The sequence below is a fragment of the Callospermophilus lateralis genome, chromosome X (assembly GCF_048772815.1).
Source record: "Callospermophilus lateralis isolate mCalLat2 chromosome X, mCalLat2.hap1, whole genome shotgun sequence".
Lineage (NCBI taxonomy): Eukaryota > Metazoa > Chordata > Mammalia > Rodentia > Sciuridae > Callospermophilus > Callospermophilus lateralis.
Window position 1 is genome coordinate 51,023,575 of NC_135325.1, and position 125,148 is coordinate 51,148,722.

Genomic DNA, 125,148 nt, shown 5'->3' on the forward strand with positions numbered 1-125,148 from the left:
CCACTGGGATGACAGGCAAGTACCACTGCACCCGGCTGACATATGTCTTTTTATATTCTTTTTTTTTTTTCCTTTTTGGGTACCAGGGATTGAACTCAGGAGTACTCAACCACTGAACCACATCCCCAATCCTATTTTGTATTTTATTTACAGATGGGGTCTCACTGAGTTGCTTAGCACCTCACTCTTGCTGAAGCTGGCTTTGAACTTGTGATTCTCCTCTCTCAGCCTCCCAAGCTGCTGGGATTACAGGAGGATGCCACCGCACCCAGCTGGCTGACATATGTCTTAATGGTCCTCAAAGAATTTTGATTCCTCTGTCTTTTGTGCAGGTAGGAGGAGCTAGCATTCTCTAAAGGAAGGCCAGAAAGCCAGCTTGATCTTCAGGAATTTTCTAATCCACTTAGGTATAAAGGAGTTCTCAAAACTGGTATGCCAAACTTTGAAGTGTTTCTTGCTTTCTGCATGTGTGATAGCAACAGGGAGGAATGGCGGAAGTAAGGGGCAGGGGAGCCCACTTCTCAGACCTAGGCCACACAGAAAATTACAAGAAGGAACTTAACTGTCTCTTTCTCCCTCCACCTCCTCATGGAGGCTGTACTGGTGATACTTGTTCAAAAATAAACCTGGCCAAAAAAAAAAAAAGGGATAAACCTGGCTGGGCATGGTTGTATATGTCTGTAATCCCAGCAACTCAGGAAGCTGAGGAAGGAGGATCCAAGTTTGAGGCCAGCCTGGGCAACCAAGGGAGACTCTGTCTCAAACTGAAAAGGGGGCTGAGCACTGGCGTACTCCTGTAATACCAGCAGCTCTGGAGGGTGAGGCAGGAGGATTGTGAGTTCAAAGCCAGCTTTAGAAATTTAACGAGACCCTAAGCAACTCAGTGAGACCCTATCTCTAAATAAAATACAAAAAAGGGGTGGAGATGTGGCTTAATGGTAGAACACCACTAGGTTCAATCCCTGGTGACACAAAAAAATAAATAAACTTGCCTTATTGGGGAATCTCTAGGAAACAGGACACAGACTAAGAGGAGAGAGAGTCTCCAACATCTTCCTTTTGTTCTTTCTTTGGTCAGAAACAGGCACAAATGTCACCCAAGAAGAGGAGCCCAGCTGGGCATGGTGGCACATGCCTGTAATCCCAGTGGCTCAGGAGGCTGAGGCAGGAGGATCGCGAGTTCCAAGCCAGCCTCGGCAAAAATGAGACACTAAGCAACTCAGTGAGACCCTGTCTCTAAATAAAATACAAAATAGGGCTGGGGATGTGGCTTAGTGGTCAAGTGTCCCTGAGTTCAATCCCTGGTACCAAAGATTTTTTTTAAAAGAAGAGGAGTCCAGGATTTTCTAAATGGGCCTATTCCAAGATCCTGGGGACCGTGAATAGCCAGCTCACAGGATAGCTAGGGCTATGAGAGATAGAAGGTTAGAGAGCACAACAAATGTTTCTTTGGAGGCCACCTCACCCTGCAGATGAATAGGCTCTACATCAAGCCTGCATAGGAATCCTGACCCTGCCACTACTTATGTGCTGTGAGATCCTTTCTGAGTCTCACTTTCCTCTCCTGCAAAATAATAATCCCTGTTTGCAGAGCATTATTCACAAGAGCCAAAAGGTGGAAACAACCCAAGTGCCCATTGATGAATGAATGGATAAACAAAATGGGCATGTTCCTGGACGTATAACTCAGTGGTAGAGTGCTTGCCTAGAACGCATGAGGCCCTGGGTTTAATCCCCAGCACCACAAAAACAAAACAAACCAGCAAACAAAAGATGCATATCCATAGAAGGGAATATTTTTCAGCCTGAAAACAGAAGGAAATTCTGACACATGCTACAGCATGGATGAGCCTGGAGGACATAAATAAACCAAACACAAAAAAACAAACATTGTATGATTGCATCTGTATGAAGTACTCAAAAGAGTCAAATTCATAGAGAAAGAAAGTAGAATGGTGGTTGTCAAAAGCCCCGGGTGTGTGGAGGGGAATATTAATGAGAGCTAGTGTTTGACAGACGTGTAGTTTCGGTTTTGCAAGAGGAAAAACATTCAGAAGATGGATGGTGATGATGGTTTCCCAGCAGTGTGAATGAACTTATTGTCACTGAACAGTATCCTAAAAATGTTTACATGGTCAACTTTGAGTTATGGGTTTTACCACAATACTTAGAAATTGTACATCAGCAGCCATAGTAAAAGCACTTACACTAAAATAAATGTCTAGATTAAATGACTCAAAACTGATTCAGGTTGACATTCTTTACCCTTTCCAATAATTGTGGCTGAGACTAAGATATAAATTTTAATAGTGTATTCATCCTGATATTTATAATTATTCTAACTAATCTAGAATTTTAAAATTAAAAAAAAGCAGCTTCAGTGCTTGCTTCAGTAACACACTAAAATTGGAACAATAAAGAAAGGAGTAACATGGCTTCTGTGCAAGGATGACATGCAAATTTGTGAAATGTTCCATATTTTTAATTTTGTTTTTAGTTGTCAATGGACCTTTATTTTATTTATTGATACATGGTGCTGAGAATTGAACCCAATGTCTCACACATGCTAAGCAAGCGTTCTGCCACTGAGCCACAACCCCAGCCGGAGTGTTCCATATTTTTTCTAAAAGACAAAATAAAATAGAAAAAAAGCTTCAAAGCCACCATCCCATACTATCTTTTCAATATAATAAATAGCTTGATTTGGGACTTTTATTTTTTATTTTTTTTTTAAAGAGAGAGTGAGAGAGGGAGAGAGAGAGAGAGAATTTTAATATTTATTTTTTAGTATTCGGTGGACACAACATCTCTGTTTGCATGTGGTGCTGAGGATCGAACCCGGGCCACACGCATGGCAGGCGAGCGCGCCACCGCCTGAGCCACATCCCCAGCCCAAGGGACTTTTAGATTAAATGTGATATTCTATATATGCAGAATACATTGCCTATCATTAAAATATATCTGATTAAAATGCTAAGTTTTATGTCATGTATATTTTATCACAGAAAAAAAAATGTCTACTTGGATTACCTCCCCATGTAGCTGGGAGATGTGGAAGAGCCCTGGATAAGAGCCAGTAGAGGAGCTGGGGTTGTGACTCAGTGGTAGAGCACTTGCCTAGCATGTGTGAGGCACTGGGTTAGATTCTCAGCACTGCATAAAAATGAAATAAATACAATAAATGTCCATCAACAACTAAAAGAAAAAAGGCCCAGTAGAGAAAAGAGGGAGTATAGTAGTTTCCTCTTATCCATGGTTTATATTTGCACAATTTCATTTACCCATGGTCAACTGTGGTCTGAAAATATTTAATGGAAAAATTCAGAAATAACTCAAAAAACTTAATTTGTGTACCATTCTGAGTAGTGTGATAAAATCATCCCACTATGTTCTTCCCAGGATATGAATCATCCCTGTATCAGCATGTTCATGCTATATATGCTACTGGCTTATTAGCCACTTAGTAGCCATCTTGGTTATCAGATCAACTTTCATGGTGTCATAGGTTTATGCTTAAGTAACATTTATTATACTTAATAATGGCCCCAAAGCACAAGAATATTGATACTGGAAATTTGGATATACTAAAGAGATGCCATTTAGTGCTTCTTTTAAGTAAAAAGGTACAAAAAGATATTTTGAGAGGGAGACCACAATCACATAATTTTTATTATAGTATATTTTAAAATTCATTCTATTTTATTATTAATTATTGTGCCTAGTTCCTTACTGTGACTCATATATGAGTTACACTTTATCCTAGAGCTGGGATCGTGGCTCAGTGATAGAGTACTTAACTCACACATATGAGGCCCTGGGTTTGATCCTCAGCACCACAAAAAAATAAATAAATAAAATAAAGGTATTGTATAAACATATACAACTACAGATATTTTTAAAAAAATATTTTTAAAAACTATCCTGGGCTGGGGTTATAGTTCAGTGGCAAAGCTCATACCTCACACATGTGAGGCACTGGGTTTGATCCTCAGCACCACATAAAAATAAAATTAAAATATTGTGTCCATGTATAACTAAAAAATAAAAACTTTATCCTAAGTGTGTATGCATAGAAAAAATATAGTATGTCTAGGGTTCAGCACTATTTGCAATTTCAGGCATCTACTGGGAGTCTTGGTACATATCCCCCCCAGATACGGGAGGACAGCTATATTCCTTTTTGGAAGTGTCAGTCTCAAAAAGGTTTAAGTCATTCCTTTGTGAGGTCTCATACCAGCTGGCTTGAACCCAATATGTGCATCTAGTATGTTGGCACCAAAAACATTTGGCCCAGGCCAGGGCTGTAGCTCAGTGGTAGAGAATTGCCTAGCCTGTGTGAGGCACTGGGTTCGATCCTCAGCACCACATAAAAATAAAATAAAGGTGTTGGGTCCAATTGCAACTTAAAAAAATTGACCCATCCTAAAGGTCAACTTTGCTTGCAGGGATCTGAAGTCACTATAGACCCCTGCTTGGTAGTCATAATAGGTCTGTTCTGGTCCTCCTGGGGCAGAAGGGAGAAAAGGTCGCTGACTCCTGGTCCAGGCCAAGGACTTTCCTTGAAAAACAAAAATAGCAATAAGAAAAACCATCTTTGTGGCTGGGGCTGGGGCTTAGTGAGAGAGCACTTGCCTAGAATGTGTGGGGCCCTGGGTTCCATCTGCAGCACTGCAAAACAAACAAAAACAAAACAAAAACACCATCTTTCTTCTTCCAGGCAACTCTTGACAGCTCTCTGCTGATTCCCTACATCCTCACCTCCGGTGGCCCTGTAGTCCTCATCTGGTGACCGAGGTTATGGAACAAACGGTGGCTCTAGAGGCCCTTTTCCTCTTATGCTTTTCTCTACACCTCTCACTTGCTAAGCACCTTCTCCCCGGCAGCAGTCAGTGTTCCTGTCTCTTTCACATTCATTATTATCTCACTGAGAAGGTCAAGAGGGTTAATTATTGATGTCAACATTATGAACCTTGTTACTACTTTTAAGATAATATGCATTAACAGCTGTTTTGAAATTCTCATTGCCTCAACACTATTGTCTAGTGGTTTTCCACTCTTAATGTGTATTACAATTACCTGGAGAGCTCTTGAAAACCACCCAAAGGCAGACATCCTCTGGGCCTAATTACATGAGAAGCACAGCATAGTCATTACTCTCCATCAGGCATAATTACCTCTCCATGTCTTTGTACTCTGTGGGTCTCAGTCCTTGACACACAAAAAGAACCAGCAGGAGAGCCTGGTCAATATTCAGCCCCATCCCCCCAACCCTGCAGTGGCTAAACCATTGTATAATTCTTTTAATTTTTCAAGAAGTTTCCTCCTGTACTCTATTTCCATTCCCACCTCTATTCTTTCTACAAGCCCACTTTCCTCAAGTCACTATTTCTCAAAAATCTATTCTATAGTGAGGGGAAAGGAATTGTGAAAAACAGAGAAGTTAGCGCCTGTGGTTGGCTGATAATGGCTCCCAAACATTTGTCCAGTCCTAATCCTTGGAACCTGTGAATGCTACCTTATTTGGAAAAAGGATCTGTACAGATAATTAAAGATTTTGAGATGAGGAGATTCTCCTGGATTGTCTGGGTGGGACTTAAATGCCATCACAAGTGTCCTTGTAAGAGACAGAGACTAAAACACACATGAGAGGAAGAAGCCTGTCATTCAGGGATGCAGACAGAGATTGAGTGACAGCCATGAGCTGCAAGAGGCAGAGATTCTCCCCTAGAACCTCATCGGGGAATGTGGCCCTGAAGACATCTTAATTTTGGTCTTAAGGCCTCCAGAACTTTGAGTGGATATAAGTTTGTTTTAAGCCACCATATTTGCGTTAATTTGTCATGGCAACCTTAGGAAGCTAATAGTAACCAGAAGAGTTCGGTAACTGTCTTTATAGCAGAACTCCCTGGAACAGCTCCTATGCTAATGGGTATTATTTCCCAAGCACAATCCCTGGAAAAGTGTTCACCAAAGCACATATATGCTAGGTCCCACACTAGCCAGCACCCATGAACCAAATTCCCAACACTGCTGGCTGTATGTATACAAGATTTTCAGGCATGAGAGAGAATTGCAGCCATACGTGTTTGTGTGTGTGTGTGTGTGTGTGTGTGTGTGTGTGTGTGTGTGTATAGTACTGGGGATTGAACCTAGAGGAGCTTTACCCTTGAGCTACATCCTTAGCCCCTTTTTAAAATTTTTGAGACAATCTCACTAAGTTGCTCAGGCTGGCCTCAAACTTATGATCCTCCTCAGCCTCCTGAGTCTCTGGGATTATAGGTGTGCACAAATACAACCAGCAAATCTATATTTATATCTACATCGTGTATTTACTTTTTAAATGATCTAGTAATCATTTGCCTTCAAACTCATTTAACAAAAATTCATTGAATGTTTAAAATAACAAATATTTGTTTATTGACTGATCACCTACTAGCCAAGGCACTGAGCCAAATCCCTAGCCCTATTTTGTATTTTATTTAGAGACAGGGTCTCACTGAATTTCTTAGCACCTCCACGTCTCTGAGGCTGGCTTTGAACTCGCGATCCTCCTGTCTCAGCCTCCCAAGCCACTGGGATTACAGGCGTGTGCCACCATGCCTGGCAAGGCACTGGGAATATAGTGATTTGAAAAACACAAAATTATGGGTCTGTGGATGTAGTTCCATGGTAGAGTGGTGTTTAGCATGTAAGGCTCTGATTTCTATCCCTAGCACTGCCAAAACAACAAAATCTTTTTTTATTTTTTTGTACCAGGGATTGAATCCAGGGGCTCTTAACCACTGAGCTACATCCCCAGCCCTTTTTAATTTTTTTACCTTTATTTTATTTATTTTTATGTAGTGCTGAGGATCGAACCCAGTGCCACACACGTGTTAGGCGAATGCTCTACTGCTGAGCCACAACCCCAGCCCCTATTTTTTATTTTTTATTTTTGAGACAGGGTCTTATTAAGTTGCTGAGGGATTCACTAAGTTGCTGAGGCTAGCTTTGAACTTGTGATCCTCCTGCTTCAACCTCCCTAGTTGCTGGGATTACAGGTGTGCTCCACTGCACTGCACAATAAAAACTTACTTCTTGTGAAAAAAGATATTCTAATGGAGTAACCAGTGAATAGATAAGTAAGCACATAAATACTGAGTAGTGATGAGTGCTGTGAAGAATATAAAATAGGCAAACCAGGTGTGGTGGCATACACTGCAATCCCAGCAACTGGGGAGGCTGAGGCAGGAGGATTGCAGGTTCAAAGCCAGCCTCAGCAACTTAGTGGGGCCCTAAGCAAGTTAGCAAGACCCTGTTTCAAAATTTTTAAAAAAATTTAAAAAGGGCTGTGGATGTAGCTCAGGGGTTGAGTCCCTGGATTCAATCCTTGGTACCAAATAAATAAGTAATGATAAAAATAAAACAGGCTAAAGGGATAGAGAAGGATAGGGGGAGGAGCCAGTACTTCAGAGAGGGCCTTCAGAGAAGGCCAGGCATTTCACTAGTGGATTTAAATTAATATCATGTAATCCTCTCAACAACAGTTTAATCCTTTTGAAACAACATAAATAACATAGGTAACATCCTTGTTTGCAGATGAGGAAACCGATAGTACAACATTTTATTTTTTGAACTGGGGATTGAATCCAGAGCTTCCTACATGCTAGGCAAGCATTCTACCACTGTGTAACACCCCCAGCCCTTTTTCAATTTTATTTTGAGACAGGGTCTTGCTAAGTCTTCCAGGCTGACCTCAAACTCCTGAACCTCCTGCCTCTGTCTCTCAAGTAGCTGGGATTACAAATACATGTCACTCTGCCTGACTGATCATACTATTAAGTAGCCAATATGGAATTGAAACCCAGGCCTATTTGACACCAAACAAAGCCCATTTACTACATACTTCATGGTTTCTGTTCCAAGTTGAACCTCTAGTGCAATACCCCACAGCCTGCCTTGGCCTTTCCGTATTTGTTCACTGATTCCAGTAGAATGGAGGATTCTGAGGGTGAGAAGGCTGGAGGCAGGAGTCAAGTGGCAAAGGACACTTCTAGTCAGAGACTTGCTGTGCAGATTTGCTTCAACCCATTTCTATATTTGCAAGGTAGGCAGAGGGTACTGAAACTTCCTGCTTCCTCCCCAGGGTCTCCTCACTGCTCCTTTCTGGCCTACCCCATTACCCAGGGTGCTTGGGCAGAGCCACAGAGTCCAGTTAAAGGTTTTTTGACTTTTTGGCTTTGAGCTGCATCTGAGTCCTAAATGGCAAGTGGGCCTTGGGTGGAGGGACCTGCCAAGCAGTGGGAAACTTGGGGCAGGCTTGCAAATGGCATGTGGCCCAATTTGACGGAACACAGTGTGCACAAAGCAGAGAGGAGAATATGCTTTGGCTGGGCAGGTGGCTGGGGCTGGATCATGAATGGCCTTCAAGGCCAGGCTAGCAGAATAGCCTTCGTGCTCTGGCTGATGTTCTCTAAGGTGTGCCCTGAGAATACTTGAATTTTAGGATAGTGATAGCAGTAATAGGAAACAATCTGTTGTGAGAAAGTAAAGATTTTCTTCCTTATTAATGAGGCTAGACAAATTCCTTTTATTAAAGCAAAACTTCCCAGAACTAGCACAATGGCCACAGGATAAGTCCACGGGGCACAGTGGAGCCATCCCCATGGCAAAGATGAATGGAGACCTCCTAAAGGCAGACAAGGCTGGGGGTGGCCAGTCAATCCTGTGGATTTGGGTCTAAATCACGTTTTCTTCCTGTTTCCTGCCACCCCTGCTTTAGCGAACACCTCCCCCAAAACTGGTCTCCCTGCACCTACCTGCCCCCAAATCATCTTCACTCGTTCAGAGTTGTTTTCACTATTCCTACCCTTGCCATCCTCCTTGATCAAACCTTAACCCTGAACCTCTTTCTACACAAGCACTTCTCTAAGTAGATCATAAGCTACAGTAATATATAAATACTGCAGGTAGTTACATGAAAGAACAGCCAGGCATGGAGTAATTCCAGCTACTTGGGAGGCGGAGGCAGGAGGATGGCAAGTTAGAGGTCAGTCTCGGAAATTTAGGAAGATCCAGTCTCAAAATAAAAAGCACTTTGGAGGTAGCTCAGTGGTAAAGTGTCCCTGGGTTCAATACCCAGTACTAAATAAACAAACAGACAATTAATTAAAAAATGACATATGCTGTTAAAGACCACTATTCACTAGCAAATACGCTAACAATTCATCTGAGTTTGATGGTGTTTACCCTAAACCATCCTACAAAACAATCTTGAATGTTTAAAAATATCATTTGTTTTTTTTCTTTCTTCCTTTTTTTTTTTCCTGTAGAACCAGATACTCTCAGCTTTGAGTTTTACCACAATATTGGTTTCCTTGGTAACCACCTCTAGTTCCTGAGTCCTAGGCCTCTTGTCCTTCATTTTCTGTCCTGGCACCCAGATGCATAACACATGAGGGGTACCCCTGCCTCTGGTTTCACCCCAGCCCCTGCATCTCCTATCCCTGTTTGTGGATTTGCATAATAAGCAATGGGCTCATCACCAGGGCCTTGGAGAGGTCAGCTTCAGGTGTTCTCTGTTCCTCCTAAATTCACAAAATGTCCTTTCAAATCCTGTTGGGAGCAGGCAATGTATTCACAAGATAAGATGTATTACCCAGTTAAGGCAGGTAAATGTTGACTTAGAAGCCAGATGGCTTGGTTTGAAGTCCAGGCTTTGTCATTTATTGACTCTTTTCCCTTGGGCAACTTACTTAACTATTTCCTGTGCTTTAAAACAAGAAGAAGAATATAACCTAACTTGAAGAGTTTTTATGAAGATATGTATATGTACACAGCACCTGGTACATGGTAATATCCTTCCTGTTACTAATTAATATTATTATTGTGCCCATCTGTCCTCTAATCTCCAGGCATTGTGGTTATCAGCAATTAACCTGGTATTCTGTGAGTGAGGAATTCCCAGGAGCCACAGGAGAGTGTATAGTTTTCCATTTGGTGTCTCCTTGAGCTCCTTTTCTTTCTTTTCTTTCTTTCTTTCTTTTTTTTTTTTATACTGAGGATTGGACCCAGAGGTACTTTACCCCTGAGCCACATCTTCAGCCCCTTTTACTTTGTATTTTGAGACAGGGTCACACTAAATTGCTTAGGGCCATGCTAAATTGCTGAGGCTGGCCTCAAACTTGCGATCTTCCTGCCTCAGCCTCCCCAGTCATTGGGATTACAGGCTTGTGCCACCACCACTCAAGCTCTTTTTTTCCCCCTAGATACTGGGAATTGAACTTAGGGACACTCAACCACTGAACCACATCCCCAGCCCTATTTTGTATTTTATTAGAGACAGGGTCTCATGGAGTTGCTTAGCATCTCACTTTTGCTGAGGCTGGCTTTGAACTCGCGATCCTCCTGCCTCAGCCTCCCGAGCTGCTAGGATTACAGGCGTGCACCACTGCGCCCAGCTTCAAGCTCCTTTTAAGTCCTGTCCCCAGAGGTGAGGCACACCTTCTGGACCCAATTCCTAGCACACTCATCTCAGAGCTGACAGCATATCCAGCAGACACTCCATCTGAAAAGGACCTCCTGCCCCACCCCCTTACCCATGAACACTTGGACACTGGACTCAAGCTGGCACTCAGGTCTATCTTTCCAGTTTGGGGTTTGTGTTGCCTCAATGCAAATGTAGCTAGCCCCATGGGTGTGCCCAGTCAACTGGAACAGCTATAGTCAGTGTCTGTGTGTGTGTGTGTGTGTGTGTGTGTCTGTGTGTGTAGGGGTAGCCAGCAAATCATACATAGTGCTGACCCTGTGCCAGGCACTGATATGAACACCTTTACATACACCACATATTCCTCCTCTTTTATCCAGAGGAAGAAAACTAAGCAGAGAAGAAATAACCTGTCCAAGGTCACACAGCCAGTAAATGACAGAACCAGTAACCCAATCCAGACAGTCTGCTTCTAAGACCATGTGTTTGCTCACTCGGCCATACTGCCTCACACAGGGTCAAGTCGGCTTTGGCCATAGAAGCACTGATGCCTATGCATGAACAGGCAACTTTTTTGTCTAGTCAGGGAAATAAGGGCTCCACTCTAATAGGAGGCAGAGCCTGGGCCCTGGCACCCTGCATGAGGCACATGAACAAAGTTTCCAAGGCCACCATCACACTGTTGAAATTTTGACAGCACCACTGAATGTTTTGCAAGGCAATGACCCAGGGAGGGACACTACTCAGCAGATTTTGTTCAGTAGAGTATTTTGGGGGTAGCATCATGGTTTCCAGGGGGTTCCTTTTCCTCTTCATGTCACTAGACTGAACCTTGTAACTATTCATAGCTTGTTGTCCTGTCAGCTCTATGGCTTGATTGCAAAAGTTAAATCCTGGATGCTGATAATTACATGCTACAAGCTGCCACCCACTGAGGTGGGAGGCTCCAAACTCACTCCATCTAGTCTGGACACCATGTTGACACTTGAGATGAACTTGGACTCATTATAATCTCATTAACTGGATGTTGTTGTACATGCCTGTAATGCCAGCAACTTGGGAGGCTGAGGCAGGAGGTTCACAAGTTCAAGGTCAGCCTCAGCAATTTAGTGAGTCCCTAAACGACTTATTGAGACCCTGTCTCAAAATAAAAGATAAAAAGGGCTGGGGATGTAGTGCAGTGTTTAAGAACCCCTGGGTTCAATACCCAGAACCAAAACACACACACACACACAAAAAAAAAAAAAACCACACCCCCACTAGTGCCATGACAGAGCCAACCACACCCAAATTATGAAAAAAAGTCATAACCCTAATTTATGGAAAACTCCCCTTTCCATGATAAGCTCTGACAGCATACCTGCCCCAACCCCTCATCACCAACCCTAATAAAAACCCAAACCTCACACCTGCTTAGGGTTAGAAGGTGCCTGTAGAGCATGAACTCTCCTTTTCCATTCATTGACCATTGAATAAAATTTTCTGCCTGCTCTAGGTGTGGTGGAAATCACGCTCAGCAAGAAACCAAGTACCACTCAGAGGGTTGAAGAACTCAGGTTTATTTATGCCAGAGGACCCAGATGAGCTGGTTCTCTGAAGTTCTGGGCCACAAGCTGAGGTTACATGGGACTTTTATAGGAAATTTGACATCATTTCTTAACCATTACAACATTGGTAGGTTTGAATTCTTGGACTATGTTACCGAAGACCATGCAAAGGGAATTTACTATTAAGTAATTCCCACGTGTAGAACAAAGACAGTAAAACATTTGCCAGTGTTATGGAGAAATGACCTTCATCACATGCAGCAGTAACTCAAGATGACTTGAGTTTATCTCCGAAAGAGGTATATTTCTAAGAACTAAGCCTATGAGGTTATAGTTTAGACAACAGTTAATTGGCATAGCAATTAAGTGAGGTAGCAATATTCCTACAGAGTTCAGAACATTCAAAGTATAAGAAACAACTCCTTCCACAGGTACCTGTTGAATCTCTGGCCTTGAAAGCCTGTCACAGGTATGTTTATATTTCATGAGAGGGAGACTCCTAGAGAAAGCTATTTATAATCCAATAGATAGGAACCAAGGGTTAATTAGGTTCCCAGAAGAGAGGCTGACAGAAAGGAGGGGGAAATTTAACCCTTTCCCCAGGCACTGGTTCTTCATCATAACGTTCTGATAATTTTATTTATTCCATTACACCAGAACTGGTTGTTTACTAGTCGATGTTACTGAGTAGGAAAAGAGGCTGCAAATCCGGTAACATTCACGGGAGCTCAGAGACAGCCGAGAGCCCCAGATCAGGCCCAGCCCAGACTACCTGCTCCTCAGGGAGGATGGCCTTCCTGGCACAGATTTCACCCAGCTTGGCAGGTGCACTGCAGTTTGGGAGAAAAAATTTCAGGCTCATAGCTGGTGACACCCTCTGAAGGACACAAGCCCCAGTCCCTTCCATACAGCCAATCAAAGCCAAGGGTGAGGTCACTCTGGGAATATCAGGCGCATCCTATATTCTTTGAGAGGTCATGAGTGGCTCATAGAAGCGGCCCTAGGCTGCTAAGGACTTCCAGATGGTGACAAGAGGCACTTCTCTCCCTGGTTCAAAAGGCTGAGGGTTTAGAGGTAGACAATGAAAAGGGAAGAAGCCCAGGAGTCTAGAAGCACAAACTGAAACCAGAAGAAGGAGAACTGGGGACTGAAGTGAGGGGAGAGCAGTGCCCGAGGCCACATTCAGGGAACATTTGTTTCCACGCAGTCTTGGTCCCACCTTCTTTCAAGGGCTCTAAACTGCTCCTGGAGATAGGATTGGACTCCAAACCCATCCTGCATGAGAGAGATTCTTTTGGAAAATTTTATTTTTTCCTCTTGGTACTGGGGATTGAACTCAGGGGCATCTAACTCCTGAACAACACTCCCAGCCCTTTTCTTTTTAATTATTTCGAGATAGGGTGTCACAAAGTTGCTTAGGGTCTTGCTTAGTTGCTGAGACTGGCTTTGAACTTGGGATCCTTCTGCCTCAGCCTCCTGAGTCACTGAGATTATAGGCATGTGCTTCCACACCAACAGTAACATTTTTGTTTGTTTCAGTGAGTATAATTTCAAACTTACACAAAAATTGCAAGAAGAGTGAAGAGAGCTCCCTTTTACCTTTCCTCCACATCACCATTCACCCGCACTTGCTTTTACCTTTTGAGCATCCCCTCCCACTCCGTATACTTGATTTCCAAGTCCTAGGAAAGTAAGTGGCAGTAAGAACAATCCTTTGCTTATAAATAACCTCAATGATTTTTTTTAAAAAAATAACTTATTCGTTGTTGTTGGACCTTTATTTATTTTTATGTGGTGCCCGAGAATCGAACCCAGTGCCTCACACATACCAGGCAAGCTCACTAACACTGAGCCACAACCCCAGCCCCTACCTCAATGATTTTTTTCAACAATAATATTCTCTAAAATTTTCAAAATTAGCAAAATACGAGGGTTTTGTCTAATCTCCAGGCCATATTCAGATTTCATCTGTTGTCCCAATACTTGAACTTATTTTTATCTACCTTTTTGAAGACTATTTAGTCACATAGTTAATATTTAAGTGCAGCTTCTGTGTAAAACATTATAGATAAGGCAAAAGTAGTTCTCTTTGAACTATTCAATCCCAGTCCCTCCAATCCCACAAGGTGTTATGGTGTAATGGGTAGGAATGCAGGGACTCTGCCACTTAGCTGTGTGACTTTGAACAAGCTCCTTAAACTGCCTGTGTTTCTGTGATCTGTACAATGGGAATGATAATGAACTACCTCACAGTTACTGCATGGGTATGAGTTCATCCTGATAAAATAGAACACTACTCTCACAAAGTTAAGTAATCAGTAGATGTTACCTGTTCTATTAGCCTGCTGGACCTCATCCCGTGGGAAAGTACAAGGGAATGCAAGAAGCAGACACTACCAAAGCTCCCTCCAGGGTACCAGCACTTAGGGCTTGAGTCCCAGGAGGATCCAGAGATACACAATGTAGGGCTGAGGAAGGGGTAGTCCCCAGTTCCTGGGCATCTCTGTTATTCGAGCTCTTCTTTCCTTAGAAAGGAGAAAACTTTTTCTGATGAGGAAACTGAGGCAGAGAGATTAAATTATTTGGAAATTTAGGGCCAGCAGAAGGAAGCTCAGAGTCCCAGCAGTGTCTTAAGTTTGCCCCCCTGCTTGGGGCTGGGACAATTCACATAAAAACAGCTCAGCTCCAAAAATCATTGAGGTAGCGGCTGAGGTTGTGGCTTAGTGGTAGAGTGCCTGCCTCGGTGGTGCATGCCTGTAATTCCAGCTGCTCAGGAGGCTGAGGCAGGAGGATGGTGATTTCAAAGCCAGCTTCAGCACAAGCGAGGTGCTAAGCAATTCAGTGAGACCCTGTCTCTAAATAAAATACAAAATATGGCTGGGGATGTGGCTCAGCAGTCGAGTGCTCCTGAGTTGAATCCCTCGTACCCGCCCCCCCCCTATAAAAAGGCTCAGTTCTGGCCTGGACCTCTGCCTGAGCTTGATGGGCTATGGCTGGCAGTCAAGTCCATGGGTCAAAATCCCATGAGGAATTTTGAGGAGTTTTGAAAGAGACTGTGAAGCAGAAGACCAAGGTAGAAAGGAGGAAATGGCTGGCCCTTGTCCCTGGCAGGCAGGCTGGCTGGGTAGACAGCTGTAGGGGCCCTCCTTCCTGTGAGGGACTAGGCCCAGAGCTTAGATCTCTAAGCCTTCCATCTCCCCAAACCACAGCCCAGAGGTGTGAAAGAATGAAAATAACAGGGGGAGGTGTGGCAGAAGAGCCAGGTGCACATTTCACACCTTGACCACAGGTGGGGCCCACAGCTTCACTCTGACTAACTTCCTCCTCAGGCTTCCCCATGGCTGCTAGGGAGGACAGAAGCAGGAGGGCTTCAGCCAGAACTCCCCAAGGGTTGGGCCTGGCTCTGACCTGGTCTAGGGGCTGCTTGTAACTGGAAAGGACAAACAGGATAAGAGGGCCAGACAAAGGCTTGGTTCATTGCATGACACAGGAACTTTCCAAGACACCTTAGCTGTGAATGACAGCAGAAGACCACCACAGATCTATTCTGAGGCTTCAGATGACTTGGTTTGGAAAGTTACTAGAGTGGGTGCAAACAGCTGGGCACCTACCCTGTACCAAACACTTTCTACCCATATTGTTTGCAGTCCACAGAGAAACACTATCAAATGCATACAATCATAGAAACCATTTTCAGATGAGGAAACTGAGGCAGAGAGATTAAATTATTTGCCTGGGATCACACAGCTGGGCAGCTAAAGGACTTGACTAGGACTGGAGAATTGTTCTGACTCCCAACCAAGGTTGAGGGGCAGCCTTTCTGGAAGACCAGCCCTCTGACCATGGCTGCACACCTCTTAAGGTACCACTCTCAATTGTGGGCTACCCTAGCATGAAAGGCTCCCAGTGGCTCTAGGTCTGTGGCCAGTGTCCCACTCACTCAGCATTGTGCTCTTACTAAGCACTTGGCTCTGTGATTGGAGCCTGTGGCTTTAGTTAAGTCAGTTCACCTTGTAATAATCTCACCGAGGAAACTGGCTCAAGATGGTTCTGCAATTTGTCCAAGGTCACACCTCACAAACTGGGTGGAGTCAGGGCCTGAGTCCAGACAAATTCAGTATTCTTTCCCTTGTGTCACAGTCACACAGGTCAGCCCAGGAGCAGCAAGAGCTCAGGCTGGCTGATAAGGACCCAGCATCAGGATGTCATCAGGATGTTGGGACTCAGAAAGGAAAGTTCTCTGTCCAAAGCTCTTCCCCTGACCTTCTCCCAGGTATCCTTCCCAGCAACCAGAGAAGGTGTATCATCCCAATATCACAGATGAGGAGACTGGGGCTCAGAAAGGGGACCAGGGATCCCTAGACCTTAATATTTCACACAGACCAGTAATATTCCAATATTTATTTGGAGGACCCATGTTGGATTGCCATCGTCTGCCAATGCAAGATATTTCCAGAATGACCATCTATTTTGCCATCATTTTTGCATAAAATAAACAACCTCTTAATACCAGAAAAGAGATGAAAACATAATACAGACTGAATCCTTTAAAAAGAATAAATATAGCCTTTTGGAGTCATTATTCTTATTTGTGGAAACCCAGTAACCTAAACCCCTTCACAGACCAGCATTGGGAAATCGTGATCCCAGCTCCCATCCCTTTTCTCTCCATAGGCAGTCACTTGCCAAGTCCTAGTCATCCTAACTGGCCTAGCTTCAGAAATTCTCCTGGCTTCCTCCATTTCCACTGCTCCCCACCTACCCCAGAGCTTCAGATTCTTTTGACCTGAACCCTGTAGGTGATAAGCTGTTTTAGGGAAAGCAGAGTCACACCTGTGTACTGAAGAAGGGGAGAACTTTGATACCTGACAAGTGTGCATCATGTCAATGAACTTGAACTGAATTTCAGACACGTGCCTGAAGGCTTTGGAAGAGAAATCAGGTTAAAAACTGGGGCCCCAAAGGTCATGAGCTAGCATTTGGGGAAGAGAGGGAAAGAAGAATCTCCTGGGGTGAGGCAACTTAGGGGCACCCTTGCTTGCTGATAATGAGAAGGGCAATAGGTAGGGGAGAAGAGAAGAAGGGGAAAGTTCCAAGAAGGTGGGAAAGAAATTGTTCTACCACTGTGCACTATGAAGCTGTCTTACAGCTTATCAGAACTCCTCCCAACCCCATTCTTTTTTAAAAATATTTTAATAGCTTTATTTATTTATTTATTTATTTATATGTGGTGCTGAGGATCGAACTCAGGGCCTCACATATGCTAGGCAAGTGCTCTACCACTGAGCCACACAAACCCAGCCTCCCCTACCCCATTCTTCATGCACTGGAAGTAACTGCTCTCATGAATTTGTGGTGTCTCCAGTCTCTGTCTTAAACTTTGAGAACAAGCAGCCATATCCAAAACAATATGGCATTGCTTTGTGTGGTGGTTCCTAGAATGTACTTATAAGTGGTGACCAACTAAACACAATATTCTCTTACTTGCTTCTTCCACCATGTGGGCGTTGGTTTCTCTAGATACATCCATGTTAAAAAAAAATGTAGCTTTACTTCACTCATTTTTAGCTGCATGAATATCTCAGTTTATCATTTAAAAGAAACTGAACACAGCAAAATAAGTGGTAAAAGGAAGAGTTAGGCATATGCCTGTAATCCCAGGGAGATGGGAGGCTGAGGCAGGAGGATCCTGAGTTTAAAGGCAGCCTCAGCAAAAGCGAGCCACTAAGCAATTCAGTGAGACCCTGTCTCTAAATTTAAAAAAAAAAATACAAAATAGGGTTGAAGATGTGGCTCAGTGGTCAAGTGCCCCTGAATTCAATCCCCGGTACCAAAAACTAAAATAAAATAAAAGTAAAAAAAAAATTAAAAAGGAGAGTTAGCTGTGTGGGCTCATTCCCCACACCCACCCTTACTTGCCATGTCTGACGACAATGTTTCCTTTCTGAATCATCCATGGGACAACCCACTACCTCACAAGGGACTTGCATGGTTGGAATAAGGCAGCATCAGAGAAAGCACCTAAATTAGCAATGTCTAGCACACAGCAAGTTTGTCCCTAGCAGTTCCTTTTCCTTTCCCCTGTTGATGAGCAGGGTGGGGTGATGGCAAAGAACTAGATTTAGTGTGAAGGATTACTTTAAAATATTTTATTTTTTCAAGAAAGCGAATCTTCTTTACAAATAACACATTTAGCAATTCAGTCTGTACAATCTTGCAAAGATCAACTCCAGCCCAGGATGGAGGAATGGGTATTCTAATTTATTGAGCATTGACCAGAAGAAGGGGCAAATCTTGCATCTGTGAGCAGGGTTGCCCTCCACTTCCCCACTGCATGGCTTCTCTTTCAGATCTCTCCACTTAAAGGATCTGCTCCTACCCAGCTACCCTCTGCCCTTCCCTAGGGCCCAGACTTTCTGGTCCCAGACTTGCAGACAGTTCCTTCAGAGTGGTTTCACTCAGCCTCAGGAATGGCTGGAGCAGGACCTCTGTGGCCTGGGGTCCAGGGAGGTCTGGTCTAGATAACCCTCTGGAAGAGGCTGCACTGAGAACCCTGAAACACTCACTTCCTCTGTGCACTGCACGTTCCCAACCACAAGCACCAAAGCAAACGGGCAGGCAGCACGCAACCAAGCAGCCGGAGCACCAACCCAGCCATGGTCCCTGAGGTAAGTGCTGCTGCCCAATGTGGCCAGTCTATACCTTGGAGTGGGGAACCCAGGGCACTAGGGATAGGCCAGAGTTGGCCCACAGCTACAATGCAGGGGCACCAGAGGGCTAGGCAAACAGGTAGAGGTGGTAGGAGATTTGATAGGTAAACTAGACAGGGAATTGGGAACTTAACTTGGTGACTGACCACAGGCAAGTCTCTTCCCCTCTGGCTTGGGTACCTATTCAGCAAAATTGGGGTGGTGAGGGCATTAGAGGCTTGAAGACTTCTAAGATTCCCTTCATCTCTGACTTGGAACTTAGGCTCTTGCAAGCTGGATTGAATTGGCACCAGGGAGGCCTGCAACTCTGGAGTGCTTTAGGGTACGAATGAAGGGTAAAAAAGATTCCTGTTAGCTGGGTGTGGTGGTACACCCCTGTGTCACAGCTACTTGGGGAGCTGAGGCAGGAAGATCACTTGAATTCAGGAGTTCAGGTCCAGCCTGGGCAACTTAGCTAGATCCTATCTCCTAAGAAGAAAAGAAGGAAGGAGGGGAAAGAGGGAAGAGGGAGTGAGGGAGGAGGGAGGGAAGGAAAATTCCTGCTGAAATTTGGTTGGGAACTCAACTTGGTGACTGACTACTGGTAGGTGGCTAAATTGGGTTTGCAAGCCTCTGTGTAGGGGAGAGGAAGCACGGGGCAGAAATCGGGTATTGGGAGTGGTGCAGTGATTTGTAGAGAGACCCCATAAGGAGGCAGGAACTTGGGGTCCTAAGATAAGAGCTGAGGAGACAATGGCAAGTGACTGAGAGAAAGGATGGGGGAGGGAGGTGCCTAGGAGGCAGGTGGTTAAACTAGGTGTGGCCACAGCACTGAGGTTGGCAAGTCATGAAGGGAGTCTGAAGAGACAGAGAGGAAAGTAGCCAGGAGGGCTCTGGGCACTTGAGGGAAACTCATCCTCCTGCCCAGGATCTGCCCATGGAATGACCCCAGAAGAGTAAAGAACAACCTTTGAGAATGGAAGTCACCATCCCAGAGCACAGGCTGGGCAGATAAAGTTCAGGAAGAGTGGCTCTAGAAGAAAGGTAGCAGCAGGCCTCAGAGCCTGCGTTCCAGAGGTGCTGCTCAGAGTAATGCTGATCAGACTAAATCAAAAGTCACAATGGGGACCAGGCATGTTGGTGTCTGCCTTTAATCTCAGCAACTCAGGAGACTGAGGCAGGAGGACTGGAAGTTGGAGGTCAGCCTAGGCAAGTTAGTGAGACCCTGTCTCAAAAAAATTAAAAGGGGCTGGGGATGTAGCTCAGTGGTAGAACATACCTGGCTTCAATCCCTAGTCTCTCTCTCTCTCTCTCTCTCTCTCTCTCTCTCTCTCTCTCTCTCTCTCACACACACACACACACACACACACACACACACACACACACACACACACCATGAAGGGGCAGCTGTGGTCAGGTTTTTACATAATGGTGCCAACCTCCCTTCTCTCCTCCCTCCTTTGACAGGTGAGTGAACATCAAGTGCTGGGTGCCTCAGACTTTGCCTCTTTCCTGGAAAACTGTACCTATCCCTATTACTATGGAGAAAATGAGAGTAATTCCTGCTGTGATTATCAGCCCTGCCCACAGGACTTCAGCTTGAACTTCGACCGAGCCTTCCTGCCCGTCCTCTACAGCCTTCTCTTTCTGCTGGGGCTGCTGGGCAATGGTGCAGTGGCAGCTGTGCTACTGAGCCAGAGGGCAGCCCTCTGCAGCACGGATACCTTCCTGCTCCACCTGGCTGTGGCTGACGCCCTGCTGGTGCTGACACTCCCACTCTGGGCAGTGGATGCTGCTGTCCAGTGGGTCTTTGGCTCCGGCCTCTGCAAAGTGGCAGGTGCCCTCTTCAACATCAACTTCTATGCTGGGGCCCTCTTGCTGGCCTGCATCAGCTTTGACCGCTACCTGAGCATAGTGCATGCCACCCAGCTCTACCGCAGGGGGCCCCGAGCCCGCGTGACCCTCACCTGTATAGTTGTCTGGGGGCTCTGTCTGCTTTTTGCCCTCCCAGACTTCATCTTCCTGTCGGCCCGTCATGACAAGCGTCTCAATGCCACCCACTGCCAGTACAATTTCCCACCAGTCGGCCGCACAGCTCTGCGCGGGCTGCAGCTGGTGGCAGGTTTCCTGCTGCCCCTGCTGGTCATGGCCTACTGCTATGCCCGCATCCTGGCTGTGCTCCTGGTCTCCAGAGGACAGAGACGCCTGCGAGCCATGCGCTTAGTGGTGGTGGTGGTGGTGGCCTTTGCCCTGTGCTGGACTCCTTATCACCTGGTGGTGCTGGTGGACACTCTCATGGACCTGGGGTCCTTGGCCCGCAACTGTGGCCGTGAAAGCCATGTGGACGTGGCCAAGTCAATCACCTCAGGCATGGGCTACATGCACTGCTGCCTCAACCCATTGCTCTATGCCTTTGTGGGTGTCAAGTTCCGTGAGCATATGTGGATACTGCTCATGCGCCTGGGCTGCCCTGTCCAGAGAAGGCTCCAGCGGCAGCCATCATCTTCCCGCCGGGATTCATCTTGGTCTGAGACCACAGAGGCTTCCTACGTAGGGTTGTGAGGCTGCAATGGGAGTTCCCCATTGGCACATGCAGCCTGGCTCTTATCCAGGCTTCTCCCTCTTCACTGCTGGGCTGGCTCTGATTCTCCTCATAACCTCATCCCTGGGACTTACGGGCACCCTCAGCACCACTCGGTCACCATTGCTGTTCCATAGCTGCCAACCCCTATCCTGCCACTTGAGAGGTGGCTGCTGGAGCCCCACTGCCCTCCTAATTCAACAAGTAGAAATTGGCCTTCTCTATGTGCCCAGAGTAAAAGGGGAACAGGATGCTACCCCATGGGGCCATGGCTGAGCAACAACTGTGGCTGTCTGTGGTCCCCAAGACTTGTCCTTGCTTTTATTTTTATATCTAAAATCCTGCTTAAAACTTTTCAATAAACATGATAATCAGTACCAGAATGTGGAAGTAGTCGTCAATATGGACAGCCCTGCTGGGCAACAGTGGCACACACCTATAATCCCAGTGGCTTGGGAGGCTGTGGTAGGAGGATTGCAAGCTGAAAGCCAGCCTTAGCAATTTAGCAAGGTCCTGAGCAACTCAGCGAGACCATCTCTAAATAAAATACTTTCTAAAAGGCTGGGGATGTGACTCAGTGATTTAGCACCTCTGGGTTCAATTCCCTGGAACAAAAACAAACAAAAAAAAAAGATAGCCCTGACTGGGCTTAAGAATATATTCCATTTCTCCCCTCCTGGTCCGGGGTCCATGCCGACTCAGCCTGCCTTTGTTAATGTCTTTCTGTGGCCTTTTCTCTGTTCTCCTGGGTATTCCTTTGGTCTCTGCTAGGCCCCATATTGCCCAGTGGTGCTGGTGTACACCCTTAGGGACCTGGGTGGCAGCTGGCTATATAATTTGGAAAAGGGATCACTAAGTGTTAATAAGACATAGTCCCTGTACTCCAGAAGCTCAAGCCAGCAGAGAAGATGTGTTAAGAGCTAGCAATACCAAGCCTTCTATACCATGATGTAAGGGAGTAGTGACACATAGTGAATCCAGGGCTTAGCATACAAAGGTTGGAAGCATTTGGGAAGGTTTTCTGAGGACTTAAAGGGCAACTAGTATTTTCAAGGATAAAGTAGAGAGTCAACATTTCTATGCAGAAGGAAGGGCAATAGCAAAGGTGAGACAGCTAAAAACAGTGAAGCTATTGGTTTTGGCTGGCTAGAGTTAAGGGTTTGGATGGAGAAAGGTTGAAAGTAAGACTGGAAGGTAGTTCGGGATCAGGTGGTGGTATCATAGTCCAGTCAGAAAGCTATGTTGGTTATTCAGGAGACATGAGAGGTGATACAGGTTCTTACTAGGGAAATGGCAGTGAGCCTATAGGAAAGCAAAAGATGACTTGAAAACAGTCATCAGCACTGGGAGCATTTTTCCACTGCTGCCTCTGGGATTGAAGGAAAAATTAACTGGAGCTTCCCAGAAGGGCGATCAACAGAGCTATTAAGGAAGAGAGTGAAGGGATAGACCCATTGCACTACCAGTTCATCTCAATGAAGTCACTGATGTGCCATGACCCAGTTTGACAGGTCAGTTGGGCCCTTTCTGAGACTGCAGATAAGGCTAGAGGCAGGGATAGAGAGAAGAAATCCAAGCAGTTAGTCGGGGAAGCTTGTCCTAACCTAGGTACACCTCCAATCACATCTAGCCACAGTTGGGAGTTTGTGACCACTAAGAGAATACTCTAAGCCTCTGCAAAAATCTAAGGGAAATGTCAAAATAACACATCCTGCTTATAAGAAATATCAGTAGTGTAAGATATTTGTGGCAGGCTTAGAAATGGGCCCCACCAAGACAACCAGGATCCAATCCTGTTTGTGAATAGGTACCTTACATGGTGAAAGGAAATTAGTTTGCTAATCAGCTGACTTTAAAATAAGAAGATTCTCCTAGATTTTCTAGGTGGACCCATGTAACCATAAGGTCCTTAAAAGTTTGAGGAAGGCAGAAAGTGAGAGAGATGTTGCTAGCTCTGAAGATGGAGGAAGGGCCCACAAACCAAGGAATATGCTGACATGTAAAAGTTGAAAAGACAAGGAAATGGATTTTCCCTAGAGCCTCCAGAAAGGAGCATATCCCTGTTGACACTTTGATTTTAGTCCAGGATGATTCATTGCAGGCTTCTGACCTCTAGAACTATAAGATAATACACTTGTGTTGCTTTAAGCCACTAAGTTTATGGTACTTTGTTGTGGTAGCCAGAGGAAACGAATACAATGTTGGTTCCAGTCCACATCCTGGACATCTCTCAGAAACAGGGAGTCTGCTGAAGAACATATGGGCATTAACAGAAATGAGATAACAAACAGACTTGCTAATGAATGAGATGCAAAAACATTTTATTTGTTGAATAATTATACAGCTTGACAGCTTCACTCAATGTCATCAGCAATTGAATTCAACAACATGTTTGTCTTTTCTGTCTAGGTGGGTTTAGCAGGTTACATCTGACAACAGTCTTGTGTAAACTGCTGCTTTTAAAACTTGATCTCTTCCCAGTATCCTTTTCATTCTCTCAACCTGCCACTCTCAAAAACTCATTTTTCTTCTCTATTTTCTTCTACATTTTAAAACTTGCTTTCAAAATAAGACCCAAGGTGGATCCAGAGTGTTTCAGGGTATGGTCCTGGACAAAATGACTAGCAACAGAACCCTTAGTTAAGAACAATAATCATGAATAACAAGAATCTTAAAACATGTATTTAAACTCTAATATTCATAACTTCACAATAATAGACTTTTTTCTAAAACTTTTCATCAGTAAAGGATTTAGCTCATAGAAACATACTTTAAGGATTCTTCTTTTGTTTACTGGCAACATAATCCTTGCTGAGCTTTCTCATCACATCCCCATGGCTGATCCCAGCTGTCCCTTGAAACACCACTCGGTAATTCTCCTGCACATATTTGGCAAATGGTCTCACATGGGGCTCAATGGGGGTTCCATCTTTACGAGTTAATGGCAGCATGACCAGGGGCCCTCTGCATATGGCACAGATAAAGCGTTCTGTATTCAACGATTTGGTGTAGCGGCCAACCCTAGTGAGAAAAGGGACATCACACAACAAAGAAATCAGTCACTGTACCTCAGCATTAGCTCTGAGATGTTAGCCTTGGGCCCAAAGAGAAAATTTCCCGCAGGTTCTCAGAGAATGGGGCCACAAGCAGCAGAGGGGTTGGGCTAGTTCAAATTAGGGATAAGAGTAATATAGAGAAGGTTGGGGAAAGAAACAGGAATACAGGAATAAGGGCTTGGTGTGGTGGCACATTCTTGTAATTTCAGTGACTTGGGAGGCTGAGGCAGGAAGATGGCAAGTTTGAGACCAGCCTCAGCAACTTAGCAAGGCACAAAGCAACTTAGTGAGATATTGTCTCAAAACTTTTAAAAAAGGGCTGGGGATGTAGCCTAGTGGTAAAGTGTCCCTGGAATCAATCCCCAGTAACAAAACAAAAAAGAAAAAAAGGAATAGGGAATCGAGAAAGAGAACATGGAAAGAAATAGGTTCACTCTTCAAATCAGACACCCTTCGATTTATTCCTATAGTCACTACAAGAGCCACTTAGAGGCCAGACTGAAAAGTCTGAGAGGAAAGGTCTTACCTGGTTTTGCACCGAGTACATTCATAATTAATCTTGTAGTTAATTGTATAGTTATGGCAACGAGTGACCCTGGGCAGCTCGGGGTGCACCGCATTGGATTTTCTTGCATAATACTTCCATGCATCACCATGAGAATCTCGGACACCATCAAGCAGCCAGGAAGCTGCATGGCATATTTCATGGATCAAAGTATCACGGAGGCGGTCTTGGAAAAAGATTGAAAAGAAACTGTGAGCACTAAAACCAATTTGCTTCTGATCTGCTACCCAACCCTTCAACTTTTACCACCACTAGACACAAAGCCATCTTACATAAGTATTCACAGGCAGTCATGAGTGTTACCTTCCCAGGATTCTGAAAGTGAAACTTCCACCTACTTCAACCCGATTTTGTTAATGACAGAGAGCCTTAGGTGAGCAGGTCTTTTTGGAGGAGCTCCGACGTGTTCATCTTTTTGTGGGGTGCTGCTAAAGATACACCTGGACAAGACTTGGTTTCTGTCCTCGGGGAACATAAGTGACCAGGGTTGGGGAGGGGGAGTAATCCTTAGGGCCTTGGGATTTGGTTAGAAATTCCATAGCAAAATTGGGATTTGAGCTGAGCCCTTGACAAATGATTGGATTCACAAAGCTAGCAAAGCCATTGGGAGGGAAGGTGAAAGGAGCAAAGGTTGAGACAAGAAAGCATGTGGTACATTTTGAGGGCTGAGAAGAAATCCCAGTTGGAGCATGAGCTAGTAGTGGAATAGTGAGAGACAGGACCAGTTAAGTGGAGTGAGGGCAGATTACAATGGCCTCAAAAGTCAGTCTCTAGGCATTGAAAATCCCTGGGTTTCCTACTAGGAAAGCAACATAGTGGTGTGCAGGAGACTGAATGCAGCAAGGAAAAGAATGACGGGATATGGACCCATACCTGGGTGGAGGCAGAGATGGAAAAGGAATGACAACAGGAGAGTCAAGATGAAGGAAGATTTGGTAATTGGCTATATATAGGAGGATCGGGAACCTCACCTAGTGAGAGAATAGAGACGCTGCCTCTGGCAAGTGGAAAATGTAGACAGAAAGGTAGGCTTGGTAGATTGATGAGTTGGACTCTCAGGAATGATGAGGCACACAAAAGTAATATCCCCCAAGCAACACATGGTAGGTTTGTTCACTCAAGAATGGCAGTTCAACTTGACACAGGCTGCCAGCTAAGAGTAATTAACAGGTGCAATGTCAAAAAGAGAGAGCACTGCAGTAAAGCTGCCATACTCCTGCCATCACCTGCAGAGTCACAGACTTTCAGAGAAATCTCGATCTTGGCATAGCGCTCCCTTTTGGGGTGTCGTGTCTCACTAGTGGTGCATAAGCCAGCAGTTCTCAGCATCTTTTTATTCCAGGTGATTTCTATTTTCTCTGGCATCTGCAAATAAAAAGCAAATGAAAGGAATCAGAAAGCAGTTCTAAGCAGACCAGAAAATATGACCTCAGGAGTTTTTCTCCCTCTAATCCAAAGTAAGAGGAAGTTTCTCCCCCAGATTCTTGATGCTAAGCAAACTGGGGAGAAATCTATTCAATGGGCATGCAAATCTAAACATTCTGGGAGAATAAAAGCCAAGTTTCAGTCCAGGTAAAGATAATTAATAGGTGATCAAGACGAGAGAATGTTGAGACCATGTGCATGCAGGGTTCGTGCTCGCCTGTGCAGAGACAAGTTAGGGGCAGCTAAGGAGAGGGGTGTAAGCGTGCTAAGGTGAGTGAGCCGGAAACCTGTGCATAGGAGCACCCAGAAAGAACTAACAATGCAACTCAGGATACATCAGGCTCTGCTCATCTGAAATACCACCATTGTCATCAGGAAGAACATTAAAGGCTGGGGAACCTTTAGGATATTGGAACTTCCCTCTGGTAAGTCTTGTCACCAAATACAATAAAACCTAAAAACCTAATGATCTAAGGATGGGGGTGCAGCTCAGTGGTAGAGTGCTTGTCTAGCATGTCCAAGGCCCTGGGTTCCATCCTCAGCACTGCAAAACAAGAACAAAACCTCAGAAACCAAAAAATCAAAACAATACCAAAACCCCTGAATGACCAACAGATCTCTGCATCCAAATTCTTTCCAATCCAGCCCATATCTCCAGACTATACTGTCAGATTAATGTCTTTCAGTAGCTTCTACATGTCACACCATATCCTGTGCAGTAAGTAATGCCTACTGATTTAAATTTAAAGTCCCCCAACCTGATCTTCAAGGCTTTCCATTATCTGGTTCTTCATGATCAAAAAATAAGAGCTTACTTACTATGTTCTGGGCCCTGTTCTAGGTACTCTGTGTGTGTGTGTGTGTGTCTGTGTGAATAAAAACAAACTTTTGTCTTACAATAATTTGGAGGTAGTAAGTACATTTGGTCCTCTGATCTGTGGGTTTTGTATCCACAGTTTCAACCAACCAGAGATTGAAAATATTTTTAAAAATTGCACCTGTTTTAAACATGTACAGATTTTTCCATGTGTCCTAATTCCCTAGCATAACAATTATTTGCATACTATTTATATTGCGTTAGGTATTATATAAGTAATACAGAGAAGATTTAAAATCTATGGGAGAATGTACATAGGTTACATGCAAATATTTTGCCATTTTATATAAGGGATTTTGAGCACCTGCATATTTGGTATTTGTTGGGGGTTCCTGGAACCAATCTTCCAGGGATACAGGGGCTGACTATACTGTTACTGTCCTCATTTTACAGATGAAGAAACAAACTGAGGTTAAGTAACTTGCTCAACTCACACTACTCTTTCCCACAATCATTCAACAGGAACCCTCTCTTGGAGGCAGTCAAGCCACAACACAGGCTTGCTCCCTCAGCACTGTTGTTCTCATTACTTACCATCCTTCAAGAACCGGGAGCCTACTTCCTCCAGGAAATCCTATTTCCTGGCCACTCAGTCTCAGCCATTTCTGTCTGCTGATGTCCTGTAGTAACAACCATACGTCCCATACATTATAACCCATAATCATTCTCTATTTCTTTCATGAATGGACATCTCATCTCCCCACCCAAACTGACATTTCTCAAGGGCAGTAGTATACATTGTCAGTATACTATGTGGTGCACCCTAGAATGTTGGCATATAGCAGATACTCAATAAATGCTCATTTATCAATTATACCTTCTGATCAAAGACGGTGCTGTTAAACAGTTGGTAGATTTTCTGAACCAACTCATCCTTATTTTGCTTGAAATTCTTCCCAGAATATTTCTTTGACTTTTCAAGGTCACTTAAGAAACATCCAGGTATTTTGCACATAGATTTCCTGTAAAGGCAAATTCAACTGACTTTTGTATAGGTAAAGGAATAGAAAAATGCATGCATAAAGGTCAGACTAAGAGCAATTTTGAAAACTTGCTGCTGCTCCTTCCTCTAGCTCCTCTGATGAGGGCATTTCCCAAGCTTCCATTCGTACCCTTTTCTTTTCACACTTGGCACATTCTCAAGAAGTGGGAGGCCCAGTTTCAACCTCAAAAAGACTGATTCTCCATACCTGTAGCTGCAGTCTTGAGCTCTTTCCTAAGATCTAGTTCTGAATTTACAAGTGCCCAATACAAATTTCCAAGTGACTAACACATGTAGTCTATCTCCAGTACAATTTGTTCAAATATCAAACTTCTGTTATAACTGGTTGAAAACCACAGAGGGCATTTTTAAAAATGTTTTTTAGTTGAAGATGGACATAATAACTTTATTTATTTATCTTTATGTGGCACTGAGGATCGAACCCAGTGCCCCACCCATGCTAGGTAAGTGCTCTACCACTAAGCCACAACCCCAGCCCCACACAGAGGTATTTTTAACTCATTTCTTCCTCCCTTACCCCATGTTTAAATCGGCACAGAGACACACTAATATTTCCTTCCCAAAGGCTTTTCCAGGCAGCTGCTCCTTCCCAACCTCACTGTCACCTCCCTAATTCAAATTCCCATCATCCCCTTGATGCCTCGATTCAACAGTATTCCTCCAACTGTTCCTTACTGCTAGACTTTCTTCTAATCCCATTATGTACACCCCTCCAGATTCATTTTCCTAGGCCACATTCCAGAATGTTACCCTCTGCCTTTTCATTGACTGCTTGGCCTGGCATTCATAGCTCATTTCTATCTGGTTCCAACCTCTATTTCCAGCTACCATTTCCACTTTGGTCAAAGGCAACAAAGATATTTCCTGAACACAAACCATGATTCCCCACATGTCTCAGCACAATCTCTTCTCCCATGGCTTAGAGTGACCCCCATCTCCATCTCTACTAAGAACCACCATCTGTGTGGTGCTTTATCATTTGCAAAGAACTTTCTTTTCCGGGCTGGGGTTGTGGCTCAGTGGTAGAGTGCTTGCCTAGCATGTGTGAGGCACTGGGTTCAATTCTCAGCACCACATGTAAATAAACAAAATAAAGGTCAATTGACATCTAAATTAATATTTTTAAAAAAGAACTTTCTTTTGGGGCTGGGTTTGTGGCTCAGCAGTAGAGCACTTGCCTAGTGCATGTGAGGTCCTGGGTTCAATCCTCAGCACCAAATAAAAATAAACCAATGCAAGTATTGTGAAAAAAAAAAGAACTTTCTTTTCATCCTATTTAATCCTCACAAGGACCTTTGAAAAATGTACTAATGTTTTTACCATCTCTACCTTGAAGGTGAAGAAACTGAAGCTCAGAAATAACTTGTCTAAAGATCACAGAGACAATGAATCTTCTGATCCAAATCTCATAGTCTTCCCATTAAACCACAATCGCTGTCCCAACTTTCAAGGCCTAATACAAATGGCACAAAGAATAGTGCTCAGCATATAAAAAACTCATGCATGTAATAACTGTCTATTTAAACTGAAGCATTTTTATCTTGGCCTCAAAAATTCACAAGTCCAGAGAGATGAGCCCACAGAGCTGGAAAGATAAAACAAGAGCAAACACAGAGATTCTGAGTCCACAGAACTCTGTGGACACTGTGATTTTTGCCAGAACACTTATTAACCCTTAAATTGCAAAACAGCCCCTAAGTGAAAAGGTTGGTGTGTGGAGAAGAAAATATCAGACATGCAAAGGAGGCTAATGCAAGGGTATTCATCCCAAAGCCTTATATGGATGACTCCAACATTTCTACCTCCAACATCTAGTTTTGAAAGCAAATTTGCATCAGAAAAGTTGATAGATGAAAACCTGAGCAACCTACAGGCTTCAGCAGAGGATAAGACTCCTGTATGTTTATAGTCAAGGAAGGTGCTTGCCTTGCAGCTTAGCAAACTTCACCTCAAGACCTGTGCCACTTCACTGCAGGCTGAATACTACCACATCAGAGAAACCAAAAAGACCCCAAACTGGGTACATCAGACACATGACCAGCAGGCAGCCTATACAGAACAATGCTACACACACAGGAAGCCCCCAGACTGACACAGGAAGTACCAAGGCAACAGTTAAACAGTCCAAACAGGCTAGCCTCTTTTGAATGAGGCAGATTGACAAAGACACCAGGGGGAATCTTCTTCCTTCTTATGCTACAGTCTCTAGCAAAGCAGTCTGGGAATTACCTAAGATACCCATCCCTATAGACAAAGCAGCTTGAATATGTATCTAGGTATCCAGAGGAGACAACTTACTGCAAGGTAGTCCATCTAAGATAGCACATGGTGGGCTGCCACTAGCTATTTCAGCCAGCAAAAGGCACAGTGACACAGAGAAGTCCGAGTTGTTCTGTTGCCCCAATGTCTCCACATTTTGTTGCAGAATACAAGTTTAAATATAATATATAAGTTGCCGGGTACTGTGGAGCATGCCTGGAATCCCAGTGGCTTGGGAGGCTGAGGGAGGAGGATCACCTAGTTCAAAGCCAGCCTCAGCAAAAGTGAGGTGCTAAGCAACTCAGTGAGACCCTGTCTCAAAATGAAATATAAAGAAGTGCTGGGGATGTGGCTCAGTGGTTAAGTACCCCTAGGTTCCATCCCCAATACCAAAAAAAAAAAAGTACAAGCTGGGGTTACGGCCCAGTGATAGAGCACCCCACCTGCTTAGCCTGTTTGAGGCCCTGGGTTCTATCCATAGCACTGTTAAAAATGAAAATGAAAACCAACCAAAAATAATACAAAAAGAAGTGCTCACAAGAAAATCACAAAGTCCTTCAATTACATTCCTTTTCTTATATGATACTTCAGGTGAATATGTATTACTCCTGAATGCAAGTAAAACAAACAGAAAATTATGCTTACTATATCACATTTTTAAGGGGAAAGGGAGAGAAGTTGCTAGAATCTAAATGAGAAAATATATTAATTTTTTATTTAAGTTATTAATATTTTTGGTCTAAATGATCAGTGGTTTTCAGGATCAACTATAAACAGCTTAATAAAAATAAGGGATAGCTGGAGATACAGCTCAGCTGGTAGAGTGCTTGCCTCGTATGTACAAGGCCTGGGTTCAATCCCCAGCACCACAAAAAAAAGGTGGGGGGAACTACAACCAATCCATTTTATCCTAACATTTAAACTTTAAAAATTTACAAGAGGGCTGGGGGGGGGCACTCTGAATAGTAGAGTGCTTGCATAGCATGTGTGAGACCTGGGTTCCATTCCCCAAACTGCAACAATACCACAAGGATACACACAGTAGTAAGAAAAACTGGGTTCACTCAAAGCAACAGAAAAGCTTAGAAGACATTCTTAACTGCCCTCCCTCCAATCCCAATAGACTGAACAAATAGGTCACCATCTCTATTATGTTGGCTTGGGTTTAGTACAAACGGGTAGCCATGGGGCTGTATCCAACCTGAAAGTAGTGTCTTGTTTGGTTACACAATATTCTTTGACCCGAGTTTAAAGACAAAGGAAATTTCAGATACCAGAGGTGCTGTGGGGAAAGAAGGGCTCCACTCTGCCCAGGTAACTGCAGGGATCTTGGTAGCTTAGGTGCTAGGGTAAGCAAGGAGGGGAGCTTACTCATTCTGCATGTGCTCTCCCATTTAGGGACAGATACCTTGCCACCCTTCCCAACCAGACTCCACCCCCTTAAAGAATTCCCCTCCAGTGCCCAGTGGGCTGCTAAACATGCAATAAATAGGCACTCAATTCCTGTTCAAATGGGTGTGAGAAGTACATACCCAGTCTCACATTTTTCAACTTTTACTGCACTGGATTTCTTCTTTGAAGGACCACGCTTTTTTCTTCCACTAACAGCTGGAAGGATAATATAATAGTCAATTTGTACCCTGGAAATTTATACCATCAAGAAACTGACAGGGGCTGGGGTTGTGGCTCAGTGGTAGTGCACTTGTCTGGCATGTGTAAGGCATTGGGTTTGATCCTCAGCACCACAATAATTAATAAATAAATAAATTAATTAATTAATTAAAGGTGTTGTGTCCATCTACAAAAAAAAAAACAGAGAGAGAGAGAGAAACAAACCAACTGACAGTTAAACCCCGGAGGGACTTACACAGCCAAGCACAGAACATCTATCAATAAAATTGTGGGTGAGGGCTGCATATGACTGCTATCTGAGTGACTTTATGGCAATCCCAGAGCCACTACTAGAGTGAGCTGGGTAGCAGTCTGTCATAGATACTTACTGAGGACTATCATAAAGGTATGTATATGTGTCATTAGAAGCCAAGGTGTGTGCGCAATTGAGGCTCGCACACTCCGAGCAATGGCACAACATAGCTCACACACTTACTCAAGGAATGGTTCATATCCTCAGCAGTACCTTCACCCAATCTGCAAGCCAGACTTCACCTAGGATTCACACTGCCAATAATTAGGAACTAATAGTTTTACTCTTTCATTTATTTTAAAATATGGTATCTTTTACATGCCAACCATGAGGCTAGATCCTGAAAAAAACTAAAAGATGAGGTAAGAGTCTTCTCTTGAAGAGGTTACTAGGGAGACAGATTCATGACCATGTTACAATACAGTGTTAGAAGAGACACTCTGGAACTTTGGGGACCCAGAAGGAGGAGCTACTCTAAGTTTATGGCTTCACAAAGAAACTGAGAATCAGGCTGGGTCCTATGAAATAATGGGATATCCTCAGGACAAAAGAAGCAAGAAGCACTACAAGTAGGCAAAAAGTGAATAGACAGATATGGGTGTTCCTACTCTATTTCCAGGAAGATCCTTTCCACTGGGATGACTGCTTCCCTTTGCCACTTGGAAGTTGTAATGGCTTGGGGTTGGCAGGCAGGACAGGCAGGCCTGACAACACAGGCACATGGAGTAGTAAAGGTGCTGTGGACACACTTGGCAGGCTTGGCACATTTGTGGGACATACACACTTGACATGATGGGCTTACCAGATGTTACACGTATATTTTTGGTTTTGTCCTTCCTTTTCTTTGGCTGTTCCACCATAGGTATGGGTTCTTCACTTGGCAACTTTGTATCTATAATTTCTAGGTTAGCCTCACGATCATTTGGTGGTTGGCCAATATTTTTACCAAAATCCTGCATCTCAACAACATTATCAGGCAAGTTGTACTGGGAGATAGAAAACTCAACTACCTCTTCTTTATCAAGAGAAATTTGGCCCTGAGCACAGAAATCTTCTTCAGTTAGCTTAGGACCCTTCAATTTGTTATTGTTGCCACCACCATCATCATCATCATCAATAATAATTATTGGAGGTTCCTGGGTGGTGGGCTGCTCCTCAATGACAGAAAACTTTTCCAGCATCTCATCTGAAATACAAGAAACAAATATATAAATACACTCCTTCCACTTGTTCCTTGTACATGAAATATTGGCAGATTATTCAGAACAAAATTAAACAAGCTGAGAACCATGAATCACAGTTAACAACTATTTGAGATTGTTCCCCCACACACACCTTTTTTTTTTTTTTTTTTTGGTGCCAGGGATTGAACCCAGAGACACTTAACCACTAAGCCATATAAGCCATATCCCCAGCCCTTTTTTCTATTTAGAGACAGGCCCTCATTAAGTTGCTTAGGGCCTCGCTAAGTTGCTGAGGCTGGCTTTGAACTTGTAATCCTCCTGCCTCAGCCTCCTGAGCTGCTGGTCCTTTTTTTTTTTTTTTTTCAATTTTACTGAGAGCAGTGACAGATAAAATAATAATCAAAGTTCAGTGGTAATTTCCAAACCATATTTTCTAAGTAGGATAATGTAATTACTCGATAGTTTCTAGACATGTCTGCAGTTTTATGTTTTCACTGGTCCACAATATAAATAAGAAAAATTAGTATATTAGTGGTGTTTCTTTTATTATTTTTAGTTAGTTGTCAATGGACCTTTATTTTATTTACTTATATGTGGTGCTGAGACTCAAACCCAGTGCCTCACACACATGCTATAGGCAAGTGCTCTGCCTCTGAGCCACAACCCCAGTCCCTGCCCCTTATTTTTCACTGGAGCACTATAATCATACATAATCGTGGAATTCATTATATCATGGTCAAACATGCCCTTTATTTTGTGATTATGTCCTGGCTAAACTTTTGGTACTCTTCACTTTACATAACGATGAAGATAGTAGATGGTAGCTGGCATTTTTAAACCATCATCCCTACATGTCTCCAAGTTGGAAAAATGGTGGCACCCATGCCTCTTACTCCTTTCTCCTTACTCTTCCTCATTCCTACATGAAGGAGGGAAAGAAGAGTGGCCCCTAGAACACTGGAGCCTCAGCTCAGCTCTTGACGTTCTCCCCTCTGTTTCCTTAGTATAGTTCTAGGCAGGGAAGAACTCTACTGAGGGGGAAACCCAAGGTCTAAGGCAGCAGGGCATATGGGGAGCACAATCATATCCACGTCACATATATACACAGAAAGAAATGGTAGCACTTGCTACTGATTCCAAACCAAAAAAGCATGCTGACTTTGATCCTGAAACTGCTGCATGCAATGAGGCTTCAGAGCACAGCTACTTCTCGGGGAGTATACTTGCCTTTACTGCTTATTTTGCGTATCTTAGCTTTCTTTTTCTTATTGACATAGTCATCATCAGACTCTGATTCAATCACCACACAGCTGAGTGACAAGACAGGGGTGGGAGTTGGAGAAAAGAAAAATATGAATACAACATCCTTTTTCATCATGGCATTTTCTATCTTTTCTACAATGACTATGATCCTTGTAAATGTTTGATCTGTTTCCCACAGCAACTCTGTTCCCCTTAGTTGAAACTACTAACCTTTCCATTCATCCTGATTTTCCCTTCAAAAGGAGATATCTGCATATACTGAGAGTGAACAAGGCTCTGTCAATGTGTATGCCTCCAAATTGTTTTAATACAGGGGAAAAGCTGATCAGGGAAATGTCTATTTAATTGTCATTCTTCTCTATCAACTTTGAGATGCACTCGTCTGAGAAGAGCAGAGAGCCAGAGATGGAGAGAGGCAGCCTTAGAACAGGGAGGTTTCTCCTTAGCACCATTCTGTAGTCTGAAGTCAGCACTCTCTCTTCTATGGACAGATTGCTCTGACAGTAGTTATGCCCGGCAGTGCCCCTGTGCTACGCAGGGTGAAGATAGTAAGTAACCCCTGGGATCCTTGGCTAGCCTTGATGTTTTGGGGTTAGAGGCTCCAGCAAGCTGAAATTTGAGGAAGGAACTTGCTGAGTTCTAAGCTACCTCTTATATTTTCCAAATAGTTTATGAAAGGTATGATTTACTTTGATGATGAGGAACAAACTTAAAAATACATGTTACAGGATTTGTCTGTACCTGTTACAGAAACGAATGTTAATCTTATTTCCTATGTTCACTAAATATTTTTACGGTACTAGGGTTTGAATTAGGGGTGCTCTACCACTGAGCTACCCGCTACCCCCTTGTCTTTTTATTTTATTTTGAGACAGGGTCTAAGTTATTCAATCTGCCCTTGAACTTGTGATCCTCCTGCCTCGGCCTCCCAAGTAGCTGGGTTATAGGCATGCACTACCATGCTTGGCTATGTTCACTACTTTTAAGCTGCCAAGTTGATGGGTGTTTGCTATCCTATTAACTATTACTCCAGCCTAAAAATTCCTTCTCTTTTATTTTCTGTGCAGTTACCTTTTGTTTCTGTCCCATCCTTTCCAACCACTACTATTCATCTCTTTTCCCCAACTCACCCCCAGGGTTTATCTACCCTCTCATGCCAATCCAATCAGCAACTAAAACTGGGTTACAAATCCTATTAAATATATGCCAGCCCAATCTATTATTTCCAGCCTAACTTCTCTTCTGAATTCTACCCCTGATTCACTACTTACCTGGAGATCCTGTGGGTAGGGATGACATTTATTCAGGATACACAGGTTTGATGACATCTGTTCTGACCAGTCAGGCATCCATCCTTACTAATCCCTGCCCATGCTCTCTAGGTTATTTAAATGTTTTTTAATATCAATCCTGAATATAGGCCCCTGAATTTCAACATGTCCAAAACTAAACTCATCATATTCTTCCCCAGTTTCACTCTTCCTATGATATTCCATATATTGAAGCCACCTGGGACTGGACCAAGACCTGTGGACACTCCAGGCAGGCCCCTAAAAACCGACTTTCTTTAAATAGTTTTCAATATATACCTGGTAGAGGCTGGAAGAAACTATTTTTTTTCTCTTGAAAAATCAGGGTTTTTTAAATCATCAGATAAAATCTTTATTGCATACAATATTGTACACAGAATACTTCTTAGGAGCCATGATGACTATTATGCAAATAATAGTCATAAAAATATTTTGCATCCTGGTGGTGATGATGGTTATTTAAGATTTACTGCAGGACTTTTTCAATATCCCCTATCATTTGCCCCCTGGGCAACACTCCTTCATCCCTCTCTGGTCAGAACAGAGGCTTGATCAACAGGAACATTAGTAGATCAAGCTGAAAGATAGGTCAGGATATCCCAGAGGGATTTGAATACTGAGCTAAAATTTGATTTTTATACGATGAGCTCTTCAAATTGACTAACAATATGATCAAAACAATGCCTCACAAGATTCTTTTGGAAATGGCTTGCACACTGGATCAGAGAAGAGATCAGAATGAGATGACTACTTTTTTGACTAGTTGAGATAGGAAGCTAAATCACAGTTCACTGAGACATTTGGAAAAATAAACTGACCAAATAGATCATGGGCACAGTGGGAGAAGATGGGAGGAGGAATTTTGAACCTGGCGGTGAAGTCAAACAACCGTTATGTTCCTGTGGAGGCACCATATTGTGTTTATATAGGAAATGTGATGTTTACTCTTAAATCTTCTTACCCCAGAACATCAGACATTTTTCCTTTGAGAGAGAGAAAAAAAAGTAATCAAGTTTTAACAATTCTCTTCCTTACCTGACCCGCTTCTTCTGTGCTTTTGTTTTGACCTTAACTAAAAAGAGAAAAGGAGAAGGTATTAGGAAGCATCTGAAGCATGGTAAAATCTGATTTCACATATCTTTAACTCCCTAACATGCAAGTCCACAAATTAGTGCTGGTAAAATCCATGTCTCCACAGGGTAGAACACTTGCCTAACATGCATAAGGCCCCGAATTCAATCCTCAGCACCACATACCAAAAAATTATCTATGAAAGACAGGATACAGGAGACCAAGAAGAAGAAAAAAAGTAAAGGAAGTAAATTGGAAAAGAAGCTCAGAGAACTTCCCCTGCTACTGAGAGGAGGGAAAATAACTTCTCCAACCCAAAGAGCCCTAGAGGAGACAAATCCGGGATCAGCTTATGCCAAACATATCAAATCACATTTTAGTCATCTCTACAAAGACACTTCAACATGAATATCACTGCTTTGAGTGGACTCTACTTACGGGACTCATGTTCTTCACTGCTGCTTGAGTCCAGAGAAAGAACACAACTGTAAAAATAACAGGATGCCTTTTAAAAGAAGGCCACCAACATCATAAGCAACCAAATGTCAAAAATCTTGACTGAACAACCAGTTTCTGAAGTGTAAAACATTTTGAAGCCCTTATAAAATTAGGATCACAACAGCAGAGGCAAAAAGAAATTTTAAAAAGGCAAGAAGTTTCTTGGTCTTTTCTGCTGAATGAAAGTTAGGGAAGAATGTTAGCCAAGCATCATCAGTAAGCATGGAGAAGGCTGTTTTCTGTCAATGGTTATTTCTAATTAGATATGAAAGTGAATCTGATAGAGATCACAGGGGAAAGGACTCGATGAAGATATTGCAGTGAAAAATCAAAACAGCCAGGTTTAGTGGTGTGTGCTTATAATCCCATTGATTTAGGATACCGAGACAGGAAGATCATCTAGGCAACTCAGCAAGTTCCTTCCTCAAAATAAAAAAGGGCTGGAGATGTAACTCAGTGGTAAAGTGCTCTTGGGTTCAATTCCCAATATCAAAAGGAAAAGGTGGGGCTGGGGATGTGGCTCAAGTGGTAGCGCGCTCGCCTGGCATATATATATATATAAAGTTAGTTTCTTCACAACTGAATCTATTAGAAAAAAAAAAGGAAAAGGGGCCAGGAAGTCTTCTTTTAGGATGTTACTACTTGGAGAAGGCCTACTTACTCAATTGCTAGCTAGGTAAATGGGTGAATATTCAAGTCCATTTTGTGGGGGAACTGATAAAGTTGGTGGTTATGTTCATTAGTTTTAATATTTCTCCAATGGATCAAAACATCATATTATATACCATAAATATACACAATTATTATCAATTAAAAATAATAAAAACTAAAATTTTATTAAAGGATTATGGTTATAGATAGTAGTTGGATTCAAAGTAAAGAATAGTTTCAAAGCTGTGAACAACAATAGTTTCCTGCAGTGAACAACAATGTCAGGACCTCTTGTTTCTCTACCTCAAGATTTGCCAGCAACTCCAACACTCATTCTTCTCCACTGCCCTGTCAGGCTGCTTCACTTACTTCTTACCAGACAGCTATGAGGTGAAGTCAAACCACATTCTTGCTCAGAACTGTTTAGCTCTCCAGACAGTGGTTGGCTGGATATCCCACTATTAGCCATTCACTGCAGATCCAAAATCCAGCCTGGTGGAGGCACACTGCAGTAAGTATCACTTTACTGCTGGAGCCTGACTACATCATCAATGATCTTAACATTAGTTACCACAGGGGATATAAAAATGCTAAAGGAGGTGGACATAATAGCTACACTGAAGTTCAGGTTTTATATACAAAAAGTTAGACTCAACCACTTCTTTGGGACTTTTAATTTCACCCAGAGCTCGACACTGGGCTGACTGTATACTTTGTCTTTCAAGATACAAGATGATTGATTCACTTACCTGTTTAACTAAATTTCCTTAGTCATTTGTCAACCACTGCACACTAGGCTTATTCGGCAGCAGGCTTAGGAAAAAAATTTTTAAATCAGGAAAGAAAATTCTTGCTGATTTTGCAGATATGTGTCAATACATGACCTTGATTATCAGTAAATAGTGCAATTTATATGGTCAAAAAGAAATATATGATCAAAAAGAACACAGATTGTTTGGTAACTTTTTTCAAGTAAATTTGCTAGCAGAAGCACAAGTCCTTAGAATGTGTTTCAAGAAATCGTGTTACTATTATTAGGAAATATATGCACTGAAGGAAGAGTCACATGGCTTAACCAAAACTCTAGCAAGAAAAAACTAAGAAATAACCTTCCAAGGTTGAAGACATACCGAATGAAAATCCTAAAAAACTTTACAAAGAATCTAAAGATCTTCTCCCCTTTCAAACTGAGGCCATAAACCATTAAGATTGTGAATGCTTTTGTATGACTATAGTCTTTGCTCTCCTGGTAATTTTTTACCTGTGACAATTTTTAAAAAATATATATTTTTAGTTGTACATGGACACAATACCTTTATTTTATTTTTATGTGGTGTTGAGGATTAAACCCAGTGCCTCCCACATGCAAGGCGAGAGCTCTACCACTAAGCCTCACTCCCATGGCAATTTTTGCAACTCAATAAATATAATTAAATATGAGTATACCTGTGGTTTATTCAATCAACCTATAATGAGCATCTATTACCTCCTTGGTACAGGGGCTACAAAGGGAGTAAAGACTTCCAAGAATCAGAGTCTAATAGCAAAAAAGAAGAAAGTAAATAGATAATTTTTATGAGCCTTACTCCAAAATGACTAGAACCAGAAATTGCATTTTTTAAACACAACCCCAGGCAATTCTAATGCAGGAGGCTGGAGGACCACACTTTCAGAAACACCAGTTGAGTGTGAGAACCTTCTTTTCCTTAAAATAGTCAATTGAAAATATTATAGTTGGCTGTAGGGGTGCACACCTATAGTCCTAGCCACTTGGAAGGCTAAGGTGGGAGGATTACCTGAGCCTATGAGTTTGAGACTGGTCTGGGCAACACAACAAGACCCTGTTTCAAACAAACAATAGGTGACCATTTACTTTTTTGATCCAATTATTCTAAACTCAGTATAATGAGGTAATTTTTAAAACACAGAGTTTCTGCATATCATCAAGGTTATTTTTTAAAATATTCTTTATAGTACATGGACACAAACCTTTATTTTATTTTTTTTAAAATTAATTTTTATTGTAGGTTGTTCAAAACATTACATAGTTCTTGATATATCATATTTCACACTTTGATTCAAGTGGGATATGAGCTCCCATTTTTACCCCATAAACAGATTGCAGAATCACATCAGTTGCACAACCATTGATTTACATATTGCCATTCTGGTGTCTGTTGTATTCTGCTGCCTTTCCTATCCTCTACTATTCCCCCTCCCCCCCTTTATTTTATTTTTATGTGTGCTTAGGTTCGAACCCAGTGCCTCACTCATGCTAGGCAAATGCTAGGCAAGCACTCTACCAACTGAGTTACAACCCCAGCCCCATCAAGGTTATCTTTTTGGTTGTTTATTTGTTTGTTTTGAGATAGGGTACTGCTATATTGCCCAGACTGACCTCAAACTCCTGGGTTAAAGCCACTCTTCTGCCTCAGCCTCTAGAGTATTTGGGAATACAGGCACATACCACTGCAGCTGGTTTCATCAAGGTTATCTTATGATAGCATTAATAAAATAGGCACTGGGGTTGTGGCTCAGCGGTAAAGCTCTCGCCTCACATGTGCAAGGCTCTGGGTTCAATCCTCAGCACCACATAAAAATAAATAAAAATAGTTACTATGTACAACTACAAAAAAATTTTAAATAAAATAAAGATTCTTAGGTTTAAAAAAAGAATAGTTATACCTCAGGTGTTAGAGAGCTGCTGAGAGGCAAAGTAGTTGAACCAATGAACCAGCATTGAATTTATATTGTACTTTTCACACAGGAAGATTATCTAGGCCTTCAGTAAACCTATACTGTGAATCAAAAAAAAAAACAAAAAACAAAAGAATAGTTAGTGGGCATTGGGGAGTACTCATTAGGCTTTGACTGTAGGATGAAAACCAGTCTCCATCTCTTTGCATTAAGTATTGCAGAACTTCTACCTTTGAACTGCCAACTCCCCCTTGCTTTTCTAATAAATGACTTTATCTCAAAAGACACTGGGAAAATAGAAGCATTCAAACAGGAACTCTATCTTCCCACCAACAACTCTACCAACCCATCTGCAACTATATCCAATTCTGATTTCCCTATCATTAACAGCAAGTGGACACAGTGCCCCTGCCACTATCTAAAGCCAATTCCTCCCTTGTAATTTGCATCTTGCCCCTCTAGCCTTAAGGATTTTATTCCTACAATTTCAGCACCCTATATCATTGTCCCCTCTCTTGTACATTCATTCTACTATCCCTATACCCAAAGTCCCCAAATTTTGTATGAATAGTCTTGAGCTTTCCACGGAACTCCAACTGTCTGCTTGACACTTACATCTTAGATACTTACTACATATTTATAACATAACATAGCTAATACAGATTCTTTTTTTGGGGGGGGGACTGAGGATTTAATGCAGGGATGATTTTATCACTGAGCTACATCCCCAAACCTTTTATTTATTTAAAAATATTTTTGGTTGTAGATGGACATAATACCTTTATTTTTTTTTAATGTGGTGCTGAAGATCAAACCCAGTGCCTCACATGCTAGACAAGCACTCTACCACGAAAATACAACCCCAGCCACCCCCTCTTTTGAGAGGTATCACTAAATTGCTTAAGGCCTGGCTAAGTTGCTGTTGCTGACCCTGAACTTGAGATCTTCCTGCTTCAGCCTCCTGAGTCACTGTAATTATAGGCATATACCACCATACCTGGCAGCACAGAATTCCTTATTTCCATCCTCAACCCTCTTCCCATCTGTCTTACCCATCTCATCCAAAGGTACCACCATTCACCCAGTAAAGTAAGCTGAAAAATTAGGAATTACCCTTGATTTCTCTTTCCCTCACTTCCCACATTCCATCCATCAATAAGACTTATTGTTCTACCTCTATATTTCATCTAAGACATGTTACTAAATATACCTCTTAGGGAAAAAAACACTACCACACTGGTGTGTGCCTCATGTGTGAAGCAGGTGCACCACATAAAAATAAAGAAAGATATTGTGTCCATCTACAACTAAAAAAAAAATTTAAAGATGTATATTTTCGGGGGCTGGGGATGTGGCTCAAGTGGTAGCACGCTCGCCTGGCATGCGTGCGGCCCGGGTTCGATTCTCAGCACCACGTACAAACAAAGATGTTGTGTCCGCCGATAACTAAAAAATAAATATTAAAAAATTCTCTCTCTCTCTCTCTCCTCTCTCACTCTCTCTTTTAAAAAAAAAAGAGATAATGTGCCTGTCTTTAAAAAAAAAAGATGTATATTTTCTAATGTTTGCTGCATTCTTTTGCTAATCCTATTTTAATAACTCATGAAAAAACAGGAATGTTTTTAAAACAGGAATGAAGAGGATCTCCTTGTCCCTGTTTCCCCAGCAGAGTGTTCCCCACAGATAAACAATGTATCTCTCATCTTCATCCAAAGTTCTTATCAAAAGCACCTATCAGCACGAGTCATGTGCACACACATTTTTTTTGCAAATATTATGCTATATGGATTATTTCTCAGCTTGCATTTTTCACTTTAAGCACCTTAACAGTCTCACCATTATCTATGTAATGGGGATGAACTGTAATTTACTCTACTAGGCTCACTGGACATTTAAGCTCTTTTGAAATGTTTGCTATTATAAACAAATGCTTCAGTGAATGTCCTCATACATATTTTCTATGTACTGATAACTAAATTATATATCCTTCTTCCACAGAACTGAAAAAAGACTAAAACAGCCTGTACCTATGCAATTATATGGAGAAAAGAATAAAAGAACACAAATATTAGCTTTGGATTGTAAGGAGAAAGGACAAGAGAGAAGTATTCAAAAAACACAGGTAAGAGAAAATAAGATTGAATTACAAAGCAAGCATGCACAGGATCACAATTATACACCTAAATATGAGTGTATATCAAAGAAATTAAATTTAATTGCTTTTGAAGTGAAGGACAAAGTCCTTGTAGTGGAATTGAGCCAAAGAACTTGGGCATTCAAAAATTTGATACTTCTAGGGGCTGGGGTTGTGGCTCAGAGGTGGAGTGCTCGCCTAGCACATGCGAGGCCCTGGGTTCAATCCTCAGCACCACCTAAAAATAAATAAAATGAAGGTATTGTGTCCAACTAAAACTAAAAAACAAACATTTAAAAAAACTGATACTTCTAGATTGTCCTCCAAAAAGGTTGCACCAATTTATATTCCCACAAAGATTGTGTGAGACTGCCTACTTTTCTACAAATTTGCTAACACTATATATTACCAAACCCCTTTTCATCTTTGCCATTCTAAATTATAAAAAAGGCATCTTATTTTATTTAAGTAATATAATTAAAAATTGAATAAATGTTAATATTTATGTGCAATTTGATTTTTCCCCCCTGAAAGCTAACTTCTAATAATCCTTTGCCTATTTTCTACTTGTTTGTTTACCTTTTTAAAAATACTGGTTTGCAAAAGTTCTTTGTAGATTAAGGAAAATAGCCCTTTCATGTAATGCAAATATTTTTCCAGTTTTTATTTGCCATTATTATACCTTTGATTTGATATTAAGCTCAGAAGACTAGTCCACTACAAAATTACTAGAAATAAAATTTATGTTTTCCTGATAGAATTTTTTTCTATTTTAAAATCTTTTAATAGTTGTAGATGGACAGCATGCTTTTGTTTCATTTTTATAGGTGCTAAGGACCGAAACTAGTGCCTCACACATGCTAGGCAAGTGCTCTGCACTGAGCTACAGTCTCAGTCCCTCTATTTTAAAATATTTGATCCATGTGAAATTTATTTTGGCATAAGAAGCAATGAAGAACTCTTATTTTGTTCCAAATAGCCAATCACCCTCAAATTATCTCTTGACTGGGCTGGGGTTGAAGCTCAGTGGTAGAGAACTTGACTGGCAGTCGTGAGGCACTGGGTTTGATCCTCGGCACCACTTAAAAATAAAGAAAATGTACTGTGTCTATCTACAACTAAAGAAAAAATATTTTTTAAAAAATTATCTGTTGGTGCCCTGCGCTGCCCAGACTAGCGAACAATACAATCAGGATGGCTAAAGGTGACCCCAAGAAACCAAAGGGCAAGATGTCTGCTTATGCCTTCTTTGTGCAGACTTGCAGAGAAGAACATAAGAAGAAAAATCCAGAAGTCCCTGTCAATTTTGCAGAATTTTCCAAGAAGTGCTCTGAGAGGTGGAAGACAATGTCTGGGAAAGAGAAATCTAAATTTGATGAAATGGCAAAGGCAGATAAAGTACGCTATGATCGGGAAATGAAGGACTATGGGCCAGCTAAGGAAGGCAAGAAGAAAAAGGACCCTAATGCCCCCAAAAGACCACCGTCTAGATTCTTCTTGTTCTGTTCAGAATTCCACCCCAAGATCAAGTCCACAAATCCTGGTATCTCCATTGGAGATGTGGCAAAAAAGCTGGGTGAGATGTGGAATAACTTAAGTGACAGTGAAAAGCAGCCATACATCATTAAGGCTGCAAAGCTGAAGGAGAAATACGAGAAGGATGTTGCTGACTATAAGTCTAAAGGAAAGTTTGATGGCACAAAAGGGTCCTGCTAAAGTTGCCCGGAAAAAAGTGGAAGAGGAAGATGAAGAGGAGGAGGAGGATGAGGATGAATAAAAAACTGTTTATCCGTCTTCTTGTGAATACCTTAGAGTAGGGGAGCGCCATGATTGACACATCTTATTTGAGATGTGTCTGTTACTCTCATTAGGTTTAATTTCAGAATTTGATCACGATCATATTGTAGTCTCTCAAAATGCTCTAGAAATTGTCAGTGGTTTTCATGAAGTGGCCCTAGGTGTCCAGAGCACCTTAAAACTGTATCAAAGTTGTACATATTTCCAAACATTTTTAAAATGAAAAGGCACTCTCCTGTTCTCCTCACTCTGTGCACTTTGCTGTTGGTGTGACAAGGCATTTGAAGATGTTTCTGGCTTTTTTTTTTTTTAATTTGTAAGGTGGTGTTAACTATATGGTTATTGGCTAGAAATCCTCAGTTATCAACTGTACATATCTATAGTCTGTAAAAAGAATAAAACAACGAGACAAACTCTTGATGCTCCTTGCTTGGCATTGAGGCTGTGGGGGGAAGATGCCTTTTGGAGGGGCCGTAGCTCAGGGCGTGCACTGTGAGGCTGGACCTGTTGACACTGTGGTGGGCATCCATTTAGCTTCAGGTTGTCTTGTTTTTGTATATAGTGATATAGCATTCTGCTGCTTTTCTTAGTTGTGGAAAAAGGGGGGTCAGCTGGCATGAGAAGTGTTTGAATTTTTTTTTTTTTTTTTAGTTAAGTACGGTAGATTTTAAACTGTGTTTTCAAACAAACTGTAGAACTCTTCATGTCAGCAAAGCAAAGAGCTACTGCATCAATGAAAGTTCAAGAACCTTCTGTACTTAAATGCAATTTGCGACATTATGTTATTTTTTGTATGTTTAGAATGCTGAAATGTTTTTGAAGTTAAATAAACAGTATTACATTTTTAAAACTGAAAAAAAATTATCTGTTAACTAATCCATCATCTTCCCTCCACTGATTTAAATGGCATTTTTATCATGAACTAAAATTTTCATATATACATTGTCTATTTCCAGACTTTGTTCTATGTTTCGTACCTTCTTCTAATATTATATACTTTCTGAAGAGGAAGGAGAAAAAAACAGTCAGCTAGTGTGCATGTACAAATATGTAACAATAAATTCCATCAATATGTTCAATTAAAATGCACCAATAAAAATGTAGAAAGATATTTAAAAATTCATAAAAATAAAATAAAAACTATTAGCATGTTTCATAAAGAGCTATCCTAAAATACCTCCAGTAAGCATGGAGAAAGAAAGGCTCCCTCTAGAGGGAAGCACTACCGAAAATGGGGTGGAAGTTATATAACAGTAGGTCTGAAATCCATCAGAACTTTCTAGAAATTACATATATTTAATAATGCAATGTGTGGCTTCATGGAGTTGTGAGCTCCTAGCCATAGATATATACATTACACAGAAGATTTGTGCATCTTGTAGGAGACTGGACTCCTAGATTCTAAGATCCTTCTTTATAATTTTAACATTAGCCAAATTATACACTCTGCAGACTCTAAATGAAATAAACATACTATTTGAGAAAGTTGTTTCAGGAAAAAAAAAAAGTAAGATTAAGAAAAAACAATTTTTCAAATCTCACCAATCATCATCCTGGGTTTGCCACTGGCCAGTTTGGCCAGGTTTTTTTTCCGACCTGGCCATGTCTGTAAGTCAAGATAAAGATATGCTTTAAGAAATCTGGAACTCAGAACCAGACACATTCCTACATTCTGTATTTGGGAAGCTTTCTGCACTATAATTTAAAGCTGAAACTTTATGAAATAAGTATTTTAAATTCGTTTTGTTGAAGATTTTCCCTTTTGTATATATGTAAATAAAAAAAGCACTAGAGCCACGGATAATCCCAACTACTCAAGCCCAGGAATTCAAGGCCAGGCTGGGTAACACTGCAAGACCCCATCTCAAAACTCAAAAACAAAACAAAACAACCCTGGAGAGACACGGCATATCAACCCACCCCATCTTGCCTCACCAAAGTTCTATGCAGATTAATCAGAAAGACCAAAGCCAACAGTAATCCCTAAAGTTAAACCACTTCACATGCCACTCTTAGGAAATTGATCAAAGACAATTATTTATTAGTCTCCAGATAATTTTCTTACTGTAAGGCCTGAGCATTCACCAAAACCTCTCTTCGGTCTCCCACCAAATGCTCTCGGCCCCAAAAGGATGCCAATCCCTACACACCGAGCTGATCCTCCACTACTTGATTTAATGCCCCCAAATGAGTCTCACACCTCTCAGGCACTGGCCCCTCTACCCTCTCCCACTATTCCACCTTACTCCCCAATCTCAGGTTACCATTGCCTTCCCAGCCCCCGCCTCCTTCAATTGAACCTCTACCACTCCCATCCCCCCCCTCCCCGTACTCCAGCATCCCACTCATCTTTCACAAATCTGGCCCCCAATGAGTTTTCCACCAAATACGCCCCAAACCCTGTATCACCCCACACCTCTACTAGTGCTGATTACAACATTACCAGACTCTAGGCGGCTTTTCTGATCAAACCTCCACCCTCCCCCCACCACTCGGGCTTCAGCCAGTTTTCCACCAATCAGGCCTCGACTCATCCACCTTCCCTCCAACTACTACTCCGTGTGGCTGGTCTTCCACCAATCAGGTTTCTACTCCCCCACCCCCACTCCACACAACACCTACCCTTCCCCCACCGCTTCCTACCCCCCCTGCCTTTAATCCCTCTGATCTCAACCACCCCTTCCCCCACACCTTTCATTCCCCTTAACCCCCTTCCACAACCTTTCAACCTGCCTTCCACTGATCAGGTCACCACCACTCCATACCTCCATTTTTCTCTACTTACACTTTATTCCACCAGCAGGTCTTCTCAGGCCCTGATCCAGCTCCCCACCCCCCACCCCCCCCCCCCCCCGCATCCATCCCCTACACTCATTTCACAGTTTGAGCCAAGATCACGCTAACTACCTTCAAAGTACCCCACTCCATTTTTATGGTACCAGAATCACAAAAATTAAAATTAAAATATCCAGAAAGCTTGTTTTTGTTGTTGTTGTGGTACTGTGTATTGAAACGAGGGGCCCTCTACAATAAGCTACACCCCAAGTTTTGAGGTGGCGTCTGAAAAAATTTACTGAAGCAGACCTCAAATTTGCGATCCTCCTGCCTCAGCCTCCTAAATTGCTTGGATTACCGGCATGCGCCATTATGGCTGACTCGAAAGCTTTTTTTTTTTTTTTTTTTTTTTTTTTTTTTTTTTAACTTAGAGGGAAAAAGCTTTTTGTATAAGGGGCAAAATATTTTGCCTAAATCAGTCCTACAGTTCACTGGTACTGTCCAAGGTAAATAACGATCCTGATCTTAACTAAATCTGCTCAATTAGGATTATCTTCTTCAGTACCCATCTCAACCCACTACTCACCTGCTTTTACCGCCTCTGGCATGGCCGATCGCAGCTCACAGAGGTGCGCGAGATCCAGAACAACTGCAAAGTACTGCCAGGCATAAACCTTTTTATAGAGCCCAAATCCACAGGGAAGTAGGAACTGACGTGTTCCCGCCCTCCTTGCACCCACCTATCACAGCATGGCCACAAGGCAGATTTGAATTTTGCTATGAACTTAAACTTCGCGCCCACCTGCAGTACTTCCGGAATCGGGTCTATCACTTCCACACAAAATTTATTTGTTGCAAAAGTGCCATTTTCAAAAGTTCAGATACCCAAGCCTCATTCTATGATTAAAGGTCTCTCTCTGATTAAAGGTCTCTAAACTTAACTTTTTGGGCCTTAAGGATAAAAAGACCCCAATCCTAACAAAGTTTTATCCTCGGGAGTACTTCACTAAGTAAAGCTTTTCCCTTGTTTGAACTGTCAGTACCTCTAAGTAAGTTTGCCTGCCCTCCAAACTACTTGGCACCAACGCGGGGAAGGCCACCTACTCCCCCTAGAAAAGATTAAGGCAGTGCTCCAACAGCGCCCAGCAACATTCAATTATGACATTTGCTTCCAGAACCTTCCAAACCCTGGAGCTAAAAGAAAGATTGGTTACTTGAAGCTTTTTGGTGTTCACTCCAAACATACCAAGAAAAATGTAAGTAGCAAATACTTTCTAGCAGACAACCATGAATTTCACAATTTAGGCATTTGGCTAATAGAACTCAAAACATCCCTACATTTTTGTTGTTGTTGTTGTTGTTCTAGGCATTGTTCTAAGTGTTTTATATGGATTTAGGCCCTATAATGAATCGGGGACACTGGCACTTGCTTGTAATCCAGCAACTCCACAGGCTGAGGGGAACGGAATACCAAGTTCAAGTTCAGCGTCACCAACTTAAGGAAGACCAGTGGTACAGTGCCTCTGGTTTCAATCCCTGGTAGGGATTGAATGTAGGCATTGAGCATCACAGGGTGGGAGGTGGTGAGGAGTGACAGTAGGGGAGCAGACAGTGAACACATTTACACCACTGTAGCACAGCTACTTGAAAGGACAGCTTGAACCCAGTTCAAAGATAGCCTGAGCAACATAATGAGATTGTTGGAAAGAGGGGCAGAGGAGGCATTGTTAAAAGCACTCTCATTTTACAGAGATGATTTGTCTAGAGAATGGCAGAGCTGGGATTCAAACTCTGGTAAATGGAGCTATTCATTACAACTATCTCTACCATAAACAAGCAAATTGTTTCCCCATTTTTGAAAAGGGAGGTTTGGGGGGGAAAGCCTTAAATGTTAGATATAGCTAAAAGAGTGGGTTGGACTGGAATCAAATTGTAAAACAGGCAGTTCAAAAGTTACACAAATTTATTCAAAGTGTACAAGAAAATCCTTTAGACTGAAGGCAGGAGGAGCCGAAGTAGAGGGGGAAATAAACAATGCACATTTTTTTAATATTTATTTTTTAGTTGTAGTTGGACACAATACTTTTATTTATTTTAATGTGCTGCTGAGGATCGAACCCAGGGCCTCACGTGTGCTAGGCAAGCACTCTAATGCTGAGCCACAACCCCAACCTCCCAATGCACATTCTTAAATAGAAGAGGGTAGGAGTTAAAACTTTTGTGACTAGCTACTAGATACCTTTGTTCCTATACCATCTTTTAGGAAACAAAAACTAGTCCACGTTAGGGTGTTATTGCTGTTGTTTTGGATTTTTGTTTGTTTTCAGTGCTTAAGGACTGAACCCAGGGCCTTGGACATGCTAGACAAGTGCTGTACTATTGAGCCACATCCCCAGTCCCACATTAGGTTTTTGAAGACACAATGAAGGAGTTGGAAATTATTCAAAATTTTATTTCAAACAATTTTTTTTCCATCATATCTTTCAGAAAATGGCAACCAAACAGCCTATTCAGATCCCTAATACACTGAAATCATCTTCTCTTCTGGCCGAGTTCAGCCACTACACAGAGAAGGAAGGAAAATAATTTTGTTCCCAAGAACCAAAATAAAAAGTCCATGTTAAAAAAAAAAAAAAAAAAAAAAAAAAACTATGGGAGTGGGTGTAGTACAGTAGTCATAAGCAAAGAATAAAAAGCATGAATAGGTGTTTGGGGGTGGGGGGTCACAGGCTTTGTTGTCTACCCCTCTACCAGACTTATGTGAGAAGACAAAATGATATTACAGCTCAGTAGGAAAATCCACCCCTTTTATATGTTGTTTAGAGCTATTCAAATACAGATTTTGTCATTGCATGATCCCATTGCTCTGTTCAGCAATACACTAGGACACAAAATACGTCAGCCATATTAGGGGGGAAAATCATTCATTTATTGTTTAAAGATCACAAGACAACATCTGAATTTCTGTAGCACAATTTAAATGTTTTACTTTTTTGATAAAGCAGAGTATAATAGAAAAAAAAATTAGTTTCCAGTAATATCTATATCTCTATTCAGAATTAAGTCTTCCACAGACATGTTACCTGGAAATAAAAGCCTGTTACAATAAGCAAAGCTTCAACCAGAGCGGCTACTTTTCGTGCCAGGAAGAAGTTCATTCCTATAGGAGGAATGATGTGCTATGTAAAATGGCTGTAAAGTCACAGCCTTGAGGGCACTGGAAGTATATTGTCCTATTCCACATTGAGTAGTTCAGTGAACTTCAAACATCAGTTTATCTGAAACCATGCTGGCAACCTTTAACTGGTATTTCAATCAGAAAAAATAAATAAGAAATCCCTCAACTGATGTTTCTTGATTTACAATGTTAAAAGATACACATAGTTCATTAACGTAATTCTGGTTCAGAATTACACTTGAGACTCCTCACTCAGATTCTGGTTAGCAGTACAAATCTTTCAGAAATTCAAGTTCTCCTTATTCAGTAATTTGTCAGCTAGGATACATTCAGGCAACAGCTGCAACTACAGAATAGATGCACTGCCTTGGAGCTTTGGAAAGACATTATAATCTAGAATACTACTAGCAGACAAAAATATCTGTTACTGACTGGATAGCATAAGTGCAGTACAGCAAGACAAAACACATATTCATATGTTGGCTTGTTTAAGCCTCAAGCCCTCAATCCTGTTGAAATTCAATAGTTTTATTCCTATGGTCTTTAATACCAAGAATTCAAGCTCCAAGAGTGCTAAAGTCTAACTTGTACTCCAAACCAAGCAGCAATGCAGTTTGCTACTATTGAGGCTGAATCCACACAAACCTCAAGACCAAGTCCAATAGACAATTATATAATACCCTCACAAAGTCTGAAAAATAATTACTCATATACATAGATGGTCCTTCAGAGATTTTACCTATAACAAATTTTTCAACGAACATTACTTAATGTATTGGAGATAACTGCAACTTACTAATCAAATATTTGAATACTTATACTTACCTGGGATTTCATTTCTGCTGAAAGAAATAGGAAGAACAGGACTCACTTTAAAAAAAAAAACAAACTTTAGAAAAGAAGGTAAAAATCTTATCACACACTATCACTTTTGGAAGCAGCATAGAAGGGGCAGTCAAGGGAAAAACACTGGTAAAATAGGTCAAAATTAGGCAAAAAAAATCTATATTATCATCAATGACAGTACCATAACTGTGCCCTTCATAACTGATAATCACTCCTAAATTTTTCATTTGGCACCAGATGGTGTGTTTAAGAGAAACACTCTGGGATGTTTTCATACTTGGTTAGCTAAATTACAGGAGAATTTTTAAAGGAGGTGGAGGAGGAGAGAAGGAAATGGAAAATGGACCAGGAAAAAAAAATCAGTAATCTAAAGCAACAAAGCACTGGTAGCTCCAAACATCAGGTCAAACACTAAAACGACTGATATAGGCTCAAGTGGTTTATAAAACCTATAAAAAGACTACACCAGCAAAGTCCCTGTCAATCTGTCAAGAGTTCAGAAACTAAAACAGGGACCCACATTTTAGCTTAAAACCTTATCTCAAGAAAATCAAAAACACTTCACATGAATAAAAATACCTGAAACCAAACATTTTTAAAAGCTCCAATACCCAAAATATAAAGAAAAAAATTAATTCAGAAGACTCAATCAATCCATGGAATCACAAAACGGCTGGACAATCTATATCTCCCTTCCATACTAACCATCCCATGGAAGACCAAGGGAGATCAGACCTTCCAGACCTATGCACCACCTTGTTGCTGCAAAACTACGGAGATTCCTTGTGGAACAGCAGTTTTCCATCTCTGCGTCTCTCCCTATCATGCAGGAAGCAAATCTGGCTGTGCTATTCTATTACCATTATATATCACCCATCTGCAACTGTACTGTACAGATAAGTAAAAAGTGTGTTATCTAGTTCCCTTTCCCCCAGAAGGTTGAGGCTCAGGTATGGGGTAATTCTCCTGTGCATAGTCTTTATTTAGGCTGACTCAGTGACTTCGACAGGCTTAATCATGTGGTCAGGTTTGTTGCCAGCTGCATAATGCTCCCACATCTGCAGATAGAGCCGCTCTAGTTCCATTGTGTATTGTTTGGTGTTGAACAGAGGGCTAGATATTCTCTGCTTCCAGACTTTGCCACGAATTTTCTTTAGGCTAGGTAATAAAAAAAAGGAGAACCAAGTTTACAAATCATAGCAGAAACTCAGAACTAGATTCTATATATACTCAGTAACCTTTATGGCAAAATACATGACCAAGATTCACATTCTCCCCCCACCACCACCATCGGCCCATTACCTCAATGCTGCAAAAGGGAAGGGTCACAACCAACACAATGCTAACACTTACAATCAAGTTCACCCTATATGCTCTGAAAAAAAAAAAATTAGTTCTTTCCTAAACATGTATATCCAAGGGATAGCAAGCTTTCTTCATTTTTTTTAAATATTTATTTTCTAGTTGTAGTTGGACATAATAAAACAAATTTATTTTATTGATCTTTATGTGGTGCTGAGGATTGAACCCAGGGCCTTGCACGTGCTAGGTGAGCGTTTTACCCCTGAGCCACAACCCCAGCCCCATGTTTTCTCCATTTCTTTTCTACCTTTAAAATAAAAACAAGAATTGGCAATGGTACACAACTATTCCTATACACTAACTACCTGCCCAAATGGAAACCGCTTTCCTTTTTTGGTAAGCAATTTAGCAACTGTGTACTAACCTTAAATATTAATAACTTCTGACTTCTCACTAATGCTTTTCCATTTATTCAAAAGAAATAACCAGTATGGGGCTGGGGTTGTGGCTCAGCAGTAGAGTGCTTGCCAAGCACGTGCGAGGTGCTGGGTTCAATCCTCAGCACCACATAAAAGTAAATAAATAAAATAAAGGTACTGTGTCCAACTACAACTAAAAATTAAATTTAGAAAATAACCAGATATGCAGTCACACATGACTATGTAAAGATGTTCATTGAAGTATTTTTTTAAATAGTTCACGCATAAATGTATTACATGAAATATTCAATTTAGAAAGATTGTAATGAATGAGAAAACACTCAAGGGGAAAAGAAATGCAATGTCTATGGCCATAATTGCAATATGTCTATTGCACATGAATGAGACTTATATTTAGATATACAATGAAAATGTTCCTAGTATCACCAAGATTATGGTTCTGTCAGAAATGGGGGGGGGGCAATCAATTTTTCTAGAAATGGTGGGGGGGAGAAGACTTGTCTAATATATTCAGAAGGGGAATTAAAAAAAAGAATTATTTCTTTAGAACCAGGAGTCAGAACACTTCTGTGTACTTTTAAAAGCAATAATTTAAAAAGTTATTTTAATGTCTTATAGAACAGAACTAGTAAAAATGGCTATGTATCTGAAGGTCTCAATCCATGTCCATATTAGTCTACCTTCCAAAGAAAAAGACCCTCTGTGCTATATATTTTTAAAAATCTCTGGCTAAGTAGGAGAATGGTTAAGCTGTGATACATCTATACAATGAAATACTATTCATCAATAAAAAGGAATGAACTCACTGAATAAAAAGTGCCTTTTAGAGTGCACACTATATGGTTTTATTTGTATAAAATTCTAAAAGGGCTAAACCAGGTTATAGTGGAGGGAAAAAAAGAACAGCATTTGTCTCTGGGAGTTTATGAGGAGGGCCAACTAAGAAGTAGCAAGAACTTTGTGAAGTGATGGTAATATTCTATATCTTGACAAGATTTGGGTTATCAAAGGTTATCTCTCAAAACTCACTGAATAGTAAAGCTGTGTTTCACTGTTACGTTCTGACTCAAAAAGAAAAGTGTTCACTGTATTTATACCTAGACTGATGGACATCAATTTTAAATGTTTTAAAATGCCCAAGCTTTCAATTAAAAAAAAAAAAAATTGGAAAATAATGAAAAGCTAATACTTGTTGAATGTTTACCATGCACCAAGAACTCTTCTAAGTTCTCTACAGGGAGTACCTTTTTTAAACCTCACAACATCTCTGCAAGGTGGGTACTACCATTAGGCTCCATTTTGCAGGTGGTAGAGATAAACTTGCTCAAAGTTCCCAAACCTCATAAATAAAAGGGCAGTCTGAGCATTTCCATTAGCATCTATTTAACATGTTACTTCTCAGAAAAACACAAAGAAAAAAATTGCCCTTATTACCCAAGGAAAAAACCTCATTGAAAAGACAGGTAGTTTATTGTATGGATAAAGCTTCAATTACCTAAGCATCTCCCCTATAATTCCCACCCATTTTCAGGCAATTAAGTTATTTTTGTTTTTTTCCCTTATCGTACTACAGTAAAGAAGTGGCAGTATTAGGGTCAAAGGTCTGATATTTTTTAAGATTCTTAAAACTTTGAGGAAGGGTTGTACCAATTTACTCACCAATGTATGAAAGGGCCTCAATGCTCCCTCATCGATATCATATTAAAAATCTTTTTATTTTATAGGCAAATAATGGATATACCTCAATATTATTTTAATTGTCATTTCTACTACAGAAGCTGAAACTTTTTCTTGTTAATCATTTGTACTTCCACTTCAGTGAGTTGTCTGGTCATTTCCTTGTTTACTTTCCTATGAGGGATTTAAAATTTAAATGTTCTTCAGGCTATTAATACTTTGACATATGAAACAAAGATTCTTTCCCTCTTGTTTGCCTTTTAATTTTCTTGAAATTTTTATTAGCCATTTATTCTTTTATATATTAAAACCTAATGATTACTTCACTTACAAGAGTTTAGATAAAGTTTTCTCCCATTCAGAGATCATACAACTAATTCACTTATTTAATATAACCCTTAATTTATGGTTTCATTTTACAATAGCTATATTCTCTCTAACATATAATTTGTTCATGGAAAAGTTTACTTACTATTCTAGATCAGTTCCCAGTTTCACAGCTATGTCTTCATATTCTTGTCTATTTTTAGCAATAAGCTCAAGACAACCTAAGCAAGTGAGCTGGGAAGCTGCAACTCTGGAAGCAAGGGTCTCTCCTATAATACAAAAGAAAATAATTACACATCTGAGAATATAAATAGCACACAGTTATCAATGTTATTTACCTAAGCATTCACACAATGTAGATGAGGAGAATGGAGCTAACTGTTCAAATGTGAACAAGTCTCATTTTCTATCATTTTGCCTTAAAAGTTAGTGCTGGTCTTTGTAATTTTACCTGGAAGTATCTTTCCCCGAAAAGACATGTTTTTTTAAGGAATGAGAAAGAGCCCAATAGTTTATTAGCAACTTACCTGGCATAGTCACCATGGGTGTCCCTGCCCAAAGGACATCCATCCCTGTGGTGTGCCCATTACAGAGCGGAGTGTCCAGGCAGACATCAGCCAGCTGGCCTCTCCTGACATGTTCCTCTTTAGGAGCAACAGGAGAAAAAATGATACGGTTCTGGGGAAGGCCCATGTTTTGTGCATATTGTTGAATATTGGGCTCTCCTACTGCTGGAAAACGCAAGAGCCACAGCACACTATTGGGAACACGTTTCAGAATCTGAAAAGGGAAAATAAGAATAATTACTTCTGTGTTTTGTTACTGTTTGTTTTTGGTACTAGGAATCAAACCTGGGATCTCACACATGCTAAGCAAGCATTTTACCACTGAGCTATATCCCCCAACCCTTTTGAGTCAGGGTCTTGTTAAGTTGCTCAGGCTGCCTCAAACCTTATAATCTTCTTGCCTCAACTTCCCAAGTTTCTGGGATTATCACTGCCACCATGCCTAGTAAGAATAATTATGATTAGCACATCTGCTCTTCTCAATCTCATAAGGCTGGGCGCAGTGGCACATGCCTATAATCCCAGCGGCTCAGGAAGCTGAGACAGGAGGATTGCAAGTTCAAAGCCATCCTCAGCAAAAGTGAGGTGCTAAGCAACTCAGTGAGACCCTAGCTCTAAATAAAATACAAGTAGGGCTGGGGATGTGGCTCAGTGGTTGAGTCCACCCCCATGCTCAGTTCAATCCCCAGTACCTAAAAAAGACAAACAAAAAAAAAAAACTTCTCATGTCTCTATCTAAAATAATTCTACTGCACTCAGAAAGAAACCTACTGTGTACCTAAAAGTCTTGCCTTCATGTAAATTGAATTATATGCCTCTTTTGCTTAGCTATCCCCAGAGAGGAAAATGCAAAAGATGACACAAACAAATCACTAACTGGCACAATCTGAGATGTATCCTGTGGGAACTAATTTAAATAGTGTTTTTTGTTGAATTCCATTTTTTAACTTTATGGTTTTTTGGTTTTGTTTTTAAAGAAACAGGGTCTCACTATGTTGTCCAGGCTGGCCCAGAACTTCTAGGCTTAAGTGATCCTCCTGCCTCAGCCTTTCAAATAATGGAAACCATAGGCACTTGTCACCACAGCCAGCATCCCAAATTTTAAATACTCTACCATGTCACAACAAAAGTAAAATCACATTTGCTTAACTTTGTGTACTCTAGATCAGAGACTAACAGATTTCTATGATAACTGTTCAATTATTCTGTGGCTCAAAAGCAGCCACAGACGTTATATAAACAAGTAGATATGGCTGTTTGTCATTAAACTTTATAAAAACAAGAAGTGGGTGGAAATAGATTTCCAAATTCACAATAGTTCAGATTTTTTAAACATAGTACAATGCACATATATTATCTAACCCCTTCAGCAGCAATTCCTTGTGAACACATTAGTATCTCTGCATTGATATGCAGGAATATTCATAATAAATGAAATAAATAAATAAAAAACTATGAATATTTTCATAGCAAAAGTGAGGTGTTAAGCAGATAGTTCAGATAGTTTTGCTGCCAAATAAATTTGCCACAAATGGATAGAAAGATTTTTTTGAGTATCAAGAAGTAAGGATAGCCAGGTACATGCCTGTAATCCCAGTAGCTGAGGAGGCAAAGGCAGGAGGATTGTTGAGTTCAAAGCCAGCCTCAGCAAAAACAAGGCACTAAGCAACTCAGTGAGACCCTGTCTCTAAATAAAATACGAAATAGGCAGGGGATATAGCTCAGTGGTCGAGTGCCCCCGAGTTCAACCCCTAGTACCCAAAAGAGTAATGAGGATTAAAGAATAGTAGACATGCACACGTATCTTCTCTACCTTCCTCTGACCTTTGATCAAAACAAGTAGTTATTAAGAGGAAAAAAAAAAAAAAATCCACCACAAAATTGTTTCCATATTACCTAAAGACAAAATATGCCATTTTAGTTCCATAGACTAAGAGCCAGTTATGGATACTAATACCCTGCTTATGAAAACTGATCTGACAAGGTGTCTAAGAAGTAATGGAATAAATTGACTCCTCCTAGTTTTAAATATCGCATGAATGTTAAACATGGGCAGATATACGTAACAGCTTTTGCTATCAGTTTAGACCAGGGGTTGGCAAACTACAGAATGAGCGTCTAATTTAGCATGCTGCCAGTTTTTATAAATAAAATTTTATTGGAACACAGCTACATTCATTTACATAATGTCTAGGGTGATTTCATGCTACAACAGCAGAGTTGAACAGATGTAACAGAGTATGGACCAAAAAATTGAAGCTATTTGGCATCTGATATTTTTATTTTTATTTAATTTTATTTATTTATTTATTTGATGTTGCTAGGGATTGAATCCAGGCCCTCCCACATGGTAGGCAAGCACTCTACCACTGACCTAAATCCCCAGATCTTTTTTATATTTTGAGACGGGGTCTAAGTTGCTCAGGCTGGCTTGGAACTTGTAATACACCCTCAGCATCTCAACTAGCTAGGATTACAAGCCCAGCTACCACCTGGTTCTTTTCTGACCCCTATGATCTAGACAGAAAAGTTTTAATATGTAAGATTTTTTTTTAATATCGTAATGTGAAATTTAGGTATTGGAAGAGGGCTAGAGGTATAGTACAGAGTACATGCCTAGTATGAAGGCCCTGGTTTTGATCCCCAGGACAGGGGGGGAAAAAAGACAACATTAGAAGGAGAAATAAAAAATGAATCAAAAATCCATAACTTTTTTGTAGCTTAGAAATGAGCACAACAGCTGTGTGCAGTGGTGCATGCCTATAATCCCAGCAATTTGGGAAGTGGAGGCAGGAGGATTCAAGTTTGAGATCAGCCTCAGCAACTGAGCAAGGCCCTAAGCAACTCAAGGAGACCCTATGTCAAAATAAAAAAGGCTCAGTGGTAAAGTGCCCCTGGGTTCAATACCCAAGTATGGAAGAAAACAGAAAGAAAAAGAAATGAGTACAACAGCTTGTGAATGAAGAAGAAAGAAGCTTCAGCAATATAGTCTATGTACAAAATTGTTACCAATCTCTGGACATTAATAATGAATCTATGTGTACTCACATTTGCCCACATCTGCAAAGTAGAAGGGTCAATCTTATATAATTGATTAAAGTTACAGTACACGATGGCATCTTCTGGTAACCCATACTGAGAACGTGTGGTTACAATAATGGTACGGGGCACCTCCTCTCCAGTTGCAGCCTTATTGTTGATCTAAAACAAAGAAAAGAATGATGATGATTATGTTTAAAGTTAACATAGTTGGACATTTTCTTTACTTTTTGCAGTGCTAGTCATTGAACCCAGGCCTCACATAAGCTAGGCAAAGGCTCTACCACTGAGCTACATACCCAACCCAGTCCAATAGTTGTTTGGTTTTTTGGTACTGGGGATTAAACCTAGGGGCACATAATAACTAAGTCACATCTTTTATTATTTAAATTTTGAAACAGGATCTCTCTAAGTTTCTGAGGCTTGCCTGGAACTTGTAATCCTTCTGCCTCAGCCTCCCAAGTTGCAGGGATTACAAGCATGAGCTACCATGCCTGGGACTCATAGTTTTTAATCAATAAAGACTCCGTAAAGGGGGGGCTAGGGTTGTGGCTCAGCGGTAGTGCGCTTGCCTAGCATGTGTGAGGCACTGGGTTCAATTCTCAGCACCACTTACAAATAAGTGAAAATAAAAGTCCATCAACAACTAAAAAAATATTAAAAAAAAAAAAAAAAAAAACAACTCCGTAAGGGCTGGGGATCTAGCTCAGTTGGTAGAGTACTTGCCTCGCATGCACAAGGCCCTGGGTTCTAATCTCCAGCACCAAATTAAAAAGAAAAAAGACTGTAAGATGCAAAACGGTGTCATACTCCTGCATTATCTCAATGCGGGAACTATAATATGAAACTTCTTGCTCTAGTCAAAAGTTCTCAAAACCTTATTAATGGCCTTTCTTCCTGAATGAAATGCCTTTTTAATCGTATCCACTTTTCAAGACTAAACTGCAATTAGTCTTCCAAGATTCTCCTCACATTGATCACTACCATTTGAGCTTCTACATACAATTATCATCTTATACTAGTCCAACACATTTTACTATTATCTTACATTGTTTGGTAAGTTGAATATGGACAATTCAACAAAACTGATAGCTCATAAGAGATCTGTGACACTTGATTTATATTCTCTTGACAGAACAATATATTCACATATTCAAGTACGCAAAATATATTTGAGTATAAATTACATTACTGTAGTTAAGACATGGGACCTAAAATAATTCCATTCACTGGGAGATATAAACAAAGGGAATTATATTGTGTTATACAAAATGTAATGATATATCCCAGATACTAACAAAGCATAGAAGACAATGGAGCAGGGAATGGAGAGGCTAGAGATTAGTATAGAAACAGGCTCCTGAAGAAACTTTCTAAATAGGATTCAACCAGGGAAAGGATGAGTTTATAGAAATAAGACACTGTATGGTACCTACAGATACTCCACTATATGGTAAGAGAGTAAAGCTACAGGTAGGGAAAAACAAGATATTAACAAAGTGGACCCTCATTAACTTCTTAGCTGAATTCAGGGGACTTTTAAAATCAGAAAATCCTACATAAGCTATTAGTCTCCACCAAACTCATTTCTTTATCTATAAAACAGGGATAATGATTCTTAACTCCTAGAGTTATTATGAGATTTAAGGGAAATAAATGCATGCTTAGTGGTATATATTATGATCTGTTATTTTCTTCTCACCTGTGTAGTTGCCAGTCCATTGCTAATACTGAATCCATTAATTGTTATCTGAATTTGTCCCCTGTTAATCATTTCAATAACTGCTTCTGCAATGGTGTTCATGGGAATGACAGGCATATTAAGAGCTGTGTTACTGCTATCTGCGTTGTCTCCTCCATCAGGACATTTCATCTAAAAAAAAAATGCATTATTAAAGAAAAGATCCCAAATGTAGTTTAACTTTACTTCAATGACAAAGATTGACTAGGTTCTGACCTTGACAATTTTCACATCTGGTAGACTATCAAGAAATGCTTTGAGATCGATGCCATTCAGAACTATCCGATTGTCATAAATGTGGCCATTGGACTTAAAATCGATGACTGCTTTTTTCTAATGGAAAAGACAGTTTCAGACATGTCTTTTAGGATGTGTATGGACAGTAACAAGGAAATAAATGACAATAGTTCTTTGTAATTCCCCAAAGCACCAGTTTCTACCTACCTTCAGATGAGGGAACATATTAGCATGATCACCAATAAAGAAAGTATGGGGCATGTAAGCCAGTTTCTCAGAATACTGCTCAGCAACTTCAGCTGGTGAAGTTTCCTGATCAGTGATGATATAATCCATGAAAAGTGCACCACTAGTCCCAGGATATCCCAGCCACATTGCCTTAAAAAATAAAAACAGACCAAAAACAGATTAAGAACATTCATCAGTACACTTATGTTTAAATCCATCAAGTTATACACATTAAATATGTACAACTGTTTGAGTCAATCATACTTCAATAAAGTGGTTTTAAAAAATCTTCCAAAATTAAATAAGTAAATAAACAAGGAAGGGTGACTTCTTAAACCAAGAACAATTAAGTAGTATTTTAGACTAGCTGTTTAAGTGCCGAAATGTTTTTCAAATTTGCAAGACAGAGTAACTGTTTATACAAAATCTTAAATTGTACATCTCTCCATACATATGTACCAGTAGGAATTGTGTTCAACACTCAAAATCCTTTGTCCCTGTTCATTTCAAGAACTATACTATTTTCAAATCAAATATGTCTGCTCTGTTGTTTTAATATCAGCCAGTGAACAACATCACTGTATTTTTAGTTCAATACACACTGTGAGTAACCATTATTAATTCTTTTACCTGAATAGGAGCTGGCCTGAGAGCAAAGAGCTCATTTCGAGCACCCTTGGTATAACCATTCATATTTACAAGAATATGAATTCCATCCTGATGGATGCGATCAGCTGCTTTTCCATTGCATGGAATCTGTGGAATAGAAAATAAGAATTCACTATTATCTCAAATTAACTCAATTAATTTTATGGCATTAAAATTCAGCTTCCTAGATACAAAATGATCGCTACGCAAATTTGCTGAATTAATGCAGGGCAAAAATATAGGTAAATCCCATTAAAATGGACTCAAGGCATTAAGGAAACAGAACACAGAGGAAGTAGTTTCCTTCTAGATTGAATGTATGAGTGACAGGGTTTCACAAGGGAGTTGATATTTGAATTGGGCCTTCAAAGATGAATAGGAGGCTGGGGTTGTAGCTCAATGGTAGAGTGCTTGCCTAGCATGCACAAGGCACTGGGTTTGATCCTCAGCACCACATAAAGATTAAGAAAGAAAGAAAGGTATTGGGTCTATCTACAACTTTTTTGGTGTGTGTGTGTGTGTGTGTAGTGCTGGGGATTGAACTCAGGGCCTTGTGCATGTGAGGCAAGCACTTTGCCAACTGAGCTATATACCCAGCCCCTACAACTAAAAAATAAAAATTAAAAAAAAAAAAAAAAGAAAGATAAATAAGAGCCTGTGGGAGTTTGACAGAATATGATCTTGATAGAACAGAGTAAATAAGGAATTGGAGTAAAGCCCTTGTAGGGTTAAAAAATTATAAATAGTTCACTTTTAAATGGGAGGTGAATGGTGGGTAAAAGTATTGAAAAACAAAGTGGCTAAGAAAGGTTGTAAAGACTATGCTGAAGAGTTTAGACTTTGGTCAATAATGAGCGAGTCCTTGCAGGTTTCAGAAGCAGGTTGGTGTGCTTCTTGGTCATAAAGAATTCTAACATCCATCAAACATGGCCAGGCATATATTTTTCCCCCAGAACTATTGTTTCACTCCCCTTCAGAACCCAAGGTGCTCTACTTCTGAGCTACTACTGTCTCCTTTTCTTTTTTCCTTTTTTTAAATATTGAGACAGGGTCCCACTAAGCTGCCCAGGCTGGCCTTGCATTTACAATCCTCCTGTCTCAGCCTCCCAAGTCATTGGGTTTATAGGCATGTACCACCAGGCCAGGCCAGGCATTCTTTTGAAGCAACAGTATGCTAGAAAAGATGTTGGTGCATACTAGTTATTAAGCGATTAGAGTCTCACAACCTTTCTGCTAGAACTTCAATGATTTGTGTATATATATATATATACACACACACACACAAAAAGAAAGTGTCAATACACATGTATACATATTTTTTCTATATATACACATATACATATATATCTTTAGACACTATGTTGCACATTATCTGTATCGGTTACTAAATTGGCTAATGATCTACAAAGAAAAAATTTAATTATTAAAATAATTTAATTTCCTGAGTAGGTACATACTCAGCAAATCATGTTCTCTACAAGTTTCAAGATATATTAGTATGCCTGAGGCCCTGGGTTAAATCCCCAGAACTTTCTTCAAAAAGTTTGAAGTGTAAGAGTTTAACTTACCTGAGAAAGATCAATGAAATGATTGGCTTCTGCCATCACCTTTACTCGAAAGTTTGTGCCATCATCTGGACTCAGGGCATAACAGAATACCTGAAAGGCAGCAGACAGTGTATTTAATGGCCTTTATTCAAATCTTTCCAAAAGACACTGGTTTAACACCTAAGGTGACAGTAAAGGCACTACTGTGGTTTCTTTTTTAAACAGTGATTCTAGAGAAACACTAGCCTTACCTCAAATTTATCAGGATTGTGCATGCCTGGAATAGACTGCATAAGGTGAGAAGTAGGATGATTCCCAAAGTCAGAACTCACATATCCTACACGCAGTCGACCATCACTGAGCTTCAGGTCTTTTGGATGTTCATATGGTGGTTTATGAAGGACATTAATCTACCAACAGAATCCAATGTTTTTTAGTAGATTATCTATGTAAATTTTCATCTAGGAAAACTAAAAACACACCAAACCTACATCTCACACTGGTTGAGAGAGTTTTGCTCTGAACACTTCATTTATTTCATAGAGCTCAATGCAATCTTAGTGGCTTATGTAATATGCTTTTATACCTGACCTGTTTCTGAGACCTATGGAATAGCCTGAGTAAATATAAAATTTATAGGAATTCAGTACTGTGGACAAAGCATGATAAATCCGGCAGCATTTTTAAAAATTCTATAGGGAAGCATTTTTTAAAATTATACCTAGGACTCACTTCTCCTCAGCAAATCCAACCTTTGATTAAATAGTGTTCTAATTCTCAAAGGTGAGTACAAAATACCACATACCTTATTAAACATTATGGTTTTCAACTTCAAGAAATTAACACCATCACCCATTTGTTAGTGTCTAAGTTAAGGATTCCACCCTATGGAGTAGAGGAGGTCATGCTCCAGAGAGGACACAATTTAAAGGACTTTTGAGGCAGCTCACAAAATTTCATTTCTCAACTTGCCTTACAATCTGTTGTAATTGCACAGTTTCCTGTATCTGTTTTAGTTTACAATAAAAAGATTAAAACAAAAGAACTATACCTTATCCAAGCAGAGGTTCCCATGCCTCTCAGCAATAGCCTTCCTGAAGCCATGAGAAAGAGGATACAACATACTATGATGAGGATGCACAGAAGGTAACCTATTCTTCTCTAACTGGTCAGCCACAATACTGACCAACTTCTTCATTCGCTCATCATAGTCTGTCCAATCACAGACAATCTAGAGGAAGCAAAAAGAAGTTATTATACAGGGAATCCTATATTGGAATTTAATTTTTTATTTTATTTTATTGCCCTAAAGTAATGCCAGATAAGCTATTTAAAACACTGTCTTGGACTGGGGTTATAGCTTGGTGGTAGAGTGCTTGCCTAGCATGTTTGAGGCACTGAATTTGATCCTCAGCACCAAATAAAAATTGAAAAATAAAATAAGAAAAGGTATTGTGTTCACCTACAAGTAAAAAAAAAAATATATTAAAAATAAATAAATAAAACGCTGTCTCTAGTCAGGCTTGGATTATTATAGCACCTAACAATTAAAGGCGATTATACCACTAGAAGTCAATTACTGGCCTTTATTCTTTACCTGTAGGCAATGAGCCAAGTTACAATAAGCATCAGGAAAATCAGGCTTCAGTTTCAGAGCTGTGCGGTAAGAAGCTATTGCTTCTGGAATATTCCCTGAATCCTGGAAAGAAAAAAAGTGGATGATAAAAAGTTTCCTAAAATAAACTCTTGGTGCTACAATGCACAATTAAACAGGAGTACCTTGTGAATGGAAGCCAGATTGCTGTGGGCATCTGCAAATGCAGGGTTAATCTGGATGGCACGAGTATAACACTGCAAGGCTCCCTGAACATCCTGCATCTCCTTTAGAGTGTTTCCCATATTAGAGTAGGCATCAGCAAAGGTAGGACTTATTCTGAAGGAAAGGACAAAGGTTTTACAAAGGTTTTATTTATATAGTACAAAAATCTTTAAACCCCTATCATGTTACTTTTTTCTGTTAGTAAAAGCCATTTAAGAGGCTGGGGTTGTGGCTGAGTGGTAGAGTGCTTGCCTCACATGTGTGAGGCACTGGGTTCAATTCTCAGCACTGCATATAAATAAAGGTCCATCAACAACTTAAAACTATTTTTTTAAAAAAAGCCATTTAAGCAGGGTGCAGTGGTGCACACCTATAAACCCAGTGGCTCAGGAGGCTGAGGCAGGGGGATTGCAAGTTCAAAGCCAGCCTTAGCAATTTAATGAGGCGCTAAGCAACTCAATGAGACCCTATCTCTAAATAAAAGAGGGGGAGCGGAGATATGGCTCAGTAGTTGAGTGGCCCTGAGGTTCAATCCCTGGTACCAAAAAAAATTTAAAAAGTGAATTAAGCTGGGCACACTGGTGCATGCCTGTAATTCCACCAACTTGGGAGGCGGGGGCAGGAGGATTGCAAGTTTAAGGCTAGCCTCACCAATTTAGCAAGACCCTGTCTCAAAATGAAAGATAAAAACTGCTGAAGATGTAGCTCAATCCGCTTGAATCAAATGTATGAAATATGATATATCAAGAGCTTTGTAATGTTTTGAACAACTAATAATAACAATAAAAAAAAAGATGTAGCTCAGTGTCTAAGCACTCCTGGGTTCAACCCTAGTATCTCTCTCCAAAAAAGAGCCATTTAAGTGCCAGCCAAATGACAAGCCATTAAAAATTAAAAGATACCTAAAAACAATAAATGTGAGTTTCTTACCGAATAGCTTCCTTATAATGCATCAGAGCTTCCTGCAGCTTGCCCTGCTGTTGTAGTACACTTGCTAAATTTGAATGGGCAGCAGCAAACTCTGGGAAGACCTATAGGGTCAAGATCAAAACTCAAGTTTAAAAAAAATTCTGTCAAAACAAAAGTAATAACTTCTCACAATCCTAAGAACCTTGCTCAAATACCTTTATACCTCTAAGCTTTTCTCCATCTTTTCCAAGTTTATTCATTATTCAAAGCTTAGTTGCCCAGATTCTACCTCCCCTTCTCCTTTATACCTCTCCTGAGGTAGACCTTTCCTCCTCATAGTTTATACTGACCATTCCATCACCACCAAAATCTCTCTTCTGAGCTCCGAACCACATCTACTTATCACCACATAGCTATCAAGACACTGAAATAACATACTTACTGCTAATTCCTCTTGAATTGTAGCTGTTTAATTTTTTGTATAGATCCTATCTAACCATAAAATGATGAACTCTGAATGTAGGGATTTTCTTGAATGTCACACAGGACCCCATGTTCCTAGCTACTTAATTACTGGTTCAATGAATAATCCTCTTTTAAATGATTCAACTAATATTTTTATAAAAGAGGTAGAAGACATAGCACACTTAACCACTTTCCCTCTACTATCACATAAACAAAATATTAGTCACCCCACCCGACATACTTCTAATGCTTTACGATACAAGCGAACTGCCTCTTCAATGTTTCCCTGTTCTCGTTTGATATTGGCTAGGTTATTCAGAGAGTCTGCATGGGTGGGACATAGACGAAGAGCTGTGTTATAGCAATCTTCTGCTTCAGCAACCTAGAAAACAAAACAAAACTATTCAAAACCTATACTAAATAATCGTAGGGCCACCACTGATACTATTCTAACAATTTTAATAATTACTTAGTTAAGCATGGCTAATAATAGTCCAGAAAATAGATATTTTCTAGTATTCTTCCCATCAACCAAAACTCCACAGTAAACCAATATAAGCATCTCAATACTTAATAACATTAAAAAACTCATAATACTACCAAATAACAAAGAGATAAAACTGAGTAAAAAATCCTTACACTGCCCTTCTCTTTGAGAGCATTGGCTAGGTTGCAGTAAGCATCAGGGAAATGTGGTTGTAGTTCAATAGCTCGCCTGTAGGTGTCTATTGCCAAATCTATCAGGCCTTGCTCATAGTATACACAAGCCAGGTTGCCATGTACCACTGCATGATTTGGACTCAAGCTTAGGGCACGAAGGTAAGCTGCCACAGCTCTGTAAATAAAAAATAAAACACACACACACAAAAAAAATGCAACTAATTTTTAACTATACCAAAACAGGCCAATTAATTGTAACTAATTACAATTAATTCACACTATAGCATACTTAACCTCAAATAAAAAAATGCACCTTTATAAAATGTGTTTTCATACTGAGAAACTGTCTATTCCCACATAAAAAATAGGCTTTCCTTTGACAACAACAAAGAAGTGAAGTTCAGATTTACTTAGCTTTCTGAATTATAGCAAAGGAATAATTTACCCTAAGAGATAATTAATCATTTCAACAGTTCTACAATAAAGGAAATTTCAACTGAACTCCCAGTGAGGATAAAGGCTTTCAGGAAATCCAACAAGGAAAATCCAGGCGAAAATATCTGTAAAGAAACAGTAACACAGCAGGGAAAAACAACATACAAGATAAGGAAAATATGTTTCAACAAGTTATTGCCATATCTTCAGTCCAAATCCTCATACAACAAAGACTCAAGAAAATTTATTAAATAGAACATTCACTCACCTGTCAAAAATGCGCGCCTCTTTCAAAACATTTCCTAAATTGATATAAGCATCCAGAAAATTTGGGTCAAGTGTAACAGCCTAAAAATTACAAAACAGTTACTTAGGGCAAGTTAATTTTTTTTTAATTCTGAGGTTACTTTAAACCTCCAATTCTATTTTCTAGAATTAAAATATTATTTTTAAACACTAAATACTTATGTAGTTCCCTCTCATTATTTATAAACCTCAATCTTATCAAAACAACTGGAGGTGTAGCTCAGTACACTTACCTAACATTGGAGAGACCCTGCCTTCAATCATCAGCAAACAAAAGACTTCAAGGTGGTCCAAACCTATAATCCTAGTTACTTGAGAGGCTGAGGCAGGAGGATCACAACTTTGATCACAACTCAACGAAACTCTATCTCAAAAAGCCAGAGGGGCTAGGGATGTAGCTCAATGGTTGGGCACTTGCCTAGCTAGCATGCATGAGGCCCTGGATTCAATCTACACCACAGTAAAACAAAACATGTTCATATAAACAAAATGGGTCCTTATGGGAAAAAACTAAAAACTGAGTCCATCCAGTTTTACTGAGCTGAATGCTGCTAATGATTTAGCCTTATTTTATTCACAATTAGCCAATCCAACTCTTCTTTAAAAATAATGACAGAAATAAGCAGCAAGCTCTTAATGAAAAGGAAATGTGTATCTAAGTTTTATAAATTCGACTGCATACTAAGTACAGCTAAATTCTCACAAAAATATATAATTTCAAGTTGACACTAACAATTAAATGGTATCTCCCAATAGTTATGAAACTGTCCTAAAATATAACTAGAACTGTTTTTAAACTGTCCTAAAATACAGAAGAGTGAAATTCAATCTGTCAAATATTAAGAATTCATCCTGGACATCATCATAGGCTATTAAATCAGACCCTCTGAAAAAGCAGCCAGGACATCCCTATCTAGTATGAGTTCTTCATACAAGCAACCAAGGTAGATAACCACTGATCAAGAAAACTATTTAGCTGGACACAGTGGTGCATGCCTGAAATGCCAGCAACTTGGGAGGCAGGAGGATCACAAGATTGAGGTCAGACTCAGCAAATTAGTGAGGCTCTAAGCAACCTAGTAAGATCCTATCCCAAAATTAAAAAAAAAAAAAAAAATTAAAAAGGGCTGGGGATGTAGGTCAGTGGTAAAGAGTCCCTGTGTTCAATCCCCAGTGCAAAAAAAAAAAAAAGGAAGGTACTCAGAGCTGGACTGGGCATGATGGCTCATGCCTACGATCCCAGCTACAAAGGAGGCTTAAAGACGGAGGTTGTAGAGTTAAGACCAACCTCAGCAAGTTATTGAAACCTTGTGTCAAAAACATAAATATAAGTACTTATTAACCACAAATTAGCAAATCAGTTTCTTTAAAAATAAATAAATAAAGGTATTTCGGGGTTTGGGAATATAGCTCAGTGGTAGAGTGCTTTGCCTAGTATGTATGAGGACCTGGGTTTTGTACCCAAGCCCCAACTCACCCCCAAAATAAGACATTCCTGTTGTGTGGTAAATGCAAACTTTAACCAAAACAGTGAAGAGATAATGATTACTGGTAAATGTGAAAGACACTTCCTCTTCCTTTAGATGGTAATTTTTACTACAAGGCATAGATTGTCTGTAGTGATAGATGCCTATCCTAAACACTTTTCACTATAGAAATTTTCAAATGTACACAATAGCAGATTATAAAAACAAAAACCCAGGTCTCCGTTACCCATCTTCCATAATTCATAAATCATCTTCAGTCTTATGTAATCTATATTCCAAACTAATCTCCCATTCTCCATATCATTTTTTTAAGGTAGCAGGGATGGAATTCAGGGGCACTCGATTACTGAGCCACATCCTTAGCCTTATTTTGTATTTTATTTGGAGACAGGTTTCACGGAGTTGGTCACTTTTGGTGAGGCTGGCTTTGAACTCGCAATCCTCCTGCCTCAGCCTCCTGGGATTACAGGTGTGTATCACCACACCCAGCTCCATGTCATTTTGAAGGAAATCCCAGACATCTCTTTCCATTTGAAAATATCCCAATATGTATCTCAGGGAGTATACAAAAATGCTTTTCCCTCCCAACATAACCACAAAATCATTACCATACCTTAAAATAATAATAATAATTCCTTAACATCAAATATCTATTCAATGGTCCAATTTCTGATTAATTTTGACTAGGGATCCAAGTAAGACCCAAACAATGACAACATACCTTTCTAAGTTTCTTTTAATCCTTGAAATTAAAAAGTTTAATTTAAATCTCATTTTTATTCCTATATATGGTTGAAGAAATCATTGTCCTATACAGCTCAGTTTGGATGTTGCTAAATGCATGCCTCTGGTGTTTTTTAGTGTTTCCTTGTCCCATATATTTCCTGTAAATTGGTAGTTAGAATTGGAAGCTTAAATCAGATTTGGGTTCTTGATTTTTTTTCTCTTTTTTGGTAGTACTGGGGATGGAACCCAGGGCCTCGAGCATGCTAGGCAAGTACTCACTAGTAAGCCACATCCCCAGCCCTCTTGTTTCTTTTTGCAAGCCTACTTCACTGATGTAATTATTATTATTATTTTTTTTTTTTGGTATTGAGATTGAACACAGGGGTGCTTAATCACTGAGCTACATTTCTCAGCCCCTTTTATTTTTATTTTTTTTATTTTTAGACAGGGTCTCTCTAAGTTGTTGAAGCTGGTTTTGAATTTATAATCCTCCTGCCTCAGCCTTCCAAGCTGGAATTATTTACTTCAATTACAATACTTAACTGTTATCTCTTTTGTTGTCATTGATAAATGCCTAAATGTATTAATGATGATATTCTACCAATCCTTCTTCATTTATTAGCTAGAATACTTTGATGCAGAGAAACTTTTTCCCATCAACTACTATGTTATCCTGAAGTCTAGTTCACACAGGAGAAGACAAAAGTTTAAAACTAATTTTTAACTAATAATAATTATGCATATTATGTAGTATAATATTATGTTTTTATCTATGTATATACATTGTAGAATCAATCAAGCTAATTAATGTATGTGTCATTATTTTTGTTAAGGTGAAAAGGTTTAAAAATCTACTTCTTTTAGGTCTTTTTTTTCTTCTTTATTCTTTTTGGACACAGGTTCTCATCATGTTGCTTAGGTTAGCCTTAAACTCCTAGGCTCAAACCATCATCCTGGGACACAGATATGCCTCACAACTCCTAGATTCATTTAGTAATTTTGAAATATACATTATTATTAACTATGATCACCATGCAGTACCCTTTGATCAACATCTTCCCTTTCTTCATGCCCCTTCCCCACTAGCCTCTGGTAAATACCTTTTTAGTTTATTGCTAAGAGACTGACTTTTTTGATTCCACATGTAAGTGGGATCATACAGCACCTCTCTTTCTGTGGCTGGTTTATTTCACAGAGCATAAAATAGGCAACAAAAAGCAAAAATAGACAAATGGAATTCTATCAGAGTAAAAAGCTTTCACACAGCAAAACATTTAACAGAGTAAAGAGAAAACCCATGGATTGGGTGAAAATATTTGCAAGCCATACATCTGATAAGGAGTTAATTTTCTTTTTCTTTTTTTTTTTAATATTTATTTTTAATTATAGTTGGACACAGTACTTTTATTTCACTTATTTATTTTTATGTGGTGCTGAGGATTGAACCCAGGGTCTCACATGTGGGAGGTGAGCACTCTACACCGCTGAGCCACAATCCCAGCCCAGGAGTTAATTTTCAAAATATAAAAGGAGGTCAAGAGCAAGAAGGCAAACAACCCAATTTTTAAAAGGGGCAAAGGATGTGAACAGACATTTCTTTAAAAAAAAAAAAAAAAAGGAGAGAGAGAGATAAAATGGCCAAAAGACACATAAAAAAAAAAAAAAAAAAAACTTAACATCTCTCTAATCATCAGTAAAATGTGAATTAAAACCACAACGTGTTGGGCCGGAGCTGTGACTCAGTGGTAGTGTGCTTGTCTCGCATGTGTGAGGCCCTGGGTTCAATCTTCAGCACCACATAAACATAAATCAATAAAATAAAGATGTTGAGTTAAAAAAAAAAGTTGTTCTTCTAAGCCCGTTTTTAAAAATGAGTTGCTCCTGGGTTACAGATGTAGTTCACTAGTAGAGTACTTGCCTAGCATACACAAGGCCCTGGGTTAGATCTCAAACACCAAAGTTATTTTGTTTCTTTTTTTTAATTAATTTTTTTAAATTTATATATGACAGAATACATTACAATTCTTATTACACATATAGAACACAATTTTTCATTTCTCTGGTTGTATACAAAGTATATTCATACCAGTTGGTATCTTCATACATGTACTTTGGATTATAATGACCATCACATTCCACCATCCAACCCCGTGCCCCCTTCCTTCCCTTTCCACCCCTCTGCCCTATCTAGAGTTCATCTATTCATCCCATGCTCCCCCTCCCTACCCCACTATGAATCAGCCTCCTTATATGAGATAAAACATTCAGCATTTGGTTTTTTGGGATTCACTAACTTCACTTAGCATTATCTTCTCTAACTCCATCCATTCACCTGCAAATACCATGATTTTATTTTCTTTTATTGCTGAGTAAAATTCCATTGTGTATATATGCCACATTTTTTTATCCATTCCCCAATCAATAAATGGGCCAAGGACCTAAACAGACACTTCTCAGAAGATGATATACAATCATTCAACAAATATATGAAAAAATGTTCATCATCACTAGCAATTAGAGAAATGCAAATCAAAACTACTCTAATATTTCATTTCACTCCAGTCAGAATGGCAGCTATTATGAATAAAAACAACAATAAGTGTTGGCAGCTATTATGAATACAAACAACAATAAGTGTTGGCGAGGATGTGGGGAAAAAGGTACACTCCTACAACGTAAATTGGTACAGCCAATATGAAAAGCAGTATGGATATTTCTTGGAAAATTGGGAATGAAACCACCATTTGACCCAGCTATCCCTCTCACCAGTCTATACCCAAAGGACTTAAAAACAGCATACTACAGGGATATAGCCACATCCATGTTTAGAGCAGCACAATTCACGATAGCTAAACTGTGGAACCAACCTAGATGGCCTTCAATAGATGAATGGATTAAAAAAAAAAGTTTTTGTTTTTTTTCTTAAAGAGTTGTTCCTTAATAGAGTTAAAGAGAGTTCACCTTTTTCAAAAGGTGACTAGTCTTTTTAGTACGATTATGAACTCATGGATTTAAACATATTTTATACATTTTAATATATTTCAGTTTTTATTCCCACTGATACTCAAGTCCCATTTAGACAGTGGGAGCCTCTACTGAGTCATTCTGACACAAATACATCAAAGCTTTCTGGTATGACAAGGCATTTCAGACAAATTTTGTACATTTCTTGCCCCAGATCTGGAATCAGCTTTTCATCAAGAAGCTTTGGTTTTTCAAAGTAAAGCTACCCTTTTAAAAAAGAACTTTCAGTTACTTAAGTACAATCTCAATGCAAAACTGGAAAACTGCCATACCATATATGATTCAGCTAATACTGCAATACTGTCAGAGAAACAAAGGTATTCTGGGCTGGTTAAGTAAAGGTCTAAATTATTTAGTTCTAGTAAGGACATTCTGCACACGTAAGTACATCATGAATACCAATTATTAATTTAACAACTAACCTTTTCAAAGTGATGGATTGCAAGCCAAATTTCCCCTTGTGCATTGAAAACACAGCCAAGATTACTCCAAGCTACTGCAAAGTTCGGTTGCGTCTCAATTGCTTTCAAATAACATGCCTTAGGAGGGGTTAATGAAAGAAGATGGGAGGGGAAGGAGGTAAAGGGAAAGGGGAAAATTTGTAAAGGGAAAAAAAAAAAAAGATTGGGGGGGGAAGAAGGTGATATCATTATTCCTTCTCTGACCAGTCAAAAGTGACCCTGCAGCATAGGCTCGCTTGCGCCAAAACTAATGCGCTGCCACAGCTGGCTGCTCCTGCGCCTGCGCCACCAGAACCCAAGTGCAAACCACCATGTTCAGTTCTGTCAACCAATGACCAACCCTTACACTGGAACTCATTGGGAGGTCAGTTGCTTAATTCTAATACTGAACTTTTCTTACCTGAACACCTAAGAGCTCTGATTACATTTTCAAGTGATATCTAGAGGGAACCAACCACTTAAGACCAAGTATTCACATTTCCCAAAGTGTGTCCTATGAGGTGTTAAAAAATGTCACTGGATAAAAAGGATTTCATGGTCAAGTAAATTAGGAAAATAGAAAACAGGTTTCTTTACAACTCTACAAGGACTTCCGTTAGCCTTTAATACTATTAAAAGATTCCCTGAACTTAGTTGACCATGGAACTCTTCTCTCATTGAACATTTTATTAGAGTACTATGAAACACATTTTGGGAAATACTGCTCTGGATAATGTTCCTAACATTAAAACTATGCTCCTGAGTTAGAGAAAACATGTTTTTCTGCCAAGTCAGATATCTTAGCCAGACTTTCAGTTACAAATTCATAATGCCCCTATATTTCATGGAGGACTGAAGCTGAAACCTCACATGACAGGATTGCACCTAGGTTGAGGTCCCTGTAATGCGAGCGCAAACATCGCTTGCGCCACCTAACAGCATCGCACTGCGCAATCGCTGCGAACTGCTGCGCTACGTAGAACACCCCTAGACGCAGCAAACGGCCAACCAGATCCATTAATCTACTAGACAGGCCCATAGAGAATATTTGTTTAATGAGATTAGTTGGACTCAAGGTATGTTAAAACCCAATTTTATCCAAAAAGGCTACAGAATAGGACTGAGGGAGCCAGTCAATCAGATTACTCATCTAGTCAACCGTTCACAGGGGCTCATTCGCACGCAATGCGCATTAACGCTGCGCAGCCTTTGCGCTACTGCAGGGTCACAGCGCATCATCAGAAGAGCAGAATGCTGCAATCCAAACAAAGAAGAAAAAAGGAAAAAAAATGAACAACAAGAAGAGTTAGAAGCTTTAACTAGTAAATTATCTCTAATAATTTTAATATCTTAATTAACTTTTACTTATCTTTGACAGAATTGTGGCTATAGTATAAAACATTCTCTTACATAACTTGCTTGTAAATAAAATTATTTTAAGCTGTTTTTGAAGCCACAAGACAGAAGATTCAGGCATGGAGGCAAATTGTTTTGCTGTGGCAGTTACAAACCCGTTACCATATTTCTCATCATGTGACTTTTCGGTGCGTTCCTTGCTGGAAGAGGAGGAGGAGGTTGTGTGTCTGCCCTAGATCCAGGCCTCGAGCTCCCTTCAGCGAGGCACCTTACGCATGGAATAGGAGGTTTCACCCACCTGAAACCTTCTAAATACAATATCAATGGTGAAAAACCAAAAACAAGAGAGAAAATAAAAACAAGATCATTAGTAAAAGTTCAACAAAGCAATTGAAATTCTTTGGATGTCTATTACATATGGGAATGAGGACAGTCTCAAGTCTGTAACATGGGAAACATGCAGAAGGGAGAGGGTTAATCAGGGCTATTGCATACAGCAGGGATTTTTGCTGGAAGAAAGGCTCTTCATTTTCTACAAAGAACTTAATTTTGTTTCCATCTACTAGGAATATGCTGGCTTGAATTTTCAAATGCACTGATTACAAAAGAAATACATTGCATTTCACTCAAGAGTATTTTCTTTTTACTAAGTTCTCACAAAAACCAGAATAACATTTTTCAAACTAGGTGTCTCCAGAGCTCTGAAATAAAGAAGTCAGCAACCTAAGGCAGGCGCAATGTCTCAGCCTAAACCGATCTCTAAAGCTGCAGTGAAGTGCAATTCATGTTAGCTGTCCGCTTGGTGGAGTGACAATTAATAGGAGCATATGGAATATTTGTTCTATAAATTACCAATTAGATTTGTCAGCTAAGATTGAAATCAATTACAGTTCATTAACTGGAAACCTACATAAGGTTATTCCAAAGTGTCAGCAGCAGAATTTAGGAGGTATGCACATAAACTAGTGCCTTTTAACATTAGATGGTGCTGAAAAGCCTTCTCCCTCCCTTGATGAGCAGTCAAACAGACAGCTACGCTGCGCATACACTCCACGCATTAGCATGCGCGTGGGGCTCAGAGCAACAGGTGGGAGTTTCAGAAGCATTCTGGTTTCTCCCCACTCCTCACCCCTGCAGCGCGGTTGCGTAAGGTGGCTTGTAACAAGACAATTGCATTTATAAATTTAATTGTAAATTATACCAAAAGCTTTAATTAACCCAACCTGGTATTCAAATTCATTATTTGGAAACAATGCTAAAAGCCACCTTTCCACTTTGGCAAGTTTTCTTTCGATCAGTCCATTTCCCAAACAAACCAGCTTTGTCTTTCCTTTTTTTTTTTTTTTTTTAAGGAGGTGGGTGGGGAGGAATAAAAGAAGGAAGTGAGGAAGAAAAGAAGGTAGACAACTAGGATTGGAAAAGAGGAAAAAGGAACTTGGGGAGGGAGTGGGGACAAGAAGGGGCAGGATAGTCCAATTATTAATTTGCAATCATTTTAATAGCCTTTCTTCCACTGTAAAAAAGGGTGAGGAAGATGAAGGGAGGAAGGTTAAATAAGAATTTTAAATGCCAGTATTACAGGGTAACATTTGGATGAAATTCTTCTCCACTTACAAGCCACAAAGGACTTAGAAGAGCAGCATTTTCAATGGCACCTGCATCATATAGGAGTCTTGAGCCAAATCACAGGCGCTCTGCTTGTCACCAGCAGGCAAGCCTCAGATTTGAAGGAATGTTATTTATTCCCACATAAGATCATGACGGAGCCCATTGTTTAAAGATGATCTAGCTCAGCAGAAAGGCTCCACAATGTTCAGGTTCTTGCTTTACCCCCAGATTTAGAACAGATATGCCAAAGCCTGGCCCTGCTCTAGTCTGAGGCGAGTCATGTCGACAGTTTTCCTCAGTTTCACAGGACTGTTTTGTGAAGATAGCTCAATGAAGAGTTGAAGACTTGGCAAAAAAGTACAAGTTTTCATAACACTGATGTTTAAATGTGTTCTATCAAACACCTACCTTGGCTTCTTCCAAGCGACCCAGGGCTTTAAGCAGGTTCCCCAGGTCACTGCGAACACAGTACAAATCCTAGAAACCCAGAAGATAATGTCATTAATTACACTGATTTGTTGATCAAAACATCTTGAAATCACTTATGCACATTTAGTTCTCTGCCATTTTATTACTGACCAAAATATACTGCTTGACAAACCTATGTGCAAGACCACAATCTCTTACCCTCAATTCCAAATCCCAAAAGTCCCCCAAACTTATTGTGTGTTTGTGTAGTGATGGGGATTGAATCCAGGGGCGCTCTAACACTCAGTTACATCTCCAATCCTTTTTTATTTTGAGACAAGGTCTTGTTTAGTTGTAAGAAGAATTTGTGATCCTCCTGCCTTAGCCCCCCCAAATCATTAGATTACAGGCATGCACCACCACACCCAGGTCTACATGACACTATTTATACATTTCTCACTTAGTATGAACACTCATCTTTTGCTGCAGAAATATGTTTTTTACTCTAATATGCTGTTCTAGACCAATCTGGGAGTTTCATATATGGTGTTATGTTCTAAAATCCTAAAAATTCTGGATTTTGAAATGCATCTGACCCCATCAGTTTCAGATAAAAGACTACGGGACCTTACAAGAGCCTCTTTCCTCTTCAAACATCAGTTGTTACAAAAATGATTGAATATTTATTCAGCTGTTTTATTCAAGGTTATGATGAATCACTCCTGCATCAAGGACCAAAAATTTTCCATAGCAGAAAAATAGTACTGCACTTAGCAAGTGATTACCCATCAACAAACCTACCCTTTGGCTCTCAGGCATATTTAGAAACCTTGACTACATTTCGCTCTTAGGCAAAGGATTACCATCCAACCACAGCCTCAATCCTGACACCTGCCACTAGATTACTCATTACTATTAAGTGCCATCAGGGCTGAGTGGGTGAATAATGAAAAGCAGTTGACTCTGCTTTTTTATTAGCAGCTCAATTGTGTTGCTAGTCATCTGACTCGCCAGTCCATTCCTCAGTATGAGACACTCATCAGAACAGTGAGCTTATATTTTTATTTGTCCTTGTTTGCCTCTGTCGGTCAAATCTATTAGTCGACAAGCAGAGATAATAGCAATACAAAGTGTACTTCTCATTCCAAATGGTTCCATGGGTCAAAGTGCCTTAATTCCTACAATGTGCTGTTTCATCAACTGTGCCAAAGAAACACCATATATATTATTCTCTCTGCAACTATACTATGGTTTCCAGAATCCACTGATTAATTTTACTGATAAGCAGCTTTTATGATTATATATTACCGTTCACAAGGCAAACCAAAATGTTTGCCGATAAAGTATACTGGCTGCCACAGAAAATTCATGGTTGGCCATACTGGGTTGAGCACCCTAATAGTTACCTGACTCAGTATTGTCCCTTAAGCAATGACTGACATTTTTAAAGTATATGGTTTTCTTTCTCTCATAACATTAAGCACAGAACAACACTAATCCTCAAAACTCTACAGGTCCCATTAATCTAATTACAGATTTATCATCCTTCTAATTAATCTAAGCACTTTTAAGCCCTATTTGTAGTATCAGACGCAATGGATTCTATAATGGTGCTATCTACCTTTGTATGTTTTTACCCCTACACTTTAAAGTTATCCATTTTGGCATGCCTGTATCATCCAATCTGCTCAAACTCCTACTACTTAATTGTGGCAATAAATCTTTGGAATATTACCAACTCCTATGCCTTTTCTGAGCCATAATAACCAGAAGTCTCAGAATAACCCTCCAACAAGGGCTACACATTTTAGCCAACTGTTACATAATTTTCCCTCTAGTTTCTATAAACTCTTGGATGGATGCCAATCACATCCTAACAATATATCTGTTATTTAGTTATATCATCGAGATCCATTACAGCATATTAAATGAAATTAACACAATCCCATCATTAAAAATAGATGTTTCAGATAATCAACAAGGCAGTTTTAGAAAAAGGTAGAGTATGGCATATTAAACATAATAGTGAAATCTAATTCTGGGGATCCAAACATATGCATATATATCTCCCTAATGTTTAGAAAATGCCAAGAATAGTCAGGTGCAGATACACACACCTGAAGTCCCAGTGAACTGGAAGGCTGAAACAGGAGAACTGCAAGTTTGTGACCAGCCTCAGCAACTTTGCAAGGACCTAAGCAAAGTAGTAAGATTCTGTCTCAAGATAAAAGGGATAGGGATGTAGCTTAGAGGAAAAGCACCACTGGGTTCAAACCCCAGTATGAGAGGAAAAAAAGAAAATGCAAGAATATTACCATTCTCCCCAAAATTTCAAAACCTATGGCAACAAATTCTGCTTCATCTGTCAAGTCACAAACAGTATCGGCTAAGAGAATCAACATTTCTAAAGCCTGGCCCATTGTACCCATCCCAGATTAATATCTTGCATGAAAAACTTTATTCAATAGGATGCCTGAAACTGAAGGAAAAAGAAATTAATTGAATCCTTTACCATCGAGGGGCTTACAATCTACAGAGAAGGACAAGGCACACACATACTAAATGTCCACACAGTAGTAAAAGTAGATGAGCTCAAAGGAAAAGTTTAAACTTATCCTTGAAAGATATGAGTAGAGGTTTAACAAAGGAAGAGGGCATTGCAAACAAGAGAAAATAGTGTGAATAAAGGTAAGGAATTAGCTGGGCAAAGTGTCACATGGCTTAACTCCAGCTACTGGGTAGGTAGAGGCAGGAGGATTGCAAGCTCAAGACCTTGGCAACTTAAGGAGACCCTGTGTCTCAAAATAAAGACTAGGGCTGGGAAAGTAGCTTGATAGTAGAGCTGAGTTCAATCCCCAATACCACCAAAAATAAATAAAGTAAAAGTAAGGAATTAGAAATAAGATTTTCCTTTGTAACTATTGCTCCTAAGATTGCAACTGTTTCCTGACTCCTAAAGCCCCCAGTCTTACCCCCCATAACATCTCTATATATACATACACATGAAGTAAAATCAGGTCGAAAAAAACCTGCAGTAGTTCTCAATTGCCTCTCAAATTAAATTCAAACTCCTCAGCCTCTCTATTCTTTTGAAATCTTCCAATTGACTCTGCTCTACTACACTCACTTCTTGTTACTACTTGACTCACCACTTCAGCCAAGGAAGTCTACTTGCTATTTACCTTCCTACAGAATGCTTAGGTTATAAGCACCCACTCGAGGAAATCTTCTGATTAATACTCTCCAACAATAATCATCCGAGGAGCTTACATCTTTTTTTCCTTTATGGGTCAGATCTGTCTCATATAATAACCCACAACTTTCTGCCCACAACACATCTCTCCAATTCCTAACCAAGCACTATATACGCAAAAGGCACTCAAATATTTAAATGTGATATTTTCAAGACAAACTTAACAAAAAGCTGAACAGAGAAGAATAGAAATATATGGTTTTCCACAGTTTATAAGTGAGATTCACAACAATACATGACAGTAACACATGATGGTTAGGATGCCAGTAGCTCTCAAAGCTATGCATCCACCATCAAAGCAGAAGTAATGCTTCAACAACCTATAGATTCAGAAATAGAGCTGCTTAAAGCAACTCAGGGTTACAATCATTATACAAGAAAACAATCCTATGCTTAATTTATAAATGGGATTGCTAGGTATGGGCAACTCCAGTGAGCCATCATGTAAAAGAACACCAAATACAATAGTACCTTTAAATATAATGGGCTAAAATTTTAGCAAAATTGTTACACCATGCCACATTACTGAAGACAATTCAGAATATAAAAATATGAAACAGCTTTATGTTTTACAAGTAATTTATATTATCAAGACATGGGGGATAACTTATAAACTCACATATTTACCAACTTAAAAGATAAACACTGCTGAAAAGAGGTTAAAAGTACTTTAACATTTTTTCACTGCTACAAAAATTAAACAATCAGATTTTATTTTTCTTAGAATGCCAACTGCATCTATGATTCATGGTCACAATGTATTAATGATGCATTTAAGCACCACACATAAGGAACTCAAGATTCTATCAGCACTATATTGACATCAAGCCTTTGATAGTAAGTTTAAATCTAGTTTAGACCAGGTATCCTGAAATAAATTAAAAAAACATGATCACCATAATATATTTAATGTAATCAAGGGAGTTTGCACAATCCCATATAATCCCATAATTTATTTTAGCACTATCTCACTTCTTTGGTAGGGCATGATGATAAGTTTACTGTTAACAGATTAACATGGTTCTGTCTCCCACTTTAGTTTTCCCTTTTCAATACACTCCTATGATTTAGTATACTGTCAGTAGCAGTGGCTGGCTGCTCTACTACATGCAAAGGCAACTGGAGCCAAGGAAATCAGAATGAAAATTGGTCAAGACCTAAGTTGTACAAGACAGCACAAGTGAAGGGTAGAACCCAGATAATAAAGAAAAATAACTTACTGGACTGTGACAACTAGGTACAGAGGTGAGCCCTGAGCCACTGGGAAGAATGGGGTCCAGGCCCTAATGGCAACTCATGTACAGTTGCCCAAAACTTTCTATTGGTTACAAGTTAGATAGTACAGCAATAAAAATTAAAAGTCACTCAAATTTATACATACATACAATGAGTATCTCTGAAATGTTACATAAGAACTTACTGTCATTAGCTACATCCATGAGGAATGACTAGAAATTTTCACTGGATCCATTCAAAAAGCAATTAATTTTCTTTTTTAAAAAGAAATCTTAAGCTTTCAAAATTAACTGAAAAAAAATAATTGTTCATAGATGTCACAATGGAAAGATTCTCAGATCTTTGAGCAAATTACTAAAGTAAGCTTCAGTCTTCTAACCTATAAAATGGGGATTAAGGGACAGCAGTATATGATCAATGGTTTTCAAACTGTGCTCAAGGGCTGCCTTGAGGGGTGAGTGCCCACTGAGCACAGCATCCCCTTCTTATCTTTTATTTCTTTTCACTTTAACTTTTGCTTTGAAGATATTCAGGAGCAGGTTTTAACATCCATTTCACCATTACTAGCTACATGATCACAAGAAAGTCACATAACCCTTGAGTCTATTTCTTTTTGTAATTGGTAAAATTAGAACTAATACCATTTACTTTGAAGTCTCATTGTAAGGATTAAAAAAAAAAAGTCATCTAAAGCAGTGAGCAGTGTCTAAGCGCATATAAGTCCAATAAGCGAGGTGTGGTGGTGCACACCTGTAATCCCAGTAGCTCAGGAGGCTGAGGCAGGAGGATCACCAAGTTCAATGGCAGCCCCAGAAACTCAGCAAAGCCCTAAGCAATTTAGTAAAATCCTACCTCAAAAAAAAACACACAGGTTGGGGATGTGGCTCAGTATAAGGGCCTCTGAGTTCAATCCCCAGTACCCCCCGACCCAGGGAAAAAAAAGAGGTCCAATAATTGGTAAATATTAGTAGTAATAATTGTTAACCATTTCCAGAGTTGTTATTAAACTGTATGTTAATGATGTAGATTGGGAACATATTCTTAAACTTTTTTCTGGATTCCTACAACCATTCTCTTTATCACTTACCTCGTAAGTTTACATCTACTTTCCCTAACTACATCAAAAGTCATATGGGCAAGGCTTATATTTTTGTATCTCTCCGAGACCAAATAACTTATGTCTGAAGCTTATGAATTTATATCTGCCCTCTGGACCTGGATATCTTACCTGTTCTCCAGAACACATCTATAACTATGACAAAAAAAAAAAAAAAAGAAGAAGAAGAAGAAGAATTAAAAGCCTGGTGTGAGCCAGCCATGGTGGTGCACACCTGTAATCCCAGAGACGAGGCAGGAAGATTTAAAATTTGAGGCCAATCTCAGCAAATTAGTGAGACTCTAAGCAACTGAGACAAACCCTGTCTCAAAATAAAAGCATAAAAAGGGCTAGGGATGGTAAAGCACCTCTGGGATCAATCCAATCCCCAACACACACAAAAAAAAAAAAAAAGGACCACCACCAACCCAGTGTGGATACTATCACCTCAATTCTCTTATGTTGAAAGAGAATAGGTTATTGAGCAACAAATTTTTTGTAGCCTTGTTTAGCACCTTGTTTTAATTTATTTTACATATTAAAACCTTTTACCTACCATTCCTTGAAAAATCAAGTAACTGTTACAAGCACCTATTAAAATGTATCCCAAGTTAATCAAAACAGCTTAAAGAAACAATGTCATATGTCTTGTACTTTAGGGATGTTATAGAAAATTGACAGAGTTTCTTATAAGGATAATTTTTATGCTTTTTTACATAATTTGGTATATAAGACAAATTTCTTAACACAGACCAGGTCTAAGCATTTTCACCATTTTAAGTACCTAAACATTTCTAAACCCTTGACTTTATTACAGGCAAAACAATTTCAGTATCTATTATGGTGTTTCTGGGGGACTTTCTGTGAAGGGAAAGTAATTATTAAAACTTTACTTACAGGATTGTACTGAAGAGCAGAGACATAAGCTTGTACTGCTCCTTCCATATCACCTGCTGCTACCAATGCAGCTGCTAGGTTAATATAACCATCGATGAAATCAGGCTTGAGACGCAATGCATGTCGATAATGTTCAATTGCTTCCTGCAATTGCCCTCTTTCCTTGTACACATTCCCCAAATTCGAATAGGCTTCTGCCAGAAGGGGGTTCTGTTTAATTGCCAGGGTGCTAAAGTGAGCAGATCTGGAAAAGGTGAAAGTGTTGATGCATGGGTATACATATTACAGAAAAGAAGGCACGGCCCATATGCAACTGTAACAGTTTCTGAAGATCCTGTGCTATTGCTAATTATGTAACATTACATTATCTTTTAACTGGCGCAGAGCAAAAAAATGTTAGAAATCGGTTTTACAAAAATGAAGACATTCCAGATTTCAAATTAGAAAGCCTTTTCTTATTCAATTCTTTTTTTTTTAATTTTTTTTTAGTTGTCAGTGGACATAATGCCTTTATTTTTATTCATTTATTTTTATGTGGTGCTGAGGATCGAATCCAGTGCCTCACCCATGCTAGGTGAGCACTCTACTACTGAGCCACAACCCCAGCCCCTTATTAAATTCTTCTTAGAGTCCTACTACCAAACTGCCACACTGTAAATCATGATCATTAATATTGAGAATGTGTATGAGTCTCATTTCCTATTTGTAAGATTTAATGATGCACCTCTTTAAATGTTTAAATACACCAGAACGACAATTTATTAAAAGGACAAGAGAAAATTCTTCCCTTTTGATTAATTCAACTGATTAGCTAAAAGCAACACTTCTTAACAATGATGGCATTTCCAACATGAACTACATATGCACAGCATACACATTATCATTTCTGTGCATTTCAGTTCCTCAAGCTGACAGGTCTTGTAAACTTAAGACTGGATGCTCAGATGTACACTAAGAATAATTTGTTACCTGAAGACAGTTAATAAAGCAGCAGATCCAGGTGGAAAAATATAGAAAAAGTCCCTAGTCATATTGATAATATAACTACCACCACACAAAAGAAGGGAGAAAAACTGGCAGTCAAGCATTTCACAAGTGGGCAAAAGAGCAGATGTGTGTTGCTGGCGTAACTGAAACCCAGTACAGGAAAAAATTCAAGTTCAAATACTTAAGTATCATTTTTTAAGCTCAGCACCCAGAGGTAGGTACCCCCCATATCTCCTACCTGTCCAGCCTTCGACACTGGAAGTGTATAGATGAAAGTAATAAAAGCACACCAGTATTGTCTGGCTCTTGTCTCCAGAGCTGCATGCAGTGTCTTTCAGCTGCCTCAAAATCTCCTGCCTGATATTCTCGATGTGCCAACTCAGCTAACCCTTGGAAGGAAAGCATACGTTTCGTTGGTTCTGGAGAATCATCAAAACATTTGAGGGAAGGAGGGGGGAAAACAAAAAGTTAGAAATGCAAACAAAAAAATGTAAAAATATGGTATATTAAACTTAAAGATGAAAATGCTTGAAACTATGTAAAGCACTAGAGTGTTCTGCATGTTATTTATAACCCCTAGTTAACATCAGGTGCAGAATTGGTATCTTTAGAATTCATCCATTAATTCTTTCTTTTCCAAGCCACATGGGAGTATTTACTTCCAAATGAGATTACATTTGAACTATTTTATACTTCTAAATTCTAAATTCTAGGTAGCATCTGAAGATTCACTAAACATTGTTCCTTATATCTTAGTTAACATACTGAAACAAAATATTAAATGTACAATCTGCAAAAGTCACAAAGATTTAATAATGTCATAATAACCTACCGAGAAACTTAATACTTTGTCCCACCCAGGTTTCAGGTTGGATTTCTATGGGATGGGGTAATATTAACAATCTATCTCAAGCATCTCTTAATGTGGATGGGGATACAAAATGTGTTTTAAACTTATTATATTGATATGTTTATATATCACAATTTAATTTTTTTTTAAGGAGGGCACTACTAGAGACAAAGCTGAAGGGAAAAAAACTAAAAAGGCAAGGCATTATTTTTAAAACAGATGATAAACAAGATGAATTCATTTGTCAAGAGCCAAAATATTTAAAGGGGCCATCAAACATTTTAAATAAAGATCTGAGGGCTGGGGTTATGGCTCAGTGGTAGAGTGTTTGCCTAGCACGTGTGAGGCACTGGGTTCAACCCTCAACACCACATTAAAAATATATAAATAAATAAAATAAACGGGGAAAAAAAGACCAGAAAAAGCTGGGTGTGGTGATGCAAGAGGAGATTGGCAAGGTCAAAAACAGCCTCAGCCACTTAGCAAGACTATCTCAAAACACACACACACACACACACACACACACATACAGAGAGAGAGAGAGAGAGAGAGAGAGAGAGAATATATACTGCTCCTCTACCATCCCAAACTCACAAGGAGACTAAATTAGCTAAACTCCACCCACACTGGTCTTAGCACTAACATTCTCCAAAAGCTGCGGCACTGAGAAAAGAAGGCATTGCAAACAACCCTATATAATAACCAAGCACTGCAGTGGTTAAAAAAAAAAAAAAAAAAAAAAAAAAAAAAAAAAAAAAAAAAAAAAACGGGAAAATGCTACAGTATAAGACACTGAATAAAACTCAACAGAATGAATTACAAATAAAAACACTTTGCTGTGTGTGAATTAATTCAGATACATAATGATAAAGAATATAGCTAAAACTCAAAAGGGGGGAGGAGACCAGCTTAAGTCTCAACGGTAAATATTTATCTAAACAGTGATACATTATTGGGATTTCAACCGCAGCACTTTCACTACAAGGCTGGAATGGGAAACCACAGACATTACTTAATTTTACCAAGGTCAGAGTGACAAGCTCAAATTTGAGCCTAGCTCCCCAATCATCAGAGTTGAAAGTGTTCTGGATACTCCGGAGAGCAAAGTAAATTTCCGAATAGAATGCACAGCTGACCACGAAAAAAGGAGCAGAAAAGACTTGCGTTCAAACTTGGGGGAGGTTATATCTAATAGAAACTAGAAAATTACATTTTAGAAAAGTCTCAAGGACTTCCTAGCTCCTTAATTTAACACATTACTTTGTCACTTTCAAAGCTGCTTATCTTCTATTTTAACAATTGCATGACCACTTCCTCAAATAACGGAAATAAGGACTCTAGTACAGAATCTTAAAATCTTTGAAAATCACGGTGAGGGAATGGGGACGGAAGAACGGGCTAATTACGGATCCCATTCCGTACAATTATGGATAGGATACTAAAAAAGATTCACCTATTACTTATTGCAGTGTCCAAAAAAAAAAAAAAAAACCAGTAACTAAAACCCTTGACACATCTCAACTGCGAAATCGCCAAAAACAACAATAACCACCACCACCACCACCTCACTGGAAACCTTAGAACCACAGTCCAATTCCCGAAACCCTCCCGCCCCAAATAATCTCAATATGGAAAGGCAGCCGAAGGACACTCCTATAATTTGGTTGTTTTCTTATTTTTAGTACCAAATGCACGCGACTGAATTGTCTAAAAGGGCAACCGCCTTGCACTTGTGCAGCTACACTCCAGTTGCTTTACAAACTCTTCAAGCAAAGATGGAAACTTAAAAAAAAAATATACACCCTATGAATAAAGAGATACTGGGCTAAAGAATGGGGATGGAAGACCCAGGCGGCGGCGGAGGAATACATCGAGAAAGTAACACAAAGCGAAAATTGGGCGGGCAGGGTGGTCAACGCAAAGCAACGCACCAGGGTGATTTCCCTCCCAAGGATAGGAAGTGTACCACAGGGTTGGCAACCTCGCGAAGGAAAGGGTGTGGTTCCCCGCGGGCGGGGAAGGACGACTGGGTGGGAAACGCAAGCTGGGGGCAGCGGGTGGAATTGGGCGATGGCACAGGGAACCCCTGGAAATTTCCAATCTAAACCAGGACCGCTCAACCGAAAGAACACCATAAAGATGCCCAGCGAAGTGCTGCTCAATGTCCCCTCTTCTTGAGGTTACTTGAAGCACATCGACGAGCTTTTGATGGTCTTTGCGTGATGCAAAGTGAGAATATGATTACATCGAAATGGCACCCCCGCCCTGGATTGGCAGAATAAGACCAAATGTAGTTAGGGGGAAAGGGCTTGAGGGGGAGGTGGAGAGGGAAAGGAGAGGGCAATGAGCTGGAATTAAAGGAGAAAACGGTTGCGAAGGATTTTGAAAGGGCAAGGATTCCAATGCAGTCCATTCCAAGACATTCTAAGCGCGCACGTGTGGTTAAAAGCGTCCCGAAGAGAGTAGAAGACTAGAACATTTACGGGGTTAAAGGAAAAAAAAGCAAAGAAAGCAGCATAAAGCAAGCAAGCAAGCAAACAAGCAAGCGAAAATGTTTGAGGAACAGACGACAGCGGAAAACCTGATCAGATGCCAGTAGACCACGATGTAATGGGGATGGTTAGAGGGCAGGGAGGGAGTGATGAAAGGTACAGGACGGCGCCAGACCCCAAAGGGGTGTCTGCCACGGTAGAACCGGACACTGGTACCTGTGCTGTCGGCCACGTTGCCCACGGAAGACGCCATCTGGAGCTTCTTGAGGGAGACCAAGAAGGGGGTAATTGACTCCAACTGCTGCCACTACTGGCAAGAATGTTTCTGGAGGTAGTAGGAAGAGGACAGCAGCTATATCAGTGTTTTGGAAGGTTTAAGAGGCGGCAGCAGTTAACAGGCTTCGAACCTTGGGAACTCTAGTTGGCCATCTACCTCTCACGGTCTTGAAATGGCGGCGACGGCTCCTCGGCCGAAACAACACGGGCCGGAACTACTTTCTGTTACAATCAAGTACCCTCGCGGAGGTAGCACGGTAACCAGCGCTACCAACCAAATGACTATCATTAAAGTCACTGGTCTTAGGTAACCTTCCGCGCAGGGCCCATTGCGACAAACATGATTGTGTCGAGAGCGCATGCGACAACCCTGTCAACCCGACTCCCAGTTTGGGCATTTAGTGGAGCAGGCGAGTCCCAAGTTTTTCAAGAGTGAAACGGAGGGGTAAAAAAAAATTCACATATACGTCGGATACATTTTTGCCAAAGTGGTAAAGTATAAGTCTGTTTGTTACCTACTCAATAATGTCAATGTTAACAGAAATGCCAGAGGCGTCTAAAAAAGTTTAGCCAACTTTGTTCGTACAGAAAAGGATAGTTACAAAGCTGATGGGTCAATTCAGAACAAATAAATTCAAATGATTGTATTTCAAAGACGGAATTGTTTGAAAAGATGGGGGAGAGGATTCGGATTTGAACACGTCGTAATTCTAACTCCACCCACTGATTTAAGCACTTCGCGGAAAAAGACTGATACTTTCGCAGGGTCAAATGAACACGAACATCTCAGATTTCGGTACTATAGCCGGAAATTTCAAAATCGTTTCGGTATTCGGGCGAGTTTTGCCCACAGTTACAGGGCAAATGCTTAATAACTCGGGGACATAATGAGAGTTTGCACGCCAAAAGCTACTATAAAAATGTTAAAAATGATCCACTTCTGTCAAAATTCGTGACTTTCAGTGACTTCATTTCTACCAAATAGCCCTGCAAATCGTCAGTCTGTGATTCCATTAAGCTCAAGGTACTTCAACAATGCTAAATGAGTTCATTTGTCCTCTGCCTAAATCTAGATTGTCATGAATTGCCCTTCTTTAACAAATCAGCCCTTATGATCCTCCTGCAGTTTCAAGTCCAGCATTCAATTTTGTCACATTGTTATTAATTTATGCCTCCTCTTTTGTTCCAGAAAAGATTTAAGGTAGCTTGTTACTTCAGCAAGAAATTATTACAAGCCACTGGAGACTACAAGTTGGATGTCTCAGAGCCTTGTGATTTCAAAAAAGTCCTTAATTTAAGAAACCAGGTCAGTGAATTTCTTGATAGTCTTTCTACTACCTAGTCCCTTGACAACATCAAAAAATAACAATTCAGGGACATAATGAATTCTCAACTTCTTAGATATAGTTGACAAACTGTTAGTTATGGATATGAACACAGAAAAAAATCATAATGTTGTTAATTTTTCCATCCAATAATCAAAAATCACATCATGCAGTGAAAAAGACAAAATTCACTACACAAACTCTCCTGGAAATTGGGCACCAACCTTGTCTTGTAATTTGATTTCACTAGTAACCACATACACACACACACACACACACACACACACACACACAAGTGCCCCAGCTTTTCAAATTTTAAAACAGACTTCTCAGATTCCTCTGGCAGATGTTTATGCCTTAGTGATTAGCTGTACTAGTTAATTAGGCAGAACTCTTCTTGTTAAATGCCAGGTCATGCTCTCAGTCGGGCAGACTATTTAGCTTACAGATACTCATGTTCTACGGTTTCTTATCCTGAGAGAAGAGTCATAGGATGTTATGATACATTTTTCCGCTATGGAAAGTGGGTGGTGGAGCTCTTGGTGACTCAATAAGAAAACACTTTAAGAACTCCAACCAGGTGCCTTCCAGAAATAACTCCTGGAAGGTTGTGTTTGAAGTACTTATTCATCAGACAAGCATATCTTCTTCAGCCACTCTTGTAACATTTGCTAGAATCTCTATGTTCAAGGCACTATAGGAAACATAAAATGAACAAAACAAGTTCCTAGCCCTCAAGAAATTTGAAGCCTACTTTGATAGGCACAAAAAGCCACTGGGGCTGGGCGTGTTGGTGCATGCCTGTAATCCCAGCAGCTGGGGAGGCTGAAGCAGGAGGATCACAAGTTCAAAGCCAGTCTCAGCAATTTAGCAAGGCCCTAGGCAACTGAGCAGGACGCTGTCTCAAAAAAATAAAAAGAGGCTGGGAATGTGACCCGCTGCTTAAGCACCCCTGGGTTCAATCCCTAGTACCCTCCCCATAAAAAAAAAGCCACTGGAGAACAATACAGAAGATTATTATTTAGGCAATTAAATATGCTAATTAATACACTGGTTTCTAAATATCTGGGGAGGGAACAGTCACTTCAGACTGGAGGGAGTAGATGAAGAACACTTGACCTGAGCATTGAAGGAGGTGCTTTTGTGTTTTCTCTTTCACACTGATTTGTTTGTTTTCTTTGCTACCTTTTACATACAGGAATTCTAAATTTAAAACCATCTGTAAATAAATCAACTACTTCTTCAACTCAGTCCCAAACTTTGCCACTCAAATAACACCAATAATGGCCTATTTTCTGTTGCTGTGTTAACAAATTGCCACAAATTTACAGACTTAAAACACATTGTACAGTAGTAGCACCAGTACTGGAGGAGGAAGTGGAGACACATGCTGCTCCATCAAAGCAGCTGGATAATGGTCCTAAAGGTTAAGTGAAGCTGAAAAAATACACAGATACAGCCTCCCACACTCTCCAGATAAGTAGTGATAGTAAGTATTCCAGAAAGACCTTTTTAAGACTAAAACCTTCACAAGAAAAAAAAATAATAAAACTTCCAGAAATCTTTTAACCTGAATAAAAGAAAAAAAAACTGATTTCTTGGTACTATAACCATCACTAGCCAATCGATTTGGGAAAAATGATTCCTTATTTGGTAGCCACTATGTTAAAGATATGGCCAGCTGTATCATCAACAGTGAAGATGAAAAAGGTGAAGGAAAAATAAAGACAGGTCAAACAGGAAAAGGCTGATGGATACAATTTAAATGGTGGCTTTTTGCAAAACAAAAGCAGAAAGGCAACCAAGAGTACACCTTCCTGAGCTCTCCACAATGAGGATGCCTTGTGAGAAAAACAAAGCTGCCAAAATGGGCTGGGGGTATAGCTCAGTTGGTAGTGTGCTTGCCTCACATGCACAAGCCCCTGGGTTAGATCCCCATTGATCCCAGAACCACACACACAAGAAAAGTTGTCAAAGACTAATAAGGTCACCTTCCCTCTGAATTCCTACTTTGTTTCTTTCCTCTTTTATTAGGAAGGCCACTGACTTTATTGGCTGTTATTGCCAAAAAAGGAGCCAAATGGCATCAAGCAGACCAGAGGTAAAGGTGGGGAAGGGGCCAGGAATCCAATCAGAAAAGCTAGTTAAAGGTTTCCATGTATGGAACTGGCAGGGGAAAGAGAAAGGGAGTTGCATGCAAGAGCAAAAATTCAATGGTGAGGGGAGAGAATTCTCAAAGACCCTCGAGTGCAACAACAGCAATCTTTTCCTTTGTAGAAGACAAAGAGCCTCCACTTGGATACAAACTCTGGAGACTTGATAATAGGACTGGGGATTGAGGGCTCCCCAGAGAACATCACACCATTCTCAAAGGCACCCAAACTAGTCCTGGGACTACTTGGCATTGGCACCACATGTGTCCTTCAGCCATTCCTGGAAGATGATTTCATCTTTCTTTAGCACCAGAAACTGACCAAGGACAACATACGCTTTATCAAAGCCCCTTTCCTCCAACTTCTTGTCCGGGACTTCACCAATCCCAGGCAGGCTCCTCACTGGCTTTTCCCCCATAGGCTCTGCCACAAAGTCTCCATTCTTAAGGGAGGTTGTCAACTTGATTGAGCTTAATGCTCTCATTCTCCACTTGGTTTCTTGACCAACAAATTGTGAGATCCAGTGGAGGCAAGAGGCAAAGTCTTGGTTTATTCTTCCAGTCTAAGTTTCTATCATGGAATGATATTCAAAAAGATTTTCACAATCTTCAGCCTGAGACTGTGTATAAAGAACAAAATAATTCATTAAGGGGCTGGGGTTGTGGCTCAGTACTACGTTCTATCCTCAACACCACATAAAAATAAATAAAGGTATTGTGTCTATCTACAACTAATTTTTTTTTTAAAAAAAGAGCAAATAATTCATAAAAAGTACAGAATTTCAGAATGGAGACTTGCATCTTTGCCTTGGTGAACATGCCTGTAGTTATTGGACTTAGGCCTTAAGACTGGTTTCAGTTTTCTGTGCCTTTAGACTAAAATCTGTTTCATTTGAAAGAAATTTATGGCAATTGTCTAGACAGTTTTCCCATGGAAGTTTCTGAAATTTATTCTAAAGTGGGAAGAAATGTTTTCTCTAAATATGAGAATCAGATAGATCAGGACATGATTGTTGCCTCAGCAATCTTTGTGGGCCTGTCTATAAATGATTTGTTCACTGCATCATAGGAGTATCATTGCAGAGCTCAAGGGAGTCATGATGACATCCCTTACTCTTTCCATTGCTATCTCCAATGCACACTAAGCAAATCCAAAGGAACTTAAATGGACTCACCACCACAGACCTCTATGTGTCTGAAACTATGCACTATCATTTAAATTTTGATCCTGACTCTGTTGCTAGGGTTGCAAGAGTTTATGAATCCGTGCAATAGTGGTCATGTGGTTTTGATAAGCTTTTCAGAGCTGAAAAACTTTCAAAACAAGGTTGGTATTCAGGACCAATCACATATAGTAGAAGACAGAGTGGAAGCTAGCAAATGTGCTAGGTGGTTGTTTTTTGTTCAGGATAGTTCTGATGACCATTATCTTTTAAGCTCAAGCTTTCATTTCTATAGTAAAACACTTCACACTAGAATTGAACACTCGAATTGTAGGTTTTGCTTTTATGAACAACCAGATGTGGAAGGACAATTAGTTGATAATTAAACATTCAACCAGAGACTCTGAAAATGGAGCTTTATTGTTATTCAAAATCTCAGTTTCCTGGATCTGCAATTTACTCTGATAGACCAATCCAATATCACAATTCATGTAAGTTTATTCATTGCAGTACATGTGTCATTTGTTTTATGTCAGCTTACCAGAATATACTTATTTAAAAAACTTTCTATGACAAACAAAACAAAGGATTATTTACAGGAGTAGCATTGCTGAGGGATTATGAGAACCCTACATTTTGCACTTTGAGAAAAAGAAAAAAGGATTGAAATACAATTTATAACCTTTCATTGTTACAAAAATCTTTTGCTGCCCAAACTGTTTCAGTTGTATGTGTAGAAGATCCACTATGATTTTATGCATTGAAAGCACATATCATGGGCTGGGGATGTGGCTCAAGCAGTAGTGCGCTCGCCTGGCATGCGTGCAGCCCAGGTTTGATCCTCAGTACCACATACAAAGATGTTGTGTCCACCGAAAACTAAAAAAAATAAATATTAAAAATTCTCTCTCTCTCTCTCTCTCTCTCTCTCTCTCTCTCTCTCTCTTTAAAAAAAAAATTCTCTAAAAAAAAAATAATCTGGAGTTAATCCCCAGCATCATCCCCACAAAAAATTAAAAAAAAAAAAGAAAGCACATATCATGTGGATTCAACCAGAAATAAAGTTGAATGAATGAAAAATTTAGAATAAAAGTTGTCTCTTTAAACAATCCATTTTAAAAGATAGTGTTGAAGAAACATACCTATGTAATAAAATACAGAATTTACACATACTAAAAATTATTTTAATCTTATACTTTATAAAAATTTAGAATTATGAATTAACATAATTTTGGGTAATAAAACACATCTGCAACATATCTTAGAACACCCTTTTCTAAATTATTTTAAGGTTGTGCTAATATTTTGGTTGTGAAAAGCTGAATTGTTTTTTGTACTGGGGATTTAACTCAGGGCAATTTACCACTGAGCAACATTTCCAGACCTTTTTGTTTTTAATTTTGATACATAGTCTCACTAAGTTGCTTAGGACCTTGATAAAAATTGCTGAGGCTGGCCTTGAATTTGCAATCCTCCTGCTTCATCCTCCAGAGCCACTGGGATTGCAGGCATGTTCCACCATTCCTGGCTTGGTTTGTTTATTTTTTTAAATTGCCTTACATTTTAAAAATCTTTTTTAAAAAGTATGCTACAAATTTGGAAATTGTTGCCATTTCTTTTATTAAACTCTGATACAAATTGGTATAACATAAAGACAACAAGAGCTATGATTTGAAGTATTAGATGTTCTTAGGTTCCTATGATAGTATTTTTGGTGTATACTTTAGAAAATTTTTATCAATCTCATTTGCTTAGCATTATATTAGGTAGAACTTGATTGTCCAACTAAATTCATAAACAGATTGGATTCTCTTGCAACATTAAAATTTATACAAAGTTTAAATAGATTTGGATAAAAATAAAACATTGTTTAAAAAGAAAAAAACATTGTTTTGGAGTTTAATTCATATATTTTATTGTAGTTATTATTACATGTGCTGGATTTCACCCTTGTCTCCAATGAAAGACTCTAGTTGAAAAATAGTGGGAAATGTGGAAAATATTAAAACCATATTTTATTGCATACCATATATATTGACATTAAAAAGAGTCTTGTCTGTTTCTTTTAAATTTAGCTGTCTCAAATAATTTAAAATCACTAATCACTTTTTCTCTGAATCAGTAGTCATGGGGGGTATAGCGACTATCCCCAAAATTTTTTAGTTATTTTTAGGTGCAGAGTGCATTCATCATTGCACATGACTGTAATGTAGTGTTTTGAAATGGCCTTGTTCAGAAATGTTTTCAGTTACACAACTTTAAAAATGTGTCCTTCTCAGATGGAACATGTAACTCGAGATGTTTCTTCCTACTTTGTCATTTTTAAGTTTTCCTATCCTATCCTTACCCCACATTTAAACACAGAAATAAAGGGTTTAGTCACACTTAATGTCTTCATCATTCAAAAATAACTGTATCCCCACAAGCCCCCCCTTATTTATTTATTTAGAAGTAGTTGGACACAATACCTTTATTTTGTTTATTTTTTATGTGGTGCTGAGGATGGAACCCAGGGCCTCACACATGCTAGACAAGAGCTCTACCACTGAGCCACAATCCCAGTCCCTCTTTTTTTTTTTTTTTTTTTTGTGTGTGTGTGTGTATGTGAGTGTGTGTATATGTGTGGTGCTAGGGATCTAACTTAGGGCCTTGCACATAGATAGTAGTCAAGTACTCTCCCACTGATCCACATTACCACCCCTTTTTATTTTTTATTTTGAGACAGGGTCTCACTAAATTACCAAGGCTGGCCTCAAACTTTTGAGATACTTCTGCTTAAGCTTCCTGAGTCCCTAGGATTACTGACTGGCTTGTGCCACCATGCCCAGTCCTTGTTTGTTTGGTTTCGGTTTTGGTTTTGGTTTTGTGTACTAGGAATTCAACCCAGTGGTACTAAGTCTCCAGCCCTTTTTTATTTTTTATTTTGAGACAGGGTCTCACTAAGTTGTGTAGGGCCTTGCTAAATTGCTAAGGTTGGCCTTGAAGTTGGATTCCTCCTGCCTCAGCTTCCTGGGCCCCTGGGATTACAGGAGTGCATTACTGTAGCCACTTTCCCTGTGTTTTTTAAGGTCAGAAGTAAAATACTACCAAGAGAAGGTATAGATGCTGAAGATGTAGGTCGGTGGTATACACTTTGAGGCCCTGTGTTTGATCCCCAGCACTGCAAAAAGAAAAGGTATTATGGTATTTTTAATTAAAGAGAAAAGATATTTGATTTTAGTGAAACGTTGATTGCACCATTACAAAGTTTTCACCTAATAAGATGGAATTCGGAGCCAGTTGTATTGATACTCACCTATAATCCCAGGGACTAAGGAGGCTGAGGCAGGATGCTTCCAAATTCCAGGCCAGCATCACCAATTGAGCAAGACCCTATCTCAAAATAAATAAAGGCTGGTGCTGTACCTCAGTGGTAGAACACCTCTGGGTTCAATCCCTAGTACCACACCAAAAACTAATAATAATAAATTATTATTATTTGGCAAATTATCTATTTGTAAACAATTAAAATATACATCTAGGATGAATAAAAAGTCTCTATGCATCTATATTAGATGGCAGAATTGTAAGAGAGCCACTGTATGTTAAAAAGTGTTAAAATGGCTTCTCCATGTTTCTAGAAGCACTTACATATATTACCTATGAGACCATGATGCACCCAGGTCTTTGGACTGTGTCATGTGGACATAGCTTGTTCCCTGTGTTTTCTTGGAGCTACCATGTGTTTAAGATCTAGCTATTTAGTGTTGTGATTATTCTGATTTTTCATCTGTTTTAAATTTGTACTTTTTGTTTTTTTGGATAGCAGATATTAATACCCTTCTATTTCAGACAGCCAATTTTTGATGCACTTTTGTGTATGCATAATACAAAATACTCTAAAGAAAAATGGTACAGTTATGTAATTGTTAAGTTCTGGTAGTTTATCAATACAAATAAAAATATTTGCCATTAAATTTACATACAGAAAGAAAGGGACATTGCAATGTTTTCTGTTTTTGTGTGAAGAGAACTATTTGGTATAAGTCACATATTATGTGAAAGATTTACTATAAGACACTAAAACAGCCAGGCGTGGTGATACACACCTGTTATCCCAGCAACTCAGGAGGCTAAGGCAGAAGGATTATGAGTTCAAAACCAGTCTCAACAGATTAGCAAGGTACTTAGCAACTCAGCGACCCCCTGTCCCCAAAAAGGGCTGGGGATATGGCTCAGTGGTTAAGCATCCTGGGTTCAATCCCCTGTACAAAAAAAAATAAAATAAAAAATAAAAAGACACTAAAACACTCTGGTTAAGAATGAAAAGAAAAAAAGAGCTATAACTTCATTCTGTAGTTTGGTCTAAATATCTTTTGATTATATTTTTGGATTCTATTGAATGGTAATTTAGTTGACATTGGGCACAACCTGTACCTGATTTTTAAATACGTGCCTCTAAAAATCTAAGCTCAAGGCAAAAGGTGAAATGAAACAGGAAAGCTGTATCCATTTGCTATAATAAGTGGTTCAGAATTGTTTTATATCAAATGTTTCATTATAAAACATGATAGAGGCTAGAGCTATTGTCAGCTTTGCTAGGACACTATTATGCATTTTTACAAATAATAAAAGCTATTGAAAGTACTTTAAAAAGCTCTCAGGAAACCTGTTCTCATTCTAACTGCACAATAACCTGAAATTTAGGTCAAAATATTTATCACAGAAGCCGAGCATGGTGGCCTACGCCTGTAATTCTAGCTATTCAGGAGGCTGAGGCAGGAGGATTGCAATTCAAGGCCAGCCTGGACAATTTAATGTAATCCTGTCTCACAATAAAAATGTAAAAGGCTAGTGATGTAGCTCAGTGCTGTGGGCCTTAGGTTTAATCCCCAGTACTGCCCTCAGAAATATGCAATTATTGTATATTTCACACTGTACATAAGAGATATTGCTTTACAAATAATTCAAAATGTATTTTTCATTTAAATTTTAGTGCTTTTTCATCAAATATACATTCTTAATTTGAAAATGAAATCATACTACCAGCAATAGACCATTATGTTGATACTCTAAAGAAACAATCGCCACTTCTATAAATCACTTTAAATTTATAAAATAAAGTATGGCACACAATTTATCTTCTTTATTAGTCATTTTAATTCCACAGAGAAGTTTTTTATAAATATCATTTTTTGTATGTGCTTCTAGGTATCAAACTCAACCTGGTACATGCTAGGCAAGTGCTCTACCACTGAGCTACATCCCCTGCTCTAAAGATCCTTTATATTAATCAGTTAGAACATGGGAAAATATGTAGTTGTTTGTATCTGAAAAGTGTTCCAAACTCTTAAGTCTAGAGATAATAAAAAATTCTTGTAGATGGAATGGAGATATAGCTCAGTGTAGATATTGCCTAATACCATGCTTGAGGCCCTGAATTCCACCCCCAGCATTGCAAAAAATGAAAAAAAAAAAAAACCCACTGCTATAGAATTTTGTAATATGTATACATATTGGATTAAAGAAAATTTATAGTCATGTTGGTGTGTTATGAAGTTAATACTTAACATGATTTTTCTGCATATTTCAAATGATATGTGTACCATTGTACTTAAAATGAATGAATTATCCGAGTACATAGATTTGAATGTGTGTTTTGGTTTGTAAACTATATAATTTCTTGTATATTTCCAGAAATTAATTTTATAAGGTTTTATGTATCTACTTCTAAATATAGTATATAGTCAGGTGCAGTGGTGCACGTCTGTAATCCCAGCAGCTCAAGAGTTTGAGGCAGGAGAATCACAAGCTCAAGACCAGCCTCAAGCTGGAAGCACTGGTATACACCTATAAATCCCAGCAGCTTGGGAGGCTGAGACCTCCTGTGAGTTCAAAGCCAGCCTCAGCAATGGCGAGGCACTAAGCAACTCAGTGAGACCCTGTCTCTAAATAAAATGCAAAATAGGGCTGGGGATGTGGCTCAGTGGTCAAGTACCCTTGAGTTCAATCCCCAATACCCCCACCCCCCCAAAAAAAAGACCAGCCTCAGCAATTTAGCAAGACTCTAAGTAATTTAGTGAGACCTTGTCTCAAAATAAAAAAGGGGGGTGGCTGGGGATGTAACTCAGTGGTTAAGCATCCCTGGGTTCAATCCCCAGTACCCCCAAAAAATGTATTAAACAAACATAACATAAAATTCATCATCTTAGCCATTTTAATTGAACAGTTCAGTAGTGTTAAGTAATCTCACTTGTTGTGCAAGAGATCTTCATCTTGCAATACAGAAACTATACCCATTGAAAAATAACTCCAGCCAGTTGCAATGGGGCATTCCTGTAATCCAAGATACTTGGGAAGCTGAGGCAGGAGAATGAGAAGTTCAAAATCAGCCTGGACAAGTAGCTAACAAAAATTTTAAATGGACTGGGTATATAGCCAATATAGTCAGTGGTCACACACTTGCCTATCAAGTAAGTGTAAGGCCATGAACTCAATTCCCAGTACTGCAAAGAGGGAGGGAGACAGAGAGAGAGAGAGAGAGAGAGAGAGAGAGAGAGAGAGAGAGAGAGAAAATGACTCCCAATCTCCCCCACCCCAGTAACCACCTTCTACTTTGTTTCTTGAATTTGACTACTTTAGATACCCCTATATGAGTGGAATAATACAGTGTTTATAATTTTGTGACTTACAAGCCTAGTCCCTTTTAAGAGCTCAGCTGATGAGGTCAAATTCACTCAGGATTATTTCAGTATTTTTTTTCAGTACTAGGGATTGAACCCAGGGGTGCTGTACAAGTGAGCTATATTTCCACTCCTTTTTTTTTCTATGCTAAGTTGCTAAGACTTGTCTGGAGCTTGTGATCCTCCTGCTTCAGCTTTCTGAGTTCCTGGGATTATGGGAGTAAGCCACAACACCTAGCTTCTTTATTTCTACTTTCTTTACTTTTCATACTTTTTAGTACTGATACTTGAACCCAGGGGCACTTTGCCATTAAATTACATCCCCAGTTCATTTTTTTTTTTTTTTTTTAGATCTTTCGTTTTGAGACAAGATCTTGCTAAATTGATACAGCTAGCCTCAAATTTGTAATCCTCTTTCTTCAGCCTCTTGAGTAGCTGGGATTACAGGTATGGACCACCACAACAATCTTTATTTCTGTTATTATTTAGTTTTACAAGTCACCTGATGTGAGGCCTTAATTAGTTCTTCATGATCCCTTCCCAGCAGTGCCTAGATTAGAGTCTGACTAAATAACTGGGACAAAGTACTTGTACACCAGTGTGGGTGGGATATTGAGAGCCACTGTAGAATTCTGCCAACCCACAAATGGCAATGGGGAAGAGTGCTAAGCGGTTGGGGGAGGCTGTCAGACAGTTTCACACACTGAATTCAACTTTTGCATACAGTATTCGCCCTTTCAATTTGCCCCATGTAGAATTCTAGGCAATAGAGCGTTGAAAAAGAGTGAAACAGTCTGATACCATAATGTTTAAGGTAATTAAGTTCTTGCCTTAGAGTAACTGCAGGATTTGGAAGAGGAAAACAAAAGCAAGAAAAGTAAATTAACTGAGAAAAAAAAAAAGCCATTGATAATTTCATCCCCTGCCCTATATAGTGAGCAGAGTAGAGATATCAGTGATAGGGACTCCCATGGGGAGCTCAACTGTAAGAAAGCATAAATGGAAAGGAAAAACCAACCAGGCTTCCTATTGCATGCTGAAAATAGGTGAAAGGGTGTAGCACAGAGCTGTAAGAACACATGTGGGATATCAAAATAGCTCTGGAATTCATCCTCCACCTCCATTGCCAATGCCACTCCCCTCAGAGTAGCTTAGGCAATTACAACAGCTCTCTAACTAGTCTCTGGGGCTCTAGACCTAGCTAACTGTAATGTTCTGTACTTGACCTTAGAAAATCTAAAATACAAGTCAGAATTAAGTCAATACCCTGCTTAACATCTGTTGATTGTGCATCATCTAGTTTCATACACAAGGCCCTCCATATGTCAGCTCTGCTTACTAATCCAGCCAAAGTGATATTGCTGTGTCAGTCTCATACATTTAGACCCACAGGGGACACATTGAGAACTGATGGAACTTTCTATGAGTGACAATTTTCACCCCATAGATGAGGAATGGAGAAAAATGGATTTTTCTTTCCATTTCATACAGGAGAGAGACCCTGTCCCCTTGGAAAAGGAGAGAGAAACGCCTCAGAAATGGGATTGGGGGCTGGGGATGTGGCTCAAGCGGTAGCGCGCTCGCCTGGCATGCATGCGGCCCGGGTTCGATCCTCAGCACCACATACAAACAAAGATGTTGTGCCCGCCAAAAACTAAAAAATAAATATTAAAAAATTCTCTCTAAAAAAAAAAAGAAATGGGATTGGCAGGATCCTTTTTCTTACCCAAAGTTTCTGTAATGTAAACAGGGCCTTAAGTCTCCAAATTTTATAGCCTGCAGTCATCTCCAAAGTCATCCCCTTTGAAGTATGAATACCTAGGGAAATAGTGCTCCATCTTCCTGGTAGCCAGGGACCTAGTCCTGACTGTAGCCATTTGGATCTCTTGGGAAGATAAGAGATGTTTTGTTATCCTTTTCAATCAATAGACAAATAGCCACAGATATCATCCTCATGGTATACAAAAAGTAAAATATGTCTAGGGGAAGTGGAAGCAAACATTATATCATATACATTCCTGTATTTCAGGCTTTTTTCAGGGAGAATAAGAAATCCAGGCAAGGTTTCTTCCTCACATCCAGGATTCTTCTATCTTCTTATCTCATTCAACATGCTCTCTTAGGACTTTTCCACCCATTCTTAACTGCTACTTGGATCCTAAGAACTTCAAATATGCCACTACCTGCTAAACATCTTTATCTGCAAGTACTACAGGCACCTCAAATACCACATGTTCAAAATGGAACTCTTCACTTCTGCCCCCAGACTCTTGTAGTCTCTACATGAATTGATAGCAGTACCGTCTGTGTCACACTTGTGGCTGCCCTCAAATTTGAACAGTCTTTCTTTAGAATTTCCACATTATGAACCCCTGCCTCTCTAGTGTTGAGTCAGAGCTATTTTGCCAGTCTCCCTTGTAGCTGACAGTCATGTGACTTAGATTTCTCCGATCAGAAACACCTGCACAAGACTCTGATTCAGAACTGAGCTATATGAGGAAATATGCTCTATGTGGACTTTACTTTCTTTCTCTATCTTTTTTCCTGTCAGGGAATTTCCAGTGTTTTCAAGGTTGACTTCTCACAGCTATAGTGGTCAAGTTTCCTCTTATGCTCTGGGTGAGGGACCTGTATAATTTGGCTACTTCTACCACAGTTTGGGGCATTGTTTCTGGAAGTTTGACCTCTGATCTGGTTCTTCAGCTCTCCCAACAATTACAAGATTCCCCCAATATTCTTTTTTAAAATACCTTTTCTGCTTAGTTTTCTTCCATTGGTATCAACTAATTTCTCTAACAAATACACATCCCACCATACAAAACTAGAACCCGGAGTCATCCTTGACTCTCCCTTACTACCAATATCCAAGCAACCCTGGAGTCTATTAGTTTTATCTTCTAATCACTTCCTGATTATGACCCTTCCTCTTTATCCCAATTACCACTTCCCTCCCTAGCTCTGATCCTGATAATTTTTTATCTACACTATTGCAACAGCCTCCTAATTAGTCTCCTAGTCTACAGTCTTGTTCCTCTTTCAATCTTAAGATTTCACACTAATAGAGGGATTTATATAATACACAAGGCCTGACTGTCATACATTTGCTTTAGATCCCAGTCCTCCCCCCTTCCTATTTTGGAATGTTTGCTATTACAAGATGGGACCACTTGCAATGTGTGGCTGCACATGCATGTACACACACACACACACACACACACACACACCCCTACACACACCTTTTATCTCTTGGCTCTGTGCCTTTGTTTGTGTTGTTCCCTTAGCCTAAAATGACCTTTCTTCCTTTCTTTACTTGGAGACACTCCTCCTTACTTCCATAATACCTGTACATACATCCAACATTGTACTTACAAGGAGGTACTGTAATTGCCTATTTATGTGTCTGCCTCTCCAGGCTAGATTGTGAGCTCCCTGAGAGGCAGATAAGTTTGAATTCATGTATGTCTCTCTCCTCAATGCCTTCCTTAGTGCCTGGCATTTAGTATGCATAAAATAAATGTTTTATAACTGATTAATACATTGATTGACTTCAAACATCATCACATCTCTATGATAGTTTCTTTACAATTCTCTACCTTCCAATTTTCTGGGCCTGCCTCTCCATTTTTTTTCCAGTTCTGGGGATTGAATGCAGGGGTGCACTACCACTAAGCTACATCCCCAGCCCTTTATATGTATATTTTTATTTTGGAATAAGGTCTTACTAAGTTGCTGAGGCTGGCCTTGAACTTCTGATCCTCCTGCCTCAGAATCCCAAATGGCTGGGATTATAGGCATATGTCACTGCACCCAACTTGGACCTCATAAAGCAGCTAGTGTTTACTTCCTATACATACTTGGTACATTCCCTTTAAAAAATGATGTAATATTCACATAACACAAAATTAATCTTTTTTTCTCTGCAATACTGGAGATGGAACCCTGTCTCTAAATAAAATACAAAAAAGGGGTGGGGATGTGGCTCCATGGTTAAGTGCCCCTGAGTTCAATCCTCAGTACCCCCAGAAAAATCTATTCAATAATTGATGTTCATTTGGGTCAGTTTTATCTTTTGGCTAGTGTGAATAATGGTGCTCTAAACATCTGTTTACAAGTTTTGGGTTGAATACTTGTTTTCAGTTATTTTGGGTAGAAACCTAAGAATGGAGCTGCTGGATCACATAGCAATTCTATTTTTAAAAAACTTTTTGAGAAATTGCCAAATTGCTTTCTAGGGTGGCTGCATCATTTTACACTGCTACCAGCAATGCATGAGGGTTATAATTTCTCCACATCCTCACCAGCACATCTTTACCTCATCCTGGCAGTTGTGAAGTTGATTTATATTTCTCTAATGACCAGTGATGTTTTGGTTTGTTCTTTTGAGATAGGGCCTCAATACACTGCGCAAGCTGGCCTTGAATCCTGGGCTTAAGCAATGCTCCTACATCAGTTTCTCTAGTCTGACAGGTATGTGCCATCATGTCTGGCTCATTGAATTATTTTCATGTGCTTTTTTGGCCATTTGTATGGAAAAATGTCTAATTAAATCCTTTGCCAATTTATTTTAGTAGATATTCAAATTTTCTTAGTACAGTTTCAGATTTGCATAATTGAACCAGTATTACACAGAGTTCAATATATCCACACCTTTCCTCTCTACTCCCCATAAACAGTTTCTCCTACAATTAACAATTTACAATAGTGTGGTACATTTCTTATAATTTATAAATCTTAATAAATCAATATTAATACATTGCTAATAGTTTAAATTAGGTTTCATTTTTTTGTATTGCACATTTTATAGACTTTGCAAATGTTCAATGACACCTATCCACCATTACAGTACTATAAAGAATAGTTTAAATGCCCTAAAAATCCCCTGTGCTCCATCTATTCAGCCTTTCCTCCTACCCTCCAAAACCTCTAGCAACCACTGAACATTTTACTTTCCCCACAGATTAACTTTACTGTTACAACAGTTTTATGTTTATATACAGGAAGAGTGATTAAGATAGTATAGAAAGTCCCCATATACTCCATATTCAATTTCCATAATTATTAATGTGTGTGTATTTAAGTAACCTTAAAGTCCACCAATAGGAAGTTGATTAAATAAACTCTGGTGCAGCTATCGGTGTAAGACTGTGCAATTACAAAACCAATGAGCAGCTCTCTATGTAGACTGACTTTAAAAGATTTCCAGGATATTCTCAAAAGTAGGGAAAGCAAGGTGCAAAACAGTGCACATATAATCCAAAACTTATGTTTTCTTAAAAAAAAGGGGGGGGCTGGTGTTGTGGCTCAGTGGTAGAGGGCTCACCTAGTGTGTGTGAGGCCCTGGGTTCCATCCTCAGCACCACATAAAAATAATAAATAAAATAAAGGTATTATGTCCAACTACAACTAAAAAATATTTTTAAAAAAGGAAACATATATACGTATGTATATGTATATATATTCATATATATATATATATATATATACATATAAAATGATAAATGTATATATCATCATCTCTGGAATTATATTTGTATATCCTCATATAGTCTTATGAAACTGATAACTATAGTTGGCCCTAAGGAGGGGAAGTGAACTGAAGGTAGAAAAGGAAGGGAAATTTACTCTTTACTATATACCTTCATGTAGATTTTAATTACTTTTTGTAGTACTAGGGATCAAACCCAGGACCTTGTGTGTGCTAAGCAAACTCTGTATTATTGCACTACAACTTCAGCCCTAGATTTTTTTTATCTTTTTTATATCCTATATCATATATCACTTTTATATCATAAATTATTTATAAAAATTAAATACTGTGCCAGATGTGGTAGTGCAAACCTGTAATCCCAGCAACTCTGGAGGCTGAGGCAGGAGGATGGCAAGTTTCAAGCCAGCCTCAGCAATTCAGTGAGACCCTGTCTCAAAATAAAAGACAAAAAAGAGCTGGGGGTGTAGCTCAGTGGTAGAGCACCCTAGAGTTCAATACCCAGTACCAGCTTTCCAACTAGGGCCTGGCAGAATGGCTCCCGCAAAGAAGGGTGGCGAGAAGAAGGGCCATTCTGCCATCAATGAGGTCGTGACCCGGGAATACACCATCAACATTCACAAGCACGTCCATGGAGTGGGCTTCAAGAAGCGTGCTCCTCCTCTCAAAGAGATCCAGAAATTTGCCATAAAGGAGATGGGAACTCCAGATGAGCGCATTGATACCAGGCTCAACAAAGCTGTCTGGGCCAAAGGAATAAGGAATGTCCCATATCGTATTTGTGTGCAATTATTCAGAAAACATAACGAGGATGAATATTCACCAAACAAGCTCTATACTTTGGTAACTATGTCCCCGTTACTACGTTCAAAAATCTACAGACAGTCAATGTGGATGAGAACTAACTGCTGATAGTTAAATAAAGTCATAAAACTGTAAAAAAAAAAAAAAATACCCAGTACCACCAAAAAAAATTAAATACTGTATGTAAAGTAATGTTGAAAGGGGACAAGATGCCAGTTTTCCCAAAATGAATCTGAAGTATATCACAGAATCTATCAAACTTTCTAACTTCTATATGCTCCCAATGCCTGACATAGGGTTGAATAGCACTTCCACAAGTAACTTGCAAAGCACTTCTTTAGATGGAGGTCTGGGCAAAAATTGAAGACCTTGGGAGCACAAGGGGGCTTTTTCACTTCTTTCCTGAAAGCAGGGATTCTGCGAGAGCAGGGAGACACAGCAGTGGTGAATGCAGGCTATCTGTCAGAGAAAACAGTTTGACCTTTTGGAACATGACTTAAGACAGGGTTTTAGCTACAGAGAGAGCACATTTCATAAAGGCCAAAGAATGTGTTTACTTGAAGATATTCCAATCTGATCATGTGGATTTTAAACAGAAAGCATGTTTAAGTGAAACTAAAAGTGGTTACAAAGGATCACATTAAGAATGTCTTCAAAGAAAGAATGACAAACAGAGAGGTGCTGGCACTTTCACAAGACAGGAAAAGAGGTCAGAACTAAGATTAGAGCCTTCAAGTCTTTAATTCCTTTACACACATCTGAACCTGTTTTTCCTACTGTTCTCAGAGTCCTATCCACTACACCCTCTGGAATCCTTGTTCTTTGAGAGGCCAACTCCACTAATCCTAGCATTCTTTGTGGACCTTTTCCTCCCTGCCCCTATCTGAACTGCACTGGGGCTCTAGCCTGGGCTCCTGCTTCTCCACAGCCCCCTTTTTTTCTTTTTTTTTAGAAAGAGAGAGAAAGAATTTTTTAATATTTACTTTTTAGTTTTCAGTGGACACAACATCTTTATTTTATTTTTATGTGGTGCTGAGGATCGAACCCAGCGCCCCATGAATGCCAGGTGAGCGCATTACTGCTTGAGCCACATCCTCACCCCCTCCATAGCCCTTTCTTGAAGGAAATTGCTGCTTCTCTCACCCTCTGCCTACCACAGAGAGAAGGGGATGGGAGGGGATGAGGGAAGCTGTCTCCTGTCTCCCAATTGCCAAATCCATCACTCCTAAGTAAAAATAAATAAATAAATAAATAGAAATAAAAAATAAAATTAAAAAAAATCTGTTCTTTTGAGACTTATGACATTTAGCTTTACAACCTTCTCCACAACCTTAAAACTAGCACCCCAGCCTCTTTACTCAGTATGAATATTGTGTATGCATGTGAAACTGGGGATGAAACCCAGGTGCACTTTGCTATATCCTCCATCCCTTTTATTTCTTATTTTGAAACAGGGTCTTGCTAATATGCCGAGGCTGGCCTCAAACTTGTGATCCTCTTGCTTTGGTGTCCTGAGTTGCTGGGATTATAGGTATGCACCACTACACCTGGCTCAATAAGAATTTTTGAATCAAGCTTTCAGTTTTCCTCTCTACCTACCCCATGTTCTGTCATCAGCAAGAAGATTTGAGAATTAATCTGGGTGACAAACTGACTCCCTGACCATCCAATTTCTTGACTTTCTCAATTGCTTTGAAGAAAGTTTCCAAATTCCTTCCATTAACAGATGATTCTTCAAATATAGTCACCTATTTCATTTCCTGACAAGTTTTCTGTTTTGTGCTGCTAAAACAGAATACGTGAGACTGGATTTTAAAAGAACAGAAATTTATTTCTCAGAGTTCTGAAGCCTGGTAAGTCTAAGATCAAAGTGCCAGCAGGTTCAGTTGTCTAGTGAGGGTTACATCCTGCTGAGGGGAAGAACACTGTCCTCACATGGCAGAAGGTGAAAGAGTTAAGAAGCCAAATGCTGCAAGAAACCCCTTTTATAAGGGCCTAAATGCCATTCAGAAGGGAGGGCCCCCTCATGGCCTATATAAAGTCCTCATCTTTTAATACTATCCCATTGGCCAACATCTGAATTCTGTGTGTTTGTTTTGCAGTGCTGGGGATCAAATCCAGGGCTTCACACATGTTAGTCAAGCACTCTACCAGTGAACCACACCCCCAGACCACATTACCTGAACTTCAGAGGATATATCTCCAAACCACAGCAGCTTCTTATGTGTTTTATATTCCAGCTATAAGAAATAAATTATAGTTCTCTGAAACCAGTGCTTATTTATTCCTCCAGGCACTTTGCCCGTCCTCATATCTTTGTTTGCAATGCCAGTTCCATTCCCACTAACTATATCTATTAAGCATTCACAAAAACGACTCATTTCATAATTTAGCCTTGCACTCTTATTCTGCCTTAACTCCAGAAACTTTGTTTTCCATTCCATTTAAGCCCCTACTCTCACACCCTGGGCTTCTTCATTGCCCAGAAAAACCCAACCTCTGGAATCTTAAATCCTAGTCTCACAAAAAGGCAAAGCTACTTCTACTTCTGGGCAAGATTGAGTAATTTACCCTACCAACTAAAACAGCAAAGAAAAAGGATGAACTAGATGAAACAATGGGCTTTGGATATTAGACATCTGGAAGCATATGATAATGATCACAAAAAGTTGAAAAACAAACAAGATGATTCTAATGATGATCCCAGCATACTCGCCTAGAGAGAATTGTTAGGCCACAGTGTAGAAAGGAGGAACTCAGGCAGAACTCAGCAATCTCTCTTAGTTAAGAAGATAAAGTTGGGAGTCTAGGGAGAACAAGGTAACTAAAGTTCTGTACAGTACAGAGTACTGGAGAAAAGCAAGTTGCACAGAGAGAAAGCTCTAGAAATTTGCAAGGGATGTTCATCATGTTTTCCACTGATAATAGGTCAGTGCATGCACATAAAGAAACTGCCTAGAACTAGGGGTGTGGCTCAGAGTTTAGCATGGAGGAAGTGCTGGGTTTCATCCCCAGCACTGAAAAAAAAAAAAGATAAAAATAAAACTGTTTCAAAGTAACTTACCAACTTTCCAGGACAAAGTTTAATTTACAGTAAGTGTTTTTGTTTTGTTTTGTTTTTGCAATACAGGTGATCAAACCCTGGGACTCATACATGCTAGGAAGTGCTCTATCACTAAGCTACATCCCTAACCCTTATTTATTTTTTATTTAGAGACAGGAGCTCACTAAGTTGCCAAGGTTGGCCTTGAATTTGTGATCCTCTTGCCTCAGCCCTCTGAGTAGCTGGGATTACAGGTGTGTCCACTAAACCCAGCTGCATATTTACAGTAGTAAAAATATTTACCACTCAATAATGTAAAATTAACAATCTCTGGCATTCAAAAAATAACAAGCAGATAAAGAAGCAGGAAAATATGATCTACAACGAGGAGAAAAATCAATCAATAGAAACAGACCCAGAAATAATACAGGTGATATAGTTAAAACACAGGAATAGTGAAACAGTTATTATATAACTATATTCCATATGTTCAAGAAAGAGAGGAAATTTGAACATATTAAGTACAGACACATTTTCTTTTAAAAAAATCAAAGTTCTAGAGAAAAAAAGGCAATGCCTATATTTATAAAAATACAGTAAATTGAACTGGGTGTGGTGGCATATGCCTGTAATCACAGTGATTTGGGAGGTTGAGGCAGGAGAATTGCTAGTTTGAGATAAGCCTCAGCCTAAGCAACTTAATGAGACCCTGTCTCAAAATTTTAAAAAAAGGGCTGGGATTGTAGCACTCCTAGCTTCAATTTCCAGAACCAAAGAAAGAAAGAAGAAAAAGAAAACTAACTCACTCTCTCTCTCTCTCTCTCTCTCTCTCTCTCTCAATTGGATTAACAGCAGATTAGATACTACAGAAAAAATGATTAATAAACTTGAAAGTATACTCAACTGAAAAAAAGAACAGATCATCAATGAGCTGTAGGGAAACCCTAAGCTCTATACATGTAATTGGAGTCCCTGAAGAAGGGGAATGAATAGAAAAAATAATGGCCAAACTTTTCCCAAATCTAATGAATACTATATACAGAGATCCAAGAATCATAATAAATACCAAGCATAAGAAACATGAAAAGAACTATACCATGAAGAGCAAGCTAGCCAAGGGTGATAGGTCAGGCCTGTAATTTCAGCTACTCAAGAGGTTGAGGCAGGAGGATTGCAAGTTCAAGGCCAGCCTGGGCAACATAGCATGACCCCATCTCAAAACCAGAGTGCTTGCTTCAGCAGCACATATACTAAAACTGGAACAATACAGAGAAAATTAGCATGGCCCCTGTGCAAGGATGACATACGAATTCATGAAGCATTCCATAGTTTTTAAAAGGCCTGGGAATGTGGCTCAGTGGTTAAGCACCCCTTGGTTCAATCCCTGGTACCAAATAAATAAACAAACAAACACATATAAAGCCAGAAAAGGGATGGTGTGTAGCTCGGTGGTAGAGTGCATAGCTGGGTTCAATCTTCAGTATCAAAAAATGTGTTAAGGGGCTAAGGTTGTAGCTCAGTGGCTGAGCACTTGCCTAGCATGAGTGAGGTGCTGGATTTGATCCTCAGCACCACATAAAGATAAATAAAATAAAGGTGTCATGTTCATCTACAACTGAAAGTTTTTTTTAAAAATGTGTTAATAAATGAATTCATCAAAGTTGTAGGGTACAAAATCAATATATAATAACTTTTGTTTTCCTATGTACCAGCATTGAAAATTCAAAAAGTAAATTGGGCTGGGGATGTGGCTCAAGCGGTAGCACGCTCGCCTGGCATGCGTGCGGCCCGGGTTCGATCCTCAGCACCACATACAAACAAAGATGTTGTGTCCGCCGAAAACTAAAAAATAAATGTTGAAATTCTCTCTCTCTCTCTCTCTCTCTCTCTGTCACTCACTCACTCTCTCTTTTAAAAAAAGTAAATTAAGAAAACAATTATATTCACAATAATGTTGAAAAAAAAGTACTGTGGAACAAATTTAACTAAGTAGGTGTAAGACTTATATATGAAAACTATAAAACATTGCTGAAAAAAATTACAGAAGAACTAAATAAACGGAAAGATAACATTCATGGATTGGAAGAATTAATATTGTTAAGATGACAGTACTCAAGCTGGGCATGGTGGTGCATGTTTGTAATCCCAGCTACTTGGAAATCTAAACCAGGAGGACTGCAAGTTCAAGGCCAGCCTGAGCAACTCAGTGAAAGAGAGTCTCTTTTAAAAAGGGTTGGGAATATAACTCAGTGGTAGACCATGTGCCTCACATGTGTAAGGCCCTGGATTCAATCCATAGCAAATTAAAAATTACAATACTCCCTGTGTTAGACAGCATTCCATCACTAAATAAAATATCTGCAATAATCCACTTAAAGAACAGATTTGTTTTGGCTCACAGTTTTGGAGTTTCCAGCCCAGGATCAATTGGCCCTGTTGCTTTTGCCCTGTGGGAAAGCAGCATATCATGGTGGGAGTGTTTTTTTTTTTTCTTCATCTTTTTTTTTTAAATTGTTCTAATTGGTTATGCATAATAGGAGAATGCATTTTGACACACTGTAAACAAATGAAACACAACTTCTCATTCTGCTGGCTGTACATGGTGCAGAGTCACACTAGTTGTGTAATCATACATGTATATATAGTGTAATAATGTCTGTCTCATTCCACCATTCTTCCCATCCTCAAATCCCTCTCCTCCCTTCACTCCCCTCAACCCAATCCAAAGTTCCTCCATTCTTCCCTAGCCATATGGATCAGCATCTGCTTATCAGAGAAAACATTTGGCCTTTGGTTTTATGGGTTTGGCTTATTTCACTTAGCATGATATTCTCCATCTCCATCCATTTACCTGCAAATGCAATAATTTCATTCTTCTTTAAGGCTGAATAATATCCCATTGTGTTATGTGTATATATAGAACATTTTCATTATCTATTCATCTGTCGAAGGGCATCTAGGTTGGTTCCATAGTTTAGGTATTGTGAATTTAGTTTCTATAAACATCGATGTGGCTGCATTACTATAGTATGCTGATTTTAAGTCCTTTGGATATATACCGAGGAGTAGGATATCTGGGTCAAATGGCTCCATTCCAAGTTTTCTGAGCAATCTTCATACTGCTTTCCCGAGTGGTTGCACCGATTTGCAGTCATGGTGGGAGTGTTGGCGGAGCAAAACCACTCACCTCATGGCCAAGAAGCAAAACAGAGGAACAAAAGGGGGTCAGAGTCCCAATGGCACACTCCTAAATACCTAAGGAATTCCTAACAAGGCTCCGTTTCCCTAAGGTTCCACCTCCTCCCAAAAGTGCAACCCTAGGGCTGGGGATGTGGCTCAAGCCCTAGCGTGCTCACCTGGCATGCCCGGAGCACTGGGTTTGATCCTCAGCACCACATAAAAATAAAATAAAGATGTTAAAAATAAAATAAAGATGTTGTGTCCACTGAAAAACTAGTAAATAAATATTTTTAAAATTCTCTCTCTCTCTCTCTCTCTCTCTCTCTCTCTCTCTCTCTCTCTCTATCAAAAGTGCAACCCTGGGGAAAAAGTCTTTAGCACATGGATCTTTGAGTCAAGATTCAAACTATAGTGCTCTCCAAAGCAATATATAGATTTAATGCAATCTCTATGTAAATAGCCCCCCGCAGAACCCATAACTGTCTCTACAAGGAACAGCACTGAGCCTGAGCATTTAGGATTTTTAAAGGCAAAAACTGCAAAAACCACATCCAGGTTGACATAGCTACAAGCAAGCAGGTACAGAAGCTGAACTGGGCAGTTAGCGAGACAATGCAATGGGTTCAATGGGTACATTAGTATATCCCACGGGCCTTTCCAGGTTGGCATAGTAGCAAGCAAGCAGAAGGGAAGCGGGTCAAAATGACCCTAGTTGAGTTTAAGTTAGAGAATGGTTACTAACGTCTAGACAATCAATCTCTGACAAGGTACATTACCCAAGAGAAATGGAAACCAAAGAGAACAATTTTACATTGTATAAGAATTGCTATTGGGCTGGGGATGTGGCTCAAGCGGTAGCGCGCTCGCCTGCCATGCGTGCGGCCCGGGTTCGATTCTCAGCACCACATACAAACAAAGATGTTGTGTCCGCCAAAACTAAAAAATAAATATTAAAATATTAAAAAAAAAAGAATTGCTATTTTGTGTTGCCAAGTATGCTATGCTAGGTAACTATTAATGGGTACAGAAGCGGGGCTTTTCCATGAGAGAAGCATTTCTTACATGATATGGAGTCTCAAGGTAAAATGGAGTCTGTTTGGTCATTGCCCATATAGCCTGGCCCATAACAATTTTTTTTTTTTCAGAAATAGAAAAGCCCTGGCTGGGGATGTGGCTCAAGCAGTAGCGCGCTCGCCTGCCATGCGTGCGGCCCGGGTTCGATCCTCAGCACCACATACAAAGATATTGTGTCCGCCAAAAACTAAAAAATAAATATTAAAATTTAAAAAAAAAAAAAGAAATAGAAAAGCCCATCCTAAAATTCACATTGGAATTTCATGGAATATTGAGGAGTCAAACAATCTCGAAAAGAAGAAAGAAAAACCAGGTGTGGTGGCACATGCCTATATTTCCAGCTACTCAGTAGTCTAAAGTAGGAAGATCCCTTGAGCCTGCAAGTTTGAGACTAGCAGCCTGGGCAACATAGCAATTGATACCCCATCTTAAAATAACAACCAAAGGGGGAAAAAAAAAAAACAGAAGGAAAATGGAGGACTTCCACTTCCTGATTTCAGACCTTACCAAACAACTATAGTAATCAAAACAGTGTGGTACTGGGATAATGACAGATATACAGAATGTGTTAGTCAGCTTTTTGTCACTGTGACAAAATACCTGAGAAAAGCAACTTAAAGCTGGACAAAGGCTGGGGTGGCTCAGTGGTACAGTACTTGATACCATGTGTGAGGCACTGGGTCTGATCCTCAGCACCACATAAAAATAAATAAATAAACGTCTATCAACAACTAAAAATATATTTTTAAAAAAGCCAGACAGATTTATTTTGGCTCACAGTATCAGAGGTTTCAGTCCATGGTTGGCTGGCCCCAAGGTTTCTATATCATGGTGGAAGGACCTGGTGGAGGAAAGCTCTTCACTTCATAGCAGTCAGGAAGAGAGATAGATAAATTGGGGCTGGGGGTGGGGAGTGAGCATAGAGACAAGAAGTACCCTTTCATTGACTTACATCCTTCAACTAGGGCTCACCTCCTAAAGTTTCCATCACCTCCCAATAATGCCAACAGTTATGAACCCATCAACGCATTAATCCATTGATGAGGTCAGAGCCCTTATGATATAATCACTTCTCAAAAGCCTCCCAACCCCACCCTACTGAACATTGTTTCATTGACAACCAAACCTTTAACACATGTGCTTTTGGATGACATTCATATTTAAACCATAATAGATTAATGGAATAAAATAGGAATCCCAGAAATAAATCCTCACATGTACAGTCAACTGATTTTTTTAAAAGAATGCCTAGACATTTGAGTGGGAAAGGACAGTCTCTTCAACAAATGGTGCTATGCAAAAGAATAAAGTTAGGCCCTTAACTCATAACATGTACAAAAATTAACCCAAAGTGGATTAAAGACCTAAATGATAGAATTAAAAATATAAAACTTTTAGAAGAAAGAATAAGGGAAAATCTTCATGACATTAGATTTACCAATAATTTCTTGATTATGACAGCAAAAGCAAAGTCAATGAAAGAAAAACAAGTTAGAATTCATCAACACTCACAATATTTATGCATTAAAGATCATTATCAACAGAGTAAAAAGACAAGCCATTGAATGGAAAAAAAATGGAGATCATATACCTAATAAGGGACTAATATCTAGACTCTCTAAAGAACCCAACAATTGAACAACAACAAAAACAACCTAATTAAAAATGGGTAAAAGAGGGGCTGGGGTTGTGGCTCAGAGGTAGAGTGCTCGTCTAGCATGCATGAGGCACTGGGTTCGATCCTCAGCACCACATTAAAATAAAGATATTGTTTCCACCTATAACTGAAAAAATAAATATTTTTCAAAAATGGGTAAAAGAGGGGCTGGGGTTGTGGCTTAGCGGTACAGCACTCACCTAGCATGTGCGGGGCCCTGGGTTCAATCCTTAGTACCACAAAAAAAATTAAAAAAAAATAAAGATATTGTGTCCAACTACAACTAAAAAATAAATATTTTTAAGAAACGGGTAAAAGAGCTGGGTGTGGTAGTGCACACTTGTAATCCCAGCCACTCTGGAGGCTCTGGCAGGAGGACCCCAGGTTCAAAGACAGCCTCAGTAATTTAACAAGGTCCCAAGCAACTTAGTGAGACCCTGTCTCAAAATAAAAAAATTAAAGAGCTGAGGATGTGGCTCAATGGTTAAGCACCTCTGGGTTTAATCCCCAGTATCCACCAAAAAAAAAAAAAAAATGGGTAAAAGATTCAAACATTTTTCCACAGAAGACATACAGATGGCCAGCCAATAAGCATATTAAATGATGCTCAACATCATTAGTCATGAGAAAAATATAGATCTAAATCACATTGATATATCATTGTACATTCATTAGGAAGGTTATTACTATCTATATTTTTTGTTGTTCTTATTGTTTTGTTTTGTTTTTTGTTTTTTTTTTGGTACTGGGGATTGAACCTAGGATCACTTGATCACTGAGTTCCCTCTCTAGTCCTTTTTATCTTTTATATTTTGAGACAGCATCCTACTGAGTTGCTGAGGTTCTCACTAAACTGCTGAGGCTGGCCTCAAATTTGCAATCATCCTGCTTTAGCCTCTCCAGTCATTGGGATTACAGGCATGTGCCCCCACACCTGCTGTATGCTATGTTTTTTACAAATATGGAAAATAACAAGTCTAATGAGACTGTGGAGAAATACAAACATTTGTGCATTGTTGTTAGGAATATAAAAAGCACAGCTGCTGTGGAAAACATTTCGGCAATTCCTCAAAAAGTAAAACCTAGGGCTGGGATGTGGCTCAGTGGTAAAGTACTTGCCTAGCATGCATAAGGTCCCATTACAAAAAAAAAAAAAAAATTAAACCTAGAATTACCACATGATCCAGAAATTCCCTTCCTACACAAATACTGAAATGAATTGAAGAAAGGGACTAAAACAGATTCTTGTACATGAAAATCATTGCTGTATTATTCACATAGCCAAAAGGTAGAAAGGAGTGTCCATCAAAAGATGAGTGGATGAACAGTATATGGTATATACTTACAATGGAATATTTTCATCCATAAAAAGGAATATCATTTTATGTGTGCTACACGATGAATGAACTTTGAAAATATCATGTTAAGTAAAATAAGCCAAACACTAAAGGACAAATATTGTGATTCCGTTTATATGAGAGAATTACAATAGGCAAATTCATAGAGATAAAAAAAATTATTAGCCAGGGACTGGGGAATATGGCTCAGTGGTAGAGTGCTTGCCTAGCATGCATGAAGCCCAGGGTTCAATCCCCAGCACCACCACCCCCCACAAATAAATACACACACACACACACACACACACACACACACACACATATATATATGATGCAATCCCCAGGTGCTGGGAGTAAAAGGGGAATGGAGGTTATTGCTTAGAAGGTACAAAGTTTCTGTTTGGAGTGATAAAGGGTATTAGCATAAGCTAGGCACAGTAGTGCACACCCAGCTACTCAGGAGGCAGAGATAGAAAGATTGTAATTTTGAGGTCAACCTGGGAAATTTAGTGGGGCTTTGTCTTAAAATCAAAAGTAGAAAGGGCTAGGGATATATTTCAGTGGTAGAGCACCCCTGGGTTCAATTCCCAGTACAGAGAGAGAGAAAGAGAGAGACTTAAATATTTAAAGTGGAAAATTTTGTTATATATTACCACAATTGAATCTCTCCTTCCTTTATTTATTTATTTATTTATTTATTTATTTATTTATGTGGTGCTAGGGGTAAAACCCAGGGCCTGAAGTATACTAGACAAGTGCTCTACCACTGAGCAATATACCCAGCCTTATTTTTCACAATTGAAACACACAAACAGGGTAGGGCTAGGGCTGTGGCTCAGTGGTAGAGCACTCGCCTAGAATGTGTGAAACACTGGGTTCGATCCTCAGCACCACATAAAAAAATAAATAAATAAACAAAATAAAAGTATTGTGTCCATCTACAACTAAAAAAAAAAAGAAAGAAAGAAATTCAGAAACAGGGTACAGTGGCATGTGCCTGTATCTGGGAGGCTGAGGTTGAGATCAGCCTGGGCAATATAGTAACACACATACACCCCCACACCCCCACACACACATCAGTGGTAATCTTACAAGCAGTCAAAGAAAAAAGACATGTCAAGTACAGAAGAAAAATTGGTAAAAAGAAGAGCAGATTTCTCGTCAGAAATAATGCAAATCCAAAGAGAGTGGAGCAACAACTTTAAGTAAGAAAAAACCCTGCCAATCTAGAACTGCTCAATATGTTGACTGTGGTGGTCACACTACTCCACATGTGATAAATTTGCATAGAACTTAAAACATACACATACAAGTGCACATAAGCTGGTGAAATCTGAATAAAGTATGTGGATTATATCCTTGTCAATTTCCTGGTTGCATATTACAGTATAGTTATGCAAGATGGGGGAAACTAGGTGAAAAAAATATTAAGATCACTATACAATTTTTTTTTTCAGTACTGGGGATAGAACCCAGGGGTACTCTACCACTGAACTACATCTCCATCTCTTTTTCTTTTTTTATTTTGAGACAATGGCTCACTTAGTTGCCCAGGCTGGCTTCAAACTTGTGATTCTCCTGCCTCAGGCTCTCAAGTTGCTGGGATTATGGGTGTGTACCACTGTAATCAGCTTTCTAAATATTTTTTTTTTCAGAGTAGAAATTAGAAGTTTATTAAAGGACAGCAGAAAAGACTTCTCCCAGAGGAAGAAGGGGACCCAAGAGGTGGAATCCTCTAAATATTTTTTAACTAATTAAGAAATAAATGATTTACAGCTCTTAGAACAGTGGGTAACTACATAATTGAATAGATACAGCTTTGTATCCCAGGGCTCAGCACAGTACCAGGTACCTAGTTGGTATTCAATAAACATTTGTTGAATGAATGAATGAAGCCTGTAAACATGGTCATATATTGCAAGTTTTTAAAAATCTTACCGGTGATTCCATTTCTCCCTCCAGCAATTACTATCATTCTCCTTCCCTTGATAGCGTAGCTTCTTTCTCACCTTCTAATCACTACATTTTCAGCTTAGAAACTTTGATAAAATATATCCTAAATACTTGGGCTGGGGATGTGGCTCAAGTGATAGCGTGCTCGCCCGGCATGCGTGCGGCCCGGGTTCGACCCTCAGCACCACATATAAACAAAGATGTTGTGTCTGCCGAAAACTAAAAAATAAATATTAAAATTTCTCTCTCTCTCTTAAAAAAAAAAAAATATATATATATATATATATATATCTCCTAAATACAAAAACAGACACACATACAAGAGTATGGAGACATGCTCTCGGTCAGCCACACAATCAGAAGGGTAGTACACTGTGTTGCTAAACTATGATGTTCTGTAGATTAGACATATTAAATACAATTTTTTTTTAGATGGAATCTCACTATGTTGTTCAAGCTGGCTTCTAACTCCTGAGCTCAAGTTATCCTCTTGCCTCAGCCTCTTCAACTAGCTGGGACTACAGGTGCATACCATTTTTGACTTATAATACTTTCAACTTAAGTTGGGGTTATCAGAACATAACCCATTTTAATTCAAGGAGCTTCTGTATATAAGTATTTTATACATATATAATTTTTAAAATGATAAAAGGAACACCCATGTACTCACCAATTAGTTTAAGGAAGAGAATATGGGCTGATGATGTAGTAGAGTTCTTGCCGACCATGCATGAAGCCCTGATTTTGATCCCTAGCACCTCAAAAAATGAAGACAAAACCCCAAAACATTACCATAACCTCTGAAGTCTCCATTTTTTATTTTGGTACTGGGGTTTGAACCCAGGGGCACTATACCACTGAGCTACTTTTTATTTTGAGACAGGGTCCTTTTTATTTTGAGACAGGGTCTCGTTAAGTTGCTGAGGATCTCACTAAATTGCTGAGGCTGGCTTGGAGCTTGTGATTCTCCTACCTCAGCTTTCAGAATGGTTGTGATTGCAGGCATGTGCAACAGCACCTGGCAAAAGTCCTCTTTAACCCCTTCTTTAAACCCCACTGCTTTCCTTCCCTACATGATGAAAGCACTATGAGGAATTGTGCTTTTCATTATAACTTTCTCACCTGTGTTTTGAACTTTATATACACAGAATCATACTGTATGAATTTTCTGAACTTGCTTTCCCTCTAAATCATGTTTATGGTATTCATTCCATGTTGATACTCATCATGGTAGGTATTCATTTTCACCAATGTAGTTTTCCATTTTATGATTATGTCACAATTTGTTAAACCATTCTCCATTGAAGGACATCTAAGATGTTTCCAGATTCCTGCTATTAAGATCAGTGCTGCTATTAACACTCATAAATTATTGCAGTACAAGTCTTCTGGCACTTCTGGCACTTTCATGCAAGATTTTTTCTATTTTGCATGTCTAAGGTTAGAATTACTGAGTCATAGGGTAAAACCATGTTCAGATTTATTAAATGTCAAATTTACCCAAAGTGATTGTGCCAATTTATACATCTGCTAGCAGGATTTCCATAGCTTAATATCTCTGACAAAGCTCACATTATCAGACTTTTAAATATTTTTCTTTCTTTTTTTTTAAAGAGAGAGAGAGGAGAGAGAGAGAGAGAGAGAGAGAGAGAGAGAGAGAGAGAGAGAGAGAGAATTTTTCAATATTTATTTATTTTTTAGTTCTCGGCGGACACAACATCTTTGTTTGTATGTGGTGCTGAGGATCGAACCCGGGCCGCACGCATGCCAGGCAAGCGTGCTACCGCTTGAGCCACATCCCCAGCCCCTTAAATATTTTTCTGTCTGATGGGTATAAAATGAATCTCAAAGTGAACACTATTTTCATTTCCTTGATTACTGATGAGGTAGCTCACCTTTTCATATGTTTATTGGCCAGTCCTGTTTCCTCTTCTGTGAAATACTAGTATTTCATACACATACACATACACATACAGAATGATATATTGCTATATATTCGTGATAGTTTCCTTGATCAGTTCATATAAATTGCAAATATCTTCTGATAGTCCATGTGGCTTTTTTAACTAACACCTTTTTTGTTTTGTCTTTTTTTTTAATATTTATTTTTTAGGTGTAGATGGACACAACAAATGCCTTTATTTTTATGTGGTGCTGAGGATTGAACCCGGGTCCTGCTCGTGCTAGGCGAGTGCTCTACCGTTGAGCCACAATCCCAGCCCCCTGTTTTGTCTTGTTTTTAATATTTAATTTTTAGTTGTAGGTGGACACACAATCTTTATTTCATTTTTATGTAGTGCTGAGGATCGAACCCAGTGGTCCTCATGTGCACTAGGTAAGTACACTACCACTGAGCCATAGCCCCAGCCCTGAAAATAACACCTTTTGATTAACAAAATTTTATTTTTAAAATATGGTCAAATGTATCCAACTTTTATTGTGTGGTTTGTGCTTTATATTTTTGTCTAAAATTCTTCTCTATGCCAAGATTATATAAATACTCTCATATTTTCTACTAAAAGTTTTAAATATATGCTTTGCATATAAAATTAGTTTTTGTGTAAGGTATGAGATAAAGATTCCATTTCTTTTTTTCCTATATGGATAACTAATTTTCCCAGTATTGCTTACTAAACAGTCCATCCTTTGCCCACTGATCCACAATTCCACTTCTATATTTTGCCAAGTGTCCAAATATGTTCAGGTTTGCTTCTAGGCTATTATATTCCACTGTCCCATTCTTCTATTCCTGTGTCAATTCCAAATTCTCTTAATTATTGCTTTATAATAAATCTTTTTTTAAAATTTTTTTTTAGTTGTAGATGAACACAATACCTTTATTTTATTTATTTATTTTTATATGGTGCTGAGGATTTAACCCAGAGCCTCACACGGGATAGGCAAGCACTCTACCGCCAAGCCACAACCCCAGCCCTTTATAATAAACCTTGTTATCTGAAAGAGGAAGTTCCAGTTCCCTCACTTCATTTGCCTCTTTGGTTAATTTTAATCAGTTCCTCTTCCACATATGGTATAGAATTATTTTTGTCAAATTGTATGAAAAATCCTATTGGAATTTTCATGGAAATACATTGGAATCCATAGATCAATATAGGACATCATGACAATATTGAGTCTCGTCCTTCATCAGTCTAGAATTCCTTTCCATTTATTGAGATCTTTAATATTTTTCAGCAGAATGTCATTATTTTCTTCATAAAGGTCTTGAAAATCTTTTATTTATTTAGATTTATTCCTTGGTATCATATTATTTTTGTTATTTACAAAATTATATAGTGTGTGTCTGTGTGCAGTGCTGGGGTTCAAACCTAGGCCTCTTGCATGCTAGGCAAGTACTCTACTGCTGAGCAACATTCCCAGCCCACTATTTTATAAGTTACATTTTTCTATTTGTCTAATTGTTCAAGTCAGTTCAAATGTATTTCTACTCCTACTACTCCACTGACCTCCAAATTGCAAATTCAATGGATACATTTCAGTTCTTAGCTTACTTGACCTCTCTGTTGAATTTTAAATACTAATCATTCCTCATTCCTCACATTCTTTTCTCCCTGTAGCTTCTCAATTACACACTTTCTGTGCTAGTTTTCAATTACTTTGTTGGTTCACCTATCTTTGCCCTGACATTAAATATTGGGTCTTTTCCTGAGTTTTCTGCCCTTGACCATGATCTCATCTCTATATCTTTGACTGTTGCCCACTGGCTAATGACACAACCACCCAACCTCTCTCCTGAGCTCTGCTATTTCCAACTGCTTATTGAATATCTCCTCTTGGATATCTCAGACATTATCATTACATCACCTTCCTTAACCCAAAACCTACACCTTCTCTTAAGTTCTTTCACTATTATTCCCACGCCCTACCTATTTTTCCAAGACAAAAACTAGGAAGAATTCCACTCTTTCTTTTGCTCATTACACTCCCAGAAATTCCAGCAACATTTTAGTTCTTCAAATACAACAACCTCTTTTTTGCTTCTGAACCTTTCTTCTTGCTCTTCTTTCTACTAGAACTAGCTTCTCCTGGCTCATTGCAAGTCTGGCTCTTTCTTATCTTCAAGTCTTGGCTAAAATGTCACCTCCCCAGTAGAGACTTTCCCTGTCTACTTTCTCTGTCTACTCTGTTCCTTGTATCCCAAACCCAGTCACTATACTCATATCTCACCCTTCTTTTATTTCTTTTTTTAAAAATATTTTTTAGTTGCTAATAGATCTTTATTTATTTAGTTTTTAATACATGGTACTGGGAATCCAACCCAGTGCTTTACCATACCAGGCACATGTGCTACCACTGAGCCCCAGCCCCAGCCCCCCCCCTTCTTTTATTTCTAACAATGTCTGTATTTACTTATTTTTTAATATTTATTTTTTAGGTATAATTGGACACAATGCCTTTATTTTATTTACTTATTTTTATGTGGTGCTGAGGATCGAAGCTAGGGCCTTGCACGTGCTAGTCGAGTGCTCTACCACTGAGCTACAATTCCAGCCCTTGTATTTACTTATAAACTGTTTTCCAATAGAGTGTATGCTCCACAAGACTAAGGAATTATATCTATGTTTTTCCTTTTTTTTAAATAATTTTTTTTTGAGAGAGAGAGTTTTTTTAATATTTATTTTTTAGTTTTCGGCGGGCACAACATCTTTGTATGTGGTGCTGAGGATCGAACCCGGGTCGCAAGCATGCCCGGTAAGCGTGCTACCGCTTGAGCCACATCCCCAGCCCCATATATCCATGTTTTTCATTGCTTTATCACCAGAGCCTAGAATAATGCCAGCCACACTACAAATATTTATTGACTGCTTATTCCTTGCCTCCCAATAACAATTAATCAACAAAAGTGGTTGAGTCTACCTCCTAAAGATCTCCCAAATCTATCCCACATTCTCTAACCCTATTATAATTATTTTAGCTGAAGTCCTCATCACCTTACCTGAACTAATGCAAGTCTTGCAATAGGTGCTCTTTCCTAAAGCCTGATCTCTTCTTTGTGCCACTACATTCAACACATTCCATTAAGTCAAAGTTACTCTCTCTAAAAGCAAACCAGATCTAATTACATCTTTCATCTGTTTTAAAATTCTTCACTGTCAAGGAAGATCAAGATAAAGTTCAAACTCCTTTTAGGAACTGTTTCATGATCTGCTCTGCCTTCCCTACCTTTCCCTTATCTTATCTTCCCTCCCCAGTGCTCCAATTCCCCTGGATACCTGCATTCCTACAAACATTCCATGCTGGTTCATGGCCTTGACTTTTGGATAGTACTATCTGGAATATACTCATCCAACCCACTTGCCAAGTCCCACTATCCATCCAGGTTTAGCTCAAAAGATTTTTTGTATTGTAAAGCTTTTCCTTACCCTCACCTGTCCTACCCACACCTTGCAATGCCGATTACTTTGCAACTCTCCTGCTTCATTTCACATACTTCCATTGCATTGGCCAAACTATACTCTCGGTTTTTGCTTCTTGTGTCAGTCTGGCTGCCTGTGACACCTGGGGCAAAGCTTTGTCTCATTCTTATTCTTATCCTCAATTGTTATGTTTACTAAGTGCTGGAATGTTTATTAAACAAATGAAAATGAGCAAAAAAAAGTCTTTAAGTACCATCTGAAGTTGTCAGATTTGTAGAGAAATTATTCACATATGACTGCTGAGAAGATAAACAAATAACAAAACTTTTGGAAAATGATTTGACATTATTTATCAAAAGCCATAAATATTTTCATAAAAGATCAAAGTGGTTGCTCCTGTGGAAAGTGAGTAGAGATGAAAATCAAAGGGGATGGGAGGCAATTGCTATTCATTATGAGCTGTTGAGATTTTTGAACGGTGTATTACATAGGTAACAATTTTAAATAATTATTTTTGACCCCTGGCCTAATAATTCTATACTCAAGAACTGATGTTAGAGAAACAATTGTTATTTCTTTTGTAAAGGTCGGCGAACGTCGGAGGAAAAGACCACCAAGAGACTGTCTCATGCAACAGCAAAGGGTTTATTGGGGGTCCAGCATGCTGGGGCTCTGAGCTCACTTCAGAGGAGCAAAGAACAAAGAACAAAGAGCCCCGAGAACAATTTAAGCAGAGTTTATATACATTCTTTGGAGAGGGCAGGGACTTTACATACATCATAGCATCCTTTAGCAAATCATCACATACCGCAGGAAAATCAAATAACAACTCTAAAACATGATTAATACATTCACTGGCGGGAACAAGTTGGGTAAGGGTGATTGGTCAGTACAAAAGGGGTATTCGTTTGAACTCATTGGTTTAAGCCAAAAGGGGTGTACATGCTGAACTACATGGTTTCCCAACACCATAAACTACTGGGAGGGTCATCTGGCATCCCAGGTATTTCCCTGTCTCATGCTGATTGGTGGCTGCTAGGGGGCTGCTATGGATCCCCACCTAGCCTGACTGAGTCAGGGACACCTGGCACAGCAGATCTCTCCTGTAGATAAACAACTTAACAGGGTGGGAATGTGCCTAGGAGTGTTCTGTGGGTTTTTCCAAGGACAAAGGTCATGTCCCTTCCTTGGACAGGCTTTGCTCTGAGGTAGAGGCTGGTTTTTCACTTTCTTGCTGAGCACACTGAGCACAAATGGTAAAATTATGCAATTGTGGGAGCACACACTACCACTGAGCTACATCCTCTGCCCTAGAGAAACAATTTGTGTGTGTGTGTGTGTGTGTGTGTGTGTGTGGTGCTGGGGATTGAACCCAGAGCCTTGCATAGCTAGTTAAGTGCTGTACCACTGAGTTACATTCCCATCCCCCTATACAGACAATTTGAAAGAAGTAAAAGCTACATGCATGAAATGCTGATTACTATATTATCTAAAATTGAAAATCTTGGAAACATAGGCACACTGTGGTTCTGGAAATGACCTTGAAACAGTAGTTTCAAGTTTTTCCTGGAGCCTGGCTTCTATTCACATGGTTTCAGGACATCTGCAATTCCTTCTTTTAGCACCCCAAGACTCTATCTCAAGTTCAGTTTCCAGTT

The 125,148-nt window shown here is 39.5% G+C and overlaps 3 protein-coding genes, 2 non-coding genes and 4 pseudogenes across 8 annotated transcripts; 6 read left to right on the forward strand and 3 right to left on the reverse strand.

Annotated features, from left to right (window-relative positions):
• The first annotated feature begins 2,376 nt into the window (after positions 1–2,376).
• Positions 2,377–2,483, forward strand: LOC143639543 (U6 spliceosomal RNA). The gene has a single exon (XR_013154698.1). It is a non-coding gene; the product is annotated as a U6 spliceosomal RNA (small nuclear RNA).
• Positions 2,484–18,632: 16,149 nt separating this feature from the next.
• Positions 18,633–21,263, forward strand: Cxcr3 (C-X-C motif chemokine receptor 3). The gene is made up of 2 exons (XM_077107524.1): positions 18,633–18,680; positions 20,169–21,263. The coding sequence occupies exons 1-2, from the start codon at positions 18,669–18,671 to the stop codon at positions 21,261–21,263; spliced, it is 1,107 nt and encodes a 368-aa protein (XP_076963639.1). The 5' UTR covers positions 18,633–18,668.
• A 2,790-nt stretch (positions 21,264–24,053) lies between these two features.
• On the reverse strand, positions 24,054–42,142 carry Gcna (germ cell nuclear acidic peptidase). Its single transcript, XM_077106442.1, has 10 exons — positions 42,063–42,142; positions 37,658–37,704; positions 37,184–37,220; positions 34,803–34,885; positions 33,194–33,577; positions 32,000–32,075; positions 28,023–28,167; positions 26,130–26,268; positions 24,865–25,069; positions 24,054–24,303 (listed from the first exon to the last, which is right to left on the reverse strand). Exons 1-10 carry the CDS (start codon positions 42,140–42,142, stop codon positions 24,054–24,056), a joined length of 1,446 nt encoding a protein of 481 aa, XP_076962557.1.
• A 2,245-nt stretch (positions 42,143–44,387) lies between these two features.
• LOC143639145 (high mobility group protein B3-like) lies at positions 44,388–44,976 on the forward strand (annotated as a pseudogene).
• A 5,702-nt stretch (positions 44,977–50,678) lies between these two features.
• On the reverse strand, positions 50,679–88,482 carry Ogt (O-linked N-acetylglucosamine (GlcNAc) transferase). Of its 4 annotated transcripts, none has more exons than XM_077107508.1 (23): positions 88,435–88,482; positions 88,218–88,326; positions 84,898–85,078; positions 83,673–83,916; positions 77,191–77,259; positions 73,801–73,917; positions 68,104–68,183; positions 67,380–67,575; positions 66,982–67,122; positions 66,297–66,397; positions 65,327–65,480; positions 65,145–65,246; positions 64,599–64,778; positions 63,799–63,957; positions 63,569–63,658; positions 61,983–62,108; positions 61,332–61,502; positions 61,104–61,220; positions 60,849–61,019; positions 59,156–59,308; positions 56,069–56,321; positions 55,687–55,810; positions 50,679–52,953 (listed from the first exon to the last, which is right to left on the reverse strand). In XM_077107508.1, exons 2-23 carry the CDS (start codon positions 88,252–88,254, stop codon positions 52,779–52,781), a joined length of 3,141 nt encoding a protein of 1,046 aa, XP_076963623.1. In that variant the 5' UTR covers positions 88,255–88,326; positions 88,435–88,482; the 3' UTR covers positions 50,679–52,778. The 4 variants fall into 4 exon arrangements, 3 of the variants coding, with proteins under 3 accessions (XP_076963623.1, XP_076963624.1, XP_076963622.1); XR_013154681.1 differs by adding an exon at positions 55,197–55,388 and having other exon boundaries at positions 52,868–52,953; positions 88,218–88,461; XM_077107509.1 differs by having other exon boundaries at positions 84,898–85,048; positions 88,218–88,461.
• A 2,453-nt stretch (positions 88,483–90,935) lies between these two features.
• On the reverse strand, positions 90,936–92,239 carry LOC143638538 (barrier-to-autointegration factor pseudogene; annotated as a pseudogene).
• A 302-nt stretch (positions 92,240–92,541) lies between these two features.
• On the forward strand, positions 92,542–93,522 carry LOC143638539 (suppressor of cytokine signaling 6-like; annotated as a pseudogene).
• Positions 93,523–105,598: 12,076 nt separating this feature from the next.
• Positions 105,599–106,004, forward strand: LOC143639206 (large ribosomal subunit protein eL31 pseudogene; annotated as a pseudogene).
• A 4,133-nt stretch (positions 106,005–110,137) lies between these two features.
• Positions 110,138–110,244, forward strand: LOC143639617 (U6 spliceosomal RNA). Its single transcript, XR_013154760.1, has one exon. It is a non-coding gene; the product is annotated as a U6 spliceosomal RNA (small nuclear RNA).
• The last annotated feature ends 14,904 nt before the right edge of the window (positions 110,245–125,148 follow it).

Coding starts and splice junctions, on each gene's coding strand:
- Gcna (XM_077106442.1), bottom strand. CDS start 42,142: ATGGTGGTACCTTTGGATGAGATGGGTAAGACAGATGGGAAGAGGGTT. Junction 33,578..34,802: donor ACGCAAAATAAGCAGTAAAG/GCAAGTATACTC, acceptor CTTGTATTTCAG/ATGAGATGCTGGAAAAGTTT. Junction 25,070..26,129: donor GAAAGTCTGTGACTCTGCAG/GTGATGGCAGGA, acceptor TCTTTTTCCAAG/ACCGCCTCCGTGATACTTTG.
- Ogt (XM_077107508.1), bottom strand. CDS start 88,254: ATGGCGTCTTCCGTGGGCAACGTGGCCGACAGCACAG. Junction 67,576..68,103: donor GAGGCGCGCATTTTTGACAG/GTGAGTGAATGT, acceptor TTTTATTTACAG/AGCTGTGGCAGCTTACCTTC. Junction 61,221..61,331: donor ATATGTTCCCTCATCTGAAG/GTAGGTAGAAAC, acceptor CTTTTCCATTAG/AAAAAAGCAGTCATCGATTT.